Below are 125368 nucleotides of genomic sequence, written 5' to 3' on the forward strand. Positions count from 1 at the left end.
ATAAAAAAAATGCAGAGATTCTTAAATTTACTTTGACTTTTATTTCTTTGTAGACAGTATGAACTCAAGATATTTAATGTTTTGCCTTTTCAGCTTCATTTCATTTGTTAATATGCATCCATTCCTGCATTATTATAGGTCACCATTAACAGGGGTAATACTAAATCACATGAGCTTTCAGTTGGCATCACTCTAAGAGTGGTCAGTGTCTTTGTAGACCTGAATTATTTTTCAGTATTCTCAGCTGTCCTTAGCTAATCATAGTGCTATGTTTGTTTATTAATCATAGTGCTAAGTTTGTATATTTTAGGTGCTTTAAGAACATAATAAAAATGTATTTTATTCTTTATTTTCAGCAGTGTTTTCTTGTAGTGTGCTGTGTAAAATTGAACTGAATAAAAAGATTTAAAGTAGAATGTTTCTGTTCACACAATTATGATGTGACCTACAAGAATGAGGGAGACAGAGCACAACCATAAGTGAAGACAGCATTATTCATTTGGAACTTTGGCTAAGGACTTTGTGCTAATTCAGCAGCACTAATTAGTTCTTCCAAGAAAATCCCTCCACTTGCATAGATGCTTCACTGTGGGCAAAAGGACAATATCAACTACAAACAGCATGTATGCAGATATTTAAGGAGTTACACAACTCATCCTGCCTGGGAAAGCCTATGCTGGGTTTTTCAAATGGAGAATCTGGCTGACAGTGGAATGGAACCAATGCAGTTTCCATCCTGGTCATGGAACATTGGATTAATTCTTGCACTATCTGAAATGCTGTGGGATTTTGATAACCCTGACTTGTTCTCAGTATTCGTATCCAGCAGCAGCACTTGCTTAGTTCAAATGTGAATTCCAACATTCAGACACATGGCACTATTTTACAAGATTCCCTCTTTCTGTCTGACTTGTATAATAATTTTTTTTCACTGTCTTAATAAGATTGGTTTGGTAAGTGCAGTACTGATAAACAGTACTGATGTTAGGGGCGTTTTCTCTTTATAGCCTCAGCCACAACATTAGATATATTTGCTATCTCTACAGAAAGCATGCAGCTTTACTCTTCATCAAAGGGGTCGGCAGGGTGCATCACAGATTGGTATCTGAGGAGACGCCTGCTCTCAGATGTTTGAATTTATGCACCATTTGTGTAAATCCAGTCCAATTAATATTTGCACTTTAGTGTTTTTATATAGAAATCAAATAGTTTGACTAGAAACTTACTTTTCTATATTCCATCAATCAACAGAATGAATCAAACAATTTTTGGTTATTGAGGGATTTTCATGGAGAGTATATTTTCAAGGCATGTGACAGCATAAAAAACATTATATGTCAGGCAATGCCTCAAACAACACAAAAATGGAACAGTAAATAAGTCGAGGATTAGAGATACAGAATTGATAGCGGCTTAAAGTTAATTGTGAAGCAGTTTGCAAACTAACAATGGATTTCCTAAATCCCATCTTGATCTTCTTGGACTGATAGCTTGATTTTACATTTCGTCACACTGTTGTTACCTTCATCAATTACTAGATCTCTTTGTTTTTAGAACACAATACACACTTGGTCTATTAATCTAAAACATAAAATAGTGGGGGGGTGGGGGAGTCATGGAGGAGAAGAAGAGAAATAAACAATAAAATGTCTTGTATTTGGAAAAGTGGAATGGTGCAGTCATTAGAGATGCTGCCTTGCATCTCTTCGGTGTTATGGCTTTGCCGTGGCTTTATCCTTGGCTTTAGCTTCTTTTGACTTTGTTTACTTATTTTGTTGTTTTTGTAAACTATCATACTATGTATGTTTTTGTCAATTTCCCTTCTTAAATATTTTATTGTTTTTCAATCAATCATCATTTTATTTTTATGTCAGTTCAACTTGCTATTTTGTTTGCGCTTTGTCTGTTTAGCTAGATGGAGCATTTCCCCCATGCACTATAGCTATGACTGCAGGCAGCCTATTTAAAGGCCAGAGATTCTTCAAGAAGGCACTGAGGCATTATCCTCTGCTTGAGTTGTTTGGCTCCCATTTCTTGGATGTCCTTTGGCTGTAAATTCTCATTTTTGCCAGCTTTGGTGTTTGAGTTTTTTTTTGCTATATTTGAGGTTATACTGTATGTTATAAAGTCCTGATTTTTTTGCAAATCAATTGTATTTGATTGTTATTGTAAGAAACTCTATTTTGTTCTTTGGGTCAGTAATTTTGAGGTTCCCCTCTTTTTTGGAATTTATAGGTCTGGTCTTTTTGAGAGTGCAGGTACAGACCTGCTTTTAGTTTAGTTTCAGGCCTACCTTGAGTTTTTAGGGCATTATTGGAATTTTGGGTCTTACTTGAGTTTTTGGGGTCTGAAAATCACAATGTCAGGACTCAGGTTCAAAGTTTGTCTGTGTGACATTTTCAAGTTATTGTAAATGGTATATAACAGGGGTGGGCAAAGTCATTCCTGGAGAGCCGCAGTGGCTGCAGGTTTTTGTTCCAACCCAATTGCTTAATAAGAAGCACTAATTGCTCTAGAAACACTTCTGCTTCATTTTAGTTATCTCCCTCGTTAAGATTTTGAACCTTATTGCTTATTTAAGTCTTAAACAGCTGCATTCTTGGTTTTTAATTGCTCCTTATTAGCAATAAGATGCAAGTGACAAAAGAAACCAGCAGTTATCCATTTTGCTTGTTACCCTTTACACCTGTGTGTATTTATCGTGCACTGTTTGGTTTAATTAAATACTTGGAAGGAAAGAGAAGAGAAAAAAGTGAAGAATTGAGAATTACCCATCTGTTTTACACTTCAAAGTATTTGGATGATATCCTTAGAATGGAAAAAAAATCTTGGATATGAGAATGACTTGACATAGCAGAGCTAAAGCACTAACAAGCCATTAAATGTAATTATTGGCAAGGATTGTTTTCTAATAAAGCAACTGGGTTGGAACAAAAACCCGCGGCCACTGCGGCCCTCCAGGAATGACTTTGCCCACCCCTGGTATATAACATAACTTGTATGTTCACATGGGGTCTGGATAATGAGTTTCTTTCTCTCACATCACGTTGACTTGCATATTAGCCTAATTGTGAATGTGTCCTATGATGGACTCACATTTTGTTTCCTTCCTTGCATTTAGAGTTGCTAGGATATGCTTTGACCCTCATAACCCTGCATCAGATTAGGTGTTTGGAAAATGAGATGGAATATTCTAGTTATTTTCTATATTCACACATTATTTGTGTTTTTTATACATAGTCATGTTTATTGATGAGTTCCAAAGTCTACCCTAATTCTTCAGCATGAACCCTTGACAATTGTAATTAATATCAAAACTTATGGCCTCAGGTCATTTTGCAGCCTTATTAAGAAATTTCAGCTATTTCCCACACCTGGGTGCTGGGTCTTATATTTGCAGTTTCTTACTCTTTATTTGCCTCTCTCTCTCATTTCTTTCACTTTTTAAGCTCAAGCTCTGATATCTCATCTCAGGCTTGACCAGATGTATCTTATTAGGTTTACTTAGTAGAAGAGGCACTTCTGCAGATAGTCAGTGTTCTGCTGATTGTGGGCATTGCATGATAAATTCATGTTATGATTTAAGTTTTTAAATATTTTTTCTTTAAATGTTCTTTCATTTTTTGTTGGTTTTTACCAAGGGTAGTTTATTCCAGTCCCATATGCATTTTTCTAAAGGACTGCAGTGGTTTTCATTACATTCATCATAACATTTTCAGATCTGCACAACCCAATTCTATGTTGTAGGGGCCATGAGGCAGAAAACAATCCATTGAGGACTCCACTCATACACACACCCAGACTCACACAAGTCTAGATTGAAATTGTTAATTAACATAACTATAATATGTGTACGAGTATGTGAAATAAAAACACATAAACATTGGAGAATATACAGATTCCACATGTACAGTAAATGAGGATGGGAATTGAATGCAGAGCACTAGATGAGTGCAATGACCGTAATGGCACTGTGCCCCTCTGACAACAATTAATGTGCTGTAGTGGTGTGGGACATACATATTCATAAAGTAGGGACACCAGAAACACACACAGCTTTGATTTGGCCCTCACACGCTAAAACACACTAATTTCCAATTCTTTCTGAGCTAAGTAAGGACATATCATTGCTACCTTAAACTTCCAGATACTTGTGTTCAAGTCCTACTGACCTACTGACTGCATGGAGTTTGTGTGTTTTCTCAGTATTCCTGTGTTTTTCTCTTCTTATTATTATTATTATTTAATTTCTTTTCATCCACATGTTATGTCAGTTTAGTTTGTTATTTTGTTTGTTCTTTGTCTGTTTAATCAAATAGGTTATGGTTTCCTGCTTCCTTTTGGAAATTTTAGGCCTGGGGCCTCATGTATAAACGGTACATATGCACAAAAATGTTGCCTACAACCATTTCCATGCTTACATCATGATGTATAAAAACTAAACTTGCCGTAAAGCCACACACATTCTCATGCCAGCTCAAACCATTGTGTATGCACGTTTTCAGCTCGATTTTGCAAACTGGCGGCACCCAGCGTTAAAGCACTGCTATTGTTCCTGTGTGGTTTCCCTTTATTTTTTAGATTCACATTCTTGACACAGCTTTATCAAATACACCGAAATTAACTGCATATCGTTTTTTAGTTTAAAGTATCTGACCTGTAACAATATAATGGTGCACAGAATTGCCAAACTTTTCCAAATACCACAGCTGCTTTAGCGTTGTTACTCTCAGTGCAATATTCAGAATATTTTAATCCACTATATCTGGGTGTGGAATCACAGCTGTACAGCAGCTGATCAGAAAGTCCTACGGCAGATTGTATCAAGAGCGAAGAGAATTATCGGAATACAGCATCTACCCTGGAGAACATTTATAGCACACGCTGCCTCAGCCATGCGCACAGTCTATTTGAACTTCTCCCATTTGGCAAACACTTCAGAGCTTTTCCTGTAGGGACCTCACGGTTCAGAAACAGTTTCATCTAAAGAGCTATAAACACACTCAATCAGTCCATCAAGTGCTCCTGGGTAGAACTGTTTGTACAATTACCTCACATTAAACTTGCATTACAATTGTAATATTGCACAACCTGAGCCACTTATGCTTTCATATTGTATATTTCTCATGTTTTTTTTTTTATCGTATTATTATTATTGTTGTTGTTGTTGTTGCTGTTACTTTACCATTTATAGGAAAATAAGATTATGGAGGATTTGCATATTGAATGTCATTGTACCATACAATAACAATAAAGATATTCAATTCAATTCAATAGAAGAGAGCGCATATTTACAGATGACGATGATTGGCTTCTAAGTCAATTTAGATTTCCAAGCTCTATCTTCTTGGAGCTCTTGATATCTTTTTTAACTTAATTGAAATAATTTATATACCGTTAATGATTAAAAGTGGACAGCAGTAGCGATGAACTGGCAGGGATTGTTCCTGCCTCATGCTGTATGCTTGCTGGGACTGGCGCGACCCTGGGTGGATAGATGGATGAAATAATTAAACATATACTACGAAGATTTTTCAGTGTTCCTTAAACGTTTTAAAGAATCGTCATTCTAAGCTTACAGATGGCTTGATTTTTTTAAAGAGCTGATTGATTGGTGATTGGTTACTTGGAGAAAGAAAAGGAATGACAGGAATTGGGGGTTAGTATGGTTGAAAGAGACAGTACTGCTGCAATAAATTATTTTATTGAGGCTCACACATGGCACAGCAAGCATCTTGCAGGAAGCAGGAACAATCTCTGGACGGGGTGCCAGCTCGTCGCTACCAGAGCACTAATGTGCCCCCATAGTTTTATACATGCTTTAATTCCTATGATCATGAAAATGATATCAAGTATACATCTTAGCATTTAAATTGTTCAGAGAGCTGTAATATCATGAATGTAATGTATTCTGTTTCCTGTTGGCGTAAGAAAAAGCCCGTTTAAGAAGTATGTAGTGATTCAAACACATAGAGTACATAGAAGAACACATAGTATATGAAGCATTTAAAGTGGTACTTTAGTTACGATGGAATTTGAGAAACTAATAAACAATTTTAAGATGACGTTTATGACGTTCTACTTTAATGACAAAATAAACTACGCAATTAAAGTGGAAATTTCTACCTTTTTTCCCACTGTGTCCCTGTTTTTTTTCTTTTCTCTATACCCTAATATGCTTCAATATGACACTCAGATGGTGGGCTATGACTCACCTTTTCTCAGCGACTTTGATATCTGACCACTTTTTTTATTTTGGCACTGTGCGACTTTCTGAACTTGAACTTTCGATCAACTTCCTTTTGTTGTTTATATAACTGCTTAATCCAACAAATAGTATGTTTTTCCTTGCCTCCACTTGGCATTCGCTGAAATGTTTCTTTTTTTCTTGTGCTTTTGCCATTGTCTTTTCACATCTTAATGGGCTATTTATATTGATTTGCATATTCAAAGGGGCATAATTCTGGGAGGAGTCAGGGAGGCGCACCAGGCACATGTACGACTGTTACATTTCATGCTGATCAGGATTAATATAGCGGAAGTGTATGGAAGTTGGTTTATGCATGGTTTTGTGCATCTAAATTTTTTTTTGCGTACACACATTTCCGTCTTTTGTCCATTTCCCATGTTTTAGTGTGAATTCTACACATGGCACTATGCATGAGGCCCCTGGTCTTTTGGAGGGTGCAGACCAAGAATTGCCTTAAGTTTAAGGGCCAGGGGCCTACTTTGAGTTGAAATGTGCATGAGTTTTTTTCTGAATAATTTGTTTTTCTTTTTTCATAGCATTCTGCCCACATTGCAGAAGCACACAACTTGGTTTATTAGCATGAGAAAGTTTAAGTGATTGTGCCATAAGGTGGGCTGTAGCGCATGCTAAAGATGGGTCCAGCCTGGCATTTGATGCTGGGATAGGCTGCAACAGCGTTTCTCAACCTTTAAGTATTTGCGACCCGAGTTTTCATAAAAGTTTTAATCGCGCCACCCTAACATTTTTTTGAAAGGAGCCCACTAATACCAATTTGTTCTTTTTTAATTAATGATATATCAAAGATGCATATTTTATTATACCTACTTAACTTTTATCGACATTTATCTAACTCTATATTTATTTTTCTAGTATCAGAATGTAGTTTAAGTTAATTTGTTTTGGTTTCAATAGATGTATTTTTCATATTCTTGTTTTCTTTTTTTCACATCTTCGGGCCCCCCCTTTTTGTTACTTCGTGCCCCCCTAGGGGGGCCCGCCCCACAGTTTGAGAACCACTGGGCTACAACTCTTTTGTAAATATGTATTGAAAGGAACAAGTCTAGAATATAGTACTAGAGTATAGAAGTACTTTTGATATCTGTGCAATTGGAAAAGCAATCATCAATATCATAATTAATAATATATCCATTTTTATAGTTATGTCTGTTGGTACACTGACATTAATTTTTTTATCTGTCTTACTTGATAAATATTGGCATCTACTTTGCTGTTATTTTTTAAAATCACGTCATTTGAAATTATCAGGAAGAACAAATCACTTGCTGTTCAGACACCCCCCAATCCTCTTTAGCTTAATTCGCAGTGGTCTGACTATTGCTCGCCTACCCCTTCTCCTTCTGGGAGTCCAAGTCCATCGGGCTAATTTCCAGGCAGATGACGGGCTGCTGTTGATCTTCTCTATTCCACAATTCCTTGTGGCAGATTACGTGTCCCACATGGCGCCAGGATGCCTTTAAGAGTTGCTATCGCCTTCAGTTGTATAAGCCGGTCCCTGATGGATCTCTAGATGTTCATCCTCTATGGGGTATGGGAGCAAGGAAGATACATTACTAAGTCCTGAACCCTTTCGATCCCCTCCCTGGCATGTACCTCTTTCTGGATGCAATCATCTGGAGTTCTTTCCTCGTCTTGTTTACAACATCGAAGATATCGGGTGCCTGACTTCTCAGCATGTTGTTAGCCTGCATGTTCTTCTTCTTCCCCATCTCAGACTGGCAAAAGTTTCCTGGTAGGCTTACTTGTGCTGCAGCGCTGTCATGTCAGGATGTGTCCAATGAAATGTATTATTACAGATTCCTGACAACCAATGACAAATAATCCTGTTGACTTTGCCAGGGCACTGTTGCTCCTCAAACCCAACTCAACAGACACAGGGAACAAGTTAAAAACACAAAGATTTTATATACTAAAAAGAAAACTCTTCACAATCGTTTCCAACCAACTGAGCCACAAGTGAACACTTTGCACAGCACATTGTTTTTCATTTCTTTCTCCTCCGTTCCTCCCAGCAAGCTTTGTCCACCTTCCACATGACTCTGGCTCGTCCCTGTGAGATCGGTCAAGTCCTCTTATATTGGCCAACCCAGAAGTGTCTCTGCTCTTCCACCCACATGGTCTGCATGTACTTCTGGGTTGGGTGGAAACCTCATGCCATATGACTCCTTGACTTCCACAGCACCCACTGGTGGTACTCCAAGTCCTATGGTGCCCTGTGGGAATCTGGGGCACCACTGCAATCCAGGTAAGCTGCCATCTAGTGTTCTGGGGGAGGCAGTGTCCTAAAGAAGCTGCCTTCCCCCTCCTTCCATCTCTTGGGCGTCTCGGCCAGGTTGGGCTGCCGTCAGTGATATTTTCATAACGAAAATGAGAACTAGAACTTAAAATATTGTTTTTCATTTTACAAGAATGAGAAATTAAATTAAGACAAACAGAGAAACTAAAACTAAATAAAAATAAAAATTAGTGATATGTGAACGAACTAAAATCAGAACAAAAATTGAGTAAAACGAAAAAAATAGCAATAGCATTTTTGTTTAATCCGGTTCAGTCGTACAGAGGGGTTGTTTGTAGGTCACCCTGAGTGTTCAGTTACATTGCGCTGTTTACTATGCGGTGATCTTGTACCTTGGCTTACTATAGTCACGTGGTGCAACTTCCATAAAGGACTGTTGTTTGTTTGTTGCGCACATTTGGTTTATCAGGTTGAAGCAATAAGCATGTGTGGGTGACGATCAGGGGCGGACTGACCATTAGGGCATTTGGGCAATGCCCGGTGGGCCACGGACTCTGGTCTGGTCATGGGCCGACTGTTTCATGAAATAAATTTTATGTATTGGTTACTGTTTGACATTAAAATTAATTTTCTAAACTACTAAACATTATCTGTCTGGTACTATAATTTATAAAGTCCTATATAATATACCGTATTACGTCATCAAGTTGTTTTAGTTGTCAGTACACAACGTTGCAGTGAAAAATTTGGTCATAACTGCCTTTTGCTGATTTCTGTTTCGATACATTTCAATTAGCATATACATTACTGCAATTTATTTTATCTCATATCTAGTATTTAAATTCTAACAATTAGTTTAGATTATGTATTATGCATTTTATTGTTCTCTGGTCGGCGGTGTGGTTCTTTTTGTTCTCTGGGCAGCTACATGGTTTTCAGCTGCGATTATTAGTATGATGAAATAAATTTAATTTAATAAAATAAATTTTATTTCTAAGCATGTCGTCAAATTTTAAGTTGTGTAAACAACAGTGTACAGATGGCAACAGTTTAGATAGAGTTCATATCGTGGTTAATAGCAAGTAGCTAGCCGTGTACACATCACAAATTTTTAAGAAAATTACAATGAATAAGGGGCAGAGTGGGTTGAGCTCGTCACCTCACTCACTGAAGGATGCCCGGGCCGGTTTTGAGACCCAGTCTGCTCCTGGTGACGATAGCAAGTTTTGCACAGATGTTTGCGGGTAGAAAGCAAGAAAGTAACGTGTGGAAATACTTTAATTAATTGATAATAAAAGCAAATGTAGCGTGCGAGAAGAAGAGAAGAGTCTCGGAGTTTCAGTGCAGGGCCAGCTAGGTCAGTGCTTCGTGTAAGTCCAGCACTTCTCTGGTACCATGACTGTACTTCATACAGGGACGTGCAGTCACACCTGTCATCATGAAAAGTAAAAAAAAATAAAAAATAATAATGATAACATAAAATAAATTTGTCCACTGGTCTGTAGTGTAAATTTGTTTTCTGTATGACTCTAATAATTATAATCATTTTTAAAGTCAAAATCGCTGAATTTGCGCATTTCCTGATCAAATACAGAGGAGAAATGCAAGGTGTGGCAGCAACGAGCAGAACCTCATCTCAGACAGCGCTGTCCCTCACACGCTGGGTTAATGCCTGCAATTAGAGCGTGCCTGTTACCGTCTCTCTGTATGTCACCAATATAATGTTTGCACGCGCGTTTATTATACACTCGACTTTCCACAGTCTGGATAATATCTTTAATGAATGTGTGTGACATATTTAGTCTTGCTGATAGGACATAAAACTGTAGTGAAAAGGCACAAGTTAAGGCAGGCAATACTGTGACGCACTGAAGCCCAACAGGTGCTTGTTGCTACTGTTCTACACAGAGGCTCTCGACGCCGATAAGTTAGTGATATCAGAAAGTCAAGTGCATTGCAGCGGTCCGTTTATTTTTTGTTTCGACTGACTTTCAAAATGGAAGATTAAGACTTTTAAAACTAAAGGAAAATAAGGAGGACTGTTACAAAAATGTGACAGAGATTTTCATGGAGAAGGATTGGCACATGGACTTCATTTACAAATAAAGGTAAGACCATAAACAGTTTTCAATTTTATAAAAAATTGGATCAGAAAAAAAATCCAGTATTTAAAAACTAAATTTAGATTACGTCTTGCCTGAAGAAGGGGCCTGAGTTGCCTCGAACCTTTGCATATTGTAATCTTTTTAGTTAGCCAATAAAAGGTGTCATTTTGCTTGGCTTTTCTCTACATTCATAATGGCTAACACGGTACAACACCCTAGTACTACAGACCTTAAATAAAATATTCTTTTGTTTTTCTTGTTATCCTTTTGTTGAACAGTCTGTATTAAAATTGATTAAAGTATCCGAATTAAAAGGTTTTAAAAACAACTAAATATTTCAATTAAGGTCAAAATTGAAATCCATTTTTTGTAATAATTCTTTGCATTTACATAGTGCTTTTCTCACTACTCAAAGTGCTTAGCAATTGCAGGTTAAGGGCCTTCCTCAAGGGCCCAACAGAGTAGAGTCCCTTTTGGCATTTTACAGGATTCGAACCAGCAACCTTCCGATTGGCAGTGCAGATCCCTAGCCTCAGAGCCACCCCTCTGTACTTTCATTTGCATTGAATGAGTTTGAATTGTGAAATTGCAACGGCAAATTTACAACACATGGAGGGTGAGGTGCAAATGCGCTCTCTCCGCTATAAATGTAACGTTCTTTCTTAGCCAAATATGTACCTTACCTATGTGTGTGTAAAGAATGCTGATGAGATATGAAACATAACCAGTAGTCAATGTGCAAGCTGCCAGTTGAATAGTGGATAAGCTACTCTTTTGGGTTCATATATTTGTAAATCTGACTCTGAAGGAGTCAGTGCCTCACCAGCCATGAATGTCACCGCACATCACTGCTTCAGTACTGGCAGCAGAAATCGTCAACATACAGTTTGCTGGCGCCAGTGGCCGAAGACTTTGTCTGTACACCTGCATTACAGGTGCTCGTATTTTCACTGTGTGGCTATATGCGCAATGGACATCGTTGCAACATGAAAAAATCTTCGTGCTTGTTTAAAGCTTAGCAACAACGTGCTAACAGACTGGTTTCTTGGTTTGAAACATTTGATGTTGCTGACTGTACTTATTAGGCCACTTAATCTGTTTGATCATTGATAGTCAAGCTGTGTTTAACGGCATTATGAACTGCGAGTGTATTTTGTTGACTGAAACATAACTGGCATTGAAGTATGTGTAGGCCAGCATTTGTGGTCTTGCAACAGAAAAAAAACAAAAATTGTACTAATATTATATAAAAAAGCCAGAACCAAATAAAATAAAAACTAAAATTGTAAACACAGAACTAAATAAAAATAAAAACTGTTGACTCCACTGAAAACTAGAATGAAATAAAAATAAAAATTAATTTTATAAAATAAAATAAAATTTAAAACTACAATTAATATCAGAACTGAAATATCACTGGGCTCGTCTGTCTCTTACAATAGATAGATAGATAGATAGATAGATAGATAGATAGATAGATAGATAGATAGATAGATAGATAGATAGATAGATAGATAGATAGATAGATAGATAGATAGATAGCACTTTATTTGTCCCTAGAGGCAATTTAGGCTTTTTACAGAAGCTCAATAAATAAATGAATCAATAAATATTATAGCTGACATCCCCCTTCTCTCTCACATTTGCACCAGAATGCCTAGTAAGAAAGAAAGATTCTGCCTTGGATGAAAATAAAAAAAAAATATACTGTAGTCACAGTCACAATGAGGCATTATGCAGGCGTACTGCTGTTGGTGTAAAGGAGCCCCAAGTTAGTATTTATTTACCCATTTTGCTTAATTAATTCATTGTGTGAAAGTACTCAGTGTTAGTGAGTCATAGCGAGGATGTTGAGCGTTATTCAAAATGGCTCTCAGTTTTGTTTTCATTCTCCCCTTCGCTACTACTACCAGGGATCTGAGAGTGTGTCCAGTAACTGAGTGCACCTTTTTAATTAACTTGTTGATTTGGTGGGCCTGGTAAAGCTCATTTCTAAACTTCGTTAAGATGTTATGACAGGACCTAAAATGAGTTCAGCCAGCTGTGAAGGGAGGAAAGAACCAGAATTTACTGCAGTGCTGTCAGAGACTCCTCAATTAAAACAAATGACTTCTGGTTGCAGGGCCGGATTTATATGAAAAGAGGCCCTAGGCTATTCCACTTATGAGGCCCTTTCACCTTCCATTTTTAAGTTTGTAAATTACATGAGAGATAATAAAATTTTGCTAACAATTTGAATGTAGGCCCCTCTTGATCTTGAGGCCCTAGGCTGAAGCCTAGTTAGCCTATAGGAAAATCCGGCCCTGTCTGGTTGCAGTTATTGCTGTTAAAGATAACCAGTAACTGGACTCCAAGAGATAACTACTTTTTCCTTTTCTTTGCTAAAATTCTTTTTATTTATTTATTAAAGAATCTTGATTTTGTGTTATTTATTTATACAGTATATGGTGCCCATTATCTCATATATTTTATAGAGTGTTTAATAATATTGTTTTCTCCCACAGTCCTAAGACATGTATTATAGGTACCATCATTTCCAGAAAATCCTGTTAAATAACAGAGGCCCATTAGATAGTTAGAATCAGGCACTAATTTTTCATCAGATTTTTAATTGCAATCATTTTAAAATAAAAATAAAAATTACAATGTGCAGCTTAGCAATGCAGAACTCAATGTTGTAGCTTGTGGAAGTACACAAGTAAGACATACAGCAATAAGTAAATAATAACTTGTGAAAAGAGAAGCAACTACATTTGCAGATCTACTGTAGTTGGCCATGATGGCCCCAAAGGTTAAAAAGGACACGGCTTCATGTTACTAAACTAACAATAACAAAGAGAGGTATTTGATAAAGGGGGCTTTGGGCTCTCAGATTTCTTTGCAATACTGGTGTAAATCTGGCCTGGAGGTGGGGGGATGGTAGGGTAAGGGAGTGGCCAAGTAATGTGCCGCCTTTCCTAACGCAATGAATGTCTGCTTCAATCATCATGTGAGGAGAGTTTGTGCTGCAGGTTTGACAGGATGAGTGTCAGTAAGAAAGTCATTCCTTACAAGACAAAATAAGGCCTTGAAATACTGGATGTGGACTACTGCAGACTGGATAAAATGTCCTCTTCACAGTAAAAACTGAGACTTGCTTTTTTCAACCTCTGTTAAATTATGCTTGAAGCTGTTGTGCTGTGAGGCGCTTTTCACACGAGCCGGTTAGCCTCAGAATCTTCTGTTCTGATTGGGTTGTGACTTCTAGTCTGTCACATCTTTTCCTGTCAGAGTTTCTTCCGGTTTCCAATTGCTTTTGGAATGTGTAGGACACCATACTCACCGAAACTTTGATTTTTTTTGCAGTTTCTCTAAATGAAAGGCCTACACTTTGAAGGGCAATAATGCTCTAGGATATTGTCCATGTGGTTCTTCAGAGGGTGTAGTAACACGGTCTGTTCCAACTTTAAGACTGACAGGGATTTTAAGTAATCAGCAGAAACTGGGACACCTTTGCAAATTGTTTGTTTCAACTTGCAAGGCTTAATTTACTTTAGTTGCTGCAGAACATCTGTAGGTTGTAACCTATTAGTTGTTCCCTGTAGAAGGTCCGTTTTTAATATTCCTTTTTTTCAGTTTTTGCTAACCTAACCTTTAAACTGAATCCTCTGGCAGTTTACAGCTTACCTTATCACCATATTAGGTCATTCATTGCATTTCAACAGATTACATTTGAAAAACTGAAAACACTGAGGTGTTCTTAAACTTTTATTCCAGTAGTGTACAGTATGTCAGAGCACTATTTCTTGATTTTAATTCATCATTCAATACCATGCAGCCTCATACTGATTGAAACATTATGAACAGTATGAATGTTAACCTATTTACTACATTACTGATTCAGGACTTTTTTTAAAATCATTCACAGACCATCAAAGTACAGGACAGATTTCAAAAGACATCAATTCAAACAAAGGCAATCTCCAAGACTATGTTTTATCTCAAATGACCTGAGACAGAACAATGACCACTGCTCTATTATCGAGTATGCTGATGACACCATGTGGATAGGGCGCATATCTGGGGAGGATTTAAGCCATTATTTAACTTAAGTGAAGTGCTTGGTTCAATGAGAAATATTTTACTCTGGTTTCAAAAAGACCAAGGAAATAATATTTGACTGTTCACCCATCACTGTTCTGGGGGAGGAGGAAGAAACAATGCCTGAACCAAAATATTTTGGAATTACCGTAGATAACAATTGTATCTGGAATACAAATGCAAAAAACAAATTCTCTAAATGCAGTCCATAAACTCTGGATTTTTAAAGTAGACAAGGACCTCATGTTTTCTTTTTACCACAGTTTGTCGTTAGTTTCAGCTTCATTACCTTGTTTCGCAGTCTGACAAACCAACATTTTAAAAATCTCAAGCAGATTACCAAACATGTAGCTCAAGTTATTGGGGCTGAGGTAGACAATTTGATAAGTGTGTGTCAGAAGGCAATGTTGAAAAACTGGAAATTGTCTCAACTGATGAAAGACACCCATCACACCCAGAGGTGTAACATCAGTAAATCAAGAAAAACAGTCGCTTTGAACACTCTCACGAACTGCACCAGAAATTCCTTTCTCCCCAGTGCCATACATCTTTTTAAAAAGGAATCTCAAAGATAATTCCAGAAGTATCGAATGTTTATTATGTATCATTTACCCATTTTAGGTTAAATGTACTATTAAAGTGGTAGAAGTAGTTTTAACTTTTTTTTATAATTTCTGTGTAAATTTTAACCTGTCTTGTCTCCATTTTTTATTTCATTTTGGTCTTTTACTGGATGCAAATGAAAAAGCAAATTTAATGTCTTCTGTTGTCAGCATGGCTAAATAAAAACCTTGAATCCTGAACCATCCTATTTTACCCTGACAGTGCTTTGCGAAAGTGAACACTATGAAGTATATACTATGAAAGTAATAAAATATTAAATGTTAAAGTAGATGCTCTTTAACTATTATTTCTTTTTAATGGGGTTTGTGAAAGTGAAAAGAGCTACAGTTGTGCTTGAAAGTTTGTGAACCCTTTAGAATTTTCTATATTTCTGCATAAATATGACCTAAAACATCATCAGATTTTCACTCAAGTCCTAAAAGTAGATAAAGAGAAACCAGTTAAACAAATGAGACAAAAATATTATACTTGGTCATTTATTTATTAAGGAAAATGATTGAATATTACATATTTGTGAGTGGCAAAAGTATGTGAACCTTTGCTTTCAGTATACGGTGTGTATTGTGCAGCAATAACTGCAACTAAACATTTCCGGTAACTGTTGATCAGTCCTGCACACTGGCTTGGAGGAATTTTAGCCCATTCCTCTGTACAAAACAGCTTCAACTCTGGGATGTTGGTGGGTTTCCTCACATTAACTGCTCACTTCAGGTCCTTCCACAACATTTCGATTGGATTAAGGTTAGGACTTTGACTTGGCCATTCCAAAACATTAACTTTATTCTTCTTTAACCATTCTTTGGTAGAACGACTTGTGTGCTTAGGGTCGTTGTCTTGCTGCATGACCCACCTTCTCTTGAGATTCAGTTCATGGACAGATGTCCTGACATTTTCCTTTAGAATTCTCTGATATAATTCAGAATTCATTGTTCCATCAATGAAGGCAAGCCATCCTTGCCCAGATGCAGTAAAACAGGCCCAAACCATGATACTACCACCACCATGTTTCACAGATGGGATAAGGTTCTTGTTTTCCTTTCTCCAAACATAACGCTTTTCATTTAAACCAAAAAGTTCTATTTTGGTCTCATCCATCCACAAAACATTCTTCCAATAGCCTTCTGGTTTGTCCACGTGATCTTTAGCAAACTGCAGATGAGCAGCAATGTTTTTTTTGGAGAGCAGTGGCTTTCTCCTTGCAACCCTACCATGCACACCATTGTTGTTCAGTGTTCTCCTGATGGTGGACTCATGAACATGAACATTAGCCAATGTGAGAGTTGCTTAGAAGTTACTCTGGGGTCCTTTGTGACCTCGCCGACTATTACATGCCTTGCTCTTGGAGTGATCTTTGTTGGTCGATCACTCCTGGGGAGGGTAACAATGGTCTTGAATTTCCTCCATTTGTACACAGTCTGACTGTGGATTGATGGAGTCCAAACTCTTTAGAGATGGTTTTGTAACCTTTTCCAGCCTGATGAGCATCAACAACTCTTTTTCTGAGGTCCTCAGAAATCTCCTTTGTTCGTGCCGTGATACACTTCCACAAATGTGTGTTGTGAAGAGCAGACTTTGATAGATCCCTGTTCTTCAAATAACGCAGGGTGCCCACTCACACCTGATTGTCATCCCATTGATTGAAAACACCTGACTCTAATTTCACCTTCAAACTGCTAATCCTAGAGGTTCACATACTTTTGCCACTCACAAATATGTAATATTCGATCATTTTCCTCAATAAATAAATGACCAAGTATCATATTTTTGTCTCATTTGTTTAACTGGTTTCTCTTTATCTGCTTTTAGGACTTGAGTGAAAATCTGATGATGTTTTAGGTCATATTTATGCAGAAATATAGAAAATTCTAAAGGATTCACAAACTTTCAAGCACAACCGTATATGAAAGAAAGACAGAATGAATGATTGTAACAAAGGTGCCATATGGACGCCTGACCCGACACAGATGAACACAGAGACATATGTAAAATAAATACACTTTTTATTTTCCTTCACCTGTGGGGCACGTCTTCCCCATAAACCCCACAGGCACAACACAGTCCCAAGTGCACAAACACCGAATTAAACACACCGCAAAGTACTCTTTTTTCTTCCTCCACCACTCCTCTCAGGCAACCTCAACCTCCTCCTCCCGACTCTGGCTCCCAGAGTGGTGGCTGCTGGCCCTTTTTATAGTTCACCTGGAAGTGCTCCAGGTGCTTCATTGCCGTGTTCCGGCTGCACTTCCAGGTGTTGTGAATACGTTGGCCATAAGGGCTCAGGAGTTCCAGCTGCAGCACCCCCTGGCAGCGCCTGCGGGAATTCCCATGGAGCCCTGCAGGAAATCGAGGCACTGCTCCACCCCAGGGTGGGCAGCCATCTAGCGTCCAGGGTGAGGTATTGCACTGTCCAGGGCTGCTCCCCCTGAATATAGAGTGAAGGGGCGTCCTGGCTGGGCATGGACCCCGGCCGTCTGCCACATGACAGATAGGCACAGAGGTCAGTGGTGCCACCTCACAGTTCCAGGCAAAAACGTGGATTCTTGCCTGGCCACAGTCTGTATGCAGTTTGAATGTTCTCCCTGTGTAAATGTAGGGTTTTTCTCCTGATACCCTTATTTCCTCCCACATCCTAAAGACATGCCCAACAGGCTGAATAAAGTTTGTCTAGTATGTGTGAATATGTCTGTGTGAGTTTGTTTATTCTTTGGCATCCATCGCCAGGGTTTGATGCTACCTTGCACCCAATTCTGCTAGGCTTTAATTTGGAATATGAAGCCATTTCAGTAAATGGCTGACTGGCTGGCTGGCTGGATGGATGGATCATTGATTGGCTATTCTCAAACTGTGATTTTGCGTATTGCCTTCAGAAAACATTTGCTATGGAAGATAATAAAGGTGTAATGTAAACTAAAGACTATTAATTCAATGACTATTTTCACTTGTAATATGGCTCATTGCTTTTCAAGCAAACTTAACATATTTCTTGCAATGGAAGGCACTGCGTAAAATTTGGGCAAAACTGAATTTTGTATTATGGTGGCCAATGGGTCATGTTTTCGTGTTTTGAACAATTATTCAATTCTTGATTATAACTCTCAACGTTGTTATCTTTGTGTCCCCTCTAATGGTCTTCTCCAACAAACATTCTATGTACTGCATGTCTGATTTGTTATTATATTAGCCTGGCACCGTTATCCAAGGTAATTTACAAAATCAGAGTTCTTCACAAATCATTTACATTTCTTTTTCCAGTTGGAGCACAGGCTGGTTAAGTAACTTGTTGAAGGGCATACAATCAGCTGAAGGTGTAGATTGAGCCAGCAACTTTATAGCATAGCTTATACTTCATAGAGTCTGAATGACAATTTTTAATTAAAATTAAACAATTTTAAATTAAGGAATTTTCTCTCAAAGTACTTTGCAGAAAAGACACCACACAAAACAAAGAAACACCAACTGTTTTTTTAGCAGCACTGCACATGTGCTAACTTCATTGGCCAGGATACAATAACTTCAGCAATATGCCCCTTTGTTGTCTATTACTTTAAACACCCACCACTTGATCATTGCTGTAAATTAGTGGTGCTCCCTGGGGTGCCTGCTGGAATCATTTTACCACAGCAGCCAACAACAGCTGCTAGGATGATGTTCCATTTCAGAAATTCTCTCACAAATGAAAATAAGAACTCAGTGGAACTTAAGGGAGGACAGTCATAGGGCCAAGGAAAAGGGAGTGATTTTTGTTAATAATCTTAAAGTTGTATATTTGATTAACATGTATTTTATGTTCTATGGGAAGTGAATCATTGGATAGCAACTAGTATTGTGTTTTATTATCTCATTGCTTACGTCTCATCTTGATAATTATATATGTCATTGGTTCAATTAACAGCAGAAAGGTGGGATGACAACTTGTGATGAAAAAAGCTTCAGAGAGTTTAGGGTCTCTATCTGGGGGCTTTGGGTTTTAATGCTAATTGTTGGTACTGCAAAAAATTCTTTAAAAAGTTTGAAAATGCAAATATTGATCTCAATGTGGCTACTTGCCAACACCTGACTATGAAGGCTGATATGAACTTTTTAGATTGGAAGTCCTACAAGGGGGTTTTGTTTGTTTTTCTAATCCATGCCTATTTGTTAAAGGCATTCTGTGGTCTATACATCTGACACTTAACTTTAATAATACAATTTCCCCTTTCTTTCAGGCATTTTTTGGCATTATTAGTAGAAAATTCTCCAGCAACTTCTCCCAAATGTTTTTGAGTAGCCAAAACAGTTAAAGAATGCTCCAGACTATAAGAATAGCACATAAAATAAAATAAAGAATGTAGAATAGGGGTGCAATGGTTTGTAGATTTAAAGGGTTATTATTGTCACATGTACAGATTACAGTGAAATTCTTACTTCTCTCCAGTGCCATGATTAGTATGTTTGACTACCTTTCCTTGAACCTTCTGTCTTCCTTACCTAAGAAAACTTCAGAGCATATTTGTCATTAACCCAAAAACATAATAAGGAAATTTACATTAAAGATATATTAGGGTGCACTAATCTTGCAATTTAAGGCATTACATGGTTAACATTTCCTGTGAAGTCCAAAGTCCATCTCTTGACCTGGAGGTTTCTGCACTATTGTGTTCTTCCATGTTTCAATAACATGCAAGTTAGTTTCATTGGCAACTATGGGCACAGTGTGTGTGAGTGTGGGAACATACACAAGAAAATGTATGATATTTTAACTTGTACTTGATACTGCTGGGATAAGCTCTGGCTCTCTGCAACATCATATTTATAGCTTTGTAGAGTCATTATTGTACCATATGTACAGTGAAATGTTTGCTAACATGTGCTAATCGGTTCATGCAACATGTCTCCACTCTCTGTCACCATGGTTAGTGGAGTATTACTGCCCTGTAAATATCATGTAAGATTTTTATAAATTTTTCCTTGACTGCTAAGTTCTTGAAAGTCCAACAAAAATATATTTCCATTGAGAGAAGCATTAATTGAAACAATATATTAGAAAAGGATATTTTAATATATTTTGTTAAAAAAAAAAAAGATAAAAAAGAATGAAACAGAACCTTCAGGCGCTCCGGTTTCCTTCCACAGTCCAAAGACATGCAGGTTAGGTGGATTGGCAATTCTAAATTGGCCTGTGTTTGTGTGTGTCCTGCGGTGGGTTGCCACCCTGCCCGGGATTGGTTCCTGCCTTGTGCCCTGTGTTGGCTGGGATTGGCTCCAGCAGACCCCCGTGACCCTGTGTTCGGATTCAGCAGGTTGGAAAATGGATGGATGGAAAAACAGCACCTGTTAAAGCCCACTGGATTATACAAGAAATAAATTGTTGTTGTTATAAAAAAATGATAACTCTATATTATATAGAGATAGTACACCTGTATTGAAAGTGATGTACCCCATCTCTTTCATGTATTATAGATAAATTGATAGGCAGACAGATTCATGGATATTCTAACCCACTTATTCAGTTCATCATATAGTCATCGCTAAACCACCCAACGTACATCATTGGGATGTCAAAGAAATAACAGATTCTCTGTATTTGAACTTAGGACATGTGAGGCAATATCACTAACCACTGCCCCACTGTGAGGACAGGTAATCTATACTAATAAAAGGCAAAGCCCTCACTGACTCACTCATCACTAATTCTCCAACTTCCCATTGTAACAAAGGCGCTATATAGGCACCTGACCCGACACAGATAGACACGGAGGCAAGTATAAAATGCACAGACTTTATTTTTTCTTCACCCGTGGGCGCACGTCTTCCCCATGACCCACAGGCAATACACAGTCCACAAGCACTATAAAGCACAGCAAACACAGCAACAACCTTTTTACCACCACTCCTCCACAAGTATAGTCCTCCTCCTCCTGACCCTGGCTCTTCGAGTGGTGGTGGCTGGCTCTTTTTATAGCCCACCCAGAAGCGTTCCAGGTGCTTGACCACCTGGTCCTAATTGCACTTCCAGGTGGGGCCGAAGATTCGTCCAGCCAGGCTGTTGAAACCAGACAGCCCCCCCTAGCGGCCACCCCGGGCCCCAACCAGGCTGTGGAGGACTCCATCTCCCATGGAGCCCTGCGGGAGGTTGGGGAATCACCGTTGGCCAGGGAGGCTGCCACCAAGCGACCCGGGGGAAGTACTGAGCTGTCTATGGCTGCTCCCCCGGAACATAAGCAGCAGGGGCATCCCCGCTGGGCATGGGACCCAGCAGTCTGCCACACCGTGTAGGTTGAAGGCTGAAATTTGGCAGGCTCATTCCTTACAGCTTACTTACAAAAGTTAAGTAGGTTTCATTTCGAAATTCTACATGTAATGGTCATAATGGTTAACAACGTCCGCCATGTTAAACTTTCTTATTTATGGCCTCATCTTCACGAAATTTGGTAGGCGGCTTCCCTGCACTAACCGAAACCGATGTACGTACTTATTTCAGTGGTATGACGCCACTGTTGGCCGCCATATTGAACTTTCCAATGGTCTTTGTTACTTATGGGCCCATCTTCAAGAAATTTGGTATGTGGGTTCCCAACGCTAACTGAATCCTACTTATGTACATATATATGTCCATAGCCTGCAGCTCGGTCGCCGTGTGAGGCGGCGTTGGGTCCCCCATCCCCACGCCTCCCACGTAGTTGGCTGCCTGCCTATATAAGACCGTCCATCGCTCTGGTCTCTTCATTCCCTTCCTTGCTTTGCCACGGTATTCACGTCTCCCTGCTGATAACTGCAGCCTTTTTATTTAATCCACGGCTTCTCTGCTGTTTTATTGTTCGTTTATTACGATTATATTTATTGTTTAGGTATCTTAGACTTAGTTTACATTGTTCAGGTACCAATTTCCTTTATCGTTCCAACCGTACCCCCATTAACATGTCTATTGAGGTGATCACCATCGATCAAAGAACTGTCACTTACCGAGTGGTTTCCATGCTCGGAGATGGCGACTGCCTTTTCCATTCTCTGTGTTACATATTGCACGGCCATATCAGGCTCACTCTTGATATACCCAGAGGAACATTGTGTCTTATGTATTGAATGACTGGGACAGGTTCAAGGTGTGGACTGATGACGGTACAGGAGATAATTATACTACACAGGAGCACTATAAGAGTGAAATGCTTAAGCCCTTCTCCTATGGTTCTGCATGTGAGTTGATGGCTGCCGCTGAATTGTTTGATTGTTTGGTTTGTTGTGGTATACAAAGTGATCCTTAACAAATAATTACTGATATATTTTCCCTCAGTTTAAAAAGATTTACTTTTCTTCTAAATAAAAATTTTAAAGCAGTACTTCGCCGCTGCGAAGCGTGGGTATTTTGCTAGTATTTTATATAAATGTTTTACCCATCACACCCACATTTAATACATGTGAACTACACTATTGCACCACCAAATTTATGGATGGTTTTGCAATATACCTTACATAGAGGAATGTGAATAGGATTGTATAGTAACAATTGCTTTAAAAAGAATCACAGGCATTCGTTTTAGATCTGTTGTTTCATCCCAGAATCCTTATCTAGAATCCTTATCTAGGAAAGTTGAGTAAATAGATGGAAAAATGCTTTTAGTATTGTTTTAGTATATAATTCACCCCCAGAACTGTAAGAGCCAACATAACAATAAGCTTCTTAGTTTAGTTTAAAGTAGATAAGAGTACAAGGAGATAAGGCACAAGGTGAAGAGAGAGGTGGTGAAGGCTAAAGAAAAGGCGTATGATGAGATGTATGAGAGGTTGGACACTAAGGAGGGAGAAAAGGACCTGTACCGATTGGGTAGACAGAGGGATCGAGCTGGGAAACATGTGCAGCAGGTTAGGGTAATAAAGAATAAAGATGGAAATGTATTCACAAGCGAGGAGAGTGTGTTGAGTAGATGGAAAGAGTACTTTGAGAGGCTGAGGAATGAAGAGAACGAGAGAGAGAAGAGATTGGATGATGTGGAGATAGTGAATCAGGAAGTGCAACGGATTAGCAAGGAGGAAGTATGGACAGCAATGAAGATGATGAAGAATGGAAAAGCTGTTGGTCCCGATGACATACCTGTGGAAGCATGGAGGTGTTTAGGAGAGATGGCAGTGGAGTTTTTAACCAGATTGTTTAATGGAATCTTAGAAAGTGAGAGGATGCCTGAGGAGAGGAGAAGAAGTGTACTGGTGCCGATATTTAAGAATAAGGGGTGTGTGCAGGACTGTAGTAACTATAGGGGGATAAAATTGATGAGCCACAATTTATGGGAAAAAAAGTTTTCCCATAACTTTTTCCCATGAAGTTATGGGAAAAAGTAGTGGAAGCTAGGTTAAGAAGTGAGGTGATGATTAGTGAGCAGCAGTATGGTTTCATGCCAAGAAAGAGCACCACAGATGCAATGTTTGCTCTGAGGGTGTTGATGGAGAAGTATAGAAAAAGCCAGAAGGAGTTGCATTGCGTCTTTGTGGACCTGGAGAAAGCATATGACAGGGTGCCTCGAGAGGAGATGTTGTATTGTATGAGGAAGTTGGGAGTGGCAGAGAAGTATGAAAGAGTTGTACAGAATATGTACGAGGGAAGTGTGACCATGGTGAGGTCTGTGGTAGGAGTGACGGATGCATTCAAGGTGGAGGTGGGATTACATCATGGATTGGCTCTGAGCCCTTTCTTATTTGCAATGGTGATGGACAGGTTGACAGACAAGATTAGACAGGAACCCCCGTGGACTATGATGTTTGCTGATGACATTGTGATCTGTAGCGATAGTAGGGAGCAGTTAGAGGAAACCCTGGAGAGGTGGAGATATGCTCTAGAGAGGAGAGGAATGAAGGTCAGTAGGAACAAGACAGAATACATTTTTGGAAATGAGAGGAAGGTCAGTGGAATGGTGAGGATGCACAGAGTAGTATTGGTGAAGGTGGATGAGTTTAAATACTTGGGATCAACAGTATAGAGTAAATGGGGATTGTAAAAGAGAGGTGAAAAACAGAGTGCAGGCAGGGTGGAATGGGTGGAGAAGAGTGTCAGGAGTGATTTGTGACAGACGAATATCAGCAAGAGTGAAAGGGAAGGCCTACAGGACGGTAGTGAGACCAGCTATGTTATATGGGTTGGAGATGGTGGCACTGAGCAGAAAGCAGGAGACAGACCTGGAGGTGGCAGAGTTAAAGGAGCTAAGATTTGCATTTGGTGTGACAAGGATGATAGGATTAGAAATGAGTACATTAGAGGGTCAGCTCAAGTTGGACGGCTGGGAGACAAAGTCATAGAGGCGAGATTGCGTTGGTTTGGACATGTGCAGAGGAGAGATGCTGAGTATATTGGGAGAAGGATGATAAGGATAGAGCTACCAGGCTAGAGAAATAGAGGAAGGCCTAAGAGAGGGTTTATGGATGTGGTGAGAGAGGACATGCAGGTGATGGGTGTAACAGAACAAGATGCAGAGGACAGAAAGATATGGAAGAAGATGATCCACTGTGGCGACCCCTAATGGGAGCAGCTGAAAGAAGAAGAAGAAGTGTAGTTTAAAGCTAATTTATAAAACAACACATTACTTTTATTGAATACTAGCAAAATACCCGCGCTTTGCAGTGGCGAAGTACTGCTTTAAAATTTTTATTAAGAAGAAAAGTAAACCTTTTTAAACTGAGGGAAAATATACCAATAATTATTTGTTAAGGATCTCTTTGTATACCACATTGTCAGTTCGGCCCTCCAGTTGTAATATGACCAAGCTGTGCGCTGAGCTCACTCTTGAGCATGCAACGTATAGTTGGCCATGTGAAAAGCAATCTTGCCTCAAATCAATGCCAACCTTTTGTAGGGTCTGTCCCTGAGACTTATTAATTGTCTTTGCGAAGCAGAGCCTTACTGGAAATTGGAGGCATTTGAATTGAAATGGGTTTCATCTATAACTTCGCATCCAGCTTTTGTCATCTTGTCATCAATAATAATTTACTGCCCACTATCAAATCTTGAAAGTACGACACCATTGCTATCTCCAATCATGCCCCTCTGATCTTAGAAATTTAATCACTATGCCCCATATACTCATTTAGTAGCTGGAACCTTAACCCCCTATTGTTAGCAGATGTGAACTTTAAAGAATTTACCTCCAAACAAATTGATTATGTTTTATAGACAAATGCATCCTCAGAGGTCTCAGCAGGAATACTCTGGGAAACTCTGAAGGCTTTTTTTAAAGAGGGCTAATTCTTTCCCATAAAAATAAATTGGAGACCAAAAAGCCATCATATCAGCGACATTACCAGAATAGATCAAGAATGTGCCAGGTCTCCAAAGAAAGCACTTTATAGGAAAAGACAAGTTCTGTAGTTAGAATTTAACCTCTTGACAACAAAAGAAACGGAACAGTTCATCTTTAAATTGTGCTATCATTTTTAAGAAAATGGACATAAGGCTAATATGTTCTTAGCTCAACAAATTCACACGCAGGAAGTTTGCAATGCAATAAGAGAAATTATTAATACAGATCGAGATAAAGTCATTTACTATAAAAATATAACCCACACATTTAGGGGGTACTATATGTCATCATATTCTACTCAGTTTAAAGAAGACAAGACACAATCTAATGAATTTGTTGTTGCATTACAAATACCACGCTTGATACTCTTAGTGCAGAGGAACTGGACAAACCTCTGAATTACTGGATGTCATAAACTTCCTCCAAAGTGGGAAAGCAGCAGGCCCTGAAGGCTAACCAGTGGAATTTTATAAAAAAAATAAGTTAGCACCACCAGAAGCTTCTGTCTGTATTAACAACATTATCTCAGACTACTTCAAACTAGAACATGGTACTCGACAAGGACGCTCTTTATCACCATTACTTTTTGCATTTGCCATTGAGCCATTGTTCATTTACTTTTGAAATTCAATAGAGATAAAGGGGATTATCAGAGAAGGAATTGAACAGAGAATACCACTATATGTAGATGATATGGTAATGTATATATCAGACGCACAAACGTTCTTATAAGTAGTCCTTAATGCACTAGCAGAATTTCAAAAGATATCTGGACTCAAAATCAATTTGAATAAAAGTGTTCTTTCTTCAATGAACTCTCTAACACACAATACTAGACTAGACATCTAAGCATTTATTTTATCAGAACAGTTTAAATATCTAGGGGTAAACAGCACAAAAATCTAAAGATCTTTTTTAATACAGTTTTGCTATCAGCATGGAATAAATCAAACAAGACTTGAATGGATGGTTTACCATGCATCTCACATTAGCAAGGAGAATCAATACTGTCGAAATGACCGTCCTTCCCAACCTTCTCTTCCTATTTTAAAGCATCCTCTTATACATTAACAAATCATTTTTTAAGAAATTAGATTCAATTATATCCTTATTTATTTGGAATTCTAAATATTCACATATCCAATGGGCGACTCTACAATGACCTAAAGCAGAAGGGGGCATGGCATTACCTAACTTTCAATTTTGTTACTGGGCGGCAAATATACAAGCTATAAAGACCTGGACAGCGACATAAATCAATAAATATACAAAAGCCTGGTGTGCAATGAAAATAAAATCTTGCTGTACTTCTTTATATTCAATGTTCTTCCATCCATCCATTATCCAACCCACTATATCCTAACTACAGGGTCACGGGGGTCTTTACCCTAGTTAATACACATAATCATCAAAACACTAATAATGACCTTCATTCTTCATTCAAGCACTTTAAGACAGAGAAGCTTTTATCTGTCGCACCTCTACATGGCAACCACCTTTTTCCACCCTCACAAACATATACAGTGCTAGATTTCCCTCGTGGCTCCGCCCACATAGTAGTGAAACAGGACAAACTTTAAAAATCAATAAAAAAATGTAAAAAAAATGTAATAATTTGTATTGAGAAGAATTTATATTGATAGCTTTTGTATCTGTGGGTCTCTTGATATACAATATTTTTGTTTTTTCTATCAGGGGCGAGAATGTAGCTGTGATCTCTTTGCTAAAAATGTAAAAAGTTGGCAAGGTATCTCTGCCCAAGCGGAAGGTAGGTATGCTCCAATGTCAAATGTTGCCAATGTATCTGATCGTGTTCAGCTGTGATGAGAGAGCGTCCCCTGCATGGGGAGAAGAGTATGTGGCCGTGATATCTCTGCCATTGAGCAGGTACCCTCTAAAACACATGTAGCTGTGATCTCTCTCTCAAAAACATCAAATGTTACTCTTTAACAAACTCTAGATGATAATGTCTGCTGAATAAACAGGTATCGCTAGCTAAGCGGAGGCAAGGTACACTCCAACATGTGCCGAGAGGTAGAGCGACTGGAATGGAGGCTGGCACGTGAGTGAGGATGGCCCCGCCCCACTCCCTACTCCTGAGCATTCCCCCCCACCCCTCGAACTGCAACCTATTTCTCGGATTTGTGCGAATAAATCGGTGTCACAACTGAACTATTATACTTAGTGCGATGAGAGAAGTCACAACATCAACCACCATGTTCAAGCAAATTATAGAAAAAAAGACAGATCTAAAACTATTAAGTAGTTCTCTCATGAAATGTGAACAGACAGAGAGACAGACGTTGGATTTTATATATAAAACACTTAATTATAATAATAATAATAATAATAATACATTTTATTTATACAAGGCGCCTTTCAGAGAACTTAAGGACACCAAACAAACAATAAATAAATAAAAATATTATTTTAATAAAACAACTATAAAACATAAAACAACTTAAACATCAGAAAATCTAAAAATTAAAACCAAACAAAACCACTATAATCAGGAGGAAAAAGAAAAAGCCATTTTAAACAAATGTGTTTTAAGTTTACATTTGAAGGATGAATATGATTTGATATTTCGGAGATCCGCAGGTAATGAATTCCAGAGCTTGGGAGCAGAACGGCTGAAAGCTCTGCTCCCCATGGTGGTTAGACGGGCGGGAGGGACGGTCAGATGGGTGGAGGAAGAGGATCTAAGGTTACGGGAGGGAATGGCAACATGAAGAAGGTCAGACAGATATGGAGGGGCGAGGTTATGGATGGCCTTAAATGTTAATAGCAGAATCTTAAAATCAGTACGAAACTTGATCGGGAGCCAATGAAGCTGCTGCAAGACTGGAGAAATATGGTGAATAGATGGGGTTCGAGTGATGATACGTGCTGCAGAATTCTGGACTAACTGAAGCTTATGAAGAGATATATTAGGGAGACCAAAGAGGAGTGAATTGCAATAGTCCAGCCGAGAAGTGACAAGACTATGAACAAGAATGGCAGTGGTATGAGGAGTGAGGGAGGGGCGAATGCGATTAATATTACGTAGGTGGAAGTAAGCAGACCGGGTGATGTTATTAATGTCATTGGAAAGATAGAGTACTGTCGAGGATGACACCCAGACTCTTGACCTGAGATGATGGGGAAACAACAGAGTTATCAATAATAAGAGAAAGATTATTGGTTTTGGATAATGATGATTTTGAACCAATGAGGAGAACCTCAGTTTTGTCACTGTTTAATTTAAGAAAATTCGAAGAAAACCAGGATTTAATTTCAGAAATGCAGTCAATAAGCGAGGGTGGTGGAAAAGAGGAGGTGGGTTTACCAGCAAGGCAGAGCTGGGTGTCATCAGCATAACAGTGAAAATTAATATTATATTTGCGAAAAATATTGCCAAGGGGAAGAAGGTAAATAATAAAAAGAAGAGGCCCCAGGACAGAGCCCTGGGGCACACCAGAAGTAACAGCGGTGGGTTAGGATGTGAAGGTTTTAAACTGTATGAACTGAGTGCGGCCTGAGAGGTAGGATCTAAACCAATCAAATGAAGTGTGAGTAATCAAAGATAATCTATTAAGGAGAGTGGTATGACAAATAGTATCAAAGGCCGCACTCAGATCAAGGAGGATGAGAATAGTGATTAGACCAGAATCAGCAGCCATAAGGAGGTCATTGGTAATTTTAACAAGTGCCGTTTCTGTACTATGAAGGGGGCAAAAACCAGACTGGAACTTTTCATATAGATTATTGTGAGATAAGTGGGTGTGAAGTTGGATAGCTACTATTTTTTCAAGAATTTTGGAGATAAAGGGCATAAGGAGATAAAGGGAATTTTGGAGATAAACACTTGTGTGCCTTCACATCCTATGAAAAATTACGCTTCAAATTTAATTTTTCATCAACACAATTCTTCCACTGCTTTCAAGCTAGAAACTTTGCAAACAGATCCTGCCCAATTTTTCTCACCTCCCATCTAGTTCTATTCCAGAAGAAATATCGATCAGTCTTGAAGACTCAGATAGCATCTCTACAATTTCTAAAAATATTTAAAGTCCTTTTCTTTCAAAGACCCCAGAGTACTTTGGGAAAGGATCTGTCACTTAATATTTCAGAAAAGGAGTAGAAGGTAGCTATGCATAGAATACACTCTAGCCCCATATGTGCAAAGCATTCAATCATTCAACTTAAAATCTTTTATTAAGCACATTTATCTCATTTAAAATTGTCCAAAATGTTTCCAAGGCAAGATTCAACCTGTGAATATTGTAATCTAGCTTCAGCCTCACTGGGTCACATGTTCTAGGCGTGTACCAAATTAACAACATTTTTGGACAAAAATCTTTGAATGCCTATCAGACAGCCTTGGTGTCACAAACACTCCAAACCTATTAACAACTGTGTTTGGTGTACTCCCAGGCGGGGTTATAGTTGAGAAGGACAAACAAAATGTAATTGCCTTAAACCTTACTACCAGCACTTGGACTAGTAGTGGACTTGGACTTGAATCCTGTTGTAACTGGAAAGATCTCACCTCACCACTTTTAAGTTAGTGGGTAACTGATGTTCTATATTTTAAAATAAATCAAATTCTCACTTAGAGAATCTTTTCAAAACTTTTTTTTTAATATGGCAAGATCTAATCAATAACATTTTAGAATAAGCTTCCATTTCAGGGAAAAGGATACTCTTCCTTTCTTGTTGCTTTTATAGAGCTTTTATATGCTTTGGTTGTTGGCTCCCCTCTCTTTCTCTTGGGTGGGGATGGGGATTTGATTTGTTAAGTTTGACTTGATTGTATGGAATATTACCTGCTTCTAATTAAAATCAATTAAAAAAAAAGAAAAAGAAGGATGGCTTAACTGCCGCTGAGACATCACCTTGGCTGCAAAGACCTGTTTGGGGTTAAGCTAAGAAGTATTTCATTTTATGGTGTTGCAACAGGGACTGGGTTTTAAGGAAAGCCTCCTCCATGTTTTAACCTCATTTTAATGGATTATTTACTTGTTATTAACCTCCACTAACACTCCATTTTAAATGATTATTTATTTCTGGAACTTTTTCCACTGCACTATTTATTTGGACACTGTTTTGTTGGATTTTAATAAAAGCACTATGGCATCTTAATGTACCTACTCCTTGCTTTGTGTGAGTGTCATCATTCACTGGTTCATCCCTTGGTTATGGTTACAGATGGTGGCGGGTTTAAGAGTCTCCCCAGAAGGACCCATTATTGTGGTGCCAACCTTTACGGTCTCACTGTCTCGCACCTTTGGACAGTTTAGCACATCTAAGAGCTTTAGTCCTGTTTTGGTTTGTAGAATCGTGGTGTGTGTTGGGATTTTTTGGGTTATAAAAAAATGTGCCAGCACAGAAAAACAGTTGGAAAACACTGCTCTATCTACACCTTTGCTCCAGGCACACTAAAAACGATCTCTGTAGCTGCTATTTTGCTTAAATACTGACACAGCACATTACTTGAATGGTTATGTTGTGTTCTTTGCATAAATTAGTGAAGATGCTGCAAACAGGAATAATGGTTAGGGTTAATCATTATATTTCTATTTTGTAGAATTTTGTTATTATATCAGGGCAATCAGCACTGTAAATTACCTGACAGACCTGTGAGTTAAATGCAGAGGTACTAGAGACTTATTTTTGTTTTAGTACCTCTCAAAGATGACTTATTTAGCATTTACAGTATCTGATATGAAATTGATTCGCTCTTCTCACAGAAATAGAAAATGAAAAAAAGGTGTAATTTTTACCTTTGCAACTTTTCTCCATTGCACCAGGACTGTCATAAACCTCCCTTCCCCACACTCTTTCCTCCCACTCCACTGCACTTATATCAGTATGTATAAATCAAGAAAATTAACACTAGTGTTACGTAATCACATGTGGCATATTGTTGTGAACCACATAATATGAAATTTTAAACCTTTAAATGAAAAATTTTAAAGCTCCTACAATGGGCATGTGAGCATCAGAACTGCACAGTGGAACAATGGAAGATGTTCTAGTCTGATGAACCATGCTGTATTTTATATCATGTGGACAGTCGAGTGCATGTGAGTCATTTACCAAGGGGAGAGATGTCAGCAGGATGAACTATGGGAAGTAGGCAAGGTGGCAGAGGCACTGTGATGCTATGGGCCATGTTTTTTTGGGTTCTGGCATTCATATGGATGTTACTTTGACATGTACCACCAACCTAATGATTGCTGCAGACTATGTACACCCCTTCATGGCAACAGTATTACCCAATGGCAGTGGCCTCTTCCACACTGCAAATATTGTTCAGGAATGGTTTGAGGAACATGATAAAGAGTTCAAGCTGTTGAGTTGGCCTCCAAATTCCCTAGATCTCTATCCAACATCTGTGGGATATGCTGAAAAACAAGTCCAATCCATTGAGAAACCACTTCACAAATTACAGGACTTAAAGTTTCTGCTGCTAACATCTTGATTCCAAATACTACAGGACACCTACAGAGGTGCCTCGATGAGTAAGAACTGTTTTGGCACCATGAAGAGGACCCACACAATATTAGATAGGTGGTTTTAATGTTGTGGCTAATCGGTCTATCTATCTATCTATCTATCTATCTATCTATCTATCTATCTATCTATCTATCTATCTATCTATCTATCTATCTATCTATCTATCTATCTATCTATCTATCTATCTATCTATCTATCTATCTATCTATCTATCTATCTATCTATCTAATTACTCATGTTTGAATTCTAACTGGTTATTAGAGAAACATTTGTATTTGCATTAGAACCATCAAAATTTGTTGTTCTGTTCAATAAAGCAAGTAAATTGTCTTTCCTTGGGTTCCAAGGTACTGGCAGTCCTAAAATTCATTTCTGGGCTCAAAAATGGGCAAAATGAAATAGCTTTATCAAGAGGCATGCTATTCTATAGTATTTTATTTTATTTTTTTATTTTTTGCAAAATTAAGGTTATTCCTTCCTTTCAAATTGCCAGGAAACTGAAGATTTCATACAAATGTACTGTATCTATTACTGTCTTGTGAGAAAAGTGCAAACTAGATCTAACTTGGATAGAAAAAGAATGGGAAGGCCCAGATGTACATCTGCATATCATTATAAGTACAGCAGTGTATATATATTGAGAAACATAATGCCACACAGGTCTTCAGTTGGCTTCTTTCTTAAATACATGCCAAATACTAGTGTCATCTACAACAGACAAAAGATGATTTCTGGAATTCTGGCCTAAGAGGCAGTGTTTCATATTCAGTTAATATACAGTATAGTAACCCTCCTAAAGGGCAGCAGTGGCTGCAGGTTTTCATTACTACTGCTAATGGAACTTACTTCTTTTGCCTTAGTTTTAAACGACTTACAATTTAAGATTTCTACCTCTAGGGTCTCAGACTCCTGGGGGGCATCATTTTCATGCCAAATAAAATTCAGATGTCCTGGTACTCATCAGGCTTCTATTGCCCTTGAAGTGCCAGGTACTTTATGCAAGTTCTGGGTTATCTATGTAAAAGCCCACAAAATCCCATTCCTTCATTTCAGGGGTTCTGAACTGCTACAAAATGGTCTGGGAGTTTTTGACTGGCCACGTGCTGTAAAGAGTATCACTATATCACTTCCATTTATTTAAGAGTAGGTAATGCCCTCTTTCAGCCAGGAAGTGTTGCTAGAGCAATTGTAAGGGCCTTGCTCAAGGACCCAGCAGAGTAGGATCTCTTTTGGCAGTAACAGGGATTTGAAGCCCCAACTTTCCAGATGCAAGCACTGATCTTTAGTCTCAGAGCCACCACTCCACCCTCTTTATTAGCGTGCGATCAGATATCACTGTTAAGTGCAGGGACACCTGATCCCAATCAGACAAACAAATTTAGGGGGAAATAAAGGGAAGATAACACAAGTAGTAGAGTTAATAATTCTATTGTTTTAACCTGATGTGTGATCCTGAATTGGATTGAAGCAGGTACAGACAAAGGACAGGATACTTTTTTACACTGTGGAATAAGAACAGAAGACATAGAAAGGAAACTCCCTAGTTTCAAATTGTAGTGAGCAAGTTGGAAGGTTTGATGTAAGGTAGTCATTTCAGGTAAGAAATAAATAAGTATCGAGGTAGTTACAGTATATTTTCTAATAATGGCACCAGGGAGTGTTGATGAATTGCATGATGATTAGCAAATGTAAATAAGACCTTCACTGTACATGTAACAAAAATGATTCTATAAACCTAAAAACAGGGATAGTTATGACTGAGAATGTGGTGTTAAGTAATTTATGACTGTTTTATTTCCATTCTTTTTCTAAACTGACTGTTCACTTGCATTTAAAATAACTGGATTAGAGCAACAACTGAACAACTGAAATGAGCCAGGGCACTATATCTGTTGCTAAAACATAATTAAAAGATTTCAAAGTATACTTTCAGCTGATGTTTGTGGATATTGAGCTAAACTCAACGATAATTTGATGAAACAAACACACACAGATAAACAAATTTATGGCATTTACTTAAAATGTTGCCGTCATGCAACTCACTGCATGCCCACCCTGCTCCATTGTGTCTTGACCAGCCCTGTTAAACTACTTAAAAGTTACCTGAGAAATTATAAATGAAGATAAACAAGATTCTATTGCACCAGCATGTAGTCAGTGGACCACTCTTCGACTGTTTTGGTTTTTTGATTATTTTTGAATTTTATAAAATCTGATAACAGTTTTTCCAACTGACATTACAAATAGTAAGCGTAATTGTTAAATGGATTTAGAATTTATTGCCAAAATGTCATAGACCACCTAAACAAACCAACAAGTCTGCCATCACACAGCCTCTACAAACATGTAATGTTTTCAAAATTCATAAAAATCCAGCCATGTGTCCCAAAGCAGATTTAGCAGTGTGGTGAGCATCTGCATGTATATACTCGCATCCGACAACAAACCCAAAATTAAAGTTGCAAAATGAAACTCAGAACCAACCCATTTATTGCAGTAAGGTAAATTCATGCTGACAGTGACCAGACCGAGTTTCAGACTTACTGTATACCCCTGGTTCTGCCATGTAGGTGCAGCTATGTATAACCATTCATCCATCACCAGTTTGGGCTTGAGTTTACCACACGCAGACAAAAAGACAGTGACTGGACACAGATTTAAATTAAGTAGCCAAAATCATCTGGTGCAATCTTAAAAAATGTGCAAGAATCTAAAAGATAATTGGGATCATGATGTATGATTCACAATGACTGTTTTGTCTGGATAGATTCAGGCAAAATTTAGAAGTGGGCGTGACTTTTATACATATTGCAACATTACTAATTATATATTTATAAAGCACTAGGGGGCTTTGCCCCTGCTTGCTTCACTTGCCCAGCCCCCTCCTCTGACCCACATGGGGCATGCTACGCTCCAGCCACTTCACGTCTCTTGTGAAGAGGGGGTCTGAACGCATGCTAAGGAGATACAGTCACTCCTCCGAAACCCCCTCTTAAACGGTGATACAATAGGAAACAAATACATATTTTTTACCTCCTCTATGCTCGATCAGCTGGCTTGCTGCTGCTGCTTGTGCTGTGCTGCGTGATCTGAATGTCGCGCTGCGCTTCAAACATTTGAAAGCCTGTACAGCAGCTGTCCTCCTTGTCCCGCAGGATGTTAAAGTGTCTAAATGAAAATCACATCTCGACCCAAGATTTTTTTGTATAATAGAGAGATATATTTTACAAGTGGTTGTGGTTTCTTTCCTTATATTACAGCATATTTAGTGCAAATGTTTTACAGATAACATTTTGATTAGAATGATTACAGTACATACATAAAGAGTAAATACATGTAAAACTTATGAAACTTGTATGTTGTGCTGTTAAATTAGCTACAGTATGAGTAAAGGCTAGAAATTTGGTTAGGAAAATAATCCTTATTACAGAACTGCTATTGCAATTAATAATATCAACAGCAGTTCCTAATTGATTTAAGTGTGTACGGGTTCTAAAATGTATGGATGAGTAATAATAAAAAAATACTGCAATATGCAATTATTTGGACTGTCAGCATTTTCTAAAAACCTTGTTGAGAAAAAGTGTAGTATGTGACATGGACAACTGAGGCTAACAATCAAACTATTGATCAATTTCTACTGTACAAAACAAAGTGTTCAATACCCTACCACACCAGAAAAACCTGCAAATTCACACTGTCAAAAATGTAAACGGTGCACAATTACAGACCGTCACAAGAGACGATCCTTGTTAACAGTGGCTCCTGATAGACATCGGCATTTCACAAAACATCATATAATTGCATACTTTCTCCCTAGTCTTGTCCAATATAAAGTTACATTGAAAAAGTATATTTGGTAATCTGAGTCATAAAAAGAAAACAAAATAAAATAAATAAAACATATTGCAGTTTAGGGCGGCACGGTGCCTCGCAGTTAGGAGACCCGGATTTGCTTCCCGGGTCCTCCCTGCGTGGAGTTTGCATGTTCTCCCCGTGTTTGCGTGGGTTTCCTCCGGGCGCTCCGGTTTCCTCCAACAGTTCAAAGACATGCAGGTTAGGTGGACTGGCGATTCTAAATTGGCCCTAGTGTGTGCTTGGTGTGTGGGTGTGTTTGTGTGTGTCCTGTGGTGGGTTGGCAGCCTGCCTGGGATTGGTTCCTGCCTTGTGACCCTGTGTTCAGATTCAGCAAGTTGGAAAATGGATGGCTGGATATTGCAGTTTAAGAATCAATGATAATCAAAAATATCATCAGTGCCACTTCTTTTAAGAATTTAATAATAATATTAATAATAATAACAATAATATTAATGTGTTTGCCACGAGACAGTTATCTTATCCAAAGATCTTGACCATACATTGTTCTCCTCTCTTGCTAAATGAATCTTAAAATGAAGAGGTCAATTAACTTTTTTACATTTAAAATTTCTCACTTACAGGTTTTCCAATGTTGTTATTTGTCCTAGTGTGTATATAAACACAGGTAACTGCAGTTTCTGTATTACGTCTTGCCTGAAGATGGGGCCTGAGTTGCCTCGAAAGCTTGCATATTGTAATCTTTTTAGTTAGCCAATTAAATGTGTCATTTTGCTTGACTTCCCACGGTAATTGTTATAGTAATGAGGTTATTTTAATAGTAATGAGAGTATTCCCTGGAAAATTGGGCAGAGAGACTCACGCAGAGGTTGTTGTCTGCTACTGATATGAACATTTTCTGTAATCAGTCGGAGGGCGATTAAGGGGTTAGGCTCCGAAGACAAAAATAACCGCAGTCCCTTGATTGATATGATGCGTGTTTGCCTTCGACAGAGAGAGAGAGAGAGAGAGAGAGAGAGAGAGAGAGAAGGAGGGACAGAGAGAGGGACATAGAGCGAGAAATAGAGAGAGAGAGAAGGAGGGACAGAAAGAGAGAGAGAGAGGGAGAGAGAGAGAGAAAGACGCCGAAGGTTAAGGGACTTGATTTGCCGAGCCAGCGTAGTGCGCTTCATTTGCTTTCCGCGATTGTTTATTCTGTATTGTCTTTACAAGGAGCGAAAAGATAAAACTGTGAAGATCTTGCCAACCAGAATGCATCTGTGAAATATGGAATGCGCAGACAGTTTTGAGGCAAAGAATCAGTCCTGAATTTTCCTTTCATCCCGATACTGGATATGGGCAATGCGTGTTTTGGGGGAAGCAGATGAGCACAGCTGAACGCCGAATTGGCGCCGTCCAGCAGAGCTTTGTAGGCGACAGAAGCTCTAAAACGTGACGCGATCTGTAGCCGCAGTCGACAGCAGCAGCATGACTTCAGAGCGCCGGGTGAACTGCATGCAAGGTGGGTCACAAGAAGTCCAGATTACATTCTATATCGAATATGCTTCATTGTCGGGACGTGTGGAGTGTTTTAAGAGTGTTAAGGCAGTGGGTAAAACAGGACATGCAAAACCGCTTGTCAACGTCAGGGTCGCAGCTAACGTCTATCCCAGCAGCATCGGGCGCAATGCGGGCACCAGCCCTAGACTGGACGCCGGGACACACCTATTGTCACATCTTATCCCTTTAAATCTTTCATTTTTGCGCAAACGTCTCATGCATAGCCAGTTATTCAGGTGATGACAGAGTCTTATGAGCTATCGCTCCGCTTATTCCAGGCGGTGTTACAAGCACGTGGCATACAGTTGAAATACAAGTACTGTATGAGTAACTAACTACCCATGAAGTCGCAGTTAATTTGTCATTGTCCAAATCCGTTTACTGTGTTTAAACAACAAGTAGCACAATTTTAAAATAATGTCCAGTTTTATAAAAGTTCATAAAAAATAGCTTACAGAACACGAGGGGAAATAGTTAACACTGAAATGAAAAACAATTATGACTACATGGTGTAGTCTTCCTTTGCAAAAACTGAATGGAAGGTATTAAAATAAGCTCCCTTTTTTAAAATTTACATCTTTCAATTAGTCTCTCTGTTCTTAATAAACCTCTCATTTACTTTATGTTCCGGGTGTTTTTCGTTACATTAATTTGAAAGCGGATCGTTTTCTCTCCGGCCACAAAAGTTCGCAACTGCAGAAGCTGAGAAGTACACTATTTTCACTTGTTCACTTATTCACATGTACTTGCTTGATTAGGTTATTATTTTAAAACCCTTTATATGAATATAACTATCATAAAGTTAGGGTTACCTCTAGAGTGCATTCTTATGTATGTATCTGCATGTTTTTTAAGTAAATGATCAGCAGCCAAAAAGATACATGTCATAGTGAGCGAGATATTTAAATAAAATGACACAGAAGAAGGGCGTTCGCCACGGCCCCACCCCAACGACGGACTCACAAATCCGAAATCAGGAGCCCACATACCTGACCCCAAAAACGTCAAGGACCCCCTAGGGGTAGACTAACCATCTTTTCCCACCCAGCAACTGAGTAGAATTAAGTGTTAAGTAAAAGGATAAATTATTCCATTGTGATCATGAAAAGTTCACAGTGCATTGGTCAGAGTTGGCTCTTGTCTTGTGCTCATTACAACTATTCCCACTCCTTGTAACACATTAATTGAAAAAGTCAGTTAAGAAAATGTAAAGAAGGTTTAAAAACAAAAACAATCAAGCGAATCCACAAGGTGTTTCCTTTACTGTAACTTAGAAATTCCCAGTGTTCCCATCTTTGTTACATTTTCATTAGTGATTATTTTTTATCCCAAAATCCACAGACTTCCAGTGTATAGAGACATGTGATACCCTAGGAAAACTAGGGTTGCTGCGGGAATAGGTGTTGATTAGGCCAGTGAAGGGGCGGGAGGGGGGGCTTACTCTATGGTCTGTGGGTGGGTTCCAATGTCCCAGTGCAGTGACAGGGACACTGTGCTGTGAAAATGGGGAAGTCCCTCAGATGAGGCATAAAACTGAGGCTCTAATTTTCTATAGTCATAAAAGATTGCTGGGCATCTTTTGAAAACATTAGGGTGTTTCCCAATGTCCTAGCTAAATTATCCATGGCCTGGCCATTCTGGTCCCCTAATCACCCCTGTCTCTTATTGGCTAACTATCTTTTTCACCCCTTCATCTCCTAATAGCTAATGTGGCGTGAGCATACTACCACAAAAAACTGGGTACCGTCATATCATCCAGGTGGATGCTACGTATTGATGTTAGTTGAAATGGTTCTCCACCTTTTATGTAAAGTGCTTTGAGTAGTTTAGCAAAGCACTTTATAAATGTAATAAATGATGATGAAGATTATTATTATTATTTTTGTTACAAACAAACCTTTATTTATTTATTAGACAGTGGTGCCTTATTGCCCAGGGTGCTGCTTGCTCTTTCAATTGTCAGATTTCCACTGATACACAAAATATAAACAAAATGTAACAAGAATAGGATAGTAAGTACATACACATATATAATATGATGGATATCATTTTATATAACAAACATTTTAAGTTGCATCACATTGGCACATTGTTATACCCTTCCATCTGAGTACCTTTTGAGTTGCATTTGTATTTTCTCTCCATGTTCATGCACCACGGTTTCCTAGCATTTTTAAATCGCTTTACTGACATTGTGGCCTTCATTCATGAGCTTTCTAGCGTTAGAACAGTGCATTTTAAAAGACATGCAATGAGTGAGAGGAGGCCTTGTATGTGCTAGTATTATCTCCAGTTTCTCCACCTTTCAAGGAGGAGAGAGCAGAGGAGCTGACAGTTGCTTAGTTTCCACCCTGATAAGTTATTCACTTTATTCAAGAGGTTTATAATTTGTTATGTCAAAGAAGTGAAACAGAAAAGTCAAAAAAGATTAAGTGGGTCTCCTTCTTTAAACATGCACTCTGTCCCACCTGCTACCCAGCTGCTTGATTTATCGTGGATCACTTGAACTCTGCCTTGGCAGTGACTAAAGGACAAGCTCGGATAAAATAAGCCTGGAACTTAGCGTATCTGGGAGTGAGCTGCATGTCTCTGGCAGAAGTGACCAATACATGGAGCAGTCCAAACATACATGGCCATATATAAAGTGGACAGCTGCAGACAAGATACTGTAAACATAGGCAAGAGCTGGAAGCAATAAGTTGGCCAAAATCAGAATCACCCATCTTAGACAAATACCTTTAAATATAGGCTTTATTTCTGTTCTTCCTTAGTCAGCAGCATGGGCCATTTGGTGGAAATAATATTTTGGTATTCTGTGCAAATCATATGGATTGTACAACTTTTATATTAAGTCTGTGGTATGCCCTTTTGTAACTATTTGTACTGGTAAGGGTACCAATTATAACATGCCAAAAGACAAAAACACCACCACCAATAATAATAATAATAATAAAAGACAATAACCTTAGCAGAGACACATGTAATTAGCATTAGAGTAAAATATATTTTAAACCAGGTGTTCATGTAACAATGGGACAGTTGGATTTTTGGGATGTATAATTATTAAAAAAGCATCAATAATGCATATATAACTATTTTGGGTTTTCTTCCTGAGTATGTGAATGAACTTTTCTATTAGTCACTCAATATTGGTTAATTAATTATGTGAGCAAGTACATTTCCAGACACTTACATTCCAATGTTAGAACACGGTATATCTAAATACAGTTTTTTAGAACACATATATAGAGACAGTAACTTGTAAAAAATCTGCAACACTTTGTGCTTTCTGAATGCACCATATGAAAATAAATACAGTACATTAACACTCTTAAGTGGTCAAGTGTTGGTGAGTGAAGTCAGTACTGGAAAATCAGGTTGAGACAATGGTTGATAGGATCTGTTTTTTGTATAAACAAATATTTTGTTTTTTAAAAGTAACTAAAAGTGTCAAAAGTTTTCATTCATGCTTAATGTCTGTTTCAACTTTACACCTCGCCTGAAGTCTCCTTGGGTTCTGATTTTGCTGGATATTATTGCTGCACTAAACCATTTATGAACACTATTCTAAGGCTTTTACACGTGATCCACATCTCCTTTCAAAAGAGCTCTCTGCTGGGAACACAATCGCTAACTCCCAAGAAATCTTGGCATGTGGTGTATTTTAATTGAAAACAAACAAGCAAGTGAAGACATAATTCTATCAATGTGACTACGTTAATGTGACAGACTGATGTCTTACACAGGAAAAGCTCCTGCCTTCATACACATAAATGCAAATTTTGGCTCAAAATTTCTGGTCAAAATGATTAGAGGATATTTAGACAGGAAAATAAATGTTAGCTAGATACTGTACTTTAAAATGTGTATTTTTAGATCACACTGAACAATAATGCATTTTATTGAGATTAAGACTTCATATCATAGGATGCAACATTTTAAAATAACTTTCCTTTATAAAACAACAAGAGAAAAAAGATAAGAGGAATATAATGGAGTACTTAGCTACAAAGTCTGCTCCACTGTGCCAGATAATGTCCTTTGAGAATAGTACTCTCAGGTTCAATTAAAGTAACTGTAATTAATAATTTTATTCACAATATGAGATGGGACTTCATTCCTCAGCACACACCCCTGTAGACATTTAACCATTTATATGTAAAATACTCAAGAGGACTGAAAGCATGCAAACACAGTTGTCCACGATTCGCATAGTTTAAGATCACACATTTTATTGACATATGTTTAAAAAACCCAAAACAACATACAGGTAAAAAAAATATGTTTTTGTTCATATATTTCAACACACAAGAAAAATTACATTTCCAGAAAAAACTCTACATTTGGTATGTATTTCTCACAATCCATCAAATCCATCCATCCATCCATTTTCCAACCCGCTGAATCCGAACACAGGGTCACGGGGGTCTGCTGGAGCCAATCCCAGCCAACACAGGGCACAAGGCAGGGAACCAATCCTGGGCAGGGTGCCAACCCACCGCAGGACACACACAAACACACCCAGCACACACTAGGGCCAATTTAGAACCACCAATCCACCTAACCTGCATGTGTTTGGACTGTGGGAGGAAACCGGAGCGCCCGGAGGAAACCCACGCAGACACGGGGAGAACATGCAAACTCCACGCAGGGTGGACCCGGGAAGCGAACCCGGGTCTCCTAACTGCGAGGCAGCAGCGCTACCACTGCGCCACCGTGCCGCCCCAATCCATCAAATATTTCTGAAAAATTTTGTCAGTAGCCAAAGGTGCCATAGCAGACATTGAATAATAAAATTTATTTGAATAATTAAATAACTTTTAATGTATGTCTTTTTTCCACTATTCCACTTTAAATGATCCTAGTATGCATGAGTGTGGATGTAGGTGTGAGATTACCTGGTAATGGATGTGTGTACCATGTGAATAAGTTAGATAGATAGATAGATAGATAGATAGATAGATAGATAGATAGATAGATAGATAGATAGATAGATAGATAGCACTTCATTTGTGCCAAGGGGAATTTAGCTTTTTAGAGAAGCTCAATAAACCAATAAAAATTGTAACAAACAACAACCACCCCATTAAATGCACACCAGAATTACTAAAGGGAAAGAAAACTTATGACATGATTAAGAAAAAAAGGCAACAGCATTCACAGTGGAGAATTATGCAGATGTATTGATGTTGGTATAAAGGAGCTCCAGCAGTGTTTCTTGACACACTTCTTCTAAACAATTTGTTGGTTGAATGCACTTAATGATTGTATTGCTTACTGCCTTTCACCCATGCTTGCTTATCCATGAATTTAGAAATTAAATGAATGATTAATTTACATTTCTGTCATGCAGCTGTGACCTTAGCTTTTGCCAAATAGTAGAGCATTCAAACAATTTCAACAGAGTATAATGGATGGCATACTGTATATATTTCAAATATTTACTTTTTACTTTTACTCAGTTTTGTCTTCAGCTATTCTGAGACTGTAGAGACAAATTCTATAATATGGTTCTTTACAAATTGTCCTCCTAACAATGCTCATTTCTGTTGATAAAAACAATAGTAAATACATTGGTAAAAAATATAAGTAAACAAATAAATCAGGCCAAAGTGTCGGAATCTGGCATCTGTCACAACTTTACGACACATGTCTTGTAGTTCAAAGCAAACCTATGCTGTAAAGAAGCATGTCTGATTAAATTTATTAGCATATCTAATTGGTTTTGACCCCTGCTGAGTTGCTGAATGAAGTTTGAAGTCCTCTCCTGCTGTACTGAGAGACCTGAAAATCTCTTGTGCCATTGTAATGACTCCTGATCCCTGGTAGATTACTTCTTTGATTTGCTGACCTTAAAGAACTTGTGTGATTTATATTGAATCTTTATACAATCATTGAATAATTTTGTAGGGCCATCACTTTGCCTTGGGCACCATCCCCAGAAACAATATTTTTTATAAAAGTCTGCCGAAGAATTCCTTGAATATGCACTAATGGGATTTGAACTTGGTTATCAGATGAAAGACAACATAGTGGTATAATAGGTAGTGGTGCCGCTTCATGAACTCAGCATCCAGGATTGGAAAGCAGAGTATGATTATTGTTCATATTAAGTTTGCGTGTTATCCCTGTGCTTGTGTGGGACTTCCTTAGCGAATTCCGGCGTTCCCCTCCCCCTTCCCCAAGGCTTGCATGTTAGTTTAATTAGTCATTTAAATTACCTCTTTGTGTCTGTGTAACGTGAGCGATTCCTGTGATGAACTGCTGTATTTTTCAAGATTATTTCTTGTCTTATGTGCAGTGTTGCTGGGATAGGCTTCTGCACCCTGTGATCTTCAATAGGCTTAACTAGGTTTGAGAATGTTATTTTATGCTATTTATAATTATTTGAGTTAGTGAGTAGTAAGGGCACCAGACAGTAATACCTGTAGCCACTGGAAAACCTTTACCTCATTCACATAACTTTTTTTTTTTAATTTTATTGATTTTATTGAAATCATGCAACATTCCATACAAATAGATCAATTTTACAAGAACAGGATTGAAAACAAATCAACCCCCACCCCTGTGAAAGAGAACATGGGCAGCAGAATAAAACTTAAACCTAGTAAAAATAAGTAAATAAATAAATTAATAAGTGAATATAGATAAATGTAGAAGAAAAAGAAAATGGGGAGAAAATCTACTTCCTCAGTGCTTTAAAAGCTTATTCAACAATGTTATTGATTAGATCCTGCCAGGTTTTGAAAAATATCTGCACAGATCCTCTAAGTGAGAATTTAATTTTTTCCACTTTCAAATAATGTATAACATCAATTACCCACTGACTTAAAATGGGAGAGTTAGGATTCTTCCGGTTTAGTAATATAAGTATGCGTGCCAATAGTGTAGTAAAGGCAATCACAGTTTGTTTGTCCTTCTCCACTTTAAGCCCATCTGGAAGAACACCAAACACACCTGTTAATGGGTTAGGAGGGATTGTGACACCAAGGCTGTCTGAAAGGCATTTAAACATTTTTATCCATAATGATGTTAAATTGGTGCAGGCCCAAAACATGTGACCCAGTGAGGCTGGAACTTGATTGCAGCGTTCACAGGTTGGATCTTGCCCTGGAAACATTTTGGACAATTTCAAGTGAGACAGATGTGCTGAAAATATAATTTTGAGTTGAATAATTTTATGCTTTCCGCATATGGAGCTCGAGTGAATTCTGTGCATTGCTACCTTCCACTCTTTTTCTGAGATGTTGAGTGAGAGATCCTTTTCCCACTTACCTCTTGGATCTTTGAAAGGGAGGGACTGTAAAATGGTTTTATATATTGCAGAAATGCTGTCTGAGTCCTTGAAACTGAGCAATATTTTTTCCAGCATATGGGGAGATGGGAGGTGAGGAAAATTGGGCAGGTTCTGTTTAACAAAGTTTCTAATTTGAAGATAGTGAAAGAAATGTGTTGCTGGAAAGTTAAATTTAGAATGTAGTTGTTCGTAGGATGCAAAGATGTTATCTATGTACAGATCTCTAAGTGATTTAATCGCAAATGTTTTCCACACATTAAAAACTGCATATCTTTGCGAGGGTTGAAAAAGGGGGTTCTCGTGCAGAGGTGCCACCGATAAAGGATTCTCTGTCTTAAAATGCTTCCTACATTGGTTCCATATTCTGAGTGAGTGAAGCACTATTGGGTTCTTAGTACAGTATATTGGGGTGCTAAGCAAGGAATATAAAGAAGTACTGCAGGATTTTATTTCTATTGCAGACCAAGCCTGTATATGTTCATCTTTTTGTGTCCATGTCCAGGTTTTTATAGTTTGTATGTTTGCTGCCCAGTAGTAAAATTGAAAGTTAGGTAGAGCCATGCCAACTTCTGCCTTTGGCATTCACATAACTCTTAAAGGAACATCAAAGGGCTAATGTCAAATGTATATGCAGAGCCAAAGGTCAGGAAGAGTTTATGGAAAGTTTTACGGATTGCAGCTTAAACGAATTGTAATGAAGATTTTGAAGAAAGTGGTTTTGAGCACAAGATGGAAATAATTGTGTACATTTTAAAGTATAGCAAGATTAACACAGAAAGTGATTACAAAAAAAGAGTTGTCAGTATGTTTTTGCAAGTCTGATTCTGCTCATTGGGCCTCCTTCCTTGTGTCTTGGAATTTCTCTACTTGACATCTCTTATTATACTTGAAATAAAAGTGAAAAATATACCTTATTCCTTTTTATTTTCCTCAAATATTTATATACAAAGATTTTTAAAATAAAACCATGTTGCTTCTCATTATTTTTTCATATCATTAGTTGTATTATTATTGTAGTTAAACTGCACACTAAATGGGTGATGATGACAGGTAAAAAATAGGTGAAGAATGTACTATTAACCATTTACTTTCCTAGTGAAAACTTCTTGTTTTGTTTTTCTTTAATGAAGAACTTTCAGATGGCCTTTACTGAAACAGTTCCTATTGTGGACACTGGCTCGGACACAGACAGGCAGACACGTTCATGTCACCCAACACACATTTATTTACACTATTATGTTCAATCTTATCGTGCTCACAGACCCCAAAGTCCTCAAAGTCCTGGCCTCTCAACAATGCCTTCTCTCTCTTCAGGCCGCCTCCTTGCCGTCCTCCCGACATCATCTTCCTTCCTCCCGACTCTTGTCAATGACTGGAGGGAGGCGGCCCCTTTTATACACACCCGGATGTGCTCCAGGTGCTCCCCGGCAATCTTCCACCGGCACTCCCCAGTGTGGCGGAAGTGTCGGCTGTTGACCCGGAAGCACTCCGGGTGTCCCTTCTTCTCTTCCCCCCAGCACTTCCGGGTGTGGCGGAAGCGCTGGGGTCCAGGGTCCCCAAGGCATCAGGGCACCCTCTGGCGGTGGCCACGGGCCCCTACAGGGTAGAGCTTCCAAGCTCTGTACCCGTGGCCCCCAATACAACCAGGGCGGACGCCCCCCTCGCGTTCTGGAGGAGGAATGAGCCCTCCTCCTGTCCTTCTGGGCGTCCCGGCCGGGGCTCACACTATATAAATTAAATACTTTCTGGTTCATTTTGGTTCAATGGTTAGTGCTTCAGAATTTTAAAAGTTCTCCCTGTGTCCATGTGGAGTTTAGTCTGGGTTATCCAATACTGCTTTCATTTTCAAAAGACACACTGGTTAAGTTAGCTGAAGAGTAAAATTGTCCTGATCAAAGAGTTGCTGGTGACTTGCATCTAGTGCTGCTATGTGATCCTGTGTTGAAATAATTTGGATTAGAAAATTAAGGAGTAAATGAAACAATGAAGGTACCATCACCCTTCTCAAAAATGGCAATAATGGAGCAGCAGATGGTGCTGTTTTTCAAAAATTAGTAGTAAACGCACCTCAGTTTGACATACTGTTAAACTGTTTTTAGCAAATTCATTTTATAGATAGGCAGAACTTTATTTTCCCCTGAGTTAAGTTTGGCTTTTTAAAGAAGCTCTTTCAATAAACACATACATAAATAGATAAATAAGTTAATATGTATAAACACACAGTATGATCTGAACACACACAAGAATGATTTAAAAGGAAAATAAATTAAAAAGAAAGAACAATTTCTGACTTGGCAGTCACTCACAGTGACACATTATGCAGGTCTATCACTGTTGGTATAAAGGAGGCCCAGTAGTGTTTATTGACAAACTTCTGCTAAGTAATTTGTTGGCTGAAAGTACTCTAGTACTAGTGTGTGTGTGTCAGAGAGAGGATGGGCAGCATTGTTCATAATGGCACCCGTTTTGTTTTAATTCTCTCCTATGCTACTGCCTCAAGTGGGTCCAGAGTGCATCCAATAACTGAGCCTGCCCAATACATGCACTCGCTATCACAGAGTTATAGAAGATGTGAAGGGTGTCACTTCCCACAGTAAAGGAACACAATCTCCTAAGGATAAAGAGCCTGCTCTGTCCTTTCTTATATAGTTCCTCTGTGTTCCAAGACCAATCCAACCTGTCATTAACAGGGACACCCAAGTATTTGTAGGAGTGCACCACCTCTACATCCACTCCATGAATAGTGACTAGACATAGAGGCTCTTTGGTGTGGTGAAAGTCAATAACCAGTTCCTTGGTTTTGCTGATGTTAAGATGCAGACAATCTTTTTTGCACAAAGAAACAAAGTTCTCCACCTGACTCCTATACTCTGTCACATCCCTCTTATCAATACACCCTATAACTGCAGAATCATAAGAGAATTTCTGCAAGTGACATGACTTAGTGTTATATTTATAGTCGGAGTTGTACAGAGTGAAGAGAAAAGGAGATCGGACTGTTTCTTGTGGTGCTCCGGTGTTGTTCACATCCGCATGAGTCTCACAAACTGCAGCCTGCATGACTGATAAGCTATTATCCAGGACACCATAAACTCATCCACATGCATATCTCTGAGATAATTTCCTTGACATGCTCAATGCAATTTCGTATCTAGAAAATGTTTTTTTTTTGATTATGTGAAGATTTATCTTTGCCTGATGCTGCTATCCTGTTTCAGTGTTGTTTGGGCAGGCCCTTGGGCACTTCAGTGTTCTTTCCATTCTTTTGCCCAGGTATGTGCATGCACAGCCTGAACATTTGAGTCTCACCTTGGGGATTGAAGGCTTGAGCCCTTTTAAATGACCTGTTTGTTGATTTTTGTGACGCAATTTAAAAGCAAATTTAAAATTTACACATCTTGATATTTTGGAGTAGCTGTCATTGTTATTATGAATCATTTTGATTAAATATGTATAGTACATCATACAATTTAGCACTTTGCCAATTTAACAAAAACTGATTTATGAATGAATATTCATTAGTGTTTCTGATTTCAGTGCTGAATATTTCATATTCATGTGAAATATCCTGTAATACTATCCTTTGATAGTTATACTGTATGGCAAAATAATACTTTGATAGATTTTCATTTTGTGTGGTTTTTATGGCAATATTTAGCTGACATTAATCATTGCTAGTGCTGGTAGCCTAATACATTGTGATACTCAGTTTTTCTCAAGGTTTACTTGCTCTTTTCATGCAGTCCCAATGATCTTTTTTTCTGTCACCTCCCCTGCCTGCACATTCCTGCTGCTGGCTCTGTTTCACAGTGCACACTTCAAGTAACACCATCTGTACTAATTTTTCCTCAACTCTGTGAGCTGATCCAAGCCAGGATCCTTCCTGAGACTTTCCTTCAGGCTCATATCATGGTCAATGGATGTAAGAAGAGGAACAGGTCTTGTATGTTATGCTTTTTGAGTGCTTGATCCTCTCTTTCTCTCCCTCTCTATCTCTCTTACTCGCACTCATGCACAGACACAATCTGCATACACCACCGATTCTAATCATTATATCCAAATGCCTTAGTCGGGTAGCAATTGAAAAGATACATTATGATGCTACTTGTGGAAAAAAAGATGAAATCACTTCCAGACAATCACATTTTTATTTTACATTGAAAATGCTAAAGGAATAAACTTATTAAATTGATAATTTTCCAAAATCTGCTAAGTTAATGTCTTATTATGGTAGATAGTGTGCTAAACTGTTTTCTGAGGTTTATCAGATACAGAACATAGACATTTTGAGGTAAGGTTGTTATATCAATAATTAGGATGCCGGAGAGTGATGACATGTTGCATGTTAATTAGCACATGCAAGTTAGTGAAAAGTCACGCAAAATGACACCTACTTATTGGCTTGCCTGAAGAAGGAGCCTGAGTTGCCTCGAAAGCATGCATATAGTAATCTTTTTAGTTAGCCAATAAAAGGTGTCATTTTGCTTGACTTTTCACTGCGTTCATAATGGCTAACACGGTACAACACCCTAGTACCACATGCAAGTTAGACTTTTGTTGCAATAGCACATATGAAAATAATGGCCTTTTAATTCTATAAATCAGCTTTATAGTATGATCATTTATAGTACTAGGGGCCTGAGTTGCCTCGAAAGCTTGCTTATTGTAATCTCTTTAGTTAGCCAATAAAAAGTATGATCATTTAGAAAGACTTGTTTGCTGCATGCAGTTTTCATGGAGTCATCAGGTATTCCTACTTGGCTCTAGATCAAGCTCCATCAAGGCAGACTTTTTGTTAAGGGTAATTGAACAGTTTTAAACTGAACAAAAGTACTTTATAAATAAAAGTAGTTTTCTAGAGTTCAGATTCTAAAACCAACCTTTCTAATCCAATACTTACATAATTCTGAGAGGAATCTTTTTGAGTCTTAAAATTACAGTAGGCGGTAGGTGTTAGTAAATGTGACCTCTGCAGGCCATTTTACTGTTAAATGTAAAGGTGTCACTTTTCAGCAGAATTAGCATATACACACATTAGAGCTCTGGAAACAAAGAAGTCTTTAAATACACAAACAATCAAGGTTACACAATACAATAGAAATCATTATCTTAGTTCAGTTTGCCCATCAGTTACTTTTTCCTGTTTTAAGTTTCATTCAGCCTTGCACTCCAAGATCCCACTCTAGGCAGGTCACTATCACAAAATATCACAAGACATAACCGCAAAGCCCCCGCAATCACCCATAAAGGGCCAGTTTTGGGATGACAGTGAATACAAACTGCATATCTATGATTTTTTATAGCAAAAATGGAGTAACATGAGGAATCCTTTCCAGACATAGGAATAATGTGCAAACTCTACACACAGAGTCAGGCCTTGTGTCAAGATTCAAACCCAGTGCCTTGGAACTGTGAAGCAGCCAAACCAGATGACAGGAATATTTAAGTTTTATAAACGGTCAGATGTATATTTATTGTTTCTCACATCTCTTTATTTATGATAAAATATATAGTGATTAAAATTACTTATTGGCAGAACACTAAACATTATTATACACATGTTGAGAACTGTCAGTGAGTGCCTACACATAAGCAGAACTATCATAATGTCATTTAATGTCAGAATTGTCATTTATTTTTAAATGTGTTTTGAAGCATTCTTCTAGAGTGTGATTCCTTTGCAGTCTGTTTGATGTGTTCATATTGTTTTAGTGGTGTGGGTGACCCTGTTTAAAGTAGCACAAGTCAGCAACAGGCTGAAAATAGTAATGCTGCCTTTCTACTAACACCAGAGACCAGCAAGAATCAGAGCCAAACTCATGACTTCTCTCCATGTGTTCTCTCAATCTGCTGTATATGTATAAAATGGTAAGGTCTATCTGTTTGTGATGAGATTACTTGTGAACTACTGGGGCTAAAATCTTGATTGTAATTGAAGGCTTATGACCTGATCTGTTCTGGAAATTCAAAAAATGTTAGGTAGTAACAACCTTGGCAAGTGACTTCTTCTATATATAGAAAATGCTAACGGATTGTCTGTCTGTCACATGATTACTTGCAAACTACTAGGTCTAGAGCCTTGATCTTGGTCTTAACTGAAAGCTTATGACCTGATCTGTTCTGGATATTCAAAACATTGTGCATAGAGTGACCTGTGGTTGTCTGTTTCTTAAGCTGATGTTACATTACATAACTTATAGTCGTGGGATATGTCTGATTTGTTGTCACTGGACTTTGTCAATTTAATTGAAAATGGCTGCCCATGTCACATTTAGCAATTGAATGGTGACAGTCCAGTATAGTCACACTCTCCCCATTTTCTGACAGCCAGTAGTGTGCTGCATGATGGAGCCAGCACTGTGCTGGCACTGCACAAAGGGTTAACAGCTGCGACGAGTTCAGCCATAATCTGTGCCCATTTTTTCTTGTTTCCATTTTGTCATGGTATATAAAACTGAAGACAACAGACAGAGAACCTTTGCTACTGTTTGTGAGGTCCAAAGTCCCTGCATTCCGTATTTCTTATTGCTGCTTTCTATGCATTGTACTTCTGGATGAGCACTTATTTGTGGCCATCCCTCATTCACACAGAGCTTGCCCCAACAACTAAAGATAAAATCACAGCTCTTTGATTTTAGCGGAGTGAGTCGTAGGCTAGTTGGGCACAGTCACTTGGTATGTCACAAATGACGGGATTCAAGGGAGCATGCCACTGACTGCCTCCAACTTGCTAAGATTATGTAAATGAAGGGTACAACTAGGGGTGTGCAATCTGACGATTTTAGATTGTGATCGATCTTAAAGATGTCCACAATCTAATTTTCATGTGAATCGTACAGCTTGTGATCTTTTATATTCTTCTAATACAATACTCGATACTGATGGATCCGTGCCAAGTCCACAACCCAACAGAGTAATTTCCCATTGTGATTGGCCAGTTTATATCACATGTCCCCACCATGGCTTTCTTGTGTGAAGAAATTGAAAACAGTTCATAGCGTGCAAGCAGCACGGCAGATGAGGAGCTTGTGCCAAAGAAGGATTCGACGTCAGTAGTGTGGCAGTGGTTCGGCGGTGCACAGTCAGATAATGCATGAAGCAAAGTTATATGTAAAATTTGTTGGACAACGGTTGGCACTTCGGGTGGCAATACGACAAATCTATGTAATCATCTTAAACGGAGACACCCGAAAAAACATGCCGAGACTGTTTCAGTCTAGTCAGTACAACCCCACTCATCTGTTTCTCGCGTGGTCGCAAAGCGTAAACAGTTGTTGTTGACCGACGCATTAGAGCAGTTGAAAAAATATGATAAAAGCAGCAAACAACGGAAAGAAGCGGTCACATTCTACCTAGCTAACGATATGGTACCTTTCAAAGCTGTAGTTTTAAGAAACTGATGCAACCTTTAATGCGCGATATGATTTTCCTAGCCGCAAATATTTTTCTGATACGACAATTCCACCTGTGTATGGCGATTGCTGACAGAGGGTTGTGAAGCAATTAAAGAACGGCGATTTTTTTGCAACGACGAGTGACTTATGGTCCAGTTGAACATCCAAGCCGTACCAGTGTCTGGATGTCTGGCAAAAAAGTATCTTTTTATCCCAGCAACCAGTGCACCATCAGAAAGAGTGTTTAGCACAGGTGTAATATTGTAACAAGTCAAAGGGCTGCTCTGAAACCCCATAAAGTGGATCAACTGATTTTCTTTGCCAAAAACCTGTGATTGTGTAAGCAGAAAATCATTACATCTAATGTAAACAGAAAGTTAACCTGATCTTTCATGTTTAAAATATGTAACTAAAGTGCCTGGAGTTTAGTTAGCTAGTTTAATAGCAAAGTGAAGTTGTTTGTACCTGTATTTAAAATGAAAGGTACTGGACATTTGATTCTTCTCCTGTTTCTAGCTCATCATCTACCTTTCTACCTCTAATTTTAGCTGTTTGTTACTCTGTTTTGATTTATTATGTTAATTTTATTACCTAGAATGATTGTGAAACAGTCTTCTTACACATATAATGTTTACATTTAAATACATTTAAAAAAAAATCTCTTTTATGGTTATGTGGCTGTTGATCCCAATTTGAAACTGAAACTGTAAAACATTTTTTAATGTGTGAACCTGCCATAATTTTAAAAGTGTGGTTATATGTATGTTATCTGTTAGTTGCTGATTACAATTTTTTAAAGAATATTCATGTTTGAAACTGTCAGAATTTGAAAATTGCCCATGTTTACATTTTACTATTTCTAGAATTATTTTCGTATGTAATCTATTCACAATTGAATTCTAGTTTGTTTGATATTTAAAATAAAGTGTAACTTAAGTCTTAATGAGTTTGAGTCCGGATATTCTCTTAAGTGTATGCCACATTGAAAAGATAGATCGCAATTCAGATGGTGGATCATGATTTTGTGTTAAAAGGATTGTGATATGATATTTTGGAAAGATCACCCACCCCTCGGTACAACTGAAAATTACTGGAAAAATCATCAAATGTGACATAGCTTTCAGGCAGTGATTGACAGGCCATGTGACATGGCAGAAAGAAAAAAAAATAGTGGCGACATCAGCTGACTATCAAGCAAAGTGCAGTAGCCGATTATGTGTCAAGGAACATCATAATAAGAAAAAACAAAAAGAACATCATAATAGGACAAAAAACAAAGTGCTCAGTGTGATGCACGTCATAGAAGGCAATTTAGTAACGAAGGATGAGAAGGACTAAGCATACAGGATGCTGAATCACTTAGACACACAAGGACAACTCCTGCATATTTATTTTCTGGAAGTATTTTAGGTTGCAGCAACTTGGTGGCCACTTTACTGCAGATACCACTACTTAACACACTTAGCTAAGTGATGTACTCATTGTTAATCTTTAATTTGGTTTTTATTTGCATTTTAGTTTAGTACTGTGGGTCCACGTGTTTCACTATGGTAAGAATAACATAAGTGGGAGTATCACTTGTGTACTGATGATTCTGTATTAAATTTCAGAAACGTGAGATATTTGAGTACATATCCATGATCAGGATTTAAAAGGAATTACAAGTTAATTGTTGTTTTTATTGCTTTGTATACAGTAATCCCTCCTCCATCGCGGGGGTTGCGTTCCAGAGCCACCCGCGAAATAAGAAAATCCGCGAAGTAGAAACCATATGTTTATATGGTTATTTTTCTATTGTCATGCTTGGGTCACAGATTTGCGCAGAAACACAGGAGGTTGTAGAGAGACAGGAATGTTATTCAAACACTGCAAACAAACATTTGTCTCTTTTTCAAAAGTTTAAACTGTACTCCATGACAAGACAGAGATGACAGTTCTGTCTCACAATTAAAAGAATGCAAACATATCTTTTCAAAGGAGTGCGCGTCAGGAGAGAGACAGAGAACAAAGCAAGCAGTCAAAAAAAAAATCAATAGGGCTGTTTGTTTTTTTCTGGCTCTCTCTCTCTCCCTGCTCCTGACGGAGGGGGTGTGAGCTGCCGCCTTCAACAGCTTTGTACCGGCGGTGCTTCGCATACTTAAAAGCCAAAGTCAAAAATCAATACGTGCCCTTTGAGCTTTTATGTATGCGAAGCACCGTGCAGCATGTCCTTCAGGAAGCAGCTGTACACAGAAGGTAGCAACGTCCCTATCATCTAGGTGTGCGAACAGCCCCCCTGCTCACACCCCCCCTACGTCAGCACAAGAGAGAGAGAGAGAGAAAGTAAGCTGGGTAGCTTCTCAGCCATCTGCCAATAGCGTCCCTTGTATGAAATCAACTGGGCAAACCAACTGAGGAAGCGTGTACCAGAAATTAAAAGACCCATTGTCCGCAGAAACCCGCGAAGCAGCGAAAAATCCGCGATATATATTTAAATATGCTTACATATAAAATCCGCGATGGAGTGAAGCCGCGAAAGGCGAAGCGCGATATAGCGAGGGATCACTGTACTTTCATTTTCATGATTATTTTTTCTTTTTATTGTATTGCAGTGCACTCAACACCTGTTTCTTCCACTTTCTTTGATATTTACTAAATATTTCTTATTGTTAATTGTAATTTCCAAGTCTTCTAACACTATAATTGATTCAGACTGTGGTAGGTTCACTACCATTTGTTGCTCCATTTAGCACAAATAAACATGTGCTGCTCAAGTCAATCCTGTTGGCATGGATTCCACAAATGGAGTAAGAACCACACAATACATACATTTTCACTGCAATTTTCACTTTTCAAGGCAAACAAGGTAGAAGAAATAAAAGAGAGATGAGGCCTAGCTAGTGGCATAAGTGCCTGCTCTGTAGGTGGTGATGAAATGAAGCATTTCATTTGTTTCAGGAGTAGGAGTGCAAATGTAACTGCAAGTAATTCTACTCTCAGGTAACTGGAAAGCATATAGACAATACTGTAATAGTGCCATTTCAAAGACAGTATGACAGTTCAAGGATCAAATAGTCCCATTGGGAAGGTGGAACTGATTTTAATTGAATATTTCCCTTTATCTGGTGGCTTTGATCCTGATCTTACTGATTTGAAAGCATTTCATCCAATTCTAAGTTGTGCTATATATGCTCAAAGACAATGTTCTTCAGTGCACGTGCTTCTTAGTGAGGTTGGACTTACTTCAATCTGGCCAAAATAGCTGGATTTAATTATTTCCAACTGACGCATAAGAAATGTTTAAGTCAGGGTTGGCACTACTGATCTTAGAAAAGCCAAGGCGATTGTGTTCAGTACAAGTAAGGCTGGTAGCGCAGAGATCCATGATATCCATGAAATGCTTCTTAAGGATAGAAATACTGTATGCAATGTGACAGATAGGGGCGCTGTTGACCCTTTGAACCCTCGGACAATCCGCCAGACACCAGATAAAAGTCCAAATATGATATTTATTTGAATAATACAGTGCACAAAGCACCCTCCACTCCACAATTCTCAATAAACAATATACAATCACTTAACCAATCCACAATTGTCCACTCCCAGATGCTTAGTCACCCTGCCTCCCAACTCAGCTTGTCTGTCTGGGATTTCCCACAGTCCTTTATAGTCCATGACCCGGAAGTGCTTCTGAGCCCTCAGTCCATGTGATTATCCAGCACTTCTGGGTTAGGTAAAAACTTCTCTTTTTCTTCAGCCGGGAAGTATATTATTTCTTCCGTTCCCGTGACTTGGAAATACTTCCGGGCTATACGGAAAGTATAAATCCCTGGACCTCCATGCAGCGTCCCCTGGAGGCCACCATAGTATCCAGCAGGGCTGTGAAGAAAAACTCCAAGGTCCATGATTCCCTGCTGGCATTCGGGGCACCACCATGTTGCAAGGAGGGCTCCATCTGGCAGCCTGGGGGTATTGGCCGGGATGAATGGCCGGCCATATCTCACAGCAATTAGGTCTCAATGAGGTGTGCAGTTTCATTTCATTCTTAATGGTAGCCATTGCATATGAAACACATTCATGTTTCTTGGAAATGCAGTAGTAAATGTAGAATATAATGGAAGAGGGCACTGCAGTTCTCAGTTCTGGTATAAATTTTCTCTTGGGGCATCTGCAAGGTAAAAAATACTGGTATTCTAGGGGAGTCTCAGCCCCTGTGAATGAGACTCAAGCTCGTCTGAAAGTTTGTCAATATAAATTATAATATAAATTCTACTGAATTATAAACTTACATTTTGAAATGAAGAGTGATGCAATGGATGATATACAGTGTCCTGGGGTTAATTTCCTCTTCTGGCTGTGTGAGGTGTGTGAGGCTTTGCCTGAGTATACTTTAATTTTCGTTCCAAATCCCAAAAGACAGGTTAACTGGTGATTACAAATTGGGCCGAATGCCAGTGTGAGTGTGCGTTTGATGGGCTGTGTTTTCAAGCCTGTTTCCTGTATTGTGCCAAGTTCCAGCAATTTTGACTGTTACTTGGATTTAGAAGGTTTGAGAATGTTGTGTTGTTTTTTTATTTAAAAATTAAAATAAATACAACACTGCTGTGTTTAATGATGTAGGTGACATTTTTGTTTTTGGTTATGATATGCATGTGTTAGTTGTAAAGCATGATATGCATGTGTTAGGTATAAACGTATAAATTAGTCTCATAAAACAATTTGTGTCGCATAATAAAAAGTGGTTAGTCATTGGAATGTTGTTTTTTTCTGTATGTCCTTTAAGCAAGCAATGAAAGCAAGAAAACAAGGAGCCATACTGTCTAATTTTTTTTTTGGAAAATACCCTAAATTGAGTAGTCTGCCCAACACTGTTAACATTGTGAGCATTAGCGGTTCATTTTACCTCACCCCACGCCATCCTGTGCAAACCAACTCAAAATGTCTGCATGGGCTCCCCCAAATGCTTTGGCATAATGTGCAGTCTGGAAATGGACTTAAGTCAGACTGAGAAAGCATCAGCATTATGTTTTTTAAATTGGCAGTGTAAATGGTCCTGTGCCACATCGAATCATCTTCCTCGCAGGACTTACAAAATCCTTAACTCCAGCCCAGTTAAGGGTTTAGAAATCTACATGTGATAACACGGTTTCTCAGAGGCCAATATTCTAACCAGAATAAAGGCATACATGACATTTTTGAAACCAGGTGTCTGTAAATAATCATGTAATTAAAGTGTGTTTGAACACACTAAATGTACTGCCTAAGACAAGAACAAGCCCTGAATGCAGTGTGTAGTGAGATGGATGAGTGCAATGAAGCTGAGTAGAGAGAACCTCCTGTAATAAGAAAAATGCCTTTGTCATCAAATCACAATTTTTTCTTGGTCAGGGCTCTCCATTCGCTCAACCTACTAAGACGCCTTAATCTCTGGACTCTGAATACAGAGGCCTGAGTTCTTGTTTAGCAGATCCAAGTGAGGATATGCAACAAAGACGGGTGCTGCCCAAATTAATTTCTGACCAATGACAGGGTGCCAGATTGTGTTGGGGTACATTCACTCAAACACAAAACCTATTTAAGCACATTCTGTTATCCTTTTTCGTGAGGAGGATACTGTGGGTTGTGTCTCTCCATCAGTGTTAAGCCATACCTATTCCTTATGAGATTATAAAAATAGAATCCCAATACATGTTATGATGATGTGCTAATGATATTAACTCATGGCCGTAATGTCCTGTGTAACCATTGTTGCACTATCTACTGTACGTGTATGGGTACAATTGCACTAACAGCCAGTAATCGTCATTACACTACTGTATGAAGATTTAGTATAATAATGAAACAGAAAACAGGTCAAGGTTTGGGGTTTTTGTCCCGTATACTGCAACAAAAGGGTCCAACTTATCTTCAAAATACAAAAATAACATTAGACAAAAATGAGTGGGAGGACGGACATTTTATGGAGTCAGACCAGAAATGAAGACCCGTGGAATGCTAGGAAGGTGTGGTGGTGGATGGGTAGTGTACGTCATCAATGGGGGACCAGAGGGAAAGGAACCCGGAAGTGTTGTTGTTTGGTCGTCCGGGCAGGATTATGGTGGCGGCGCTTCGTCTTTTCTATGGGAAGAGAGAGAGAGAGAGGTTAGCACACTGCCATCGTCCCCTGGCACGACTTGTCGCGGTGGGCATCGGGTCTTTAAGCTGCTCCCCATGCGCTCGTGCGTGACATGGCCCCCCCTTCAGCCCAGACCCATCGGGTTGGGCAGTCTGAACCAAGAGGTCATGGACCCGGGAGAGAGCATCCACGTTGGCTTGGAGGGTACCCCGGCAATAAGTGACGGTAAACTTGTAGGGCTGCAAGTCCAGAAACCACCTAGTGACCCGAGGGTTCGAGTCCCTGTGGAGAGCTATCCACTGGGGAGCAGCATGGTCTGTCACCAGGATGAACTCACGACCCAAAAGGTAGTACCGCAGGTACGTTACCTCCCACTTAATGGCCAGGGCTTCCCGTTCGACCGCCGCATACCTGGTCTCCCGGTCCACCAGTTTCCGGCTGAGGTATATTACGGGGTGCTCGACACCATCGATACTTCGGCTCAGCACGGCACCTAGACCTGTGTCCGAAGCATCAATCTGGAGGAGAAAAGGAAGAGAAAAATTAGGTGTTCTCAAAACAGGTGCCGTTGTAAGGGCCATCTTCAGGTTACTGAATGCTTGCTCCGTGTCGCTATTCCATACCACGTGATAAGGAGCCTGTTTCTTTGTCAAATCGGTCAAGGGTGCGGCCCTCTCAGAGGAACGAGGAACAAACCGGCGATAGTAAGTTGCTAACCCTAAGAAAGCTTTTACCTGCTTCTTGACTAATGGCCAAGGCCATTCTAGGATGCCTTTGACTTTGGATGACAGTGGCTTTACCATCCCCCCTCCAACCAGGTAGCCCAAATATTTAGCTTCGTTCAAGCCGAAAAAACACTTTTGGGGGTTGATACGAAATCCGCTTTAGCTAGCGTCAGGAGAACGGCATATACCTGCAGTACATGCTCCTCCCAGGTGCCGGAAAAGATGACCACGTCATCCAGAAAGCTGGAAAGTTGCTGGTGCCCCGTGCAGCCCGAATGGAAGGACTTTGTACTGCCAGTGTCCACTAGGGGTGCTAAAAGCTGTTTTTTCTCTTGCGGATGCCGTTAAGGGAATTTGCCAGTATCCCTTTGTCATTTCAAGAGTAGTCAGATAACGGGCCGTCCCCAGCCTCTCGAGGAGCTCATCTACTCGGGGCATGGGATAGGCGTCAAACTTGGAGACCTGATTAAGACGTCTGAAGTCATTACAGAATCTCCAGTAGCCGTCCGGTTTAGATACGAGGACGATAGGACTAGACCAGGGGCTATGGCTTTCCTCAATGATGTCCATATCCAACATCCGGTGTACCTCTAGCTCCACCTCAGCACGTTTCGCCTCCGAGAGGCGATAAGGTCGTTCCCTGACTACCACCCCCGGGTCCGTCACGATGTCGTGCTGAATCAGTGAGGTCTGGCCCGGTGCTTCACTGACCACTTCTGGGACAGACTGGATTGCTCCTTCGAGCTCCTGTTGTTGGTGGGGCATCAGATTGGAACCGAGGTTGAGCTTGGATTTCGTCGAGAAAAGGGAGAGGGCCGGTTCGGAGGGGTGTGGCTCTTCCCTAGCCCTCCAGGGTTTCAGTAGGTTCACGTGATACACTCTCTCGCTCGGCCAATGATTTGGCTGGAGGACCAAATAGTCAACGAGTCCTTTCCTCTCTTTCACCTCGTAGGGGCCCTGCCAATGAGCCAATAATTTGGAATGGGAAGTGGGCACAAGCACCATTATGCGGTCTCCCGGCTGAAACTCGCGTAGGGAGGAGTTCCTATTATAATTCCAGGCTTGCACTGCTTGAGCCCGAGACATGTGTTCTTGTAGGAGTGGCCAGATTTTCTCTAGTCTATCGCGTAACTGTGCGATATGCTCCAGGACGTTGGTGAAGGGAAGGGCCTCCCCTTCCCATCGTTCTTTTAACACATCCAATATGCCCCGGGGTTGGCGTCCGTACAGAAGTTCAAAAGGGGAAAACCCAGTGGAGGCCTGTGGCACCTCCCGGTAAGCAAAAAGTATCAGCGGTAAAAGTTGGTCCCAGTTCCTACCGTCCGCGCTGACTACCTTGCGGAGCAGCTGTTTCAGGGTTTGATTAAAACATTCCACGAGCCCGTCTGTCTGGGGGTAGTACACTGACGTCCTGAGATGCTTAATACGGAGTAACTTGGCAACTTCCCTGAACGTATCCAAAGTAAAGGGCGTCCCTTGGTCCGTAAGGACTTCCTTGGGGATGCCCACCCGGGAAAAAAGCTCTACTAGTTCCCGTGCGAAGTTTTTGGAGTTGGCAGCTCGCAGGGGAACCGCTTCGGGATATCAAGTTGCATAGTCGACCATCACCAATATATATTTATGGCCCTGTGTCGAAGGCTCTAGGGGTCCTACTAGATCGACACCAATCCTTTCAAATGGCACTTCTATGAGGGGAATTGGGAGGAGAGGAGCGCAGTCCCTCCGGGGAATCTGGCGCAGTTGACAGACTGGGCAAGACTGACAAAAAAGCCGGACCTCCTCGTTGATCCCGAGCCAGTAAAAGCAGAGCTTCAGTCTCTCCTGTGTTTTTTCGGCCCCGAGGTGGACGCCTAAGAGGTGGGCATGTGCTAGTTCACACACTTGCCACTGGTTGGTCCGTGGGGCTAACAGCAACTTCCGCACCTCGCCTTCGTGTTCTGCAACTCAATACAACAAATCATTGTCCAAAACAAAGTAGGGTCCCGGTGGTGTGGAATCAGCTAACGATATGTCATTCGCGGATACAATATCTTTCCGGGCAAACTTCAGGGAATCATCATTCCACTGTTCTCTTTTAAAAGACACCAGCATGAAACGAAACTAATACTTCACGCCAGCGAGTGGATCAGCGCTAGGCCCATCCTGACACGGAACCTCCTCCGGTTGGAGTTCCGGGGTGAGGTTCTTAGCCAAAAAAGGCCCGGCCGGCTCATCCACGTCATCATCAGTCACCGAAGAGCATAGCATGGGAGCAGCTGGAGTGGGCGCTTGCCCATCCATAATCAGACCCAACTTTGAATTAGGAGTGGTAACAGTTCTACTGCGTTTACTGTCCGACCAGTCTTGTCCCAGTATAATCGGGAAGGGGGCTCGGGCAATTCAGCGACAAGCATCTCTCTAGGCTCCCCTTCCCAAGTTATGAAGTACTTTGCGGACCTGTACGACCTGGTCTTCTCATGTATACAAGTGACTCTCGTGTTTGGAGCCCTCCACTGTCGCGGTAAAACGTAAAGGCGAGCAACAATGGTAATGTTACTCCCGGAATCAAATAACGCCACCAACGAGTGCCCATTTATTAACACCACTCCCGTATTACTACTCGCCAGGGGATTAGACAGAGCACAATACCTCTCACCCTTGGCCCAGCTGCAGTCCATCAGTTCCTGGTTGAGGGGACAGGAGGTGACGATATGTCCCACGTCGCCACACTTGAAACAGCGCGGCGAGGTGGGCACCCTGTCCTGTGGTCTAGCCGGAGCCTCCGGAGGACGACGGGTAGGCTCCGAGGTGGTCACCCGTCCCTGTCGGACCCTGCGAGCCAGCTTCTCAGGCTCCCCGAGTTGGTTCACCGCCAGCTGTTGTTCCAGTACCTCCAAAAGGCCGTCCATATCCTTAAACAGATGTCTCCGGACCTGCTGGGCGAGGTAGTCTGGCATTGCATAGATAAGTGCTTCGCAGACAACCTGCTTGACTACCTGGCGAGCCTGGTTAATGTTTGGCCATAGCCAGCGACCGATCTTGCCCCAGAATTCAAAGGCTTGTGCTCTAGCCGGGCCGCTGGGGTCGAACCTCCAATGCCGCCATTCCCTCGCCTGCTGGCCAGAGGTTAAGCCATAGCGTTTATAAATCTTGGCCTTAAGGAGGTCATATTGGGCGGCCACCTCCTCGGGAAGTTTGTGATAGGCCCGCTGCGCCGGGCCCTTCAAGCAAGGAGCCAGAATGGAAGCCCACTCTATCCGTGGTCACTGATTACGGGTGGCCGTCCTCTCGAAAATCGAGAAGTATGACTCAATGTCATCCACTTCCGAGAGCGGTATAATGGGAGGAGGCGGGGGTCATGCGGGCTCCGGCTTTACCAACTCCGCCGCTGCCAGCCGTCTCTTCGTCTCCGCGAGCTCTGCCTTCGTGGCTGCCTGGTCCACCTGTAGCGCCTGGACTTCGTTGGCCATAGTGGTGAGGACTGTGTTCAGATCCTGCCCTTCTGACATTTTGTTCAAGCTGTATCCTGCCGGCTACGCCACTGTAATAATGGAACAGAAAACAGGTCAAGGTTTGGGGTTTTCAGCCCCATATACTGCAACAAAAGGGTCCAACTTATCTTCAAAATACAAAAATAACATTAGACAAAAATGAGTGGGAGGACAGACGTTTTATGGAGTCAGACCGGAAATGAAGAACAATGGAATAATGGAAAGGCATGGTGGTGGATGGGTAGTGTACATCATCAATGGGGGACCAGGGGGAAGAAAGGAACCCGGAAGTGTTGTTGTTTGGTCGTCTGGGCAGGATTATGGCGGCGGCGCTTCATCTTTTCTATGGGAAGAGAGAGAGAGAGAGAGGTTAGTACACCGCCATCGTCCCCTGGCATGACTTGTCACGGTGCGCATCGGGTCTTTAAGCTGTTCCCCATGCGCTCGTGTATGACAATAGACAAAGCTAAATCTTCACCAGGCTGGGAAATTATTTGTTCCTGGAAGGTATGGTGTCTGCATGCACACACTTTTCTTTTGTTGGGTATCATGAGAATCATATGAATTTAATAGTTTAAAGCAAAATCCACCTCTGCTTGATCCACAGTCCGTTAATGTTGTGACATTTGGGTGATTGTAGAACAGAAGCCAGGAGATATGCTGGTTAAAAGGGCAGACATCGACACAAACTGCAGCTTCTGCTCCTATCAAATGACATGAAGGCAAAGTTCAACAGATGAAGGACTGTTATCTATAACACATGTGGTATAAGATAAGCTCCTGACTTGGAGCCAGCTTTAATATGCTAAGCGTGGAGAGAAAATAGCTGAATTAAGCCAACTGAGGGTCCAAACAAGCCCAAGGAAATACTGTGAGTTCATGGAGCAGACAGAGCTCACTCAGACACCATTACAGAAGATCTGGGTGCCATGGATGAGCACCCTGCTACAGCGCAGACGAGGCTGTAAGTACAGCAGAGGGGTGGTGCATGAGAATGTGCCCAAATTATATAGTATTGCATATTTTTAGTGAAAAAAAATCAAAAAAAGTTCTGCAGTTTACCAGGAAGAGTCATGAGTTGTTAGAGATCAGTGTGGTAACAGGGGGCACTAGCAAGAATCTAGCCTACATAGAAACATCTGAAATATAATATAAAAAATGGGGGCTGAGCATAAATAACTCAGTACATGCATAAATTGGAAAACTATATTGCAAAATATTGCTTAGTTGTGTAATGTTTTAAAAGTACATTCTTTTTAAGGAAAAAAAATTATTCTGAGAAATTTTCTCTTTCCTCACTCATGCTCTTGACAGTTTTTTCTGAAAAGTACTGGAGTAAGTGGAGACATAATTAATCAGCTAAATGTCAAAGTTACTGCTATGCTACACAAGAACTCAAACTGATACTTTCAATATTCTTCTTAATATGAAGGGTAATCAAAAACACTATGTACACTATGCACTTGTTATAATATGTAAAAAGCTTTACTATGCAAATGCAGTAAAACATTTAATTTTGCTTGTGCCATCACTCTTTTTTGGGTGACTTGAAGAATGAAGATTGTGGACAGCTTTTTTAGTCGACTTTTCCTAATTAACTGCCTCAAACGCTAAAGCAAATCAGTGAAATATTGATCAATTATAAGGTCCTTTTAAAGCATATAATTAGTATAGACACTAATCAATAGTCACTGTCCTGCTCCACTGATAGACTGAGGAGATTGTTCCTCCCCCAAACTATGCGACTCTTCAATTCCACCTGCGGGGGGGATTGGGTAAACGTTAACATTATTCAAAGTTATTGTCTGTTTTTACCTGCATTTTTATTACTTTTTAATTTAATATTGTTTTTTGTATCAGTATGCTGCTGCTGGAGTATGTGAATTTCCCCTTGGGATTAATAAAGTATCTATCTATCTATCTATCTATCTATCTATCTATCTATCTATCTATCTATCTATCTATCTATCTATCTATCTATCTATCTATCTATCTATGCCATTAAAACCATAAACACATACACATGACCATTGCTTTATTTGTTATTTGTGTTCAGGTCATAGTGACATACAGTATCAAAGGTTTATCCCAAGATGTTACATTTTTCTGAATTCATTGGTTTGACCCTTGGAACATTAGATGTGGTTACCCTTAACTTCAGGAGTCAACATTCTGGACACCCAGCATGCACATTTGTTACTCATGTTTAAATGTTTATGAAGAATGAAATTAACTAGCCCATAGGAAAACTCTATAGTGTCTGCGGTCTCATACACCATTTCAGTTCTCAAACAGGATTTTCTCCACAATGACAAAATGTCCTTCTGATATTGAGACAGCAGCCTTGCCAAAAATATGGTTGTCTCTCCAATATTCTTTTGCTTATAATTTGTCATGGTAATTAAATACGTACAGAAACCTTTGTATCAAAATCAGGTATGAGTTCAATAACTTGAAGAATGATATAGAGTGACTTTCATTTCAACAATTTAGAACGTTCAATTTTATTTGTGTAGTTTGCTTCAGAATGGTGGCATTTTAGACAAGAATCTTCCATTTTGGTAATGTGGCTTTAATATGTTACACAACTTAACCAAGTAAAATTTAAAAAGAACAATGCAATAGTTTATGTGTCAAAAAGATGGCAGGACCCATGACTGATGCAAAGGAGGACACTTATTCTTAGAAGTATGGCAGCTTTTAAGATTTTTGTCACCTTACTGACATGTGAACCTATTTTGTTTTTTATGACCAGCAGTATGAGTGATTGGTGATATAAGGTAACAGTAGAAACATAAATACAACCTCAGGTTTCCAGCCAAAGATCAGACATTGTAGGATGATTTAGTATATATAAAAATTCCCACATGGTCTAGACTGTTAGTGCTATGCTAGCTGTAACTTTCATGCTGAAGAACTATTATTATGTGAGAGTATTGTGAATCGAAGTCACAGGGAGCTGTCAAATGCAAACCCACACTTGAATTGTCTCTGGCATCATACTGTGGCTGGGACAACAATTATCAAGAAAGGTCAAAGAAAGGCATGAATAAACTACTGCATATGATATATCACAGGCGCACAATATAAATATACTGTATACTTGAATGCATTTCAATATAAATTATGGATGTGATCAACAAAGCCTAAGTAAATCACAGATTATATCAAGGTAGTTTCAGATATCACCTTTAATTTATGTAAAATTTGATTCTTTATTTACTAGAGCACATGTGGCTCACATTAACCAGTGAATCTGAATGGTGCAGCTTAAAAGTCTGTATGTACAGTAGTTAACAGAGGTATTATTTAGAAGAGGAAAAAGTAAAAAGCAAGCAAAAAATAATACAATTCCACCTGCACATCAGGAACATGTACAACTCCAGGACCTTCTGTGTGGGATGTGCATGCTCTCTTTGTGTTGGCCTGTATTTCTTTGTAGTACTCCAGTTTCCTCCCACAATCCAAACACATGACATTATGATGATTATTGACTTTAAACTGGCCTGGTGTTGTTCTTTAGTTGGGGTTCCTCTTGAAATAATGCACTCAATGGCAGGATGGATGAATCTAAATTGTTAATGTTCATTTTATTGCCATGAGCAGCACTTCTGCTTAGAGTGAAAACCTTGACACATGTTTGTGATGTAAGCTATCTCATGTTGTGAGAAAAACGTCCAACAAATATGAACTGACTTAAGTGGATGTGAGAATACTGTACTATTTTTATAAAAAGTATTAACGATAAAAATTAAAATAATGCAAGTATGAGCGTCTTGGTAAAAGTGTTGAGAATGCTCTTAATCTGCCAGTGTAATAACAGGAGAAATCAAAAAGAGATGTACTGTGCACTTGTGATTTCTGTGTTGGTTTGGTTAAAGCATTAATTGAGTAAATACATTTACATTCTGTAATGATTATTTACAATTTATGATGAATAATCAAACTTTCCAGGTTGAGATCTTAAAATGCTGTATAATACTGTGTAATATAATTATGTGATGTAATGCAATAGAAGTTTATGAAAACTAAAACAATTTGACTGGGGTACCTGAAAAAATGCCCTGGATTTGAAAGAAATACTCTGAAGCTATAAGACTGCTATTCTATCTACCATACCACAGAGCTTCTATAATGTGAAAAAAATACTAATAGTAACAATCATTTCAACCATCCATTTTATGAGCTGCCTATTCAATTCAGGTCCACAGAGAGCCAATGTCCATTCCAGGATCATCAGATGCAATGCAAGAACTAATCCCAAACAAGCCACTAGTGGGTCAAAGGCATATTAATAATACTAATAATTAACATGTTATTATAAAATATAAAAATATTACAAATTATAACTAGATTTACATGGTGAGTGGCTGTCTTTGTACATGCCATAGAATAAATAATCTGTGAATTCAGCAGGTGGTGGATTTCAATAAGACACTCTTTTTTATTGATTCAGATTGTGATTGATTCATAGCACCCATGTGCTGAACCCACCTAATTGTACACAGTGGTTGCATGTTCTTAACATCTAATTGGCAGACAGTATGATGTTGCTTTGCAGATTTTAAATGAATAGAAAATGAGCAAGGAGAGGTAGCTATTTAGCCAAGTGTCAAACAAAACAAATGCCCAACAGTGGAGTTCACTAGAGTTCTTTACTGTATGGATAAATGCTGTATTTAAATTCTTTTAATGTAGGTAAATAATGTTGCTATATTGGGGCAGGTCAGTTAATATATGTTACCAGTTTTAATTAGCAATCTTGTTAGATTGACTTCTGACCCAGCAAACTCTAGTGCAGGGGAAACAACCTGCTGGTTAGTCACCCCTCTGAAATCCTGCTGTTGAACTTTGCACAAGTTAAATCACAAAGCATTTATCTGTAATGAAATGTTAAAGCAGTGCTTTCACCATTCTGGTTTATTTTACTTTTATGATAATGCAGGAAACACATTGAATTTACCAAGCTACATGGACTGTCTGGTACATCATGTAAAGAATCTCTATATTGTGGGCCATGTTTGCTAAAATGTAAAGAATTAATCTTGAGGAATAAAAGAAAAGGACAGTAAACAAAGCAGATAGTCCTTTTTTATCTGAATCTTGTTCTGTTCTGTTAACATCTGATCGTTTTTTACTCCTGCTTAGCCTCAGTGCCTCAATTCACCAACTCCCCAACCATGATTGTTATGGTTGGCCTTCCAGCCAGAGGGAAGACCTACATCTCCAAGAAGTTGACACGGTATCTCAATTGGATTGGAGTGCCGACAAAAGGTAAACTGAACAAAGCACTTATTAATGGTATCAGTCAAGATGTATGTTATGTAGCAGCTTACATATTTAAAATAACATGGATAACTGCAATAATCCTGTGATAATGATGAAATAGTTCAATGAAGAAAATTAAAATAACATTGATATGGTGGGCTGGCACCCTGCCCAGGATTTGTTCCTGCCTTGCGCCCTGTGTTGGCTGGGATTGGCGCCAGCAGACCCCCCCGTGACCCTGTGTTGGATAATGACTGACTGACTGACTGACTGATTAATAAACAAAAAAAAATGTGTCAGCCTGATGTCCAACACATTGCTAATAATGTCTTCCTGACAAATGAATATTTCTGCCACAATAACTGGATGAGTGTTTTGTTCTCAGATATAATTAGTGGTGTTTTCATGGAAAACACATTGAACTGTAGAATCTTCCATTTTAGTAACGATGGAGCAAGTAACGGGATAACAAAGTAGCTTAAATAGAACACCATGCCTGTGTTCTCTATCCAGAGAAGTCAAATATTCACAAATAATAAACAAAAATCATAATAATGTGTTCTTAGAGCATTTTCTGAATACATTCATACAGATATTTTGGCACTTTTGTGGATTTCAGATAATAACTGGACATAGTTTATGTTCATGGTGGAATATGCAAAAACAATAAGCAAAAAATCTTTTGAATTTAAGCCTGGATACTGGATTTTTAAACAATGCTTCAAGCACTAGAGATTTTCACTTCACTTGAAGCGATTATCGAAATAATGATTTATATGTGGCAACTATTATGATTTTGGAGTATTCTGTAAAATTTGAATTCTTTTTTTTTGATTACCACATCAGCACCATTTTGACTTTTTGCTAATACAGTTTCTATGACTGTTGTTTGGTACATGACACAAGAGTCACGTTATTATGGTAGTAATTCCACTCCATGGCAAAATAGATGAGGCCTCCAAAATTCAGGCAAAACGCAGGCCAAGTGGAGGATCAGCTAGTCCAGTCAAGACTCGAATACTGCTGGCTTCAGCTGGAGCATGCCCAAACATGGCAGAGCTGGCAAAACACCTAAAAATATGTCAAAAATAGAAAATAAAAATAAACACGTAAAAATATGTCACAAATAAAAAATAAAAATCAACCAAAAGCCCCACAAGGAGGAGGGTGACTGTACCTTCCAGCTTGAGCGATAAAAAGGATAACAAAGAATCTATATATATAATTCACTAAGCCGCCAACAAGTAGCCACCCATGGAAAGCACGCCGGAAGGGGCGTGGATTCACTAAGCCGCCGACAAGTAAGACACCCATGGCGCACGTGGGAAGGAGCCACGCCCACCAACTCTAAGACCATTGGATACGACAACAACTCGCAGAGCCACGCCCACCAACTCGGACGAGATGACTCAGAAAAAAAGCCGTCATTTATGTTTGCCTGTGCTACAATACACATGCACCTCTGAGCCACGTTGACTTTTCGGTTATGACGCACGACCGCGTGCACCATCGCAAACTGCTTTACACGCTACATACAGCAATTTGCATCCGCGACAAACATGCGTCTTCTTAGATGGTCCTGCAGGAACACGGAAGACGTTTCCCAGCCCACCAACACTCCTTTTTCCCTGGCCCGCGTCTACCCTCACTCTCTAGGCATTCACACTGCCTGCTCATGTGCCTAGACGCAAAAACTCACCGACCACCCAGTTAGTCCCTTTCGTCTGTGCTATGAGTCCACATGCACCTCTGAGCCACGTTGACTTTTCATTATTGTTTTCGGTTACGACACCTGACCGCGTCCACCATCGAAAACCATGGGAAAGGAACAACGAAGCCCCGCCCAGAAATTCTACCCCTCCTCCCACGTGATTGGGAACGCACCTCAGACCACTGCCCACCAACTCGAACAGCTCATCAAACACATACTCACTCGCTTTGCTCTGTGCTCCGGTCCAAATCCAGCTGTGAACCACGTTGACTGTTCTTTTGCTCTCCATGGCTACCGCTTCAAATGTATTTCATGGAAACAATACTTCTTTCAATGTTATAGAAATTCCTGCATCAGGTAACTGTTTGTTTCTATCAGTCGGGTTTTTTTGGAAAAATGTCATTGACGAAACTGTTGCTCTCAAACTTCGCAACATGGCTGTTGGCTTTGTTTGCCAACATCGGGATAACTTTGGCGACGTGGTGTCCGTTGTTGTTAGTTACAGAGGCATTGTTATACAGTCTGCTCAACAATATGCTGAGTACATGAATACGTCCATAGTCTATGGTGGCGAGGCAGAAATTGTGGCAATGTCCCAAATCCTTCCAGCTACTATCAGCATTTACTTCCAAGAACGTCCTCATGCCTCTCCTCGAGTTTACAATCCGGCCCAGCGTCTCTCCATATCCCTGCTCTTTAGCGGTCCTTTGGATCATGGGCATTATGAGGTTCTCATGCCTCTCAAATACACACGTGATAACCTTCTGGTGACATCTTTTGACGCTGTTGGTATGTGCACACAGGGTGCACACCCACTTGCTCGCCACACTGTTACGTCACCTGCCCACTCTCCTCTTCCTGAAAAACAACTCCCCTGAACACACGTATTCCACACAGGACTTTCAATGCACCTTTTGTTCCAAAAGCTTCCGAGTGCAGAGATATCTGAACGCACATTTAAAAAAACAGAACACTAAACGAAGTATGCAATGTGAACATTGCCAACAATGCTTCAAAACAACTCACGCTCTTAAGAAACACTTACGAACTCATTCAACTCTCACCTTCAATTGCACATTTTGTAACGAGGATTTCACAGGTGAGATGGATCTCCACAACCATATGCAAATCCATTCAACACAACGATTTGTATGCAAAATTTGCGACACACACTTTCACGCATGCAAATACCTTACTAACCATCTCAAACACTGCTCCAAAACCGTCACGCGCCAGAAATCTCTCAAAGCATATTTAAACACCCACTCCACTGAACAAACGCATTCCAAACAGACCTTTCAATGCACGATTTGTTCAAAAATGTTCCGAGTGCAGAGATATCTCAACATGCATTTAAAAACACACTCCACTAAACAAATTATGCAATGTGAACATTGCCAGCAATGCTTCGACACAACTCTTTCCAATTCCCTTCAGTGTCAACACAGCACTAAATTGTTCATGCACAAACATCGCATTCAGTTTACTGGAGTGTAAAACTATCACATCTGCAACCTCACAAACTGTCCTTATTCCCCGGATATGCCTGACCCCGTCAGATTCAAATTTGCCTTTTACTTTTACCCGAAGACAATTTCCTGTTCGATTGGCATTTGCGATGACAATTAATAAGGCACAGGGACAAACTTTCAAAAAGATATGCCTGTATCTGCCAAAACCAGTCTTCACTCACTGACAATTATATGTTGCTCTCTCCAGAGTTCCATCTTTTCATTCACTTTCTGTTGTATCCTCAAACCCTCCTTTTTTAGACAACTGTGTCTTTCCGGAAGTGTTTAGCATTCAATAAATAATTATGCATGAGATTGAGCATTAACAGGTCTGTGATGCCCTTGGATGTCCCGTACTGCACGCGCGCTACACTGAATGGATCAGCCGGGGCTTGCATTTGTTCCCCACGAACGAGGGATTCCCAGGAAGTGCGGTTCATACGCTCACACTGATTACGTCCCTACCCTTTGTACACCCCCCCCACCCCACCCCACTACTACCATGGTCGGGTGACACAAAACACGGCGTCACTCCAGCTGTAAGCTGCGTTGACTGTTCATTTGCCACCGCTTCAAATGTATTTCATGGAAACAACACTTCTTTCAATGTTATACAGATTCTTGCATGAAGTAACTGCACACGCGCTACACTGAATGGATCAACGTGTGTCTACCCGGCGCAGAGAGGCGTGGGTAAGCTGTTGAACCCCATTCGTGCTGCAAACCGGGGGATTCCCAGTATACGCTCGCACTGATTACGTCCCTGCCCTTTGTACACACCCCCCACCCCCTCGCTACTACTGTGCTCGGGTGACTTGGTGGATTATATATAGAAAAGTAGCCAAAACCGCAAAGAACAATGAAAGGTCTACGTGACTCACAGGTGCATATGGACTGTGCAAAGAGGAAATCGACTCAGATGACGAGTTGGGGGTGGGCACATGAGCAGACAGTACATACTGCAGACTAGCATGACGGAGGGGGCAGAATGGGCGTCCTTCCCCTCTCCTCCCGTTCCAACCCCATCCCTCGCTCTGGGAGGAGAAGCCGCGATGGCGGTCCGCCAGTTTTCAGTCACGGATAATTGTATGTTGGTTCGTTCCGTGCATTGTTACAATGTTACTTTTCTTGGTGATTTATTACATTACCGATTTTTCAAATGTTAATTTTCTCCCTGTGCTTAAAAATCATTAAAAAAGCGGCCTGATTATGCGGCGTATGGTACGCCACTGGTTGGCTAGTCTTTACATATTAAAGATTTATTACAAAAAAAGTAAATAATGAACAAAAGCTCTAAAGAGCCTAACAAGGCATAAAGGAGTTACCTAAAAAGGCAATCCACAGTAATCAAGTCACAAAACTTTAAACAGAAGTAAAAAATCCTTTAACAGAGACAAAAATGTCAAAAAACACAAAATCTAAAGAAACAATACTCATAAAGAAGAGAAGCCACCAACACTAAATGCATTCCATGTACTCTGAGAGACTACAACTTCAATGAGCCTTGACAGGTGACCCCACCTGTTCGGAAAACCATTCACAAAACACAAGGAACATGGAAGAGCATCTACACATAGTAGCACTACAATACACAAAACTGATCAAAAATACATAATTATACATATAATATAATATATATATAATATATAAAATGAACAGAAAGAATATAAAAAAATGTACAAATGACATATGTATCCTATGACATCATGGATATAAAAGATGGCACTACATAGATTACAGCTTCCGAGCTTTTGGATTTTCCAAATACTCATGACTTCTCATGGTTTATTTATTTATTTATTTTTACTCTAAACGAGAACTCTGAATTTTACCTTTTGTGAAGGTTGTTATGCCTTTGGTTTTTGGTTTTGGTTTCAAGGTTGTCTGATTTCTCATTATGACCTTTTGCCTACTCTTACGTAATTGTTTTTCTTATGCCTATTGGACACTTTAATCATCAGGTCCTTCTGTTTTTATTCCTTCCAGGGACAAGCCTTTATTTCTTTAAGGCACAATAAAACGCTCATTGCAGATATCTTATACATTTTCCTGTCATTCTTAATATTTGAAGACAAATGTCATGAACAATTAAGTGGATTTTATAATATGTTGTCGTTTCTCAGAAGTGATTCTACAAGCTTTCATCTGAAGTGACAAATGCTGTACTTTTAATAAACATTCATATGAAATTAATAAATTGAGAAAGAGATGCAGTGGTTGCTTAGTTAGGATGAAAATTTTGAATTGTCAAAGGCAGGCAGCCCCGCTGTACTCTCAGAAGCAATCAGTGAAGTAAAGTTAGACACCAGATATACTTTTCATGAACTGTTGCTTTGACGATTATATTTTCCAACAACTAAATACAGTATGTACATCACATTCATATCTCTGCTTCATACTGGTTACTAAAAATCTTTTTCACATAAATTCAGTAGCTTCGGCAAACCCAGGAGCTTTTACTGATAGGCAGTGGAACTGCATTCTACTTATCAAAATGTAACATGGAATCTGAAAGATAAAAATAAGATTAAATGTGGTTGAAATAATAAAAAGTTAATTTCAGAGTCAATCAAATGTTTGAATTTTTAACCAAGCCTCAAAGGTCAATATTTATCCAATTTCACAGAGTTATATTTTAATATAGGAATAAACACCTGCCAAAAATAGACTATAGATGCCAAAGGAGAGTGGTACTTTGTGAATGTTCACCTTGGAAAGGTTAAATAATTGAGAAATATTTTTTGTTTGACACTCTCCAATTCCCATATTATAAAGCTGCAATCGAATTGACTTTGAGGAATGAAAAGGAAAGTGACAAATTCAAAAATATTTCATTGTGCCATTCGGTGATAATTGACACCATTCTTACTGAGAGTTGGTGTCAATAGGATGGGATTGTCAAAATTGTTTATTTCATGATTTATTTTGCACTTGGCTCTTTTACTATGGCAATGAACATTAATGACAGGTTGCTATCATTGCAGTGTTTAATGTGGGACAGTATCGTCGGGAAGCGGTACAGACCTACAAATCATATGAATTCTTTATGCCAAATAATGAAGATGCCATGAAAATTCGGAAGTGAGTATCTCTCTTTTCATTTTAAAATAGATAAAAGTAAATTTTTTTGTTGGCGAGAACAATGTACTGAGATATGATTTTATGCATTAAAGAGCCAGGGCTGAATGACTGATTTGAAACTATTAAAGTGTTTTAATATAAGTGATTCCTTAAATACTTGGTTTACATACCATCAGTGTTTTTATTTCAGTTTTGTAAAGAATGCTCAAACATATTATTGCAACCTACAGTGTCATCTCTCTGAGGGCACTATAAAGCATATTCAAATTTAAGCCAAAATATAGGTAGTCAATATAAATATATTCTGGGAGTATAAACAATTTATAGAAAAAATGAATGTGACAGGTTTTAATTATACTAGCAAAGCTTGCATACTGAGTTCCAGCTATAAGTCTGCCAGCTTAAAAGTGTAGGAATGGCTGTCCTATTTGTGAATTTACCCATTTCATATATTTGCTAGGTAAGGTAGACTGTTTATAGAAATAATCCCCAGTATTACTGTTAAATATTCAAAATGATGATGATTTCAAACACCCTTTCCGTAAACCATTGTATGGCTTAACTTATAGCTTTAGAAATGTAGGAAATCATTTTTTTTTGAAGAATTCATTCATTGTCTTTTAAAGTTTTTTATTCTTTCTTTTTTAAAGTTAAATGTTTATATCAGACTGGTGCTCATTTGATTGACTTCAGTTTTCATCTCAGTTGGAAATGTGCTGTAAATGTTTGCCTAGTGTGGCAGCAAATGAGAATAAGATCTGCTAGCTAATAGAGATCTCATTGTCCCAGACAGGACTGTATGGTTGTGTGCTGACACCCTTGGAGAATTAGCTGCTTAATGGTTCAGGAGACATTAGAGGAAGTCTAGACTCATATCTCTGGTGCAAATGTGAGGCTTCTTCAACTGCCAAAAAACATCCTAGGGATTGTTTGAATTTGGAATGGATTTTTAAATCTCATGATTAGGCTAGAATCAGGAGGAGAGTCTGGGGTAAAACTTCAACCTGCTAGAGGAAGAGAGACCAGAGCTGAAAGAGACAGATCAATGGCCGGTGGTGGACCAGGAAGGAGGCGGTGGAATAAGTCCTGTGAAATGAGGCTAAGAAGGACAGGAAGTTTATTGTTTATCCATTGCTTTGGTATTTTAACTTTCTGCCAGTGATCATCCCTCTCTGTCGATTGTTGATGTTTAATAAATATACATTTCTTGCCTTTTAATGTTATTCTGCATTTGGAGAGCAACCCCACATGCTCTCTCCATTCATTATGCATTACAAATACATAAAGGATTTTGGGAAAATTACGCATCTCTAGAAAGCTGAACATTTGGAATTATGACATTGTTTTTATTGTGTTATATAAAGATTTATATTTTTACCAAGTTGTAATTTTATCCATCCATCCATTATCCAACTCACTATATCCTAACTACACTAACTACAGGGTCACGGGGGTCTGCTGGTGCCAATCCCAGCCAACACAGGGCGCAAAGCAGAAACAAACCCCGGGCAGCCCACCACAGGTTGTAATTTTATGTACAGCTCAATTAACAGAGGCACTTGTGTTAGGTAATGACATGATGCGTGGTAATGTCTGAACGTCTATGGTACTGATACTTGCAATTGTGTTAGCAAATATTATTTTATTAATCAGATCATCCATTAGCACACCCCTGTTTCTGAGGGAAGATATTGTAGCTGAGCACATTTTTTTTGTTCATTATCTTAAAGAGGTTTTTCAAGTCAAACCATGTGAAATATGCTAGTGAATGGCCTCTTTGCCCCCTAAGTAATTCATTTACCAGTGATGTGGTCAGCATGAGGCTGTTACTTTTCAATAAAAGACCTTTATAAGCACACCCTATCAATTAAAAAGAACTGTCAGAAACATTCAGTTACTTATTGTAAATTTAACATAAATATCTTTAAGTCTTTTTTTGTTTAAAAATGTAATTTTTATTGTAAAAAATATTATACCATTAAACAGATGCATTTTTAATATATATGTTAATTCTTCATTTAGTTTGATGTTCATTGGTGAGACATTCTTACAAATTTCTTTTTGCTAATAGAATAGTTACTAGTGTACTGCCAGGCCAGAGACAATGATGAAACAGTAGAAGGAAAAAGAAAATATCGTCATGTATTATTAAAAATTTTGCTCTAGATAATACTAAAGGGCAGGGGATTGGTGTGGGCAGAATTGTGTTATTACTTGTGCTGTCACATCACAGCTTCAGTGTTCTGGGTTTATATCTGCACCCCAGCCCCTGTCTGTGTGGAGCTTATCACAAGAGTACATGTGGTTTTCTCCAGACATTCTGGTGTCCTCCCATATCAAAATACATGGGTGTTAAGTTGATTGACAATACCAAATCAGCCATTTATGAGTGAGTTAAGACCCATCCAGCAATAACTAGAGCACACAACTTGGTGTTAGAAGGAGCATGTTCTGAAAAGAAATAACTAAATGAATGAAAATGTTCCACTTACCCAGTAATTCTTCTTCTGACATGATTTACTATATGGAAAATCTTTTTTTTTTAGTTTTATTGAAATGCAATATACGATTTAGGGAGACGTGATAAATTGCACTATGTATTTTTCCATGTGCCAATCGAAAGGTTTTACCAGGAAATAACGAAAAGAAGGAAAAGATCTAAGATTTCTTTGGAGTTAAAAAAGCATCTTAAAATAGGCCATGTTATTTAAAATCACTGGGCTGGTCCCCGGTAAGTATTCTTTATTTTTTCCAGTTTATGGTTGATAGAGTTTATATTCGTAATAATGTTTGTTTGGAAAAAAGGGCATATCCAAAGAAATGTGAAATTTCAATTTAAGCATAGAGAAATTAATTTTTTCTATCAGGATGTTAATGGTCTAAATACACTCAGGGGTAATACAACATAAACAGGAAGATCTAATAACCATAGCCAAAACATAAACCAGATTACTCAGAATCAACAATTCAGAAACAAATCAATGCCTAGTTAGACCTGAAATTTCTTGTTTTTAGGAATAGAGAATTAATCCAAAGGTAAATCAATCTTTAATGTTAAGAAACTATTTAGCAATGTTAAAAGGATTACACTGAAATAACTTCAACAGATTGAGAAAAATCATTCATATTAACTGCTTGAATTCTTCCCATCATTTGTTGGTCTTGTTAGGAAATTCCTATTTGTTGTTGTCCAAAAGAGGAATGAAAGTTTGCTTGAAAAGATCTTGGGAGGTTTCCACCTTTGTAACTCCTAAATATGTTGTATGCAAATTTGTGTGATATGGTGAAAGGAAACGTGGTATGCCTGCATAATAATTCACTGTGTCTGTGACAAACAAGTCAGAAGTTTTCTTTCTTTTTAATTGTCTTGCTTTTTAGTTATTCTGGTGTGTTGCTGTCTCTTTTAGAAATATATAACAGCATGTCATCTGTGCCTACACCTTTATAATATCCCGATAGGGAAATGGAACACCCACCATCCCAACTTGGATGCCTATTTATCCATGGGAACCATAAATTATGAGGGCATCCTAACTGGGTGAAGACCCATGCAAGCCAGTCCATGTCCTCCATGAAAATATGCATATACAATAAATTCAGTAAATTTTCAGAACCTTTTACTTTTTTAACATTTTGTTATGTTGCATAGTTATGTGAAAATCATTTAAATTTGTTTTCTCCCCAAATTAAGCAACACTCAATACCTTATATGATATAAGAAATTTTTGCAAATTTATAAAACAAAAAATTCAATATTACATTGACAAAAGTATTCAGACTCTTTGCTATGACTCTTGGAATTTGGGGCAGGTGCATTCTGTTCTAATGATCATCTCTCAAATGATTCTACACCTTGTTTGTTTTCCCGTTGTGGTCAATTCAATTGATTGGACATGATTAAGAAAGGTACACATCTGTCTATATAAGGACCCACAGTTGAAAATATACATATCAGATCAAAAACCAAGCCATAGGGTTGAAGAAATTACTTGCAGAGCTTACAGACAGGAATGTGTCAAGACACAAATCCAGGGAAGGCTACAAAAACTGTCTGCAGTATTGAAGTTTCCCAAGAATACAGGGGTCTTAAGTTAAATGTAAGAAGTTTAGAACAAAAACAACTCTTCATAGAGCTAGCCACACAGGCAAACAGTATTCTGGGGAGAAAGGTCTTGGTATGAGAGATGGCCAAGAACCCAATGGTCACTCTTGCTGAGCTTCAGAGAAAATGCTAAATGGAGCAAAGCAACAAGATACAATTAATTAAAACCCATTCAAGAGAGCTGTGGACTTCAGACTAGCTCAGAAATTCCAGTAGCACAATTATCCTACGTATAAAGCAAGGACAATATAGGACTGGCTGAGGGAAAACTCTGTCCTTAAGTGGGCCAGCCAGAGCCTGGACCTAAGCCCAATTGAATATCTCTAAATGACTTGAAAATAGCTGCCCACAGGCGTGCTCCATCTAACCTGACAGAACTTGAGAGGATTTGCAGAAGAGATAAAAGTCATAGAACCACTATATCCAGGTGTGCAAAGCTTGTCAGATCATTCCAAAGCACAGTCCTGGCTGTAATTAGTAGATATTATTATTATTCATTTCAGTTTTCAAGTTAATTAGTTTCTAATAAACTATTCCTTCTTCTATTCAAACATCCAACCATCCATTTTATGAACTCACAAAATCCAGTTTTTTTATATAAAAACCTGATACTGATCCCCACTGTCCCAAGTGCTCTTAATTCTCTAATGTGTTGCTTTTCTGTTACATGACAAACTCTAAAAAAACACCCACACTCTGTAATCAGAGCCAATGTAGAGTTATCAATTAACCTACCATGCACATCTTTGTATGTCTTTGGAATGTGGGAGTTAAACCAGAGCAAAACCTACACAAACACATGCACAACATGCAAGTTTACAAAAAAATATTTTAATAGTAAGGTATTAATATGTTAAACTAAGGCCATTTGGAATTAAAGAGGAGAATAAACAAACTGGTGGTCATTGCTTTCATCAGTGTAGATTAGATTTGTCAGGAGGTCTCAGGGAATGCAAATTTTCAGAAAATGCTATTTTATAAAATGCAGCTGTCATTGAATTGAGACCCGTGATGATGATAATGATGATGATGATGATAGTATAACTACATATCTTTGATGATTTTCAGTATATCTAGTTTTAGGAAGGCTTCTCAGTGCACAATGAAATGATAAAGAGTACTAAGGGTACTTATGATACTCATCGATTTTTCCTATTTTCTCATTAGGGCATGTGCCATTGCTGCACTTCAAGATGTCAATATCTACCTCACGCACGAGCAGGGACAAGTGGCGGTAAGGAGGATAATGTGTCAACTCCTTCTGGGAGATTGCTCTCTATTATATAAAAAAAAATCTTTTTCAGAGAGATGAGACGAGACATTTTCAGAGAGATAATTTCAAGTCCCACGTGACAAGACTTTGTGCCAAGAGATGAATTGAAAACCTAACAGGTCCAAGCGGCGGCAGAAATAAAAGACAAACAGTAGAAGAAGAAAAGACAGAGAGTAGAAGACAAAGTAGAATGTCGTAAAGAGGTTCAAAAACGGTGTGATACACATGCAGAGCAGGTTAGAGATTATGAAAGTACTAAAATTCGAAAGTCTCAAAAAACTGATAGTAAAGATCTCATTAGCACAAACAAACGGAAATTGTTACTTGGTGAAATAACGGAACAGCGAAAAGAGATTGAATATATAGACATAGGTGATATGATAGAAGTATGAAGATATTGTTCGGCTTTAAAGTTTAAGTCGGAGACTTGTAGATCCTCTAATTCATTTTGCCATTAGGTAAAAGTAGTGTTTCTTCCCAATGAAGAGGCGTATCCGTGAGAAATAAAAGATTTGTTATTTGGTGAAAGTGAAATCCACAAACACTACAGGCAAAATATCCAAATCTACATTTGCGTTTGCATCATTCAATGCTCAAAATGTAGATTTACACAATAATGGACCGTATAAAGATACTACAAGTTTAATTTAAAAAAAAAACACAATTCTGTTAGGTTTATATTTAATAATAATAATAATTCTTAATAATAATAATTCTTTGCATTTATATAGCGCTTTTCTCACTACTCAAAGCGCTCAGCAAATTACAGGTTAAGGGCCTTGCTCAAGGGCCCAACAGAGCAGAGTCCCTATTGGCATTTACGGGGTTCGAACCAGCAACCTTCCGATTGCCAGTGCAGATCCCTAGCCTCAGAGCCACCACTCCACCATTTATTTATGATCACAGAGAAGTGATGCAACCAAGAATCGAAAGAGTTAAACAATCGGACGTATTAGAAATTCTACAGCCAATAATGGATACAATTCTATATGTCCAAAAGTATCGCACTTTACACAAAATTTATCTGAAAAACGCGAACAAAGAAGTTTTCTTGGATTTTTATATGAATCCGACAGATCACGCTCGCATATATAATAAACCAACATGTGATGAATTGTCCGCGATAATAGTTTCAAAAGACAGAGATATAAAAGACAGAGTTGATATTCATGTTTATTCAAAAGCACAGCACAATTCGTCGTAAGCGGCAGATCCGGGAAATGACTAGCGCGTAGGGCCCGCCTGGAGGTTGGAGAGCTGCCCACTAGTTCTTCAAAAAAAGAAAAAAAGTTATATGTGACAATAATGACCTATACATTTTAATAAAGTCAGGTCTTCAGCTACAGTGTCTGTTTTCTGGTGATGAGGTATACTAGCAAAGGTCATTACTCAGTTTGCCACCATTGTAATGTTCAGTACAGAGACCAAGGCTAATTTTTTCATAGCAGACATAGTCAGGAGCCATTTATCTTAGTTTGAAGTTCCAGCTGTGATATGAACTTTTGTTAACTAAATCATTACAGCTCAGAAATTATCAGAATGATGGCAAATATTTAATAATGTACAAAACTACAACATCATGCAAAGTCCTATAGACCAGACTTTAATGTAGCCATTTTTTTCTCTTTCTTTTCCAACATTAACAGGTTTTTGATGCCACCAACACCACAAGGGATCGTCGGGAGCTGATTATTAACTTTTCAAAGGAAAATGGATACAAAGTAAGTAGTTTTGTTGATAAATATGTTTTGGCCAAAAGTCAACATCTTGATTTGATGATGAAAATGATGTTGTTGATGACGATGAGGAAGGAGATGAGAGAATGACAATGTAGTTAACCCTTCATATGCTAATGTTTCTTTATACTGAAGAACGATAATTTCATGCATTTTGCCAAAATAAAAGTAAAGCCATTGTGGTGAGTGATACATTAGTTAATGAATTAATGGAAGATTTCAATGTCAATGTTACAGTTTGCAAAAGAAAAAGAAACAATAACAATAGAACATAACAAGAAAGAGTCTGCACATGGGCTAACTGCATATTTACCTTCTTCTTTACTAATTTTGTCTTAAGAGCTGTTAGAGTGGAATGTCATTAATCCTTTAATATCCAAAATATTTTAGAATACTATTGTTACCTATCTAGCTATTGGCATGTATATTTTAATTAGTTGATGAAAAAGAAGGCAATGAAAAGTGTTGAGGGGCAAATTTTGACAAATCTAGGAAATCCAATCTTTTCGGACACTAAGAAGGAATCATTAAAATGAAAATGTCCTCCAGTGTCTGTCTAATTCTGTCATGGCAGGTTTTACCTTTGGAGGACTTGTTACAAATTTTCTATATAAAGTCATTTCTTTTGGGGGGGTGTGGCAGAGAGCATAGCAATCACTCAGCTAGTTCAACTTAAACTTACATATTTTTAGAAAAGAACTATTCTTAGAGTACTCAAAGAATTCCCCATTTCCATCATTAACAATGATTTATTTTTATTTCAGGTGTTTTTTGTGGAATCTATTTGTGATGACCCAGATATAATTGAAGCTAACATACTAGTAAGTACAAGAAAAAAGTTTTCTATTTACAAATGTTAAAGTATGCATAGAAACTAAAATTTAAAGATTACCATGGCATTTGGAGTTTTTGTCTTTTGTCTACCTATTTTTATTGTTACCTTCGACCTCAATATGTTGCTAACACAAATAAACTAATTATGCAGTAAATACAGCACAGATTATTTTATGAGGTACTTGAAGAGTAGGCTATAGTAGTTGTTTTTATCCATTTTCTTCTTTAAATTGTTTGGCAATCTGTTTGAAAATGTAGCTTACTTGACATTTCTGTTAAAGATACATGTCATTTTTTTTTTCATAATGGAATCCACCAGGCTTGTTTATAACTCTTTGACTATTCCAAGGTTCTTCAACTTATCTAATGAACTGTATCATAGTGAACCTTTCCTCTCATGATGTGAGCAGCATATTTAGTATCCGCTTGATTATAGGTGATTTTAGAGTGTGTTATGGGTGGAGTTGAATAATTTGCAGTCGAAAATGTGTGTCCCACTATTCCAGCACTATTTTAAAAAGCTATGATTTTCCTTTTGCTCTTTTTCAAATCAGACCAAATACTCTCTCCCCTACGCATCTAGGAAGCAGAAGAAGAAACACATTTAATTTGAAATTAATCTCATAAAGGAGCTGAGAAATATTAATAGCAGTTGTTCAGTATGCTTAACTCAAACTGATGAATGTCTACCAGATTCTGAAAAAAAAACTTTTCAATTGTTTCTTGTGAAGTACTGTAAATGCAACTTTTACTTTTTTAGGTAAAACAGGATATCTATTTACCATTGTGTTATGTTAAGCCGATATCACATTACACAATTTCTAGTCGTGGGGGATGTCAGATTTGCTGTCTCTCACCTTGTTCCTGAATCATGTCAATTTAAATAAAGATATAGCAAGGCTATAAGGACATAGCAGCACTAGAAAAAGTCCAGAGAAGAGCAAGCAACTAGGGCTACAGGGGATGAATTATTTTTACAGGGGATGAACTGAGCCTCTTCAGTTTAATCAAAAGAGAATTAAGAAGAGACATGACCGAAGTGTTTAAAATTATGAAAAAATTAGTACAGTGAATTGAGACTGTTACTTTAAAATAAGTTAATCAAGAAAATGGGGAAACAGTTGGAAACTTGTTAAGGGTAACATTGACACAAACATTAGGGAGTTTTTTTTTACATGGAGAACCATAGATACTTGGTGTTTTGTCTTGGTAGAGTTCTATATTACTCTACTTTCCCCGTTTGTATTATTAATGTGTAGCCATTGTCAGAATGCCTCAAATCTCACAGACTTACCACTGTTTATAAGGTATTGTAGTATATAACTTCTCCCCACCTTCCCTTCTACATTTATAACCTCAGGCAATTAGGTGTATTAAAAGACAAGCAGGAGTTAAGTTACAACTTTAAATGATGTATTATTGGTAATATTCATAAAATAACAATAAGCAAAGTACAAGTGAACAATGGCAACCATTCAACCTGATAAATGTTGATGTGTAGTTTCAGGTTGCACACATACTTGTTTGTTACTTAAAATGTCTCTAGTTAAGGCATCATTTTTGGTCATCTATCTTCAGAACAGGCCGCAAGCCTGTCTCAACTGACTACCGAGCTGTGCTCTTCATTGTGTTGTCATTTTCAGTTCATAGTGTTTGAGATACTCCTTCATCAGATGGGTGTAAGAGAATAGGGAGGGGTTAAAGCAAGCAAATTTATAGATTTTCTGTCCAAACCCTACAGCCAATAGGGCATTGTGGTACTTAATGGCTTCTGATTTAAGACCAAACAGGCAACTTTAGACCAATAGAATTCTGGTGTGACACAATGGTTTCACATCTACACCCAATACCATTTGTTAAGCTGATGCTTGCCAGCTAGTTCATTTGGCTTTCCTGTGGGGGTTGATTGAGAAAGTCCTGCAGAGAATCACTTGCCAAACTGGATTTAAGCACTTCCCCTGACTTCTGTCATAAAATTACAAAGACTCATTCTTAAAGCGGGGGCATCAAAACATTGCTGGTCTTATCAGTAATATGACACTAATATTACATTGCTTTGTCTAAGTTACAAATAAAGACATGTAAAATATTTATCAATGTATATACAAAATTTCACACCACAACACATTGGATAAGTTACAAGTATTGTGGTAAACAGTAGAACTTTAGGGACCTTCAAAACTTAACTTGTTATAAGAATCAAGTGGGTAGGACTGGTGTGGTTTGTTGGGCTCAATGACTTGTTCTCATCTAGACTGTTGTAATATTTTAAGAAAAAGTGACTGAAAATTGCTTCCCATGTCACATTCACCGATTGTGTGCCAACTTTTCAGCACAATTGTGCTCGCCTCTATTTCTGATAGCCAATAACATGCCGGGACTGTATGAAGGATTAACAAGGTAACAGTCTCTGCCTTTTTTCCATTCTGTTTTAGTACATAAAACATGATACATCATAAAGATGAGCCTTTTTTCTGTTTGCAAAGTTCAACACACCCATTTTCCTTTTTCATCATCAATGTAGTCTATGCATTGTACTTTCAGATGATCATTCATTAGTTGTCAGCTCTTAGGCACACAGGACCCACCCCAACAACTAAAGGCAAATTCAGATCCTGTTTATTTGATTAGATTTGATCAAGCTACAGACTAGTAGGAGAGAGCAGGCGGGTATGTCAAACTAGGCCACTGGTTCTCCCACTGGTGCTCCGCCAACTGCCTCCAACTTGCTATGATTATGTAAATGAAGGTTACTACTAGAAATTTCTGGAAAAGTTGCATAATGTGTTATAGCCTTAAGTGGCAATGTCCCCTTGGGTGTTACCCAAAATAATCTGTTAGAGAATTAAGGATTATTGTAAACCCAAGGCTGGCTAATACATGAGGTAAAAGTTTAGTTCAGTAAGATCTGGTCAAGGGACATTCCCAAAATGTGACCCAAAGAAGCAGGAGCATCGACAGCATCTTTCACAAAGAGGGGCTTGATATAGGTATATTTGGATAATCTGAATTGAGAGAAGTGTATATAATATACAGTTTTGAGTACATTTAGACAATATTTTACACAGACAGAAAAGCTGACTTCCCAAAACTGTTTTGGACTACCTAAAAAAGTGTGTTCTTTTGAAAATACTGGCATAGTAAGTCCCTTATGCATACCTGCATAAGATGATAAGTATATCAGAGTCTAAAGTTTGAGAAACAGATGCCTTCCAGGTCCTCAGTTAGCTTTTTCCTTAAATACGCTCCAAATACTTTATTTTATATATATATATTGTCAATATGTGGATGCTAGGGGTTGCTGTTGCCCCATGAAACCCAACAGACAGATGCCGACACAGGTTTAAAAGCACTAAGGAATAATTAAATTTTCTTCTTTACAGTGCTCCAAAGCACCTCCTCCACCATATACAATAAATCAATACAACAATTTCTTTCCTCCTCTCCTCCCAGCAGCTCCGTCACACTCCCTCCCAACTCCGGCTCAGCTTGCTGGGTCTCCCATAGTCCTTTATATAGTCCTTGACTGGAAGTTGTCCTGTCCTTCTGTCCATGTGATTCAATAGCACTTCTGGGTCAGATGAAGACGTATATTTTTCTTCAGCCCGGAAGTACTTCTGTTCTTCCATCCCCATGATTTGGGAGTACTTCCGGGCTATAGGGAAAATAAAAATCCCCGCGTCTCCCTGCAGCGTCACACGGCAGCACCCATGGCACCCAGCAGGGCTGTGGCACCAATATGCTGCAGGGGAGACGCCATCTAGCGTCCTCAGGATGAGCTGCCGGCCGTCTATCACAATATATATATATATATATATATATATATATATATATATATATATATATATATATATATATACACATATATAGTGGACTAAGCCACGGACACAGACAGGCGGACATGTTGTAAATCACACTCTTGCCTTGTCTCTTCAGGCCGCCTCCACTCCTCGCCTTCCAGCTTCGTCCTTCTTCCACTCGACTCAAGCCCTGAATGAAGGGAGGCGGTTCCTTTTATAATCACCCGGATGTGCTCCAGGTGATTCCCGGCAATCTTCCACCGACACGCCCCAGTGATTATGTAAATCCCCAGAAGCACTTTGGGTGTCCCTGCTCCTCTTCCCCCCAGCACTTCCGGGTGAGGCGGAAGTGCTGAGGTCCAGGGCCCCCAAGGCACGGGGGCGCCCCCTGGCGGTGACCACGGGCCCCTACAGGGTTGAGCTTCAAAGCTCTGTACCTGTGGTCCCCATAGCAACCAGGGTGGTCGCCCCCGTGTGGTCTCAGGTGGCGTAAGTCCTCTTCCGGTCCTCCTGGGAGTCCTGGCCGGGTCACTCCCCCAGACACCTGCGACACTGCCCCACCGCCAGCGAAGACCCGTCGGGCGGAGCAACTCGTCCCACGAGGGCAGCTCATCCCTGAAGTGGGTCCTACTCCTGAGGCTCCAGGGTCCGATCCGGCACCCTGGGACCTACTCCTTCGGTTGGAGAGGTCCCCTTTGGTTGGAGTCCCCTGCACCTCCGTAGCCTCCGCCAGCTGCGACAATATATATATATTGTCTAGACTAGTTTCCCAGTCCCTGCCGCTGAAAAACATCCCCACAGCATGATGCTGCCACCACCATGCTTCACTGTAGGGATGGTATTGGCCTGCAGATGAACAGTGCCTGGTTTCCTCCAAACGTGACGCCTGTCTCGGAGGTCTACAGACAATTCCTTTGACTTCATGCTTGGTTTGTGCTCTGACATGAACTGTCAACTGTGGGACCTTATATAGACAGGTGTGTGCCTTTCCAAATCATGTCCAACCAACTGAATTTACCACAGGTGGACTCCAATTAAGCTGCAGAAACATCTCAAAAATGATCAGGGGAAACAGGATGCACCTGAGCTCAATTTTGAGCTTCATGGCAAAGGCTGTGAATACTTATGTGCATGTGCTTTCTCAATTTTTTTATTTTTAATAAATTTGCAAAAATCTCAAGTAAACTTTTTTTCTAATTCTGAGGAAAAAAAATGAATTTAATCCATTTTGGAATAAGGCTGTAACATAACAAAATGTGGAAAAAGTGATGCGCTGTGAATACTTTCCAGATGCACTGTATATATATATTTATAAGCTAATTGTGGTGCCAGAGGGTGGAAAGATGTTGCATGTTGATTATTCAAAGTAAAAATTGTACTGTACTTACACATGACAATAATGACTGTAAAAACCTAAAGAAGGTTTACAGCATCATCTATATGAGCACTGCTACATTGAAGTTGAATTCTCCCAAGTATTTTTTTTTCTGGTTTTGATTAAATTAAGATTATGGGAGACATGGTAGCACAGTGGTTGTCACTGCTGTGTTTGAATCCTCTATCTGCTTGTTTTCTGTGTACTGCTTGCATGTTCTCTTTATAGGTTTTCTTCTGGGTACTTCAGTTTTCATCACACATCCTTAAAGCTCATACGTTACGCAAACTGGTATTTCCAATTAGTCCCTGTGTGTGTGTGTGTGGGTGGGTGTGTGCCTTATAATGGCGTTGTGCTCTCTCCAGGGGTATTTCCTGCTAAGAACTCAGTGCTGTTAGGAAACTCTGTAAATCACCATGACCCTGAATTGGATTAAGATGATTTGAGAAGTTCACATTATTATGTTAGGTTATTCACTTACTACTTACACTGCTTGCTCTAGACAAACCTCATAAGCAGATTTTCAAAATATTTAAATATTCATGGAGACTATTCTCAAAAAGATTTATTATTTTCATTTTAGCAAGTGAAACTGACTAGTCCGGACTACAAAGACTGTGATAAAGAAAAAGTAGTAGAAGACTTTTTGAAAAGGATTGAGTGCTACAAAATTAACTATACTCCATTGCACGATGAATATGACAGGTAAAGAGTGTTTGGTGAGTAGTTACCATTTGAGAAAGAAGGCAATTTTTTCACTGTTTTCCTTCATACACAATTTTGTTAAAATTTTGCTACAAAGTGGGAGTCAGATTCATGAAAATAATGCCTGTTTTTTTATTATTTATGCATTATTTATTACTGTTATTGTTGTTTTGTGTTTGCGTTTTATGCGCTGACATTTTGTGTATCTTATACTATGATGCTATGTGGTTGCTAGTCAAGTTATTCATGTGTTGTGTGACCTTTGACACCATGGTGGCAACATGGATTAAATAGCGTGCACACTTGGTTTTAATATAAAGGGAAATAGCTTGCATAAAACTTTGTTTTTGAGCACTCATTTTAGTAGGAAAATTCTGTTTTTTACTTAATTTTTAGTGTGATCCCTTTAACTTGAAGATTGATCTCTTTTTAAAATATGCTTCGACCTTGACTATCATTGACCTTCCTTCTGAACATCCCCTAAATCTCTACTATTCAAATTAAGCAAAATGGTCCATTTGAGCAATATGGAGAAATCTCAACAATCATGAGAACAGGAAAAATATAAATGACTGGAAAATAGCCAGCGTTGTATCATTATTTCAGTTAGTGATTGTGTCGACCTTGTTAATTAGAGCCCAGAAAGGTTAACTGTATTACAAACAAATTAACAAATTAATTACAAGGAAAATAGACAGAGGGATGGATATGAATTACAGGTGTTTAGATGCTGCAGTTTAAAAGGCAGCAAGAACTTTTTATGACAGTTTTGGGTATATTAATAATATTGCTGCCTTTCAAAATATGTGAAGTGGTAATTGAAGAAACAGTAATCATTAAACAATATTTATAGAAATTTAAAGCACATGAGCAATTGTGCCCCAAATGGGTTTAAAAATAAAAAAATAACAGGTTATGGTACAAGAACCTTTTGACGAATTAGCAGGTAATCTGCATCAGCTCTGTATTGCTGGCCTCTGCTCTTTTTATTTAAATATTTGATTTAAATTAAGAAAGAATTTGAAAAAAATTACTCACGGCACAAAATTAAATGGATGTAAATGATCTGACATAGAGTCATCATGTAACACTGTGAAGTAAAAACATTCTTAAGGCAACAACATTAAGCAAAACAGTTTGTTGAAGGCAATCTGATTATTGAAGGAAAGAAACATTACAATAAAGTTAATAAATAATTACTGTAGTTAATTTAATCATCTACATTTTTCAAACGCAAATACTATCTTTACTGCTTTTGGTATCCCATGTTTATAGAACCTTTGTGATATTAAAACATGTTCATTTTTGGAAACAACATGCTAATAGAATTTATTAATAAACACAAGAATTACAAAAAGAACACAATAAATTCATATAATGATACAAATGCAAAAGGTAATATATAATGCAAAATTGGCAGTTGCTTTGTACTCTAGTGTTTATACTTATTTTCCTTTTAATTCTTAAACAAATAATTAAATCTCTCAAATCTAACTATTAATTGGTATCATTACCCAAATTTAGCATGTTTTGTGTCTGACAAAAATGATACTTTTAGTTATCTTTAATTAATTTTGTAATCCAGCAAAGAGAAACATTAGAAATGTTGCTCTCTATTGCACTTAGGTAGAGAACAATTTTGCTTTATTTATCACATTTAGAAAAGAAAAATACACACTGACTTTTTCTGACTCTCATCCTCATAGTGTCGTAAGGTGTAGCTACAGTTCCTTCAGGGTTTCAGAAAGAATGAATTTTTTAATATCATAAATCTTAAGACTGCTGGAGGATCATTAATCAGATTATCCCTTTTTCTTTGTCTCATTTAGAACATGTTGTTCTTATAGGTCCCTTTTCCTTAAATGACCTGTTACTTTTCTCCATCTACAGCACCCACACGTACACATACACAGCCCAATTAAGTTTTGCTTTGTTGTGCACAGTACAAGCACTGTAAATTTATTCTTTGTTATTTTATGTTTTAGTGCTCATGGTGTTGTACCCTGATGTCATAGAGCAAACTGTAGATAGCGCGTTGCTCTACTACATATATTATGCATATACTAACTCATACAGACTTGTGATGTTGCATATATCATTTTTCATAAGGTATGTGACTGACTAGGACTAGAAATTTGTTTTATTTTGTAAAATCTGCTTTAGAATAGTTTAAGGGCTAATTACTCAGCATTTAGAGTACTAATCAAGATCAACAGCTTGAGCTTTAGACTGTTTGGTAAGAATTAAAAAAGCATCTCCAATATCTTCTTTCTTTCTTTCTTTCTTTCTTTCTTTCTTTCTTTCTTTCTTTCTTTCTTTTCTTTTTTAGGAACCTTTCATATATCAAAATTTTTAATGTTGGCAGTCGGTACTTAGTAAACCATGTGTTAGACCACATTCAGAGTCGCATTGTCTACTATTTGATGAACATTCATGTGACACCACGTTCCATCTATCTGTGCCGACATGGTGAAAGTGAGCTTAATTTGTTAGGCCGCATTGGTGGGGACTCAGGCCTCTCAGAACGAGGAAAGAGGTGAGTAATGAGCTTTTATGACCCTCTCTTTTCAGAAACATTTTACAAGATGCAATGCTCTTGTATGTGATGCCAGCTTTAGAAGAGATGTCAGTCCACTGACAGGATATTCGCACACAAACACACCTATAAGTTTTTAGGTTTAACAGCATATTGTTATAACTTGGAAATCTATTTTAGTTTTCGGAAGAATGTGGAAATCCTGTAATGACTAACTACACCAAAAAATCAGCAAAAGGTTCAGATGCTGTGAAACAACAAGAGGTCATTCTGCAATAATAACCCATCCACACTTTATCAATAAATGTCGCAATTTAATTACTTGCTAATTACCCTAACTCATTTATAATGTTCTTATTAATATTATTTTAAAAATTTAAAAAGTACTGCAACTAAATTCTTAGTATAACAATCTTAAGTCATTGTCACAAAGTTTTGTGACCAAAACCAGAAGTATTACACAAAATACACAGTCTAAATATTATAAGTAGATTTCATTAACTGAAATTTTAATAAACAGTGCTACTCCTAACAGGTTCATATGTACACTTTCTTTCCTCAGTGACACTTGTTTAGGAATCATAAGCTTAAATGGCTGCCAAATTAATCTGATTAACCCAAACTTTCAAATTGATGTTTGCATAGTTTAATCACAAAAGCTGCAGATATTCATAATTTTAAATTATTATTACTTTTTATATCTGCTTATGCTAAACATACAGTATGTACCTCTCTACAGTTCAAAGGCATGCAAACTAATCTGGTCATGTCGCCCTTAGTGTGTCTCATGCTGGACTGCATTTTGTCTAATGTTGGTACTTGCATTGTAACTAGCTTTGCTGCAGTGGGCATCTGTGCTGTATAAAGTGGATTTAGAAAATGGTTAGAGGGGTAGGCTGTCTGTACGAATGATTTTTAAATTGAATTTAATTAATTAGTTGTAGTTTTTTTTACATAAATAATACATTCTTTTTTTATAGTTTGCCAGTGCATTGGGACTCTTTATGCGGGATCAGGCCATTCAAGACCTAAAGGTGTGGACAAGCCACATGAAACGAACTATTCAAACTGCTGAAGCCCTGGGTGTGCCTTATGAGCAGTGGAAGGCCCTCAATGAGATTGATGCGGTAGGTGAGCTTCAGAAACTGAGCTTAAATCTATCAAGTCCTTTATCTTTTTAAATGCTCTAATATTACAATTAATGCAAAGTTTTCTTATTTTATCTTGTTCGTTTAAGTTTGAGAAGGTAAGAAAAATCTTGATTCATTTGTAGGATAATAATGCCATTTGTTAAGAATGTATTGTTTTTTCACACCTTTAAATATCCTAACTACTTAATTTAATCTTCAGGGACCTCACATATAAAACATGCTCACAGTCATTTCTTACGCAAAAGTCAGAATTTATAAAACACACATTTGCTGTGGAAATTGTCTTAAAGTTACAGCAAGTTTCAATGCAATCTGTAACTCCTATGCAGACTTTTTGGTGCTGTCATCTTAGTAACTCCAGGCAGCAGGACAGCGAAGAAAACAGAAAATGACATTTCATTGCTCATTTCAATGACGCATCAGGTGTCAGTCATATTCCAATGTTTTATAACTAATTCTTTTGCAGGTAATTGATATGTTCTCTTAATACAGTAGTCTTCAGTGTTGGTAATAGCATTTAATGCATATGCTTAATGTTAATTACTTTTAGTGTGTAGCCTATCTATTTTGTCTATAAAACGGTGTACTATGTGTTGTTTAACAAAACTGGCAATTGCAGCATTAGGTTTTTTGGAGGATATTGTCAAAGGTAGGCTAAAGCACATTTTCAGTGATCGCAATGATTTTTTGGCTCATAATGAAGACTGGCTTATAAGCCAATTTTGATTTCCTAGAGTTGTTCTCTTGGAGGTGTGTGCTGAATTGAAGCCTACATTACAGAGACCATCATGCAAAATTCACGCAATCCACATTCCGTTATGAGTTTTAACAACTATAGGGTATTCAGTGACAGGCACTTGTCAGTGTGAACTGGCTGACCGGTCAGAAATCTTGATGTTATTCCTGAGCCGTGTCATGCCATCCTTATGGGATGGAGTACTTAAAATGCTAACCAGATACATGGGTTATCTGCATTGTCAGGATGAGCAAGCTGATATCAAAATGCAATTTGCAGTGATTGCCAATATATTGCAATAAAGGCACCATCACAAAATAAACTAATACACAACTAATATGTGATGCTCAGATGTGTGTTGCTAATAGTGTAATGTAAGCCTGGCTCAATCCACAATTCCTTCATTTTATTAAATAGTACTATGTGAAGCGGACTTCATTGTCATGCTATGTGTGATGGTGTACTTTTCGGTAAGTAAGCCTAACTGATAGAACTGCAATTAAATTGAGTATTTTTTTGTACTTTTTTGTATAATCTTTCTTTCTTTTTGTATAATCTTATAAGAAAGAGATATAATGAATTGGGGTTTGAACAGACCATTGGTTCATTAAAGAGTATATGGCAGTGTTTGAATCCTTTGGGCAGCACACTACTCTACAGTAGCACAAAGGTTTGCCTCATTGTGATGGCTTGTGCAGTACCACACATGAAAAATGGACAGCCTCAGGATATCAACGCAATGGCAATTCAAAGATATTTGAATGTTGTACATTGAATGTAAACAGGCTAGTATTGCAATGTTGACATTTACTTGACAGAATGATTTTATATTTTACAACTTCATTAAGAACTTGCACATATAGCCTGTGTGAATTTATAATGTGTACTGGCAGCAGACTGGGCACTGCATGATGGCACATTGCTGTTGCTCTCTTCACTCAGTTACTCCCATTCCTGGTTATTTCTTTTAGTTTGTGTCATCTGTAGAGAGATCTACAAAAGGAATGTTTCTGCAGTTCCCCACTTCAGGCACAAATACCTCAAGTTCACAGTCACTTAAGTTTCGTTTTCTGCCTTTTTGCACTGTTCTTCCATGGTTTGTAGAACTGTGGTCACTCAGGAACATGGGGAATTTTATTTTGTGAATGAACCATCCATATGAAAAGAGGCTAAGTTGCACACACATAGTTTTAATGTATTTTGAGATTTTTAAGTAAACTTGGTATGACATGTGGTGCATGAACAGTTTTATTAATCTTTTTTTTGTGTCCTGGGTTCAAATCCTGAACCTGCTCACTGTTTGTGTGTGAAGTTTGCATTGACTGGTCCCCTATATAAAGCTGGTTGTTGCCTCATGCATGAGATAGGTTCCAACCCCAATAACCCTGACTTGGATTAAGGAGGTTTGAAAATGTTGTGTTGTGTTCATAATAGTATTTCATTTCTTGTCTCCTGCCTTTTTTCTAGAGTAAATTAATATTTCCCGTTAAATTGCCACTGTATTTTAGCTTTGCTCTGTACTTCTAATTGAGTTAAATTTTAAACAAAATACTGTGCTTTTAATTTTCTTTATTTGAGACATTCACATTTTCTCCATTATGTTTTGAGGTACTGTTTGTATGTTTTTTCTTTTTCATTTGCTTCCATAGTCAACAACCTTTCCCTGTGTCCTTTTCTTACCATTAGGGAGTGTGTGAAGACATGACATATGAAGAAATCCAGGAAAACTACCCACTAGAGTTTGCCTTGCGAGACCAGGACAAGTACCGCTACCGTTATCCAAAGGGCGAGGTAAATAGGACCGGTCTGCGGCAGCATGTTGTTAATTTTGATGGTGGGGCTCCTACACAACTTGTCAGAGTAACCTACACTACAATTTGGTAAAACTGAAAAATAAAGACCAATACAAATCTCAATTGAATTCCATTATACCATGTACTAGGGGCCCTGCCCCATTTACTTTACTTGACAATACCTTTGATTACAGTTCTCATACTAAACCCCTCATAGCTTTGAGTACCCTACAGGCTCTGGCCTACATTTGACAATTGCATAAGAAATTGTTGAAAGAAGCATTAAGGCTATATCTAAAAATGACATCAAAGCAATAAACATATATTAATCGTAATACATACATAGACAACGATACAAATAATTAACAAAGTTACCTTATTAAACAACTGAACTATTTTATCAAATAATAAACCACGGAAAGGTTATTAGAGATGTTCTATTTACAATCATATGGACTATGACGAAATTTAAAATAATCTTAACTTAATTCTTCCAAAATCACAAAATTGAAATAAAAAGTTAATTATTAAATAACCAGTACCGGTGCACTGCACAATACCATGCAGTGAATACACTTGACTTGAGCATTCACAGTTTTCATTCTCTTTCTCTGTACGTTTAGCATTAGTTTGCTCAGAGGTTGATGCACTTGCTGCTTCCTGAGCAGCTCTTCTTCTCTCCACCCTAGCAGCCCGCTTCTTCTCTTGTTTCATCTGCATCTTTTCACATTAAAATTGATTAAGTCAGTTTGTGTTGCAATTACGTAGTACATTTTCCTTAAGTTCTCACTTAAGCTGGTACTTAAGTCTTCCATCTGCCTCAAGAATGATTTAATATATGAAGAAGTAGAGGAAGTGATGGCAAAGGTGGGAGGGATGAGAATGGTCCCCGTACGCACCTGCCCTACTGCCAGGAGTTGATTCTACAATAAAATAAAATAAAAATAAAAAGAGGAATAACCTTGGAGGTCAATCATCACCCTGAAAGCGGATAGTAGACGCCAGGTAGTATATATGTACCAAATTTCAGGACAATAGGTTTGCGAGCTACAGGTGATTTAAAATCCTGGTCAGACAAACAAACAGCCATGGAAGCATATTATATAGAAGATTCTTTATGGTGAAACACTGAACTGTGAAAACATGTAACTTATGTTAAACACTTACAAACAACTTGAACATTGGCAGCCTTTATGAAATTAAAAAAAATATACAGTGAGTCATACTTGAGGCTGAAACATATGAGAAAACTGTATCGTTTTATTTTATACCTCAGTTTTTCAAGCATTAAACATTTTATTGATTACTACATTTTTTTGAATTAAAAAAGGGTTTCAAAATTACTGGCATTCCTACAACCACTTTGACATCTCCTCCATGTAAGACATTTCAATATCCTTGATAGGAAGGATATGTAGGAGTACAAAGTCAGTGTTTTGCAATGGCCATCTTTGTCTCCAGACTTGAATACTATTGTAGATCTGTGGTCTGAATGCAAGAGGGTATCCACAAGAAACTTAAACTACCAAGGATCTTGAAATGTTCTGCATGAAGGAGTGGTCTGAGGTCCCTACCAAATTTACTAACTTTACCAGATGAGGCTCAGTGCAGTTATTTTCTCAATGCGAGGCTTTTCCAAATATTCATTGTAATGGTACAATAATTGATAAGCTTAAAGAGATCACACATATGTGTTTTTTTAAACAGGTAGCACAATTTTCTTCTGGATAGTTTGTATTTAAAATACTAAGGGCATGGCAGTCAGACTTCAAAGAAATACCTGATTATACATGACCTTATTAGTAGGTGTTTTTAGAGGGCCATTGCAAGTTATAAGGCTCTAGAGATGCCTTACAACAGTTAATATGTGTTGTGCCATTATATAAAAAAAATTACCAAACTGAAATGTAACTATTATATGTAGTACAGAGTAATTATAGTTGGTGTTTTGCCTAAAATTAGAAAAAGAAAACATGAGTAGAAAATATGTATGATACACTTGTATTACATATCCACATCCATTCTTTATCCATTTCCCAAGCACTTACTTTCCAAAAGCATAGGTTACCCCTGAGAGTTTGATCAATGACCTACAAAAGAAAGAGATACAGAGTCTGCTTTAAAGATGGGTACAAACGTAATTTAAGCAGAAAACTTAAGCAAGCTGTGTGGTTTGAGAACCATTTTCTGAATTATTTAATTTACTAATATGAATTTTACAGGGTTTATTGCTGTATCCAATTGTCTTCACAATTTATTAAGATTTAGATTTTAATATATACTTAAAAAGCTGATTGACTTTGCACCTGGACCAAGTGTCCCCCATGCAGTCTGCAACATAGTAAAGAAGATTCTAACCTTTATATAAAGTCAGATAGGTTTACTCACAAATTAATTTGTCAGTACCCTGGCTAAAACCAACTGTTCATTAAAAAAATACAAAAAAGTAAAACACTCTACAATATAATAATAATAATAATAATAATAATAATAATAATAAGAGATTGGACCTTGCATTTGACCGTCCAGAGTGGTTTCCTGCTGGGATGGGCTCTGGACTCTCTGGACCCTGATTTAGGTTAATGGGTTTGAGAATGGTATGTTATGCTCTAATAGTGCATATGACAGCAGATAGTACCTTTTTACAGTATATCAAAGCCTTCATAACACCCATTACAAACCCAATCAATATTATGGTGAAAGATGAATTATTCATTACATTTAACATTCAAAAGCATGATAGAAAGATGCTAAATAGAGCATCATTTTACAATATAAAAGCAGCAGATCTTATTACACATTTTTTGTGACCACTAAATCAGAGCAGCCCTGCTTGTCAGTGTGTTCTTCTAATTACCGTTAGTCAGACGCACACTCTGTGCTGCTTTGCATATGTTGCTTAGCAACTGACTCCAGATAATAACAGTTCTTTTCGGGTGAAAGTTGTTTGTGATCATTTATGTTGAATGTGTTATTAAACAGCTTCCAGTCATGACCCAAAGTTCTGTATGAATAATTTGTTGTAAGCAGCAGATGGATGCATTTTTATTCAGACTCATTGTTTTACTCTGTTCTATTTATTCTCAAATGTTTTGTAAGTCACTTTCAGATCTTAGTCAGTAATCAAAAAATGAAAATGGAATGTTTTGAATAACATACAACATGCTAGAGCTGCATTAAGAAATGTCACCATTTATAACAAAGCAAAGTTAATAATCATAATGTATTTACTATTCACATGTAACTGGTATCATGATTATTATCTCAATTAAAATGTATTTGTTCCTACAGTCATTTTTAACTATTCAAATTTGTTGTCTAGATACAGTATAACTAATGCTAAAGTTAAAGGGGTGGCATAAACATGGTGTAGTATTTCTTAACATTAACATTTTGGTATGGTTTGTTTACATAACCTTACTCACTGGGGCCTGGGTATTGTGCGTGCAGGCAGCCCATAGACACTCTCCCTGAGAGTTTCTTGAAAATGACTCCTTATAATAAAACCCTGTTCATTTTATTGAATTTAATTGTGCTGTATTAGTTAGACAGCTTAATTGATTTAGTTGTGTACTTTTGGGGTGTACAGATTAAATTAGGGGAACCTAATTAATTACAGCTTCATTTTACATTTGTTGATTTTGTAAGTATTTATAATAAATAATAAAATCAATGATAGAACAAATCCTAATATTTCAGTGATTACTATTGAATCAGGTAGCAGGCAAAGATTAAAATATGAATAAACACAAAATGATTTGGCAGTGAAAGATTTTGAAATGCAATATTGACGTTTACATGTAAATGAATAGATGGATGAATCTTTATAAAATCATGAAATGTAACTGTATTCTGTTTGCTTGTTATATGTGACGCTGGGTTGGATTTTCTCTTCCTTTTTATCTATTCTTTAAAAATAATCTCTACCTTTGATTATAAAAGTGAACTTTAGAACTGTTAAGAATTTTCTATTTTTTTTTTTTTTGCTCTAATATATTGAATTTCTGTGAGGAGTTTGCATGTTCTCTTTTTGTCTGTGTGGGTTTCCTCTAGGTACTCTGGTTTCCTCCCACAGTGGAAAGACATGCTAGTTGGTTACTGCAACTAGTCTGTGACTCACTACGATAAAATCTAACAGGTTTGATTTTTCTTTAGTCATAGGGGTGGTCTATGTGTGCATGAGAGCTGACAACTAATGAATGCTCATCCAGAAATACAATTTATAAATACAGCAACAAGGCATAAGGAACATGGGTGTTTTGGACATCGCAAACAGAAAAGAATCTCATCTGTCTGATGTCTAATTTTTTTCATACCATGATAAAATCGAATAAAAAAAAAGGCCCAAGACTGTGGCTGAAGTAAACAGTTACTTTATTTCATATCTGAACGAGGTGGAAGGTTAATGGCTTCAAAAAAGACTAGTCAGGACTGAGCAGTGCTTGTACATGGGAATTTCTAAGACTGGCAGCCAAAACAGTGGGGCAAAATCAGAGACAAACAGTATTCAAAAACCATTGGAAAGAAACTGCTAATGAAACTAGTTTTCGGAATGTATTAATATATTTTCATTTTAATTTTATCATTTATTTTAAATTTTACTGTTATCATGATGACATTATTGTCAGTTCTATTTTGTCCTTTTTAAGTACAAGGGGGCTTTGCCCCCTGCTTGCTTCGCTCACCAACCCTCGTATTTGGTTTTCCGGATACACACTTTTAAGATTTTTTTTTTCTTTGAATTGTTGCTATTTCATTAGTTTCACTTGTATTTCAGAACTTCTGTAAAAACAATATTTGTAATCTTGCGAGTCCCAATATGCTGAATCTTTTTAATGAAGTCAGGATAGGTTTCTCTGTTTGGAATTTCAGCATAGACAAAACGATCTACATCATCAGCATTTAATAATTGTTTTTTTCAAAGTAACAAAGTAAGTAGAGTTCTGCATTGGACTCCTGTCTGTAAAGTCGTGCTATTTTCCTCTCACAGTTCCAAAAGTACATGGGTTTACCAAGGTGATACCCCAGCTTTTGTCTAGGTTTTTGTACAAGGGCTAGACAGAACGTTTTTGACTCCTGGGGTAAATTTAGGTTTTTAAATAAGCAGACAGATAAATATATATATACATTAACAAAGTAACCAATAAATGCATGTGCGGTAAACTCCGTTTTTGAAATTCTCAAGATTCTTTATTTGTCACATGCTTAGTTATACAGGACAACACGCAGTGAAATGCATCCTGATCCGCTTATCAAAAACTGTGCAAAGTTAGAAGAGTATCAGTTAGATTAACAAAAAGTCATAGATTGAAAGATAACAGTATAGTAGAACATAATAAATAAGTAAAATTATGTGAATAAAGTAGAATTAAGTGTTAAGGTGCAATAGTGTAGTAATTATTGTGCAAAACCAAAGTTAGACTGGTGCATTGTTAAATGAGGCAGTTTGTTTGTTTGCACTACTGCGATCTTTACTTTTTTATATTTTCTAATTTTCCTACTTTCATATCCTTTAACTTTCTCCACATGTGTATAGCGCCAACGGTTTTTTTTTTTTTTTTTTTTTTTTGAGCCTTACTAATTTCCCTGGTTTCATAATCTCTAACCTGCTCTGCATATGTTTAGTGCCAACGTTTGTAAACATCTTTATGAAGTTCTACTTTGTCTTTTACTCACTGTCATTTAATTCTGAGCCGGATTGGACGTGCTTTTTTTTCAGTTCTACTTGTTCCGGGCTGATAATTACTTTCCTTATTTTCTGAATTTGCACCTCGATTATTCTTTTTTGCTCTTTTTTCTGTCCAACGCATTTGAGTCTCTTTTCTCCGCGCTGCTTTCCTCTTCGCTTATATGTCGACATTTAACTTATAACGTACTGTCCTTATACGCTTTATATGCGCTGAGAGCCCTGGATCTGTGTGTGCTCAAATCCTTCACAAGACTGAATGTTTTGCTGCCTATTGTCCTATTTGATAGATTGTAAGTAGGGCATGTCTTTGGTCTCGCGGGTCTTTAAAATGTCTCCCAAGAAGATCACGTATCGTAGACTTGCTTTTTGCTTTCCAGGACAGGATTTCTTTTTATAATAGATAGATAGATAGATAGATAGATAGATAGATAGATAGATAGATAGATAGATAGATAGATAGATAGATAGATAGATACCTCACTGTCTATGTGTAATTTATGATTTAAAGTAAAGATATATATTACACTATAAACAAATTTCTTCCTGTTACCACAGAAATGAAGCAGATCGTTTTAAGGAGGAGTACTGCGTATGCTTTTTCAAGCTGGCAAATGCAGATTTGAAGATCATCTCAAATATGCACACATTAAAACACTCATGAAAGCATAATAATTTCTGTTCAATGCCCTAGCTACTACAGACTTGCGTTCTGGACACAGCAGCACAGCACTTTCGTTTCAAACTGAAGAACGAGCATAAAAGCCAAAAAATTTTTTAAAAATGTCACTTATTAGTAAATGAGGTAAAAAAGAATGACATTGAGCAACATGCTACTAGACTGCAAACTCCTGAACACAATTAATTGTATATAATATCAAACTAATATTTTATAAAACCTAAAACAAGCAAAATATGCCAACACGCTGAGAGTCTAATTTCTGTTTTGGTTTTCAGCCAAATGTTAGATAGCATGCAGTTCCATTTTCATGAAGTTGTTGGGTAAAAAAAAATAACATTAAAGCATTAAGCTACATTACATTACATTTTTTTATAACTAGCCAGCTTTTATTTGAATAAAGCAATGTTCCACAATGATAAACCATCCTGACAGGCTTTGCAAGATTCTGTGTATTACCAATAAATGATTTTATGTACAAACCTGTTTACTTTTACCCACTGGATCAAATGGGGGTTTTCAACTAGTAATCTTTAAATTAAACACTTAATGCAAGAGCCAGTGGGCCACACTGCCTACAATAAAGCAGAGCTGTAATAATGATAAGATACAGATGACATGCATGTAGAGTTTACTTTCCAGTGGTTTGTTTTTATTCACCAATATCAACTGATTTTTTTCAGTCTTATGAGGACCTGGTTCAGCGACTGGAACCAGTAATAATGGAGCTGGAGCGTCAAGAGAACGTCCTAGTAATCTGCCACCAAGCCGTCATGAGGTGTCTTCTGGCTTACTTCCTTGACAAAAGTGCAGGTATGTCTGAAGTACAGGCTACACCCAGTGGGGTGATATTTATTGATGATCTATGTGGTCAACAAATTAATAAAAATATATCTATCAAATTGTATTTGCCAATATCAGATTTTCTGAAATCTCTTTCAATATTTTGGAATAGAAAGTGATCAGATATTCATTCCAGTCTTAGAGATACTGTAAGTCATAAAGGGTATATAAAATGAAGACTGCCAGCAAAGTTTAGTTTCTTCTTTAATCTGCATATAAAGAGGTTCAGATTGGCAAATGATTGATTCCATCGATACTAAAGGCTGTTGGATATCTATCTATCTATCTATCTATCTATCTATCTATCTATCTATCTATCTATCTATCTATCTATCTATCTATCTATCTATCTATCTATCTATCTATCTATCTATCTATCTAAACTTACAACAGAGAGCAATGTTTTGGAATGTCCTAGTGTTAAGTCCACACCTTAAATCCCATTGAAATGTTCTAGTAGGGCCCAAAGCTGAACACAAAATTAAAAGTAGCATTTTGACAATGCAACAGTTTACAAAACCTGAGAAGGTGAATAGAGTAGCCTGTCATGGAACTCTATCTTTCCTAGTGATATATGTCAATTTTAGGAGAGGTTGTTAGGGAGCAGTAGTACAAGAGCAAACTTTTTGTAATGAAATGTAACCCATATGTATTTAATTACATTATTGACACTAAACTCTGTAATGGGCTAGCACCCTGCCCGGGGTTTGTTCCTGCCTTGCACCTTGTGCTGGCTGGGATTGGCTCTAGCAGACCCCCTTGACCCTGTGTTAGGATATAGCGGGTTGGAAAATGACTGACTGACTGACACTAAACTTTTTAGTTTGTTATTTCACAATAGTTAATGTTGCAACATTGCAGCTCCTGAGGCCTGGGTTCAATAATCCTTGTGTGAGTGTAGCTTTCACATTCTCAGTGTGTCAATGTAGGCTTTCTTTGACTACACCAGTTTCTTCCCGCACAGCAAAAACATGCAGGTTAGGTTGATTGGTCACTCTAAATTAGCCTTGTGACGGACTGGTACATTATGCATGATCCCGCCTAAATATTTTCCAACTCCTCATGTGTTCAGCTAACACATGACTGTTTAAATTTGTTACTGGTTGAGTACTTCAACTTTTAATACTTTTTAATTTATGCAATGTTAACTTCAGTTTTTACTAAATTTATAGTCAATCACTTTCTGTGGTAAGTACATGATACAACAGTGAACCTCATTCTGGCTTTCCACTAAAGCATTGTAAACTTTAAATTTCATCTCAGAGGGATTAAATCAATGACATCTCCTTGGGAGTCCATACATTATTTGCTGCTCCCGTGTCATGCTGACGTACTGGAAGCATTGAACTCAAAGGTCAGCTAACTCATTAGTCACAGCTTTCTGGAAATTTTCCACTGGTTCTATTAAAAGTTCTATCTGTGGGAATATATTCCAACAGAGTGATTTCTTTGACTGCCAAAAGCGAACTTCCAGATAGCATTTCTCTATATTTGTAGAGAATCTACATCGACTTGTTGGACCCGTTTTCTCAAAAAATCTAATCAGAAATTTGTCAGTTATTACCATAGAATGATTGTCACCTTATGAAACACCAGAACGTTGTACAAAGAGAAAGTCAGTACTGACTAGAAAGCAAAAAAAAAAAAAGAAAGAAAACTATCTTGCAGTGAAAGCTGTGCAAGTGCTGACACCTAGTGGGTAAAAACTATAGGAACTAAGAACTTGCTTCATTGTCCATATGAATTTATGACAGCAAAAGAAAAATTAAATTCCACACTGAAAAAAAAATAGAAATTATCATTAGAGACTCAGTGTTTCAGCTCTCTAGCTTTCATCACGTGTGTTTTCAGGGTTGCTTAATTCAGTTTAAGTCAGAGCCTATTTCAACAGTATTAGCAGCAAGGCAGGAACAAAACCTGCCCAGAGCACACGTCCTTCACAGTGTCCAGTCCACAGGCTTACATTTCTACCCATGGTCAATTTAGAATCAACAATAAAAGAAAGCTTGATATTTTTCAAGTCAAAGTGATTTTGTTACAATTATGGGATTCATTATTTTCTCACAGGAAATTGCATTCTTAAGTGAAACATTTTTTTTTATTAATTTTGAAAATATTGTTACTGTTCATACAGTTTAATATGGGATCTATAATGGCATTTCTCCAAATATGAAAAAATAGCCTTACAGTTTTTCTTTGAAGTGGCAAAAGTTTCATTTTCATAAGACATTTCCTGCTGCCTTTTTGAAGTATGTTTATAAAAACAAAAGGAATTTGGTAATAATAAATTTTATCACAAGTTTTTGGCACTATTTTCCAGAGGTAAGGATACATTCTTGTTCACATACTTCTTCACAGAGGCTGGCGTGGGTTGACTTTTCTTGTAAATAAGGAAATAAAATAGCACAAAACCATGCACACATCTGAAGCTGTTTATGGTGACATTACTAAAATGACTTGAAAATGCACAGGAAGTGAGAAAATAAAAATGTTTAGAGATTCCATCAACCCCTTATGGTAATGATGAATTGATGCAGCTTCAGGATGCATGTTTTTCTGTTTTCGCCTTGTCAATTTGGGAAAGGCAGTAATCAAAGTCAAAGAACAGATAGAAATATATACCAAAGTTGTTCTGGATGATACAGGTATGGGTTCTGTCACTAAAGTCTTATTGGAAGTGCCTTTTACTCCTGCTAATACAAAGGGATGTGCCTGTTCTACCATGAATGAGGAAAGGCAGAGAGAATTATTTTCAAAAAATAAGGAGATGGAAGAGACTAAATCAATGTCAGTAATTGTGTTCAAAATACACGAAGCTGAGAAATCAAATCCCAAAAACCAAGAGACCAAGCCCAAAGTGTTAACCAACATCATTGTCAAAAAACAAAAAAAAATAAACTGTTTTCTTTGAAGCCAAACACACTTCCAACAATGCAATCATTTATTTTATTGTGAATTCAAAATCTTGAATGGCAGGAGTAGCACACTAGCATCTTAAATATTTTCCAGGGAGTGATGGCAGGATGCACAACCTCCTGACGTTACATGATGGCAATGGCAAATGTTGCTATCTGTGAAATGCCGGTGACCATGATAGACAAGAGTAAAAAGTAATAATAACACAAAAGCAATGATGATAAAATCCATTGGTTATACAAATAAGAAAAAACAACAAAAATAACCCAAACTCGTTACAGTGTCAAAAGGCAGAACAGAGGAGAAACAACTTTAGAAAGAGGCCAAATGGCCAGAGAAGTCAAAAATACCAATAGTCAAAAATCTAATTCACTTAAGTGAAAATCAGCATCTAAAAAGATCAAGCAATCTAGATGCTATCTATACTTGTTTTCCCATAATTAAACTACAAAATAGGTTTGTTTTGTTTTCTATGTGACTCCAATACTCAGGTAAAGTCCACACTGCAATTTTTAACATGCAGTGTGTGATATAGTTGCACAAAATGGCAGTGTGCGATTCCAAGACTAGTGTCATAAGTGAATGAATGTCATCAGCATAAACAACATGGCCGTTATGATACAAAATTAACACAAAATAATGGTTCCCACAAGAAAAATAAAAATTAATATAACACTACAGTAATGACACCAATACAATGCATAAATATTCAATAAACTCACAAAAAATGCAAAAAATTAGAAGTAGAGATTGCATAACTGAGATTATAAGAATGCTGTGATGAGGATAAATGTATCCTTATCTTTACAGTCACATGTATCACTGGTATAAAATGACAATGTATTTGTCTTAATTTGTTTATTTGTGACTGAAATTAATATAAGAAACAGTGGAATGTATTTAAAAGGGAAATCATACAATAAATTTACTTTTTATATGTGTTTATATGTTTTATTAATGTACTATATGTTAATTTAAAGATGAAAAAAAAATGGAAGCACTGATGATGAATGCCAAATGACTGAGAACAGAATGCACTTTAAAGGTTGGGAATTGTTAAAAAGAAAACAGAAAATATCATGGATTTGACCAGAAACTGGCAGTTTAATGGCTTAAAGATTAATTAAGTTAGGGGTTTCATTTTGAAGATACAGTATAAGAGAATGGTAGAATCTCTGTTAGTGCTGTTGGATTTTATGATCTTTTTTTCTTTATTGTTCCACGTTATACGTTAGATAGAAAAGAAATTAGATTCATCTTCTTCTTTCGGCTGCTCCCGTTAGGGGTTGCCACAGTGGATCATTTTTTTCCATATCTTCCTGTCTTCTGTATCTTCTTCTGTTACACCCATCACCTGCATGTCCTCTCTCACCACATCCATAAACCTTCTCTTGGGCCTTCCTCTATTCCTCTTGCCTGGCAGCTGTATCTTTAACATCCTTTTCCCAATATACCCAGCATCTCACCTCTGCACATGTCCAAACCAACACAATCTCACCTCTCTGACTCTGTCTCCAAACCGTCCAACCTGAGCTGACCCTCTAATGTACTCATTTCTAATCCTATCCATCCTCGTCACACCCAATGCAAATCTTAGTATCTTTAACTCTGTTACCTCCAGCTCTGTCTCCTGCTTTCTGATCAGTGTCACCGTCTCCAACCCATATAACATAGCTGGTCTCACTACTGTCCTGTAAACCTTCTCTTTCACTTTTGCTGATACCTGACTGTCACAAATCACTCTTGGCAGTCTTCTCCACCCACTCCACCCTGCTTGCATTCTCTTCTTCACCTCTCTTCCACAATCCCTGTTACTCTGTATGGTTGAGCCCAAGTATTTAAACTCATCCACCTTTGCCAACTCTACTCCCTGAATCCTCAATATTCCAATGACCTCCCTCTCATTCAGACACATGTATTCTGTTTTATTCCTACTTACCTTCATTCCTCTCCTATCCTGTCTAGAGCATATCTCCACCTCTCCAGGGTCTCCTCAACCTGCTCCTTATTCTCGCTACAGATCACAATGTCATCAGCAAACATCATAGTTCCCTGGGACACCTGTCTAATTTCATCTGTCAACCTATCCATCAACATTGCAAATAAAAAAGGGCTCAGAGCTGATCCCTGATGTAATCCCACCTCCACCTTGAATGCATCCGTCACTCCTACCGCAATCTTCACCACAGACACACTTCCCTCGTTCATATCCTGTAAAACTCATACATACGGTACTTCTATGCCACTCCCGACTTCCTCATACAATACCACAACTCCTCTCTAGGCACCTTGTCATATACTTTCTCCAGGTCTATCCTTCTGGCCTTCTCTATACTTCTCAATCAACATCCTCAGAGCAAATATTGCATCTGTGGTGCCCTTTCTTAGAATGAAACCATACTGCTGCTCACCTCCCTTCTTAACCTAGCTTCCACTACTCTTTCCCATAACTCCATGCTGTGGCTCATCAATTTTATCCCCCTGTAATTACTACAGTCCTGCACATCCCCCTTATTTTTAAATATCGGCACCAGTATACTTATTCTCCACTCCTCAGGCATCCACTCACTTTCCAAGATTCCATTAAACAATCTGGTTAAAAACTCCACTGCCATCTCTCCTAAACACCTCCATCCTTCCACAGGTATCTCATCTGGACCAATAGCCTTTCCATTATTCATCCTCTTCATAGCTGTCCTTACTTCCTCCTTGCTAATCTGTTGAACTTCCTGATTCACTATCACCACATGATCCAACCTTCTCTCTTTCTCATTCTCTTCATTCATCAGCCTCTCAAATTACTCTTTCCATCTGCTCAACACACCCTCCTCGCTTGTGAATATGTTTCCATCTTTATCCTGTATTACCCTAACCTGCTGCATATCTTTCTCAGCTTGGTCCCTCTGTCTAGCGAATCAGTACAGGTCCTTTTCTTCCTCCCTAGTGTCCAATCTCTCATATGCCTTTCCTTTAGCCTTCACCACCTCTCTTTTCACCTTACGCCTTATCTTGTTATACTCTTGTCTGCTTTCTGCATCTCTCTGACTATCCCACTTCTTCTTCGCCATCCTCTACCTCTGTGTATTTTCCTTTACTTCCTCATTCCACCACCAGGTTTCCTTTTCCTCCTTCCTCTGTCCAGATGTCACACCATGCACCCTTCTAGCTGTCACTCTTATTTACTTCTGTTGTAGTTGCCCACCTGTCTGGCGACTCTTCACTGCCACCCAGTACCTGTCTTTCCTCCTCCCTAAACTTAACCTTGCAGTCTTCTTTTTTCAGCTTTCACCATTTGATCCTTGGCTCTGTCTTCATTCTCCTACTCTTCTTGATCTTCAGCTTTATCCTACAGACCACCATCCAATGTTTCCTAACTACACTTTCCCCTGCCACCATTTTGCAGTCTTCAATCTCCTTCAGATTGACTCTTCTGCGTAGGATATAATCTACAGGTGTGCATCTTCCTTTACGCTTGTACGTCACCCCATGTTCCTCCCTCTTCTTAAAATATGTATTCACCACAGCCATGACCATCCTTTTCGTAAAATCCACTATCATCTGACCTTCTTCATTCCTCTACTTGACACCATACCTACCCATCAGCTCCTCATCTCCTCTGTTTCCTTCACCAACATGTCCATTGAAATCCAGTCCAATCATCACTTTCTGCCCCTTGGGTACACTATCCATCACTTCATCCAACTCACTCCAGAAATCTTCTTTCTCATCCATCGCACATCCAACTTGCGGGGTATATGCATTTAGAACATTCATCATCATACCTCCAATTTCCAGCTTCACAATCATTACTCCGTCTGACACTGTTTTCACCTCCAAAACACTGTTGACATACTGTTCCTTCAGAATAACCCCTACCCCATTTCTCCTCCCATCCACACCATGATAGAACAATCTGAATCCACCTCTGATCCACCTGGCCTTACTCCCCTTCCATTTAGCCTCTTGCACGCACAATACATCAACCTTCCTTCTCTCCATCATATCGGCTAACTGTCTCCCCTTACTAGTCATATTGCCAGCATTCAACGTTCCTACCCTCAGTTCCACTCTCTTTACCTTCCTCTTCTCCTCTTGCCTCTGGACACATCTCCCCCCTCTTCTTCTTCTTCTTTCGACCAACAGTAGCCCAATTTCCCCCAGCACCCTGTTGGCTAACAATAGTGGTGGCGGCCGTTGTTAGCCTGGGCCTCGATCAATCCAGTATGGAAATCTGTATTGATCTGGCAAAATTTTACACCAGATGCCCTTCCTGACGTAACCCTCCCCATTTATCTGGGCTTGGGACTGGCACAAAGAAACACTGATTTGTGCATCCCCTGTGGCTGGGTTAGATTTGTCTACTTTATAATAAAATAAAAAAATCTCTTTTCTAGTGTTTTGCTTTTTTGATAAGATAAAGATAAAATAAAATGTCTGAATATTAATTGTGGGGGTGGATGCCAGCCTAGCAGTTCCATGAAGGTTAAAGAAGCATTTGTGACATACTGTAAAGTTCAGGATGACAGGCACTTCAGGCAACCAAACCTGAAAAAGCACCTCACCACATGCTCAGCCAAGGGACCTGGAACTGCTGTGTGAACTTTAAGGTTCGTAAGGTCACCATTGCTTCCAGATCACTCACACCCATGCCTGAAAAAGGGATGCTTATAATAATGGTGTCCCCTTACGCCCAGTGGTTTTTCCTGAGTACTCCAGTTTTCCAAACTCTGCCTTCAAATACAAGCATTATAGGTTAAATGGCAATTCTGTTTTGAGTGACAAACCCGTAAAATGGAATGGTGCCACATCCAGGGTTGGTTCCTGCACTATGTGCAGTGCTGCTAGGAAACACTGTCCTCAAACCTGATTAAGTGGTTTAAAAATACTACGTTTTTTGCATGCAAGCAGCCCTGGGGCGGTCAAAGGCTTTGTTGAACACCTATGCCTCTGTTAATGTGGCATAGTTAGTGAATTCATGGTGACATCTTGGTTAATTATATATCAAAACTCATTTTTTATGGCATGGCACATATTTATGTTGTCTGCAACATCATTTTAAAATACGATATATTTTTCGTGATCAATGTTTTATTAAATAAAGACAAATTGACAGAATATGAACAGAAGCATTTTAAAATAATTTTTAAAGCATAATTTTGAGTCATATAGTTCTAAGAAAAACATATGCAATGTTTTAGAAACATATTTATGATGACTAATAATAAAAGCTTCCAACTCTTTTTGTCCATTTTAGAAGAGCTTCCTTATCTTAAGTGTTCACTTCATACTGTATTGAAGCTTACACCGGTGGCATATGGTAAGATTTTTTCAATATGGCTTCTCAAGAAGGAATAATTTAATAATGTATTATTATTATTATTATTATTTTGTTGTATTTTTTTTACATTGGATTGTCTGATTAATTGAATAATTTCAGTTAGGCTCCTGATCTCACTACTGTTAAATATAATTTTTTAATTATATTGATTTTCACATTTTCAACAAAATGGTGTCAAGTTATGTTCTTATGTAAAACACAAAATATGTTATATGAACAGATGTTGTATAAATTATACATTGCTTGCAATATACTGTAAATGTACTCAAAAGGTCGAACCAAAATAGAAAGGTGCTATTTGGAAGTATTACAATCATAAGTAACCATTCACTGTTCAATTAATTCTATTTAGAAAAGGTATCTAATAATAACATATTGCCAAGCCGTATTGGTATGACATTAGCAGTTATTGCAGGTGATGTATCTAGTTCAGGGTCACTGGCAGAGCCTATCTTGGTAACACTGAAAGCAAGACATAAACCAGCCTTGGAGGCAGCACCCATCCATTTCATAGCAAATTCTTGCACACAACCACCTTTACACTCACATCAGGCCAGTTTGCAGTTGACAGCTAACCTGCCCTGCAAGTCTATGAGGCTAGGTATCTGTGCCAGCAATTGGAAGATTGAATCCTGTAAATGCCAGATTTGATTACACTCCATTGGACTTTTGAGCAAGGCCTTTAACCTGAAATTGCTCTATACTGGGTTTGATGTTAACATGCATACAACCCTGCAACCAGGTCCTTCAGTTTGCAGGGAAAACTTGGAGGTTGGTGGCAGGAGCCACTGTAAAAAAACCTCACACTGTTCCATTCCAATAGAACTAGTGTGGTACTGAAGTGGCACCCATTGCAAAGCTGCATTCAGGTCCTAAATTGAGATCCTGAGGTGGTTTGTTGTGTGGTGGGTGTGGCAACGTGCTGTTCAGTGCATGCTCCCAACCCCTCTCTCTTTCACAGAGGTCGTCCATTCTAATCAAAAAATAATTTTACAGTTAACTGGATAGCTTTCTGTTGTGTTCTCCACAGAGTATAAACATTAAGTAAATTTCATGAGTGTTAAGCATGTTTTTTTTACCTTTCACAAATAGGTTGCAAAGTAGAGTCCTTCTTCCTCAACATTGAAGCAGTTAATACTCACAGAGATAAGCCAGAGGTAAGGGGCCTATTTCTCATGTTTTTAAGATATGTTTCAAACTCCACCAAGTGAGTGCCTTCTGTCTAGGAGTTTTCTGATAACAATTTGCAGGTTTCACCTGTGTTGTTTGTAGATGATGCTGTCATTTAAACTTACATAATTTGTCCATACTTAGGTGACTGCATCTTGGATCAGAGCAGCATTGTCTACTGTAAAGTCTTGATTCTCTCATTAATTGCTTAAACGTTTGACTTAGCAGATAAGTTCAAATACATTGGAGCTTTATTTGGAAATGATAGCAGGGGAGAATGTTAAATTTCCAAGCACACTGGTGTGGCATTAACAGTTATGGATGAAGTATCAGTCAATTATGGTGAAGCAGAAAAACAACACTGCTCACAATTACCTGATTTATTTACATTTTCATCTTCAACTATGACAGACTATGCATAACGACTGCAAAGACATCTTCTATAGATAGATGAGACAAAACTAGTATAAAAAATTAACTACATCCCCATAAACATAGTGCAGGGAGTTTGGGGCTGGTGTGCAACTTTAGGACTCAGATGGCTTGCAATTATAGGAATAAAAATGAGTTCAAAGAGAACATTCAACTAGAGAAGTTAAGGTTGTCTTCCAATGATCCAATATTTAGCAATAATAATTCTAAGTACTTAAGTGAGTAAAGAAAAGAGATACATTTTTTGTGTGTTTTGAAATGCAGAACTCAATCTGTATGACCTCAAACTAAAAGGTTATCATTTAAATGAATTGAAGAAAAAAGGACCAAAATAATACTAAACAGATGTACAAGACAAGACTAATCATCAGGAAAAGGACATGTTTATTTAAAGTCATTGTTGCTAAAGGTATCACCAGTTACTAAATTTAAAGATCAACATGCATTTTCTAACAAAGACTATAATGTGAGGTCAATACATTAAATAAATGCATTCATATGTGAATCTTAAATCTTAATTTTAGCTATTTTTAGGACTAAGCTGAAGTTCACATAATATTTTAAGGCCTGATTAGTGCAGGAATTAAGATTAAATAATCTTTTTCCTAACCACAGTATGATATGTTTAATTCCCTGTCTCAAACAATGTATCACTTATCTATAATAGTGGTTATACAGATTCCATTTTCCCCATACACCTACAGGGTGGATTGTAATTCCTGTTAGTTATACATGCAGTATAACTAAAATCAGACACTTTTCAGTTTCCCTCTTTGCTACGCCTTTATTCATTCTTATTTTTCTTTTCTTTTCTTTTTCATTCCTGTTGTCCCTTTTCTCCCTCCCTGTGTCTTTCAATGTTTTAACACCTCTTCATCAACTTTTCTTGTTTTCTTTGTTTTGTTTGATATTTTGTCTTCCCTTTACCTAATGTGTGTTCCAATGGTTGCTTCATCTGACATATTCCTTATTCTCTCTCAAACCTCCATCTCTGTTATTACATCCACCCTCCTTTATCCCTTACTCTTCTGGACAGAATCAGATTGCTCGACCAAGTGATGCTCCTCTGTACCGACATCGCCGTCCTGTGCCTCTTGCTAGTCCAGCTCCAACTAAAACCCCTCGTCTTGAGGACTTGGGGGAAACATCACCACCATGCAGGTAACGCTGCTAATACTAGACCCACCCTAATACACTCTCAAGCTAGTTTTAAAGCAATGTATACATGAATAATATCTTAAAAAGGACTGTCTACTGTATGGGAAACAAAGTAATAGGGGAGGGGAAATTATCAAATTTAGACAATACCACCACTACCAACTGTGAGAGAGTAAATCCAAATCACTGCATATAACACTAGAATTACTGAAGCCTACAAAAAAACTCATAATCCAGGCCCACCTTAAATCCTTTCACATTTCTCCGTCAGTGTCTTTTGTGTTGTAAATGTGTTGATCAACAAAAGCAGCTAGCAGCCTGCTATCCCATCCCCAAAATCACAGCTCAAGTCGCAAAAGAAGATTATCAGTGCTCAAGTAGTTTATCTAGGAGTGAGTTGCCTAGAATTGTAGAGGGTAAATAATATACTGTATCGTCATTTGGAATACATGCATTTCATGTGTGTTCCGTGTCCACACTATCTCTCCTAGATAAACCACTTGAGCACTGAGAATCTTCTTTGCGACTTGAGCTGTGGTGGTGGGGAGAATGGGATAGCAGGCTGCTTGTGCTGACTGTCACATTTACAACACAAAAGATGCTGAACGAGAGGTGTGAAGGGATTTAAGGTGGGCCGGGATTACGAGTTTTTTCGTAGGCTCCAGTAATTCTAGTGTTAAAGCCTTTACCTCCTGAAGGAGTCTAATGAAGTACTGATGTTACATACAGGACTACAAATGAACACTTTTAGGAAGCCAAGCACAAAAAAACTCTGAAAGGCGTTTGAAACAATCATCTTGTAGTATAACCCATTGTTAGGCTTCCTTTTCATAACTGCCCTAAAAGTGATCCCTTTGTGGGTTAGAAAGAGTTAGACTTTAAATTGCAAGATAAGTGCCAGTAAATTGGCTTCAATTTACTCTCATAATACAGAGCCAAAAACAGAAATGTTCCGTGATGTGATGCAGCAACTGGTTAATTTTGCAAACCAACCAAACATATGAAGGAGACATAATTCACAGTTACCAGGCAATATTGGCTATATGTACATTCAAACAAGACAAATATACAGGTAAAATTCTGTTACAACGAATATCTTTACAACGCAATTTTCATTACAACTAAGTATTTTTGTGGTCCCGACAGCTTCCCCATATGACACGAGTCTATAGAAACCGCGTTACTACAAAGTACATTCAGCAGATACTTTCATTACAACGAAGTGCACAAAAGACCTTGAAATGCCTGAATGAATCATCCACAGAGCAGTTAGTTCTGTGGCCGCAGCTCAGTTGTGTACAATGATCCCCAAACAGAAACACTGTAATTTTTTTTTTCTTTCTTCAAACTTTCCTCGTACTGTTTTTTTTTTTGCCTTTTTTGTTTCCTGCGATTTTCAGTGATACCATTTGCTTATTGCTTGTCAACATTTGAAAAACATCCTTTGGAATTTAACTCATTGTCACCCTCCTATAGAAACGGCAGACACAAAAAAATGATAACAGTTCATATTAGAAAAAAAAACTAACTTTTTGCAGCTCTCGATTGCGGCAAAAAGAAAAAAGATGTTGCCAGGGAATTTGGAATTTTGCCATCGACACTGTCAACTTTCTTGAAAGACAGAGCAAAAACAGTAGACAAATCTCGGGTTGCAAACGTATGTGAACTGCTGCATTTGAAGATGTCAAAAAAGCTGTTTTTATGTGGTTCGTTGATTCTCGTTCAAGAAACGTTCCTTTTAATGCGGCACTCATTCAAGAAAATGTGAGGTTTGTAAACTCTCTTGGGACCTCCCACAACTAGACAGCAAGCCGAAGAGTGTCCCGAAGTGCGATCTCCGCGTCTGTACAGGGCAATAGCAGGCTCACAGATATGCTGCGTCTCTCCGCCAAAGTAAACAGAAAAGATCTCAAGGGGTAATGCAAGGTTAGGAGCACGTAAATTGTAAATGCAGATAACAGGATTACTTGATCACTGACCTGGCCACGACTCTGACTGACTGCTGTGTCGGTGTATAGCAGAGTGGCAGATCACGCTACAATAAATAACTGTGTCGTTCCTGTTTCAAGCTGAATAAAGCTGGTTTTGCTAAAGTACTGAGACTAAGCCTCATGTTTTGGGGTGCAAGACAGGGACTTATAGCGCGACCCCGATCTTTTATGATTTGCTTCTGTGGCGCTTCACTGCAGTGCTGTGAGTCTCCTATTGCCTTGCCCCAGCAACGGACAAACAATCTTCCACAGATGCTGCAACTGGACTTCAGGACGCACTTCAGCGTGAGTGTAACCCACCATTCCTTGTGGTTCATTGTGAATGCACTTGTGGTGTGGTGAGTTTCTCTAGTGTTATTCTGTGCTTTTGTGATATTTTGGATTGTTGTGGCCTTTTGCACTGTTTTTTGACTTTGCCTCTTAAATTTTGAATTGGGACTTTGTTTGCTTTTAGGATTGCCTTTTGAAGGCATTGTCTTCTGTGCCTTTGTGCTCCTTGGAGGTTAGTTTTCTTAACAAAGCTTTTAAAAATTAATATTTTATGTTATAAAGATTATCTGTTGCCCATGTGGGACTATTGATGGTTTTGCGTCCTTCTGGTGGTATTTTGAGTCATTGTTTGGGACTTTATTGCTTAGGAACTCTTAGGTTCATTACACAAAGGATTTTTAAATCAATCACTAAAATGAAAAAATGCAAACCAAACTCAAGAAGACACTAGCGCTAACTTATTTTAACCCAAAATCAGAACAATAAATAACACACAGAAATTTGTATCCACAAATTTGAACACCCTGGTCATCCAAAACAACAGTAATGATGTTACAGTCCACAAATTATGGTTGCCATGAAGTAGAAATCACATGCATTGCCTACAACAATTGACTTCTCTGAGTCTGATGATAGCAGTGCCTAAAAGAAACAAGATGGATGTGTGTCAAAACAAATACAGATTTATATACATTGTAACGAGTGACAAGGCAGGTAGACAAGTCAGAGAAGCCAAGAACGGTTGGATTACCTCCCTGGTAGCCAAGTTTAAAAATAACTCAAAAGACAGCTGCAAACGGCTGAAACAGAAAAACATTATGTTGTCAGGTTCTCTGGCAGTAAGAGCTCAGTCCTCTTGGATAGTCAGTTTTGCATCTGATGCCACCTTCTGGGAGCAAGCCAGCTTTATATTCTGGGGATGGCAAGAAGTTTCTTTGGTGTTGGGTGGGGGTCAGTCATCCCTCTTGGACACTTTTTTCTTGGCTGCAGAGGAGGAAGGAAAAGATAAGGTTACAGTCAGTGCTCCCTATCCTTCCCAGGTGGTATTGCTTACCTCGTCAGAGCCAGGAAAATGGTTTCCAGAGGTACATGCATGACAACATGTAATATGTAAAAATGACAGCAGTAATAAAAACTAAAAGCTCAAAATAAATACAAAATGAATACTGCACATACAAAAATGTTAGAATAACAAGAACAAATAAAAGGAAAACTGCACCTAATATGAAATAAGAACCTGCATAACAGTCTTAAAAGTCATCAACCAACGGTGTTAATCTAAATAAATAGCTGAATGCACTTCTACTGACAATGTGATAAACGATAATAAATAATTCTTGTGTGTACCTTAAACAAGATCAGCAAAAACAATAATCACATTAGGCGGGTCTTCAATTTAAAAGCTCAGTCCCATGTACGTGTGTCTTCTTCTGCATACACTGCTCTGATTTTCTGAAAGTATTTATTTAATAATATTTGGCAAAAGGTACATGCATTTTGCCTGTTATGAGCATTCAAATGGATGACTTGATATGTGGCTTATGTGACTCAAATCATGTGAGATTTTTTCACAGATGTTATTATATTGTTTGCTGTGGTCCAACGTTGGTCACCATAGACACTCATTCTATCAGAAAGTCTTTTAATTCAGTTCTCCATGAAAGCATGAGTAAAAAAAAATTCTCTGCCATCACTATGGGGTAAGTAACATATGAAACATTTAATTTGTGGATGGAGTATTGTTTTACGCATGTTTATTAAACTTAAAACGTTTTTTTTTATTAAATCCTTTCAATATAATTTTTCACATGCAAAAGGTAATTCTACGTGTTTCAGCTGCTGTTTGTCTTAAGGACAAGAAAAGTGTACTTTTGTGAAGTAGGGTTTATGATAGGTGTGCCAGATTATCAAAGACCAATTATCCTGAAGTACAGTACATCTCTAACCACACGAGTCCCACAGCAAACAAACGCACAAAAGCAAATAATGTTGTTTTCTTACCAATTGTGCAAATATTTATAACATTAGTCAGAAAAAGGGTATTTCTTATGTAAAGTATCAAACTTCAGGAAAATTTAGAGTTCTTCCACAAGGAAAAATCCTTCAGAACTTCAAAAGCAGTTTGGAAGCTTAGCTTTATAAACAGCAACCCTTCTGTGATAAATCCTTATCTGGGTATCTGTAATAACATTTTTTGACATTGTTCATTGTTTTAATGTTTTGTCGGTAAAGTCACTGCAGCAGAATTTTGGAAGATTGTTCACTGCTGTCGTCATTGCTGATGGCTGCAGCCTCATAGTTTATTGTAGTAATGCCTATGGCTGGACACTTGAAATGGAGGTCACCTTCCATCTATTTAAGACAGAGGCAACTAGGAAGATTAGTGTCAGGCATGGAAAAGAAAGTAAAACATGTCAGTTGGAGAATTTCTGCTATAAATTATTTTGACCACAATGTCCAGTTTAATATTTTGTTGTAGGTGTTTGGTTTAGTTAGTTCTTTCAAAATTGTTTCTGTCTAATGCACTGAAACACATTACCTTTTACTAAAGTGAGTTAAATATTTTAGTATTAGTGTATATTTAAGAGATGTAAATTATGTTAGTAAAGGATATGTGAGCCAACAAACATTATAATTTTCAGTTGAATTAACATAAATTAACAAGCTTAATATCCAGGTTAGCCAGTTGTCCTATCAGATACCATTCTTTTACCATAACATTTTTTGTGGGGAAATTACAGCTAATTTTTTGGGCTGTGTGTGCTTCCTGATGTCAGACTTCTTTGGTCACCTTAGTGGCAAAGGCGCTATATAGGCGTCGACCCAACACAGACTGACGATAGAGGTGCGTGTAGGAATAAATGAAAAAGTTTTTAAAATTTTTCTTCAGCTGTGGGGCACGTCTTCCCTGTGTCCCACAGGCCCAACACAGTCCCAAAACAATACACAAAGTAAATCACCCCAAACCACATTCTTCTTCCTCCCAGGCAACTTTGTCCTTGTCTTCCCAACTCTGGTACCTAGAGTAGTGGCTGCAGGCTCCTTTTATAGCACCCCCGGAAGTGTTCCAGGTGTTCGTTGACCTACTTCAGACTGTATTTCCGGGTGTGGTTGCAGTCCAGCCCACATGGGCACATTAAGCCATGCAGCTCCCTCTGGCAGTGGCCATGGAGCCCAAAAGGGATGAGCTCCAGTGTTCCACCATTGTGGCCCCGATGCAACCCAGGGGAGCTGCCACCAAGTGTTCCAGGGAACGTAGGGTGTAGCCCATGGGTGTTCCCCCGGATCCAGTGTCAAAGGGGCATCCCGGCCGGGTATGGGACCCAGCCACCCACCACTCCTTTTACCACCAGCATAGGAACATTGACCCAATTCACTGGGACTATGTGATCATGCCAACATCTGAATATGAAATACTGAGAAATTATCACGTAACCGTTGCATAAAGTAGATATTGTCATTTTTTATTTATCTTTGACTCTTTGAATTTGCAGTTATACTCCCATGGAAGATATCTGATACTCTTTCTAGGAATGTCTTTTGAAATGTGCAATGCCTACTAGATAGATAGATAGATAGATAGATAGATAGATAGATAGATAGATAGATAGATAGATAGATAGATAGATACTTTATTAATCCCATCGAGTTTAGCTCTAGGTTTTTTTTTTTACCACAAGTGAGAGTAAGGAGTACATCAAGTAAGCTGATTTGTATTTTCTTTTAAATAAAAAAATAAAGTTATGTCTTTAACTACATTCTTATTTATAATGGTGCCAGACAGTGACAACATGCTGAATTTTGGTCAGACTTGCAAGTACGACATTTACTGTACTACTCTGTAGATGTGAAAATACTACTGAACCAACTACTACTACCACTACTCTTTCTAACATTTAATCATAATTAAGACTGTTCTTTGGACACAGTTTTACATTCAGACATTTTTCTGAGCATTCTAAATGTGTAGGTACATACTAACAGAGGTGAAACTAAGCTGGCAGATTTGGTTGGCTAATGTTTTAAGTGGGTGGGGCCAAAGTCACCTGTGGTTTTGCTTACTCTGGTTACTCTTCTTCAAAGCACTCCCTGAGCAGTCGGTGCTGTGTGTAGCTAATTTCTCCATGCCTGATAGGCCTTTACTTTGAATTATTTACTTTTTTACAGATTTGCATTAATGCAAGGTTATTCAGTCCATTATTTATTAAGTGTAATGTGTGTCTTTTGTCTGCACTTTTCACAAAACTTATTTAGTCTCTTTGAATTTTTAATTTTAGTTTTCAATATCTAAAGAACTAGTGTTCTATACAAATAAAAAATATCAAGAACACTTACTCTATATACTTTAAGCTGAATTCCTTTGACACAGATATTTACAGCATAAAGGAATACCAAAAATTAAATACTGTATTTATGTTTTCCATTGTCTGTTTATTAAATTCTGGATTACTGTTTTGGGAACAGTAGCCTAATCTAGTATAGATGTATACAAGGCATGAACTCATACTATGTGAAACATCTATTCATCATACAGCAAAATACTAGTGTAAAATGTCATTTTGATAAATATTATACATAATATATAACTATAAATAATATATAATAAAGTAGTAACATTACTTCTAATAGAAAATTCAGGCACTAACTTTTATTAAGCATCTGTAATTTTGCTACATGGATGTGGAACATCAGCTCATCATGCAACAAAGTACTACTGTCATAATGTTATTTTGTTATGCATTATATATAATATATACAATAACTATACATGATATATAATACAGTGATAATATTACTGCTTATAGAAAAGTCAGGCATTATTAAGCATCTGTAATTTTGCTACAGAGTTCAGTTGACTTTGAAATTTGGCAAATAACACAAATTGCATTAATGATAGCAATGCTTTTATAAACACTTGAGCCATTTCTTTATGTCTTCTTTCAGAATGTAGAGGTCACTCGGAATCCAGAAGAAGCTTTGGATACTGTGCCAGCTCACATCTGAAGATTCCTGGATTTTCTCATAGAGACTAATTCTGGTGCAGAGAAACATGAGCATATTAGATTATCAAATTGCCTTCTAAACTGGCACCTGGGTTCCATAAGAAATTGTTACACAATATAAAAATGTATACGTAAATGACTTAAAAAGACTGGATTTTATGTCCTGGTGTACAAGGAGGGGAAAAAAATATTTCACTTGGAGAAGTTTGCTCAGTATGGACCGCTTTCAGGAGCATTAGCAGTGGCTGTAGTGCAAAGAAAGTAAGAATTAAATATAAAATGTATGCAATATTAAAACAAGCAATGTCTATATTAAAACAATACTGTATAGAGAAGCAATGAGAAAAGGAAGAAAGTTCACAAGGTTAATGAATATCTTCACCAATGCAATTGACAACAGAGCAAATAGGACCATTTTGGTTTTAATAGATTCCTTTTAAACTCATTAATGACTTTTCTATAATTTATTTCCCCCTTATCGTGTACATAATCAGATAGGATGTATACTTAAATGTGCATAAGAAGTACAATTTTTGAGAAAGATTAATACAGCATTTAAAAAATATTTTTATTTTTGCAATCAACACTAGAATGAACATTCATTTTACAAACTTATTGAAAATAACTGATCATAACAATCAGGGAATTGAAAATGATATTTATTGTATGCTTCATTTACTTATGTTGTGAGGTACTCCTGCTGGAATTGAACACCACTAAATTTACAAACTATGAGTTAACCATAAATTTGCATTTACAGATGTGATGTATAAAAAGAAAATTGCGAAATGAATGATTAAATATTGTAATATTTCAAAAGAAACATTTTACTAAACATACAGCATATAAAGATAAACAGGCCAAGATAAATAATATGCATAAAGCAATTTTTTATTGTTTTATCAAAAAGTAGCCATTTTGTTCTTATTTTTTATTTTAATCAATGAAATAAAATTTTGAGGTTATATGAATGTGTAGAAGTTTACTTTTCTCTGGTTGTGTGTCAATTATATTTCAGTGTGAGCTAAACAAAACGTTTTTCAAAGATATCTTACTGAAGTCTAATTATCACTAAACTGTATGTTTAAATGCCTTGATTTTTGAGCTGGGCTGAAATGACCATGCAATAACTTACTTGTTTCCAATAATGGACTGGTACTCTGAACTGGGATGCTTCTTGCCTTTTGCCCAGCACTGCCAGAATATACTCTGACCAGTACAATTATCTGTTGAAATAAGAAGGTTTGGAAATTGAATGAGTGAATATGAACAGTGCACCTGATTACTGTTTTCAGTGTTTGGGAGGCTGGTTTCCCACCAATAAATAAATATGGAAGAATAACAAATTATATTACTATTTTTATAAGTAATATGGTTCATGTATGCGGCTTAGAGCAGAGCTCAACTTCATACATTACAGGAAGTTTTGTCACAAATGGACCCACTACCAAATAAAAGCGTAACAAAGAGTGGCTTTAATCTCTGTTTACTTGACAGCACACTACTACTTAAAGCAATTTTAAATGAGAGGAAATGAAAGAAATAATGTGATAAAAAGACAAATGAAAGAGGATAGAGACTCTCTGATTATATGGAACAAGAAATTAGACAGTGCCTGAACAACAAAGTGACGTGAATGCCAGAAGGTCACCTGTAAACACTGAAGATGGGACTAAATGGGCTGTGACAGCAGCATAAACGGCATTGCTTCACAACAGCAGCCAACACTGCCACTTGGGGTTCCACCCACAAAACAAAGGAATAAAAGAAAACCATACACACAATACATAAGTGCTACATATAAAATAAGCATAACAATATTAACTAAATTTGCATAACAGAAAATATATGAAAAATAATAATTAAAAAAACAACAAAATTTTTAAATAAAGAAGACAAAAAACTTAAGCCAGGGCTCTACTCTGCCTGAATCATAATAATAGAAAGTTTTCATGTTATTTAATCTTTATGTATTATGCATTATGCATTTATATATTATGTATCTGAGTTGTTTTCTTATGTTCTTTGTGCTCTGTGGATGGAACCAAAAGAGGCAGGTCCACCCTGACATCATTGTCTTTGTTTTCTGGTGAAAGACATGAGTCCAGCAAAGGTCCTGTGAAGTGTTAAAAGGCAGCAGCCAACACAGCCAGCAGGACGTCAAGAATAAAAAAAAAAAAAGTTGGAAAAGTGAAAATCTGGTGCCTTGAAGCATCAAAAAGCAGGCCTTTCATCCAATCAAGAGTTACTAATCATTCCTTTATTTTAAGGAGTTTAACAGGATTTGAATGCAAGTAATTTAAAAGATGTAATAGACTTCTGAGATGATATATAAAAATGCAGTAAGGGTAGATGAACAGTAGATGGCAACATAGGAAAAGGTTTATGCATAACAACAATGAAAACTTGAAGTAGTTGTTAGTCTGGAGTGAACAGCGAGAGATAAATAGCAAAGTTACATATTTTTTAAAAATCTATAGGTCCCAAAAGAAAGGTGAATGTTTTTTCATTAAATAGGACTTCTTAATTATAATACAACAGTTCAAAGTTAAAATGTCATATAATATGATCTTTTTAGTAAAGTTCTGGGTATAAATGGTCCAGAATGTCTTAGTTACAGTTTGAAAAACATTCATACGGAAAGGTTTTCCCTTTCAACTACCACCATTCCCTAAAGGTGAACAACCCCCGTGTATTGTTACTCCAATAAAGGACATTTCCTCCATATTTTTCTGCCCCATGCAAGAATGTAGAGTGCAAAAAGATTGTTTGGTGCAGCTTTTCAATTTACTTGAAAAGAAAAGAAAGGGACTGTTAGGCTAAAAACTGAAATGGTTCTTTTTGCCAAAAAGAACCTGCCAGTAATGCAACATCAATTGGTATAATTCAGTTTCATTCTGTTGCTAGACTTATTTTAAATTAAAACAAGAAGAAGACTGTTATATGTTTTCCTTTTCATGGCATTTGCTATACAGAATGTGTATATACAGTATGTATAATGAATGCATTAAAATATGTAACATTAGCTGTTCTACCCTTCTAAGACAGGTTGAAATTTAAGTGATCATCATAGACCTCAGCAAATGTTTGCAGTGCACCAGTCATTAGAATGTACAGTACTTTGTAATGCATGTTGTAATTAAATACATTGCATTTGTCATTCCAACATATGGCACATCACAGCCATTTGAAGTAATAACATGCTATCCATTTGTCACTGTTATATGCCACTAGGTGTGTGATTCATAAAAGCAGTGTTAAAGTCTGTAATGCGACATCTGTTGGAATGGTAAAAGCAATGTATTTTATTAACACAAATACTGTTGAAATGACAGAGGCATAGCAACTAGATACACAAACAGATACACAGACACTTGCCCTTTTATTAAGGTGGATTGTGCAGTGTTAAAATATAAGGAATGTAAGGAAACCCTGTACTGTTGCTTATGCTGGTGTGCTCTGGGGATTTATGCTTTTAAGATGGCAGAACACTGTTGAAAGTAATAGATGTTCTTAATTTAGTTGGGTTCAAGCATGGCTAATTGAAGTACTGCTAATTTAGGTCAGGATGAAACAGCTCAGGATCCTGGTTGGCAACCCCTCAGGCAGACATGCAGTCCAATCCCACCCTCCGGAAATGACCCCCTATCTGCTGGAGCAGATACAAAGAAGTTTTCTTGGATTTCTATATGAATCTGAAAGATCACGCTCGCATTTATAATAAACCAACATGTGACGAATTGTCAGCAATAATATTTTTGAAAGACGGAGATATCAAAGACAGAGTTGATATTCATGTTTATCCCAAAGCACAGCACAATTCGTCGTTTCTGTTTAATAATTCGCCTCATTCTGATCCTTTACTGTTTCCTTTGTTTTTCCCTGATAGCGAAACAGGATGGTCTTATAATATGAAACACATGAATTTGGATAAATGAATAACACCCACACATTATTTCTGGTCAAAATTAGCGATACGTTGCAATGTATTTAACCTGCTTCTGTCATCTCAACGTCTATCGCAACATTACATTATTAATGCGTATCTAAAAGTCAAAGCTAATCGTCTCTTCTTTATTAAATCGAATCAAGCAAAACTTATAATGGCATATATGCAGGGTCTCATTGATCATGTTCAAAATTCAAATATCAATAGTTCCAACAAATTCAAAGTAGGAAAAGCAGTAATATTACCATCATCATATCAAAGTAGTCCAAGAGCATTGTAACAGTTATATCATGATACAATGACAATATCCCGAACTATTGGCTGGCCAGATTTATTTATTACAATGACTTGCAATCCACAGTGGCCAAAAATTCTTCGATTCTTGAGAACAATGCCAACAGCTACTTCGGCTCTGGATATTCCAAGTTTCGTAAGTAGATTGTTTTATCAGAAAGTCTTAGTTTTATTAAAAGAACTCGATTCGGTTTTCAGTTAAATTAGAGCATACATTTACATGATCAAATTTCAAAAATGGGGTTTGCCTCACATGCATTTATTGGTTACTTTGCAAAATAAATTATTAACTGCTGATGATGTAGATCAGTTTGTCTGTGCTGAAATTCCAAACAGAGAAACCTATCCTGAATTATGGAGCAAAGGCATTAAACACATGTCTTACGGACCTCATTTAAAAGATTCAGTATGTTGGGACTCAAAAGAAAAAAAGCATTTACAGAAATTTCCTAAAGCTTTCATTAATTCAACAGATATGAGTAAGGCTGGCTTTCCTGATTATCACTGCAGAGGTAATCGTCACAAACAACACACTTATCACGGAAAGAAAGATGGTAAAATTGTGATGATCGATAATTTAATGATTGTACCATATAACCTGTATTTGCTCAAACAATTTGATTGTCATATTAATGTCGAGTATTGTGCATCAGTTATGAGTATTAAGTAAATCTACAAGTAAATTCATAAAGGACACGATAGAGTATGCGTAACTTTATCCAAAGAAGTTTTTTACTATGGTTAATTACTCGCTGTAATGTAAAACAGTTAGTTCTATTATTCATATGTAACAGTTCCCATGAAAAAAACAATCTGTTTAAATTGTACATCCGCAACCACATATGTGAGCGGCAGAGCCCCAAAGTGGCTGGCACATAGTGCTCACCCGGGGTTGGCGAGTGAAGTGAGCAGGGGGCAGAGCCCCCTAGTAATTCAAAAAGAACAAAAATATTAAATAAACAAGACAAAAAAGCTTAAGCCAGGGCTCTAACCTTGCCTGAATCATAATAATAGAAAGTTTTCATATTATTTAATCTTTATGTATTATGCATTATGTATTACTAGCAAAATACCTGCGCTTCGCAGCGGCGACGTACTGCCTTAAAATTGTTATTAAGAAGAAAAGGAAACATTTTTAAACTGAGGGAAAATATACAAATAATTATTTGTTAAGGATCTCTTTGTATACCACGTTGTCAGTTCTGCCCTATAAAACCTGCTTAACTTTTGTAAGTAAGCTGTAAGGAATGAGCCTGCCAAATTTTAGCCTTCTACGTACACGGGAAGTTGGAGAATTAGTGATGAGTGAGTCAGTGAGTGAGGGCTTTGCCTTTTATTAGTATAGATACCCTACAAAGGCGGAGCCATGATTCCGGTTGGACTTAATACTGTTGATTCACTGTGGGAATTAGTAGTAATTGACAGTGGAGACAGAGAGGTAAAGCTCAGTTCCCTTAACCCACCTGAGATCTGTGAATTCTCATTGTCCACCTCACTCATATTTTTGCTTCCACTTTCGCTCTCGACTGGAGCCGATGCTGCAGTGTGAGGTCCAAGTAAATCCATTCCTTCGCCAGTCTCTTCCAAATAAGTCTTTGGCAGGCCGTATTGTAAAC

General features: G+C 38.0%; 1 protein-coding gene across 3 annotated transcripts; it reads left to right on the plus strand.

Moving 5' to 3' along the window:
- The first annotated feature begins 37005 nt into the window (after positions 1 to 37005).
- LOC114660800 (6-phosphofructo-2-kinase/fructose-2,6-bisphosphatase-like) lies at positions 37006 to 120476 on the plus strand. Of its 3 annotated transcripts, none has more exons than XM_051934157.1 (15): positions 37006 to 37393; positions 67560 to 67685; positions 73886 to 73982; positions 79252 to 79318; positions 81004 to 81078; positions 81858 to 81914; positions 87686 to 87807; positions 90137 to 90342; positions 91322 to 91470; positions 93917 to 94021; positions 101072 to 101201; positions 109402 to 109464; positions 110578 to 110642; positions 112124 to 112248; positions 119451 to 120476. In XM_051934157.1, the coding sequence occupies exons 1-15, from the start codon at positions 37360 to 37362 to the stop codon at positions 119455 to 119457; spliced, it is 1428 nt and encodes a 475-aa protein (XP_051790117.1). In that variant the 5' UTR covers positions 37006 to 37359; the 3' UTR covers positions 119458 to 120476. The 3 variants fall into 3 exon arrangements, with proteins under 3 accessions (XP_051790117.1, XP_051790116.1, XP_051790118.1); XM_051934156.1 differs by lacking the exon at positions 37006 to 37393 and adding an exon at positions 63113 to 63375; XM_051934158.1 differs by lacking the exons at positions 37006 to 37393; positions 112124 to 112248 and adding an exon at positions 63115 to 63375.
- The last annotated feature ends 4892 nt before the right edge of the window (positions 120477 to 125368 follow it).

This window comes from Erpetoichthys calabaricus, chromosome 11, assembly GCF_900747795.2.
Source record: "Erpetoichthys calabaricus chromosome 11, fErpCal1.3, whole genome shotgun sequence".
NCBI lineage: Eukaryota > Metazoa > Chordata > Cladistia > Polypteriformes > Polypteridae > Erpetoichthys > Erpetoichthys calabaricus.

Excerpts from the sequence above, each read along its gene's own strand:
- LOC114660800 (XM_051934156.1), top strand. The coding sequence starts at position 63,291 with ATGGAGCAGACAGAGCTCACTCAGACACCATTACAGAAGATCTGGGTG. Across the intron at positions 79,319-81,003 it reads ACGAGCAGGGACAAGTGGCG|GTTTTTGATGCCACCAACAC; the intron begins GTAAGGAGGATA and ends CAACATTAACAG. Across the intron at positions 110,643-112,123 it reads CTCACAGAGATAAGCCAGAG|AATCAGATTGCTCGACCAAG; the intron begins GTAAGGGGCCTA and ends TCTTCTGGACAG.